The sequence below is a fragment of the Neovison vison genome, chromosome 1, assembly GCF_020171115.1.
Source record: "Neovison vison isolate M4711 chromosome 1, ASM_NN_V1, whole genome shotgun sequence".
NCBI classification, from domain to species: Eukaryota; Metazoa; Chordata; class Mammalia; order Carnivora; family Mustelidae; genus Neogale; species Neogale vison.
The window spans coordinates 109937106-110081284 of NC_058091.1; positions in this window are offsets into that span (position 1 = coordinate 109937106).

The following is a 144179-nucleotide window of genomic DNA, read 5'->3' on the forward strand; positions in this document are numbered from 1 at the left end:
ATGTTCCATTTAACTTGAAGGAAGGTAAAATGTAAGCTTGCATTGACTTAAAATAGTTTTATTTTTGAGGAATTCAATTTAGCTCTATGTTTGTTTCCTGTCTAAACAAGGCTTGATCTTCCTTCAGAATTGTACTGCTTTCAATAAACTAGCAGATAGTTCAGCTAGACTATGAAATTCTTCTATGATCAATCACAGTTATTTCTTACCAGATTTGTACTGATTTTATTCATTTTGCCATAATGTGTATGTGTGTTTGGGGGAGGGGGGGTCAATAATACCATTAATGATGATAAGATGATGAGTCAAAGATGACTAGACTTGATTCACATTCACCAAAATCATGGGAATTTGATATACTACCAAACATACTACTGTTTTATGGTGATACTCTTATCTAACTAAAGAATCAGGATATTTATGTCAACTTCCCAGTGCTTGTGCTTTGTATCTCTTGAAGACTACAAGGGGGTGTGCTCAGTCAGTTAAGTGTCTGCCTTCAGCTCAGGTCATGATCCTGGGGCCCTGGGATTAAGCCTCACATCAGGCTCCCTGCTCAGTAGGGAGTTTGCTTCTCCCTTACCTTTTTCCCCTCCCCCACTCATGCTCTCTCTTGCTCATTCTCTCAAATAAATAAAATCTTTATAAAAAAAAAAAAGACTACATGGGGGAAATTAAACTACTAATAACTTTATTAAACATTTATTAAATATTTTGTCAATTCCTAATATTTATATGTGGCTTGAAATGTTTAAAATTTGTACAAATTAATAGAGCAGTTCGTGTTGGTTTGCAACCTTGGGAGCTTCCCAAATGAAATCTGAAAGTGGCCTCCATACAGGGAGGGCAAAGAGACTGAAAAAAGAGTCAGATCACTCCAGTTTGGTAGGGTGCATATTTAATAAACGAAGAGAATGTAGGCATGAAGCTTCTCTTGCGTGGCTACCAGAAGAGGCGATATCTGCACCAATCAGCCAGGATCTTAAAAATTTATATAGAGATCCTAACTGGGCTCATTCATATATACTACTCCACTGATTTCAAGAGCACATTGCCCTCTCAAGGCTTCGTCCTTAAGAATAGCTCCCACTATGGGAACAGCGAGCAAAACATAACAGTCCAAGGACAGGGAGGGAGTGAGAACCCTTGATTTATCCGGTCTAGCTCTCAGGTCAACCAGCAGTCATGACCTCTGAATGACCTTCTCCAACAGTTCAATAGAGAATTACTTATTTAACAACTATGTATTGAACTTCTATGTACTAAGAACTTATATTTCTCATATTTATTGTCTCACTTCAGAATATTGAATTTAGTTTCCCTTCACATTGCTTTACATTCTCATCATGTAGTCCTAGGCACAGGGTATTTACAAACACATAGATGTTATCTGATAGATGCCTAAACTCAACCTCAATCTCATTAGCTCCACACTTATAAGTTGTTATTTAAGGTGGTCCCATTGTTTCCTGAACATGTTTGATTTCACCTATTACAAAGTTTTGAAAAATTTTAACTGAATCTTAAGAGAACTTCCTTTTCATTTCAGCTCCAGATTCTGGGTATATTTTTGTAAAACCAATGTGCTTTGATTACATGGTTTGCTGTTTGTGAATGAATGTGCCTGTTTTTCTTTCTTTTTTTTGTTTTTTTTTAAGATTTTTATTTTATTCACTTGACAGACAGAGATCACAGTAGGCAGAGAGGCAGGCAGAGAGAGAGGAAGGGAGGCAGGCTCCCCGCCAAGCAGAGAGCCCAACATGGGGCTTGATCCCAGGACCCCGGAATCACGAATGGAGCCAGAGGCAGAGGCCTTAACCCACTGAGCCACTCAGGCGCCCATGTTTTTCTTTTTACAGTTAAAGGAGTTTAAGAATTACCCCAAAATGAATGAAGCAAGTGTATCAAGATTTGAGTGCAAAACAGGAATTTTTGAAGATAATCTATATTTTATATTGGTATGTAGCATATAGTTTAGGCATGGTTATCTTTGAAAAAAATCTATTTACAGACTTATGTTCCAGAAACATGATCATTAGGAATTTTTTATTAAAAAAATTAATTATGAAATCTCTCTCTTGCTTTGCATTTGGTCATCTTTTGTATTTAAAATATATTTTTCTTTAAAAGTGTTGCACTTTTTACAAGTAGAAGCCCTGCTAATTTATACCAATTTTTTTTTTGCATTTTTACACAGTAGTTGTTACTTATGGATATTATAAGGCAAATAATTTTGCTGGAAAATGTTCAACTAAAAGTTCAATTATGTTAAGGAGATGTATGAGCCAGTTGGTTAGAATTGTGTAGACATAAACTGCACTCTGAAAAAGGTGATTTAAATTCTTCGTTTTCCTGGCTCTATGCAAGGTTTTAGAGGTACAGCATAATTCAGTATAAATGTGGAGATTACAATCTCCTGGTGGGGTCAAAAAATAAATAAGTTTTAAAGTAAATTAATTTCAAATCTATCAGCACAATAAAAAAAGAATATAATGAGTAGAGAATGACTTAGCAGATCTGAGAATAGCAGGGCTTAGAATAGTTGAGTTAAAAAAATGATGAGCATACAGGTTTGCTATGTTGAGGAACAGAAAGCTAGGCAGTTTTGCTGGTAAACAAGTTGTTTTAATTCTCTGTGTTACAGAATAAAGTATCATAAACCTAATGTACTAAAATATCATATAACTTAGAGTTCCTACAAATTGGGAAAAATACTTATCTGAGTCATTTGTGAGTCTGCAATAATTGTTTTGTCTGTGGCTGAGTTCTCATCTGAGAGCTCAACTGGGGAAGAGCCCATGACCAATTTCACTCAGATTGTTGTCAGAATTCATTTCCTTGCAGCCATAAGATTTACTTCAGCTTCCTTCTTCAAAACCACCAAGGATAAAAAGACTTCAGAGTGAGTCCACTAGCACAATGGATCCTTATTTAACATAACATTTTTGTCATTTTCTATTGGCTAGAAGGAAGTCACCAGTCCTGCAAACACTCAGAGACACCCAATTGTCTGTGTGACACATAAAGGATACAAAATATGATGGCTTTGAAGAAATGATTGGAAGATAAATATATTGAGCTATGTCAGCAGTAGCAAAAAAAAATTTTTTTTTAAGAAGACTATGCAAGGTTTTTGGCAGGATTAGCGCCAACATTAGCACAATCTGATTAACCTTTTAAAAGATAACTCTAGGACATATAAAACTGGTGATTGAATAGTTCACTATATCTTCCCCTCATATATTATGAGAGAAACCAATTTGTAATTCAATTATTGGAGTATTTATATAAGGACAAACATGAAGAAATCTAATGAGTATCGACTGTTTGATAGGAGTCAGGTCCTATGTATACTCTTATATTTAGTCCTCGCAGTTGCCTTACAAACTAAATACTGTTATATCCTATTACATGTAAGGTAATTGAAGCAAAAAAAAAAAAAATGCTTTACCTAGTATTATAGGGTTAGTAACTGGCCATGCCGAGATTTAAATGTAAATTCGTATTTCTCTCTCAAACCCTGCTGTTCTCAGGGAATCAAATTTGTTTTTTTTTTTAAAATAAACATTGTATATAGTTAAGATGTGCAACATGGTGATTTGATATACATACACATAATGAAGTGATTACCCCAGTCAAGCTAATCAACATATCTTCTTCTCACATAGTTAGCACTTTTTGTGTGTGATGAGAGTACATGAAATCTACTCTCTAGCAAATTTCCAGTATTCAACATGAAATTATTCACTATAGCTAACATACTATAACTTACATCTCTAGGCTGATTTATCCTACATAACTGCAACTTTGTGCCATTTGACCAATATTTTCCCATTTCCTACACCTGTCTACCCTGGTAATCACCATTCTTTTTGCTTCTTGTAGGTTTTTTTTTTTTTTTTCCTTTTCTTTTTTTGTCTTGTTTTGTGTCTGGCTTACTTCACTAAAGATAATTTTCCCCAGACTTATCCTGTTGTTGCAAATAGCAAATTTTTTTTTTTTTTTTTTTTTTTGGTCTTGTGCCTTTCTGGAACTTTATTTTGTTCATCACTTGAGGCAAACCTCATAAACAAAACCTTCCAGATCATAGGAGAAAAGGGAATACTACATAACTCATTTAATAAAATTAGCTTAATTTTTATAACAAAACATGAGTAAAGCAGTACAAGAAGTTAAGAGTGAGAGGACTTCCCCAAGGCCACACATTTAAAACAACTGGAGCCAAGATTCAACTCCACATTTTCTTTTTCCTTTTTTTTTTTTAAATTTAAATTCAAATTACCTAACATAATATGTGTAGTATTGGTTTCAGGAGTAGAATTTAGTAATTTATCACTTACCTAAAACAACCAGTATTCATCACAACAAGTACCCTCCTCAATGTCCATCATCCATCTAGTTTAACCCCTTACCCATTTCCCCTCCAGTAATACTCAGTTTGTTCTCTGTAGTTAAGAGCCATTTGTGGTTTGCCTCCCTCTTTGTTTTAATCTTACTGCATTTTCTTTCCCTTCCCCTATGTTCATCTGTTTGATTTCTTAAATTCCACATATGAGTGAAATCATATATTTGTCTTTCTCTGATTGACTTATTTTGCTTAGCATAATGCACTCTAGTTCCATCCATATCATTGCAAATGGCAAAATTTAATTATCTTTAATAGCTGAGCCATATTCTATTGTGTATATATGTATGTATGTGTGTGTGTGTGTGTGTGTGTGTATTCTTTTTTAGGTTCCACATTTGAGTGAGATAATGTAGAAGTCGGTCATATATACGCCACATCTTCTTTAGTCATTTATCTGTCAATGGACATTTGGGATCTTCCCATAATTTGGCTATTGTTGATAATGTTGCTATAAACATTGGGGTGCATGTGCCCTTTTGAATCAGCATTTTTGTATCCTTTGGATAAATACCCAGTAGTGCAATTGCTAGATTACATGTTAGTTTTATTTTTAACTTTTTGAGGGATCTCCATACTGTTTTCCAGAGTGGCTGTGCCAGTTTGCATTCCCACCAATAATGTGAGAGGGTTTTCCTCTCTCTACATCCCTACCAACATCTGTTATTTCCTGAGTTGTTAACTTTAGCTATTCTGACAGTTGTGGTGTATCTCATTGTGGTTTTGCTTTGTATTTCTCTGATGATAAGTGATGTTGAGCATTTTTTCATGTGTCTTTTGGCCATTTGTAAGGATTATCTTTTAAAGACTGAAAATATTCAGGCTTTAAATTCATATATATATATATATATATTACATATATATATGTATATATAATATATATACATATATATATGTATGACATTTTATTCATTCATTCATCACAGATTTTTCCATATCGTGGCTATTGTGAATAATGCTGCAATGAATATGGAAGTACAAATAATTCTTTGAGCTACTGATGTTACTTCTTTTGGAAATATACTGAAAAGAAAGATTTGGGAAATCATACAATACTTCTATTTCTAGTCTTTTGATCAGTCTCTATACTGTTTATCATAATGGCTGTACCAATTTACAACAGTGTATCAACAGTATACAAGGGTTTCCTTTTCTCCATATCCTTGCCAACATTTATTTAAAAAAAAAATAATGGAATAAGATTTAATATCAATTAGCTTTCAATGCTTTCACAATCAATGTTTCTACCTCCCCCAAAACTAAAAACTAGAGAAAGCTTTTGAAAAATACTGGGCAGTCTTACGTGCATAATTATATAATTGTATCCAGGCTTTATTCAAAATGTATTGGAATTTTCTAAAAAGTTGATCATTTGCAAACTTCTATGATGCTGTGCCTATTTCAGTCACAGCATCTTCATCATTGGAGAAATACAATAGATGTTGAATGGTAGGAACTTACAGAAATTATACTTTTAATAATTTTAGCAAATTTAGGTACTTGTTAGGTCACCTATCACAATGTACTATTTTTAACAATAAAACATGTATGGGAATATTATTTATTTCCATTTTATCACACTAAATTTAATATAAATCATTAAAAATATAATTTAGTAGCTTTTTCTGATACTCTTTAAAGGCAATGACATTATTGTCATATTATACTAAATATTATTTTTTAAACTTATGAAAAATATATGTTGTTTTCATTAACATATATAATGTTCATGGAAAAAATATGAGTCTATATATATTTAAGAGAATGGCCAGAGTACATATGTATATATATATTTTAGAGAATGGCCAGTGTACATATATATATCTATATTTTAGAGAATGCCAGTGTAATTATCTTCCACTGACACAAATTATTGATATATAATCAGTATAGTGGAAATGATAATTACTAACATTCATTGAGGTTTTATTATGTGAGATATTGTGTTAATCATGTTTCATATATTTTATTATTAAATTCTCATAACCACCACTGGAATAAGTTATTATAATGGCTAAATTGTTTAAATAACTCAGCCTAAAGCCCATAGATACTAAGGGAATGAATTAAAACATCATTCCTGGGTTTCTTAAGTATTATGTATGTAGCACCTATGTAGTTCAAGATGGATCATGAATAGTATAAAAAGATGATTATTGGCTGCTTGGGTGGCTCAGTCAGTTGGGCGTCTGTGTTCTGCTCAGGTCATTATCCTGGCCTTCTGGATCGAGGCCTGTATTAGGCTTCTTGCTCAGTGGGGAGCCTGCTTCTCCCTCTCCTTCTCCCCCTGCTTGTGCTCTCTCTCTCTCTGTGTCAAATAAATAAATAAAATATTTTTTAAAAAAGATGATTATTTCTATAACCTTCTTTGACTTAGGGCTCTATCCTGTTTGAGAAAAGTATTCTTAGGTGATCTGAGCAGTCAATATCCAAAAAAAGCAAATATAGCCTGCCATGTATACTCCTCTATTTCTTCCCATAGCTGCCCTTAGCCAACACCACTAATTAACCCAAACTTGTTCACACCTAGGCCAGAAGGGAGTTTTAAACTCCTTTTGCATGCAATGATAATGGAGTTTCAATCGCAAAACTAGATCAGTGTTGGCAAATGCAATAGAACCTATTGTCCCTTCTTGAATCAAATTGCAACTAAGTATCATTGTCCCCTATCAGCACAAAGCCATGGAATTTAGAAGAACTATTAAACCTTACAGAAATATACTAAAACCTCTATGGGAAAGATACCTCTCAGTGGCGGATGATGGTTTTATCTTTCCCAAATCTCTCATTCTAATTTTCTTTCATAGATATGGAAATTACTGGGTATAAAAATTACAACTGATGAAAGGAAACTTCATTTGTTTTCAGTTACCGTGTAGATATGAAGTGACTTAAGCACTTCTGACAAAGGATTAAAAACAACCTGTAGCAATATAATCCATATTTTCACCCTTGGAGAAAGTGACATTTCAATCATCCAATTATTAATTAACCTAGTTACAGCTTCTCTATGTTCCTGTATATTATCAAACACAATACACAGGAGTTACTTTTATATGTGTCCATCTTTTCACTCTCTTCCTCTTTTAAATATTTTTAATGTAAAAGCGACGAAAATTGTCTAACATGTTTGCACAAGTTTACATTTTAGAACTTGGATATCTCTTTTTATTTGTATTCTTAAGAAGTGAATGTCATATCTTCAAATTAAAAAAATCAAGTGCCAAATAATTTTTTCAAGTTAATTTGATTTATTTTTGATTCACCAAATATTTATTAAACTTTTATTGCACTCCAAATTTCTGACACTAGACAGCTTGAAATGATAGAATTCAAGTTACTCTTTAAATTATATTCATTAATTTTTCTACCTTTAACGTGAACCCAACAACTGAATGCTGCTGTTTTCTTGTCTTCAATTAAACATGTCAGGAAGGCATAGGATTTCTGTCTAATACTAACCTACACCAATCTAAAAGTACACAAAATATGTATAGATGAGAGCTTTGACAATGCTTTTCATCTATCCAATACAAGTGATGTTAAATACCAATAAGTTTTAATCAACATAATAATTTATTTAATTTGGACTGCTATTTTCTATGTGAAGGAATAATCTTTATTTCCAATATTTAATTTTAACATTTAAGCTCATGAAATCTCCCTAGTCAAAGTACTTGCTACAAAGGATTGACATTGCTTAGTGCCATATGCCCTCATGTGCTTGGCTTATGAAATGCATAGCTTGAAGTCATCCAATCAAATACATATCATGAGGCCACATTCTAATACAAAACATTAAAAGGCACAATCTAAAAAAAAAATAAGATCACAATCCAATTATTTTTGCAATAATATAGACATACCAAAATATGACGGAGAATGTTTTTGTGTTATATATATTTAAATAAATATACATACTTATGTGTATATATCTATACATATACAATATACACACTATGTAGTATATATGCATATAAAATAGTTTTATATATTAATATGTATTTTACATATTATAGTATATATAAAAATATAGTTATGCACAACCTCACAGACATAATAGCTATCTTCCTGAAAATATGTTTATATATATACAATTCTAAATGATGAAATCGATAATGATGATTATGATGATGATTATGGAAAGAACAGTTATATTTTTGAGCATGTACTATGTGCTGGTCACTTAATAAATCATTTCTCATTCATTATCTCCCTGAGTCTTCACAACAATGAGAAATGCAATGTTATTATTCCCATTTTACCAAGGAAAAAATAAACTTCAGAGCAGTTAAGTTAGTTAAGATCACTGAGATAAAATCCTGCTGAATGCAATATTTCAGTTCTAACTCCAGAAGTTTAAAATTACTTTATATTTAAACTGACTTTTCATCATTAGCTGTAGCACATCTTATGAAAGAGAAAATGATCATTATCAGAGAATACTTCTTTGTGACAAAAGTCTTCTTGTAATAGAAATATAAACAATTTGCATTGTGTAGGTTGGAGATTGTGTTGAGGATGATGTGTTTTTGTTTTTGTTTTTTTTTCAATCTAGAGCTCATAACAAGAAAGAATTAGTGTGTTCGTTCTTTTTAAGAGTGTATACTCAGCTGGATTCAAGTCTCGCTTTTGTAACTTTTTAACTGTGAGGTCTTACGTCACTGACATATTCTGATTCTCCACATCCTGATATGTGAATTACAACAACTTGTAAAACCTGGTTTATAGAATGCCTTACTTATTAAGTGGAAAGTTCTTAGCATAGTACCAGACATACTGTAAATATTAAAATGTGAGTTATTTTTGTTGTTGCTATTGTTGCATCATTTGTTTTGTTTTTTGTAATTTTCCCATCAGTAAACAGGATGGACCTTTATTCATATTCAGGTTTTCTTGTTTTGTTTTGTTTTTCCTACATCTTAAGACTTTGTTGATGCTAATCAATTGCTAGAAGCTGGAATTAGAATAATGAAATGAAGAAACAAATCAATATTACTTTATATCAAACAGAAAAAGTTCCAATTACCTGCCATCATTGGCACACACAAGACAACAATGATATAAGAGAAAGACTTATATCTGAATCAGTGTTGTTTTCTACTCCATGAATTCTTAACTGTGACATCTAATAATTGGGAAAAAAAAGTGATGGGAGAAGAGTTATTAGCTACATATACTATTGAGAAAATGTGGATAATCAGCCAAACCCATTTCAAAAATTAATGTAAAATATAGAAAACTCAATCAAAGATTAATCATACCAGTTATTCTAAATTAAAACTAATTATACTTCCCAAGAGGCATCTATCTTTTCAGCAGTTAAAGTGCTAAACTATAGTTTTTAATAATAATGATAATCTTGATTTGTTTTAATGAGCAAAACAGATTTAAAAAATCCCCTCTCCCAAATTTAAGTGAAATCCTCAAATAGACTTATTACTAACGTCTTAGATTGGCAGAATAATTTCTATTCCTCTATGACAGTAATGAGCCAAACTCTATTATAACAATGTTACATCACTTTAGAATCCTTGGCTATTTGTCTATACATTCTGTATTTCTTCAGCTCCATTTTTGTTGTTGTTGTTAACTATGTTTCTTTTAATTTTTTGGATAAGTAAAATTATATATTTAAAGTGTACAGCATGATGATTTGACATATGTACACATTGTGGAATGGTTCCTATAACCATGTCAATCAACATATCCATTGCCTTACATAGTTATTTTCCTGTTTTGTTTTGTTTTTAGTAAGAGTGCTTATAATCTTTCCTAGCAAATTTCAAATACACAAAAAGTAATATTAAGTATAGACACCATGTTGTATTAGATCTCCGATCTCCAGAAATTATTCCTCTTATAACTGAAGGTTTGCTGCCTTTGATCAACCTCTTCCCATGCCACCTACCTCCCAGCCTTTGGCAACCACAATTCTACTGTTTTTATGAGTTCCATTTTTTTTTAAGTCCACATATAAGTGATACCAAACAGTATTTGTCTTTCTCTGACTAGTTTATTTCACTTAGCATAATGCCCTGCAAGTCCATCCATATTTTTGCAAATGGCCAGATTTCCTTCTTTTTTGAGGCTGAATAATATTTCATTATTTATATCTACAACATTTTCTTAATCTATTTATTCACCATGGACACTTAGATTATATCCATACCTTGGATATGATGAATAATCCTACAGTGAACATGGGAGTACAGATATTTCTTTAAGATAATGATTTTGTTTTCTCTTTGAATATATAGCCATAAGTGGGATTGCGGGATCATACAGGAGTTCTGTTTTTAACTTTTTTTTTTTTTAAGATTTTATTTATTTACTTATTTATCCAATTTATTTATTTTCAGAAAAACATTATTCATTATTTTTTCACCATACCCAGTGCTCCATGCAAGCCATGCCCTCTATAATACCCACCACCTGGTACCCCAACCTCCCACCCCCCCGCCACTTCAAACCCCTCAGATTGTTTTTCAGAGTTGATAGTCTCTCATGGTTCACCTCCCCTTCCAATTTACCCAAAAGCACATACCCTCCCCAATATCCATAACCGTACCCCCCTTCTCCCAACCCCCCTCCCCCCAGCAACCCACAGTTTGTTTCGTGAGATTAAGAGTCACTTATGGTTTGTCTCCCTCCCTATCCCATCTTGTTTCATGGATTCTTCTCCTACCCACTTAAGCCCCCATGTTGCATCACCACTTCCTCATATCAGGAAGATCATATGATAGTTGTCTTTCTCTGCTTGACTTATTTCACTAAGCATGATACGCTCTAGTTCCATCCATGTTGTCGCAAATGGCAAGATTTCATTTCTTTTGATGGCTGCATAGTATTCCATTGTGTATATATACCACATCTTCTTGATCCATTCATCTGTTGATGGACATCTAGGTTCTTTCCATAGTTTGGCTATTGTGGACATTGCTGCTATAAACATTCAGGTGCACGTGCCCCTTTGGATCACTACGTTTGTATCTTTAGGGTAAAACCCAGTAGTACAATTGCTGGGTCATAGGGCAGTTCTATTTTCAAAATTTTGAGGAACCTCCATGCTGTTTTCCAGAGTGGTTACACCAGCTTGCATTCCCACCAACAGTGTAGGAGGCTTCCCCTTTCTCCGCATCCTCGCCAGCATCTGTCATTTCCTGACTTGTTGATTTTAGCCACTCTGACTGGTGTGAGGTGATATCTCATTGTTTTGATTTGTATTTCCCTGATGCCGAGTGATATGGAGCACTTTTTCATGTGTCTGTTGGCCATCTGGATGTCTTCTTTGCAGAAACGTCTGTTCATGTCCTCTGCCCATTTCTTGATTGGATTATTTGTTCTTTGGGTATTGAGTTTGTTAAGTTCTTTATAGATTTTGGACACTAGTCCTTTATCTGATATGTCGTTTGCAAATATCTTCTCCCATTCTGTCAGTTGTCTTTTGATTTTGTTAACTGTTTCCTTTGCTGTGCAAAAGCTTTTGATCTTGATGAAATCCCAATAGTTCATTTTTGCCTTTGCTTCCCTTGACTTTGGCGATGTTCCTAGGAAGATGTTGCTGTGGCTGAGGTCAAAGAGGTTGCTGCCTGTGTTCTCCTCAAGGATTTTGATGGATACCCTGTAGTTTTGATTTTTGAATCCCCGATGATTAATGAAGTTGGTCATCTTTTCATATACCTACTGGTCACCTGTATGGCGTCTTTGAGGGAAATGTCTATTTAGGTCTTTAACTACTTTTTTTTTTTTTTCTGCTCCTTGACTATTTTGAATTGGGTTATTTGTTTGTTTGTTTATTGTTACGGAGTTGTGTGAGTTCCTTATATTTTTAATAGAAACCCCTTATCAGATATATGGTTTACAAAATTTTCCTTCCACTTCATTCTCTCATTTATGCTGTACTCATGCAATGTTAAATCACAAACCTTCCTTGTTAAAGGTAGATACTTCTCACAATTTAATCATGTTGTTTCTCTTAGCTGAAACAATTTTTGATCCCTATTTCATTTTGTCTGTTGTACTCTTTTTATCCTTCAAAACACAGATGGATTATTCTTCTTTCTGATGTCTTTCCACACTCATCTAAAGAGCTTACCATGCATTTCTTTGCAAAGCCACTGAGCTATTACTACACACATCTCAGTGGAGTGTATTTTTTTATTTGTTGTTATTGAGACATAAGCCACATCTTTTTTTAATTTGTGTTTCCTAGAAACCTATATGGTATAGTTATCATAGTACAAATCATCATTTCTGCTATTGACCAGATCTCCCAGCTCTTTCCCTTTCAGTCACATGTTAAGTTTGCATTTCTTGGCCATCTTTTGTGTAGGTGGGGACATGTTACTAGGTAAGGTCCACGAATTGTGAACAAAATTACCTATATTGTGTCTTGGGAATATCATACCTGAAGAAAGATTCTTCAGAGCACTATCATCATTTCCACAACTAGCAATGCTCTAAATGGTGGCTGATCCTTCAGCTTGGATTGAGAATGAGGAAAACATGGATCAGAAACAGCAGCTCACTTGCAGATGGATATGCAGCATGGATGAATGGTATTTTAAGCTACTAAAAGTTTGGAGTTACTTTTTATGAAGAATCATCCAGCCTATCCCAACTAATAATAAGGTAGATTCTCAATACATTTTAACTAACTGTATAAATAAACCAACAGACATCTTATATATCTACAAATGTTATATTAAAATATCTGAAAAATGTGTAAAATGATAATGTGGTAGGTTGAACTGTTTTACAGTTTACGTGGCTACAGTCCATGCAAGAATTGATATGCTTTAGGAGACATCCTTTTAAGTTGTGGGTCCCAAATAAGAATCATAAAAAGACTATGAAATTTAAGTTTATTTGATTATATAGAAAATAAATCAGTGTACTGTATACTAATTGTAATATATATCATTTGATTACTATAAAAGGGATTTCATTTTAAGTAGTAATATTAGAGATATTTGTGGACCGATGATGAGCACCCCGATTTACCAACCTATCAATTATTTTTGTGAGGTGAACATCATTATGTTTGTGAGGTGATATAAATTAAGACCTATAAAATCTATTTTGGCTTTCATAGGAAAATCATACAGTTCTTTTTACCATTACCTTATACCTGTGTTATGCTTCACAGTTTATAAAAAATTTCGCCATCATCAGTATATTATTTTTGCATTTAGTCTAGAAAATGAGTATTAGTATTTTCCTTATCTCTATTTTGCAGTGAGTAAATAGAGGTGAGAGAAATTAACTATTTTGCCTAAGGTCCCATACACAAGCTCCAGGGAATAATGTAGGTTTTAGAGTATATGCTTGTTACTTTATAAAGATAGATTTCCCAATATTTAGTTTTAAGGAGCAGCTTATTAAAATTAGTGTTCACACTAACTATAATGCTAAAAAAAACTAACAAACTGATTTACTTTCAATTTAAGAAATTTTGTTTATCAAAGTAAACCATTAAGAGAGAAAAAAAGGACCAAAGGGTGAAAAAAATTAATATTTGCCATACATAAGTTCAACAAAAGATAAAAAGAGCTTCTATAAATAATATGTGAAAAGGACACTGAAGCTAATAACAAATGGACAGAAAGCCTGAATAGACACTTCATAAGAAAGGAGATGCAAATGACCAGTAAACATACAAAAAAGCGTTTTATTAAACTTCATTAATCATCAGAGAAATGAAACTTAGAACAACAATATATCCCTGTTCCACTATACTCTGCAAGAGGGTTTAAATATATATAATAATAATAATAATAATAACAATAAAATAGTAATATAAGAAACAGCACAGAGAATCAGAGGAGAAGGGAAGGAAAATAAAATGGAAAGAAATCAGAGAGGGAGACAAACTATGAGAGACTCTTAATTTGGAAACAAATAGGGTTGTTGGAGGGCAGATAAGTTGGGGATGAAGTAACTGGGTGATGGACATAAGGAGGATACTAGGTGTTATAATGCAACTGATGGATAACTGAACTCAATACATCCAAAACCAATAATGTACTATATGTTGGCTAATTGAATTTAAATAAATAAATAATAGTAATATAATAATAATAATGTAGTAACAAGTGTTAGCCAGGATATGGAGAAACCAGAACTCTCATTTACTGATAGTAGGTTGGCAAACTGCTCAAAACTCTTTGGAAAGTGTTTAATTGTAAATACTAAAATTAAATAACGAGTATCCTATAATCCCAAAATTCCTCTCTGAGGTAGAAACCTAACAGAAATACATATATGTTCATAATAGAACTATTTATAATAGCCAAAAATTAGAAATTCCCAAAATGTCTATTGACAATAAATTGGAAAGAAATCGTACGATAAGCAAATAATAGAATATTAACAACGGCAACAATCTACAACGACATGCAACAATATTGATGTCTCAATATAGAGTAAAGGAAACATGGAAGAGTATATACTATATGATGTCATTTATGTGAAATTCAAGGACAAGCAAAAATAATCTATTATGTTTAAAGTCAGGAATGTGGTTAATTTGGTGGGAGGCGAATAGTGACTAGGATGAGCCTCAGAGCAATGGATCTTATGTTATGATGGTCATATTATGTTTAGTAAGCTTGATGCCTGTTACACAGTTGTGTAAAGTCTGTATGGCAAAAAACTGTATTCTTGATATGTGAAAATACTGAGGCTGTGTTCACAATTCTAAAATATAAAATCTATTTGGACAATATCATTTACTTAATAGCCAATTGATACTTAATTGTCTGCTAAGCAAATGTATGACACCAATTATAAAAATTATATCATAATTATTACAGTCCATTTGTTCTCTCAGAGAATTATAAGAGGCCTTAAAATAAAAGAAGCCTAAAGCTGACAAGTGCAACTTTACGGGGGGGGGGGGTGGAGACAGGATATTGCATTCTTAAAAATTACTTAAGAATATTATTCATTTGAAGATGTTTGATAATTCTTGTGCTCTTAATAATGATTTAATGAAAAAAATATTCCTCATGTTACTCATTTGAAAGCAATTATTATTTAGTGCCTATATGTGGTCGTACTAAATATGTATTTGGCTAGCACATATTAGTGAGCCTCATAGTTTTATATTCTGAGACACAGCAACAAGGTAATATAAGATAACCATTGTTTCCTCCAATATCATGATAGCAGTAAAGTTATAGATGTATTTAATTTAATATTTAACATATTTACTATTGCATAGAAAGAATATGTGAGGTATAATTTTACTTCAGCAAATGTTTATAGGATGTTATAGAAGCCAGTCACAGTGGGCTTTTTGTTGTTGTTTTTGTGGGGTTTTGTCTGCTTTTTTGTTTGTTTGATTTTTACAACACTAACTAAGAAATGCATAGTTTGTGTTCGTATAGCGTTTTCACTCTGGTGAAGAAGACAAGTAAACACTGCCACTGTGATATATTCTAACAAGATCTAACATATGGGAAGAGATGGGCACTTAATCAAGACTTGTGAGAAGGGGAAAATGTTTTTGAAAGAAGTGAACTGTAGGTAGAAACTTGAAAGGTGTAGGAGCAGGCCCAGGTACACCAGAAACAGGATGCAGAGAAGTGAAAGTTTGCCTTACATAAAAAGGACAGTCTCACAGGCTGGAGAGAGCATGTTAAGTTGAAGAAAAGTAATGTTTGGTATGTCAAGGAGTTAAGAGTCTGAGGTGGGAAAAAGCAAGGTATGAGGCTTCAGAGAAAAGGGAGGCCAAAGCAAAAGGACTTTGGACTTCCTCCAAGTAGCAAAAAAAAATCCTTAAAATTTTTTGGAACAATAGAATACTACCAACAGATATGTATCACAGTGAAATCATATTGGCTTCAATGTGGGAAAACAAACTGGAGACCAAGAAAGAAAGAAGGGAAATAGAGCATTTAGAATTTGCTGTGGTACCTATGACTCAAGAGGTCAGGGACCTGAATTAGGATCCAAAGACTATGATGATTGCTCTAGGCAGTATAGACATTTTAACAATGTTTATTCTTCCGATCCAAGAGCATGGAATGTCTTCCATCTTTTTGTGTCTTCTTCAATTTCTTTCATGAGTGTTCTGTAGTTCCTCGAGTACAGATCCTTTACCTCTTTGGTTAGGTTTATTCCCAGGTATCTTATGGTTCTTGGTGCTATAGTAAATGGAATCGATTCTCTAATTTCCCTTTCTGCATTTTCATCGTTAGTGTATAAGAAAGCCACTGATTTCTGCACATTGACTTTGTATCCTGCCACGTTGCTGAATTGCTGTATGAGTTCTAGTAGTTTGGGGGTGGAGTCTTTTGGGCTTTCCAGCAGCCTCTTTGGAGAACAGTGTGGAGATTCCTCAAGAAATTAAAAATAGAGCTTCCCTATGACCCTGAAATTGCATTCCCTGGTATTTACCCCAAAGATACAGATGTGAAAAGAAGGGCCATCTGTACCCCAATGGCCACAGTCGCCAAACTATGGAAAGAACCAAGACGCCCTTCAACAGACGAATGGATAAGGAAGATGTGGTCCATGTACACTATGGAGTATTATGCCTCCATCAGAAAGGACGAATACCCAACTTTTGTAGCAACATGGACGGGACTGGAAGAGATTATGCTGAGTGAAATAAGTCAAGCAGAGAGAGTCAATTATCATATGGTTTCACTTATTTGTGGAGCATAACAAATAGCATGGAGGAGAAGGGGTGTTAGAGAGGAGAAGGGAGTTGGGGTAAATTGGAAGGGGAGGTGAACCACGAGAGACTATGGACTCTGAAAAACAATCTGAGGGGTTTGAAGTGGTGGGGGGGTGGGAGGTTGGGGTACCAGGTGGTGTGTATTATAGAGGGAATGGATTGCATGGAGCACTGGGTGTGGTGAAAAAATAATGAATACTGTTTTTCTGAAAATAAATAAATTAAAAAAAAAAACAAAGACTATGATGATGACAATGTAAATGATTGGAAAGAAGTTTAAGAAATAAAATCTACAGAAAGAAGTATGAAATAAATATAAATATTAGGCTCCAAGGGTAGAAACAAAAATTAAAATAAGGTTTCTTTCTCCAGATCTGGGGAGGTGTTAATGATTTTCACCAACATTGGGAACATAGGAGGGTGTATACCTTGGCAGTGGTGCTGTTGGTGTTGAGATCTGGGTTTTTGTGGTGGGTGAATTCAGTGATACACTCTAAGTTTTAGCACTCCATATGGTCAAGCATTTGTACTGAATCATTTTCATAGATGCACAGATGTGAAATGATGTGTAATTAAAAAGGACTTTCTATCTTTATTGGTATATCTTGAAGAATTTTAGAGATTATTTAATTCATTACCAGAACTAACATTTTCAAAATCACTTTTCTAGGCCTCTCCAATTTCATTTACTTGATGGTGGATCTGGAGATTTTTACTAAACACTCTCCTGTATCCAGTCTGTAAAGTTTTTCTCATTTCTCTTTTCTTTAGTTCTTTATCTAGACAAACTCCTTACTCTATTTCCTTCTGCAGTGTTTTTTTTTTTTTCCTCTTTGTATTTTACATGAATTCTCCACAACAAGGAAAGCATAGGATTGACATTACTCTCTAGAACATTTTCACCAGTCTCATCCCTCCCCAGGAGAGATCCGTGACTACAGAATGCAGTCTGGACCAGAAGCCATAGCAACAAACATCTAGATGAGACTACTTAGTTAAAAACTATTTTATTGTTTTTATGTAAATATGTGAAACTTGGTAAGAAGAAATGAATCTAAATGAGTTCTACCATCTGGAAATCCTGGTGATATCCTTGTGACATCCAAGTAAGGCCTGTAATGTAGTTCACTGAACTTTACTAATATCAGTTTCCTGGTTCTGATAATTCACTATAGTTATGTAAGTTGTCATTAGGGAAAGCTGGATATTGGATACAGGGGACTGCTCAGTACTACCTTTTTGACTTCTTGTTTGTCAATAATAATTTCAAAATGAAGTTAGGAAAAAGAAATAAAATGCAAACTCAATTATAGTGCCAGAACCCATATCAACTTTGTGTTTACATGAAATGGATTAGAGGAGGGGAAGCAGGAAGTATAATACTTAAAATACTTTATAAACATAAATATATATATTCATTGTCTTAATTGCATTAGTTGTTTCAAAGGTTTATAACTTGTCAAAATGTATCAAATTTTGGATTTTAGTATGTATCATTTATTGTATGTTAAATACATATAAGATATGGTAAAAATTGCATTTAAGGTCAATAATAGGGGATTTTATATATATATAAAATCTCTTAATAAAATCTCTTAGTTAAAAACTATTTTAGAGGCACTGGGGTGGCTCAGTAGGTTAAAAACTATTTTATTGTTTTATATATATAGATAGATAGATAGATAGATAGATAGAGATAAATAGATAGATAGATAGATAGATAGTTTGGAAGCATGACCTGAGGGAGCTTGCCCTAGCAACTATGGAACAAAAAGTTTCTTTAAATGATTCCTGTGAGAAGGACAGAGAAAGAGAGAGAGGATGGAAGGGGAAAGGGAAGAAAGTAGTTATCTACAAACTGCAGAGGTAACTCAGGTGAAGAAGAAATTGAGAGAAGAATGTCAGAAGATCATGCACAGCAAAGACAACAGCCTAAGAAAAAGATCGAGACATAAAGGAGTTTGTCTTGTGAAAGCATTTTTGAAATTGAAAGACTATTGAGTGGCTAGAGAACAGTAAGCTGAGAGATAAAATGGAAAACCCTGACACTGAAGAAGTAGGCACCAGCAATATCTTAGTAAAGATGGAGTTTGTTCCAAAGGTAAATTTAAAATCTAGATAACCTTGTTCTTATGGTCTCTGAAATTTCTAAGTGTATTTTCTTTCAATCAAATAAAAGACACCACAGTGTCAAATTTATAAAAATGCTATATTTGTTGTATATCAGATTATGGGCAAATTACTAAAGGAAAAAAGCATAATTCTCGTCTAATTTTCTTCCCCCTCTTCCTGATGGCTCCTCACTCTCTCACTCTGGCTTCTTTTTGAAATTAATGTTATCGGCAAAGCCACAGCTATTCTGGGTTGTTTCATTTAGAGTGGGTGGGCCCTGGAAGAACACTTGAAGAGAGCTAAACAAGCAGACGCTGAAGAGAGCTAGGAGGAAGAACTTAGAGGTATTCTTTCTGCAAATATGCAAAATGTTTCAGAAAATAGTTCAGGCTTTCTGTTCCCAGACTAATGTCGTCAGCCCATGCTGTTCTTTTCCAGCAAGCCAAGCAGAGGTAATCTCCAATTTGATATACTTTATCCCTGTAGTGGATACCTTTTTTTGTCTGTAACCTACTCCCTCTCCTTCATGGTAATAGCATTCTGAATTTCTTTTGGTGAACCACCCCACCTCTATTCTTAACCATGTAAATTGGCTGGACTTGGAGCTCCCTCAGTACCAGGAGCAATTTTATATAGTTTAAGACAATCTGCAACAAAGTTTTTCTGGACCATCAGAATTGGTTCAGAAATGGGCTTGTCATACAATTGTAGCCAAAGATACAATATGTGCACAAAAAAGTCAGAACAGTCAATAATAATTTAGAGGAGCTCTTCCTTTTCCTTTATTGTCAGGTAGACATAGAGGATGTTGAAAAGTAGATTTAGGCAAGGATGGCGAGGTAGTGGTAGCAGAAAAGTAGGGGACATGTAAAACTTGCTGATAGGAACCTAAATTTATAATTTAGTGTGTATTAAAGGGAAATGAGATTTTTAAAGGAATATTACAGGAACAAAACTTCCTTGCAATTTTATATTTTTCCCCATGACAAGGAAAGAAACATTAAGGTTCATTGAAGATCAATGACAGAAGTATTTAACAATCTACAGTGTTTCACATTTCAGTTATTTTATGTTCCCATCTATATCTCTATATGAAGGAAACTGTCTGAAATTACTAAGGAGCTGTGTGCTTTATATATCTACTCCATGGGCCAATTACAAACTCTTAGACCAGAAATTAAGGAGCCAGATCACTTAAGGTCAGGGTTGCAATCTCATGAAAGGCAAAAAGTGTAAGGTAAATACAAGGTAATCAGCAGGAAGAAAAAAGGAAGCATAAAGTAACTTTATGACTAGCAATGTCATCTGAGATGACAATTAGTAAATATTAAAGCTCAGAAAATTATATGTGTATATATGTATATATGCATGAATGCATATATATTTTATTTTTTTCCCAAAGTTAGAATACTCCATATGTTTGAGACAGAAAGGGAACCCATTGGTAATGCTGAAGCTAATGCTATCTTGAGAAATCATGCTAGACAAGTGACTGAAGTCATACTGGCTTCATGAGTATCTAGCGTTTACCAGAAATGTTTTCCTCTGAGTTCAGAGACTGGCCTAGGAAAAAAGTAGAATAAGAGTCAATGCAGGATTGGGCGCCTGGGTGGCTCAGTGGGTTAAGCCGCTGCCTTCGGCTCAGGTCATGATCTCGGGGTCCTGGAATCGAGTCCCACATCGGACTCTCTGCTCAGCAGGGAGCCTGCTTCCCTCTATCTCCCTCTCTGCCTGCCTCTCCATCTGCTTGTGATCTCTCTCTGTCAAATAAATAAATAAAATCTTAAAAAAAAAGAGTCAATGCAGGATATATGTTATTAATAAAGGTGATATATTCTGAGATATTTCAAAAAACATTCATCATTAGGTAAATTCAAGACACAGTAAGTACTATGGGGACAATAACACAGCAAAAAAGGGATGGCCTCTATGATGCTACTTAGATTATTTTATCAGGATACCATGTTTGAGAGGCTGATATTTGAACTGAGACCTGAACGATAAAGTATCAAGCCAAGTGAAAATGTGCAAAGAGCATTTCAGGCAGAGAAAATAATAAATATACAGTTTTTAGGTGAGAAATTAACTTGGCTTATTGAATTGCATAAAAACGGCCAGTATACATGGGGTATTTTTAATGTGTGAGAGTAATACAAGATTAATTTAAAGATGTAGGCAAAATTGGATCATGGAAGGCTTTCTAGGTCACTGTGTGTGCTCTTTCATGTTTATAAATCTCCATATATGTTTGCTATTGCTTTAGATTTTTTTTTTGTCTAAAAAAATCTCTTGAGATTTTCTGCTGTATGGAAATACCTAAAAAGATGAGTAAATCAGTGCCTAGGAGTCTGTTAAAGCAAACTGGGACGAAATGTTAGAAGTGAAGATAATTAATATTATCAGATATATGATGACAGTAAAACCAACAGGATTTGCCAGTGGATTTGATGTGTCGAAAATCAGGGATGACTTCCATGTTTTGGATTAACAACTTGGTAGGTAGTGTTGTCATTACCTAAAATGGGGAAAATTAACTATTAAACAGTATGCTCTGAATATGTTCAGTTTGGGATCCTCAAAGGAAGGTTAAGTGAGAATGATGCAAGTAAATCTGAAGCTTAAGAGATATGCTAGCACTAGACATGGGACTCCATCTAAAGAGAAAAATTCAGTGGGGAAAAAAAAAAGAGAGAGAGAGAGAGAGAGAACGAGAGAGAGACAGCCAAAAATTGAACCGTGCAAACTTCTGCTATTTAGGTCAGTCAAAAGAAGAGGGATCAGCAAAGAAGACTAAGAATGAATAGCACAAGAATGATGAAAACAATAAAAAGAAAGTTCTTAAAGATAGAAGATTTTCATAATGGTGAAAATTGTTCCTGAAAAAGAGTGACTACTATAAGAACAATTTATTAGAGCCAGGCAACACATGCCAATGGTACATGAAGGCTTGTAGGTATTTAAAGTATTTGGACAGCAGTTGTAAAATTTCCATTCCTAGAAACTACATTGGGAAGTTTTCCTGGCACAACCTAGTTGGAATGATGTTTGTAATTTTGCAAAGAGCTTAAAATGTATAAATACTGCTAAACCCTGTCTTATGCCCCCCCCAAAAAAATCTGAAATGTGACAAATTCTCTATACAAACATCATCATTTTAATATTATTTGTAATAATGAAAAGCTGTAAATAATTACGGTGTCAACCATTATACGAGTGGGGGGATGGGTGAAATAGGTGAAAGGGATTAAGAGTGCACTTATCTTGATGAGCACTCAGTAATACATGGAATTGTTGAATCACTATATTGTACATCTGAAACTAATATGACACTTTTAACTATTCTGGAATTAAAATTTTAGAAAACTGCACACAGGGCCTCAAAAATTACTATGATTTCAATGGGAAAATGACCTTTGAATATCTGAATTACAAATCAACTCAGGAAATTCAAATGCACCTCTTTCTTTTACCTATACCTTCATTTCAAGAAATATATCTGAAAGAAATAATTGTACAAGTATGTAAAGGCATCTATACAAGGGTTATCTTTCAGAACTTCTTATAGTAGACTATTTAGAAATCAGTGTTCATCAAAAAGGAGTTAGCAGGATACAATGGAGGGGCATCTGGGTGGCTCAGTTGGTTAAGTGGCTGCCTTCAGCTCAGGTCATGATCTCAGGGTCCTGGGATTAAGCCCCACATTGGGCTCCCAACTTGTTGAGGAGCCTTCTTCTCCCTCTCCCTCTGTCTGCTGCTCCCCCTACTTGTGCTCTCTCTCTCTGTCAAATAAATAAATAAAAACTTTTTTAAAAAGAGGAGGATACAATGGAATGTGACACACCCCTTAAACAAAAGGAAAATCTGTATGTACAGATAAAACAGTTGTCCTTAGTATATTGTAGAGCTGAATAATGGTAGATCACTTTTTTTCTCATTCAGTATTATCTGATAAACATTTCTTAGCTCACTAATAACCTTAGAAAATATTTTGATGATAAATAATTAATTTTTTCTGTTGATCAATGCATGGCAATTTACTTAACATTCTCCAGTTATGAGGCAGTTAAAGGAAAATAAACACACAAAAAAGTCTCGATGTATGTAATCTTCATTAACTTTAGTGTAGAGTTGCATGGTTAAAAGAAATGCATTATATAACTTTACATTACTAAAAGCAGCCTTTAGATTATTATTCACAGGAAAAAGAAAACACATACTTATCGCTGTGAATATGAAAGGTTTGCAACATTATCCTTCAATGTAAGATAAGAAGACTTCTTAATTATACAGAAGGTTCTAAAATCTAAAATAGTTTCTTTAGATATATGGGTGTCTTGGATAGTAACTTCTTATCATGTATTAGCAGAATATTATGATATTGATCAAATAAAGGAAAGCAGAATTAATATAAATAAACATTCAGTTATGAGCTAAATAAGTTCTAGGGTTGTAATGTACACCATGTTGACAACAGAAAGATATAGATATAGATATATATACAGATATAGATATAGATATAATTTATTATTCACCAAATGCAGCATTCAAAAAGTGATGCTTGAAGTATGTAAATTTTGGGGGGAATAAATAGTCATACACCAAGTATGGAATAATTATATAATAACTCTAATTATATTTAATTATGTAATTTGACATTAATGCAAATCCTTTTAATTCATGGTTATATAACATCAAAGACTTTATAATTTTAATTTATTAGCATAAAATATAATTTAAAAGTATATTTTATCACCACCAGATAGAAGTCAAAATCTGAAAACCAATGTTTTTTCTTAAACTGAAAGTACTAAAAACACAACTTCTTCCTGTCTAATTAAATTATAAGTGATGTAATGTTTTAGTTGGCAAATAAAAAGTTTATTACCTCCGAGAAACATTATTTATCTTATTTGTAAATATTATTTAGACATAGAACCTTAAGATGGGGATAAAATTAAAATTTGATTAACATCTCCAGAATTCAGGTTAGACGGGAGTTTGGAGGATATGAAAAGAATAAATGAAACAAGTTGGGATCGGGAGGGAGATGAACCATAAGAGACTCTTAATGTCACAAAACAAACTGAGGGGGGCCGGGGGAGGTAGGGAGGGAGAGGGTGGTGGGGTTGTGGACATTGGGGAGGGTATGTGCTATGGTGAGTGCTGTGAAGTGTGTAAACCTGACGATTCATAGACCTGTACTCCCGGGGCTAATAATAATACATTATATGCTTATAAAAATTTTAAAAATTTTTTAAAAAAAGAATCAGGTTAGATTTTCTTATCACTTTTTCTGCCAATTTCTTAATCCATTATGGGCTTTAAGTATTAGATTCAAGATGCAAATGAATGAATTTGAATATTGAGGAGACATCTAACAGTCTCAAATGCATGAAAACATTTATAAACATGTGATTAAAATTACTGAAGGAAAATATTCTAAACCCTTTTGGTTTTAAATATGCATCTGGACAAATGTTCTCTGATTCTGTCTCATAGTTTGCACTTCATTACCCATCAATGTTTAATTTATTTCTTGAAGTAGAACTTAGAATCAGAAGTGGCAGCAGTAGTAAATAATGAAAATGCTATATCCATATTTTCTGCCCTAAAATCAACTAGAATATATGTATTGGATTACCTATATGTCCCTCAAGAGTTTCTATTCCTGAATTATATTCCACGATGAATGTTGTAGGCTATCAATTTCTATAAATTTAGCTTAATGTAGGGCACCAGTGACTAGAAAGTAATCTTCAGAATTTGAAACTTGCCTTAGCCAATGTCTCAACATGCATATGCTTTGCTTTGCTTGCAGCTGCTCAAGACTTTTAGAAACTTAACTAAGCTCCAAAATTATTAACAGAGATTCTAATACTCATGCTGGTCTTGCCCTCTTGCAATCCGTAACCTGAAACTAAAACAGAAGTATTTTTTAGGTACCCTTTAAATTGCCTTCATATATGAAGATGTCCAGGAGTCCAAGATGTGTCTCCATGTTGTGGCTACAGACAGAAAGCCATTTATTAGTCCCATCATGGTCGCAACTCAAAACATACCAGAAAGTGCCATTTTAGAAAAAATAGGATAAATAGCTTAAAGCTCAAGAAATAGAATGGAAACTGTTGCAAGCCACAGGATCTCCCAGGACTATTTCATTTATCAGTCAAATAATTTAAGCCAAAGCACAAATGGTCATTCTTTTGTTGGATTTTTTTTCTCTCTGCAAATAAGGATGTTTTATTTCAGTGCAAGATTGTTGTAGAAATAAATGGGTTTTGGTAAAGTACTTTGAAGTTTGTAGTGTATCACATAAAGCCATACGTACTAGGCAATGCCAAAAATTATTAAAATTAAAATTGGTTAAAATTCAGAATCACTAAAATACAAGTTTTCTGAAAAATGGTCAAATTCCTATACATTTTCAGAGTTAGAGGAAACCACTTGATATATGTGTGTGTATGAATATCTTTATAGACACTTAGGTGGGTAGAATTGTCATATGATTGGAGTGAAATAAACAGTAAACTAATTTAGTAAGATTTTAAAACAGGTAATTTCACTTATCAGAATTTGAAGCCTTTAAAAGTGTATGTGTTATGTGAAAGAAGTCTGAAGATATTAATTATTACTAACACTGTTAGTGTATCTAGCCTTTTGGTCTTCCTTACCACAGTCTCTGTTATAGCAGAAGGTAGTTGGTAGTCTTTGGAATTCAACATGTTCAAGGAATGTGATTATGTGGCATTTAGCCTCTCTGAAACTTGGTTTCTTAAACTGGAAAAAAGAAAATAGCAATAACTACTCTGCTTGATTGTCATGGCAATTAACATAATAGTGTTTTACCACTCTAATATTCACGTGTTATTTCTATGAAAATAGAAAATTAATGAAATTCTTAAATTAAGTCTTTTTGGGGCACCTGGGTGGTTCAGCTGGTTGTGTCTGACTCTTGTTTTCAGCTCGGGTCATGGTCTCAGGGTCCAGAGATAGAGCTTGGCATTGGGCTCTGTGCTCTGCACAGTCCGACTATGTAAGACCCACTTTCCCTGTCCTCCTATTCCTTCCTTCCATGCTCTCTCTCTCTCTTTCTCTTTCTCTTTCTCTCTCTCTCAAATAAGTAAATAAATATTCCTTTAAATTAAAAATTTTTAACTAAATATATTGGTTCACAGTCCATACTGTACTCCCCTTTCAAAGAAAGTTAGAGTGTAATATATTCTTCCTCTATTAGAAGACTATCTTTCAACATTCTCCAGGGTCCCTAGACCTTGCTTTACAGAACTGAGGATTGCCATTTAAAATATGTATTTTAATATAATAATCTTCATTACATTATAAAAATTGTGCTCTATCTTGTCATTTGTAAAATAATGTGGAACATTTTAATTTCAACCTTTGTCATTATGAAGCAAATTCTCGTAATTTGCACTGTAAAAAGGAATCAAAAACTAGCTAATGTCCCAATATTTACAATGGTATTTGTATACTCCTAGCTAGAGTCTGATCCTAAAGGTTAAAAACTAATGTACTATACATCAGTAAATCAAGGGGTATGAATAGGTACTGTGGAATATAATTTGCTTTGTCTTTACTCTATTTTTGTCTCCTGGACTTAAGAAATTCAATCCTAGTTGATGTTTCCAAACCCATGAGAGCTTAAGAATAAACTCAAGAAAATAAATGTGTATCAAAGAGATTGGAGTGCAGGGAAAGAGGGATTGTTTAAATGTGACAGGATCTCCATTCCATCTGTGTGTATAGGTACCAGAAGGTACTAAGACCAGAAGAAATATTTTCCATCATCTCCAGATGGAGAGAATGATTACCCAGCAGGGCTTTTCATGTTCTTGAAAAGTCTAGTGCATCCAAATTGCCCCCTCCATAAAACAGCCGCAGTGTTTGAGTACTCTGTGAAAACCAGAGGGACATGATCTTTTTTCTAGAGCATCCTTTTCTAGCAGCAGCCTTTCATATCCAAGGGAAAGAAAGCTGTATTTTCAATTTGGGAACAAATGACAACACATGCTAGAAGCATCCGATAGGAGATGCTAGCTCTCATAAATTGATAATATGTAAATTACCCTCTAAGCTTTGTATATTTGATGATAATATATCAAGGAAAAATTATATGATGAGTATTTACAGCATCATTTATCCTTTATAAAATTCACAATGGAAATGTAACCTTATGGGTGCCCAAATATCAGAAAAAGGTAAAAAATTTTATTTCAAAAATGCTGCTTTGATATAGCAACTATAATCTGTCATTGCAATGAGATATTGAGATTAGTCAAATTATTCATAGTGAAATAATAATTTACTGAAAATTAATATACAAGAGAAGTGTTCAATTCTTGTGTATAAACAAAGATATTTTTTAGATTACTATTAGATTACTATTTTTAATTATTCTGTAGATACTTCTCTATCTACCACGAGGTCAAATTATATTGGCAGAAGACTAGGGAAACCATAAGCAATGCAACTGGGACATGTCTGCACTGAAAAATTATTTGTAATACATTATATGCCTTCCGAGTTCATGAGTAGAAAGACTGGACATGAGAACTAGATCTTATATTCAGGAGTACGAATTCAAACTCATAAACCTAAAATTGTGCTGTGAATATATTTAGTTTCACAAAACCTTCAGATGACATTTTTTTTTAAGGATGATACAGTTTTTTACTTAATTTTTTAAAATCTTAGCTAGTTAACATACAGTGTAATATTAGTTTTAGGTATACAATAGAGTGATTCTATACTTCCATACAACACTTGGTGCTCATCACAGCAAATGCACTCCTTAATCCCATCACCTATTTTACCCATGCCCCCTCCCCTCCCCTCTGGTAGCCATCAGTTTGCTCTCTATAGTTAAGAATCTATTTAAGAAACAAACAAAAAGGGGTGCCTGGGTAGCTCAATCAGTTAATGGCTACCTTTGGCTTTGGTCATGATCCCAGTCCTGGTATCTGGAATCGAGTAACCCTTAATAGTGCTTCCTCCTTGCTCCATGGGAGCCTCTTCTTCTTCCCCCGCTGCTTCCTCCCCTCGTGCACTCTCTCTCTCTGTGTCAAATAAATAAAATCTAAAATTAAAAAAAAAAAGAAGCAAACAAAGAGAAAAAAAGAGAGGGAATCTTAATTCTTCCAAAATGTAAAATTCTACCATTCTTTCATTGATAGGATACAAGACAGCAGAAATTAAAGAACGATTTTATCACCATATAAAAGTCATCATTTGTTCCCAAACATGAAAACCATCTCCTACCAGAACTTCAGAGGGATGATGCGTGCTTAGGAAGGATAGTTACCCTGCTCTTAAAATATATGATAAGTTGTGCCCAGCACAACTTTGCTAGCTACTGCCATATTGATTTGTACAATACTTGAATAAAACAAACATAAGAATGGCCATATGTATTGTAACTCATTTCTCAAATGTGAAACTCCAAAGACCAAACCAGGATCAGAGGCAGCATCATCATTGAGTGGTAGCTTCAAAATGAACTCCATGGCTTAGGAGGGTTCCAGCACACTTCTGTGTATCACTGTGTTGATGCTTGCCACGTCTATGCTGCGCTGCAAACAGTGACCCTTCATGTAACTATGCATGTCATCGCATTCACTCCATTAGATAAGAGGCTTCCCCAATGATCTTTCATCGATAAGCCCATCTTTTTTTGGGGGGAGGGTTCCTTGTATAGCTGAAAGAATCTGAGTCACACATTTGAAGTTTCCGTAGGCTAATGTGTGAAAGTACACTTTATACTTTTACTCCTTTTGAGGTATTATCAAAAAGTTGCCCAGTCTTACCCTTGATTTTTTTTCTAGAGTCCACTTTTCCAATAGTGAATCTCTTAATTTCAGCATCTTTTGCAGTCTGAATATGTTGAGCTTTCTCCAAACCATTCATTCAATAAGTTTCCTTTTTGTTTAACAATTCTCCCTCAATTTAGTTCCTATCTTGCATTTTACTCTAAACATCAAAAAGAAAATAAGAGGCCCCTTCAACACTTGGAAATTTCTCAGTTAATGTTCATTTCCATCATTGATAAATTCTATCTACATAGTAGCAGGACCAAATATGCCGATTCTACCACTGTACAATGCAGATCTCCTTTCTTCAGTTTCCAAAAACAGGTTCCCATTTCCTTTTGAGCCTTTGCCAGCAATACCTTTAATATAATTTACTATAAGTCTATTAATGACAATTTAGAGATTCTCTAAGGCTATCAATCCTTTCTCTACCATTCTCTTTATTCCCTTCTGAGTTCTCCCTAGCCATCAGGGCTTTTTCCTATCATGCTCTCTCACTTTTTGCTACCCTTTCCCCATTGCCCAGTTACAAAGTCCCTTCCACATTTTTAGGTATTTATTACAACAGTGCCTCAGTTTCAAGCACTAAAATATGTACAGTTTTCCACTGCTGTCGTACTAACTGTTTACTGTTAGTAAATCTATGGCCTAATTTTACAGTTCTGAAGGTCAGACTTCTAAGTCTCCCCAGGCTAAAATGAAGTGTGGGCATGGCTGTCTTTTCTGCAGCCTCTGGCTAGGAACAGCTTGCTTGTCTTCTCTGGCTTCAAAAGGCCACTGATTTCTTGAGCTGGCTTGTGGCACCCTTCTGTTATCTTCAAAGGCAGCAATATCAGGTCAAGTTGTTCTCACACTACTCTCTCTCTCTGGTTCTCTCTTCTAGTTCTCCTTTCTACTTTTAAGGATACATGGCATCATATTAAGTTCACCCAGATGATCCAGAAGAACTTCCCTATGTCAAGGTAAAATGGCTAGCCACTTTAATTCTAACTGCAACTTGAATCTCATTTTGCCTTGTAACAAATATATTACCAGGTTCCTTCTACTAGGACGTAGACCTCTGTGTAGAGTGCCTTCATTCTGTGAGCCACATATAGTACAGACCACAAGGAACTACAGAATTCACGGATGCTTCCTCAGGCACACTATAGATTGTGTCTGACCCAGGGCTCTGTGGGGCAATTGATAGGCAGCTGGGACATGGGGACTATGGCCAGATCTTTTGTAACCCTTAATAGTGCTTCTATCTTGACCCTTCAGTAAGTTTGAGCATGACAGTTTGTTTAGAGAACAGTCAATCATTTCTTTGGCTCCATGATAGGTAGAGAATGTTTGGCCCATTCTGTCAATTCAGACAATTTTAGAATGCACCAGAAAAAGATAAGAATCAGATAACTCAGTCATGCTTTATAATTTTCTTCTGTATAAATGGTTTCAGATCTATAAATAGTCTCTAAAACATGAAATATTAAAATAAATACTTAGCAATCATCTAATTGCCTTGTACTTGTGACTATAAATAAAACAGGCCCAACTTAATTGAGAGTTCCACTTGCTTTATCCACAATAAGACCAAACATGCAGACAACAGTGACATACATACTTAGCCAAGTCCTACATGGGAATATATCAACACATTCTGTAAGTAACAATATAATCCACACAATCATTTAATATGGACTTATTTTATTTAAATGTGAACACTAATATATTTTCCCCCTTCCAGTACTTCTGGAAATATCTGAAAAGCAAAAGAAATACCATTACTACATAGCAATAGTAAGAAATTTAATGGCCAAGAAACATATCACTTTCATATAATATTAGAGACGCAGAATATAGAGACACTGAGAATCTCTAAATAACAGTACAATGCAAAACCTCTCTGTATTTATGGAAAACCTGCAGGAATATTGTATGGTTCAGGTTTTAGTTTCTCCTACACAATACCACAAAATCAAACTCAAATTTATTTCCTCTTCTCAACCCCTACACAAGCATCTTATGCACTGCATGTTTCTCACTCTATTCCCCAATAGACAGTAAGAAGCAAGTCATGGAGTTGGGCATAAAACCTTTCTTTTCTTTTTCCTTTCCTTTCTTTCCCCTTTCTTTTCTTTTTTTCTTTTCTTTCGTTGTTTTTTTAAGATGTCTCTCTTTCTTTCTTTCTTTCTTTCTTTCTTTCTTTCCTTCCTTCCTTCCTTCCTTCTTTCTTTCAAGATTTCACTTCTATGACAAAGAAAGAGAGAGAGCCAAGAAGGAGGGAGTGCCAGAAGGAGAGGGAGAAGCAGACTCCCCCACTGAACAGGGAGCCTGATGTTGGGCTCAATCCCAGGACCCCAGGATCATGACCTTAGTCGAAAACTTATCCGAAGACTTACTGAACCACCCAGGCACCCCTAAAGATTTATTTCGTTATTGAAAGAGATAGGGAGAGTGCAAACAGGGGAAAGGACAGAGTGAGAGATAGAGAAATATGAAGAAGACTCCCCACTGAGTGGAGAGTCTGATGTGGTGTTCAGTCCTTCAGCCCTGAAATCATGATCTGAGTAGAAATCAAGTCAGAAGCTTAATGGACAGCCACTCAGGTGCCTCACGGCATAAAACCTTTCTAAGAGCTAGTGATGATATGTAGATGATAGTGACCAGTCCTTACAAGTGCTTGCCTTGAAACATATTGCAGCCCTCACAATCCTTAATGATATAAACTATGGCCAAGTTTTTACTTGTAACCCAAATGACCCTTAATTCTGTTAATGGATAAATAGATGTTCTGTTGATATTATACCTTCTGCTATTATTTGGTTGAATTAAGCAGAGAATGATTAAAGTCTCATATTTTTTATAGTTTTCTAAAATTTCTCCCACAGATTTTCCCCCACCTGAAATGAAATAACACTTAAATCTTTTAAACTGACAAGCAGACAAGAAGAATGATAGAAAGAATCAAATGCTATTTGTATTTTGTTAATGTCAATTGTAACTAGTCATTTGAACAGATTTAAGTAAGGTTCTTAAGCATAATTATTAAATTAATAATAGCAATTTTAGTTTTTGACAGTCTAATTTCTCAGCATAAAGTAAATTAATCTATTTTTATAGATAGATACTACGTTTATTCCTGGAATCAGTTGGTTAAGGAAAAGTGCGAGAATATACATATATATATATATATGTATGTATGTATCTAGATACATATATATATAGCTGACTTATAATTGGGGCTCATGGAGTCTATTTATAAGGGATAGTGAACAAAAAATAAGGTTCATGCTGTTACTAAGTAATCCATGAGGGTAGATATACTTAATAATATACTGACCTCAGGATATATAAATTTTGAACTCATCTGCTATTTTCTAATATATTTGTAAATAGTGAAAAATATATATAGATATTTTTAAAGTCAATATTAACTTCAGCTGGAAAAGAAACAAATGGATGATGCAATATCAAATATTGCAGCAAAAATAAATTAGTTAAACTCAGGATTTTGGCTGTCTTCTTCAGTGCCAAATGTAAAGATTCAAGTTCTTTTAGATCAGCTTTACAAATGGTCTGAAAATTAGTTTAAAACTTTCAAGCATAAAGAGAGTCAAAGCGAGAAGCAGATGGGCCTATACTTCTTTAGAGAAGAACTGTCTGTTTCTCCTTATGATCAGCAGAAACACAAGAACGGAGAAATGGGATAGAATACTCAAGATTTCACACACATTGCTACACATTGCCATGTATTCATTAGATAGCCAAATATATTCATATTAGAACACTCATTCTTATTCAGTGTGTTCATACCGTCATGTTTGAGTGCTTAATTTTTTTTATATTCAATTAAAGTTGGGTATTTTACACTTAAATTATTTGGCATAGATATTAATCTAAATTTTGCTTTGCCTATGTTTCATGATATTCTTATAGAATTTGGGGATATTGGAAATCTTAGTTTAATCTTCTTACATTTGTGACATATACTCTTGCAGTCTATATTGTAATAAACATAAAAGAGCTCAACAAAAAAGATAGCTCGAAGTTGTACTCGCCACATATAAATGGTTAGTTTTACTTTATTATAATCCTAATAAAAATTATGAAACATTGTTTTATAAAGATGACCACTACTCCCCCCAAATGCTAAGCACTTTAGTGCAGTAGAAACATCTAATTGTCATCAAGATTGATGAAAAACTTTGGGTAATGCCACCTATATTGAGAGAATTTGGTGTTAAGGAAAATAAATAAAAGAAATGGGAGAGTGACCAAGAATACAATTTTTAAGGTTTATAAATTCTTTGTCTTTCAAATACTGCAAACTTAGACTCACTATAGTCCATTGAAGTGTTAAAAATAGAACTAACCAATAAAGACTTGCTTCTTCACTCCCTGTCACACCTGTTGCAGAAAAGTACCTCATGATCATCTTCTAATTCCCAGTGCATTACCAGCACATTATTTCTCAGATCACATTTCTGCCATATTTTCCTTGTTCAGACTGACAGTTTACATGATTTTCTCAATCTCATCCTGGTGTGCTATGCCACTGACAAAATACATATGTTCCTAAAACATTTGTAAAACACATTTATGTCAAAAATTGAACTTTTCTTACTGAATTATATTATAATCAAATGTTCTTATGAGGGAACTAATTTTATTTCAAGCTAAAATATTTGTTTTGTATTATCACTATTTCATGTCAGGAGACTTTGAAAACTATTAATAGGCATTTGTCTTTCTTCATTTCAAAATCAAGCATCTTTCATAAGGCTTTGATGATCTCTTTTAGATATGTAACCACTCCCACGTTATATCCCTTATCCTCCTTTGTAGTGATCTGGGTCTTATTACCTATACACGAATAATGCGTTTCTATTGAATTATCCATAAATTTTCTCATTCTACATTTTAAATATCTCTCAAGTCTATTATTTTCTCTTTTTCTCCACTAACATTGCTTTTCCTGATTCCCTTTTTGGACTCGAACAATAGTCTGATAACTGGTTTCTGGCCTCTGGTCTCTCCAAGTTCCCAATTCAATATGACTACTAAAATGAAATTTTGAAGCATGAAAAGTACATTGATGTGATGCCATATTCAAAGCTTTCTACAAAGCCCATAACATTGTGTTTCATATTGTGTTCCATGAATATCAGTTGAAATCCAAAATAGGGCTGGGGGATAAAAACAAAAGTTACTTGGACAAATAAGCTTAGGAAATTGTGGTTGTTAACTGTTTTTATTACCATAGACTTCTCAGAGTATTTTGATGTTATATGCATTTTAGATATACAAGAATATAGAACAGCATTCAGTATTTCCTGAACCTAATTGTTCATCAAATCTGAGGCAGAGAAGGAAAGAGTATAAATGCTTATGAACACGATTTGATAGATGTTGGCCTATGGAATAATTTCAGACTCATGTATGGCAATATAAGAGTGCTTTTAATCCTGCCTGCTTCTGACACCCGTTTGTATCAACTCTGCTCTTCCCTGTGATTCCTGTCACCGTAAAACACAGGGATCAGTATGGAGACAAACCGTAAGAGAATCTCAGGAAACAAACTGAGGGTTGCTGGAGTGGAGGGGGGTGGGAGGGAGAGGGTGGCTGGGTGATGGACATTGGGGAGGGTATGTGCTATGGTGAGTGCTGTAAAATGTGTAAGCCTAATGATTCACAGACCTGTACCCCTGGGGCAAATAATAAATAATATCTTAATAGAAATAAATAAATAAATAAAACTTGAGACCAAAAACAAAACAAAACAAAACACGGCACCTCCACTGGTGGTTAGAACCGCTAGCATATTTGTCTAATGAACTCCCTTTTAGGAATACACTCACCGCAGTCTCAAAAATCTCAAGTATCTTTTTCTTTCACTCAATATTTTCCCTACCTATCTTTTCTTTGGAATCATTTAAGAAGTCTCTAGATCTCTAGGGTGTTCATTTTCTTACATGTTTTGTCATTAAATCAGGATTAGTGTTATTGATGTCTATATGTCTGCACATTATTACTACTCTGATTCAGAGTAAGTGTTCTGAAAGTATGTATTACTAATTATTTTTTTTAAAAAATAGCATAGAGGGGCGCCTGGGTGGCTCAGTGGGTTAAGCCGCTGCCTTCGGCTCAGGTCATGATCTCAGGGTCCTGGGATCAAGTCCCACATCCGGCTCTCTGCTCAGCAGGGAGCCTGCTTCCTCCTCCCTCTCTGCCTGCTTCTCTGCCTACTTGTGATGTCTCTCTGTCAAATAAATAAATAAAATCTTAAAAAAAAAATAGCATAGAGGTACCTGGGTGGCTCAGTTGGTTGAGCATCTAACTCAGCTCAGGTCATGATCTTGGGGTTGTGGGATTGAGTCCTCCCTTGGGCTCTACATACAGCACAGTGTCGGCTTGACATTCTGTCCCTCCCCCTGCTCTCTTTCTCTCTCAAATAAAATAAATTTTTAAAAATCTTCTTAAAAAGTTGGTTTAAAATTTGATTTTAAGTTCTTGTAAAGATGAGCATTTTTATAATTTTAATAAATGTTTATTATTTAGCCTTCACATAAGAAGGTGAAAAAAACACATTCTCATAAAATTGTTACCATGAACATAAGATTATCTAAAACAGGAAAATGAAAAAGAAAACATCATTTGGGGGAATTATTTAAATAGAAATTTTATCTTCTTATGTTTGGGAAAAGATTGTAAAGAAAAACTTGAGAGGGCCAAATTAATAATTATTGAAATATTATAAATCATTTGAGCTTTGGAAAAATAGACTACACAGAAACTCAACAAGTTTATTGTGGTATTCAACTTTAGCATAATGAGACAAAAATCACTATAGGGAAGAGTACATATGAAATAAATGATTTATTTTGCCAAAAGCAAAGTATAACTTTAAGGGAAAAGCTATTAACGGAATTGGCCTGGAAAATAATTGTCAAAGCAATAAAAAGAAAATTGACTCTATATGTAAACAACGTGTCTGAAGATCACCCATCAATACTTGGAGAAGTGCTCTTAAAAATCTAGTTAAATAAATCAATAGCAGAAACCAATCAGGAGCATTCAAGTAAGAATAAAACTCAGGCATAACAAATTGAAATAAAATTAAGGCATTAATACACAGATTATCAGATTCTTTAAAAACAGCTTTGTAAATGGGGCGCTTTGGTGACTTAGTGGATAAGTACTTGGCTCTTGATTTTGGCTCAGGTCATGATCTCAGGGTTGTGAGTTCAAGCCCCATGTCCAGCTCATGCGCTGGGCATAGAGCCTACTTAAGGTCTCTTTCTTCCTCTCCCTCTGCCCCCCTCTCTCTCTGGGAAAAAAACAACAACAACAACAAAAAAAGGCCCTTAGAGGGTTTACAACCCAATTCAACTATGGAAAAAGTTTATTGCTTATACCAAAAGCATAATTTTCTTCTTTCTTAGTAACAAAATCATGATTTTATTGTGGTAGCATTGTGTCCAGTTAAAGAGCTTTATATTTCCAGGGTTTTTTTTAAAGATTTTTTATCTACTTATTTGACAGAGAGAGACACAGGGAGAGAGGGAACACAAGTAGAGGGAGTCAGAGGGAGAAGCAGGTTCCCACCGCCAAGCAGGGAGCCTGATGTGGGCCTTGAACCCAGGGCCCCGGAATCATGATCAGAGCCAAAGGCAGACACCCAATGACTGAGCCACCCAGGTGCCCCCAGTTTTTTAGCAAGATCAATTTGTGGCCAGTGTGATGTGAGTAGAAGTTTTAGGTGAGGCTTTTGGGAACGTGTATTCAATGGGAAAACCTTCCCATTGAATTTACCCTTTATGGAGATGTGGTGGCTAGAGCTGAAGTCACTACCAATGACAATGAGATCCTCAAGGATGAAAGTCACCTGCGAAGAATGAATGGTGTTGAGGATCCTCTGTAGTGTTACAGCATCATGAAGTCACCATGACCACCCTAGAAGACGTATATTTGGATTTTTTTTACTTGATCTCACTAAGCTCATTTTTCTTATTTCTATGCTGGTAACCACATACAATACCAAATTGGTAGACAGTGCTACTTCTTGAATAACTATCATTTAACAGGTACTGTTTAGTGCTTACCCTGAGGGCATGTGCCTAAATATCTGCTGTAGATATGTGAAATGGGAGCCTAGAAGGATGGAAATAATCAATCTCTGCTTTTTCTGAAAATCCTGTTTGCCTCCTGGATGATTAACATTCAAGATAGCTGTGCTTTTAAAGAAGAACCCATCCACTACCCATGAGTAGCATATGAGGCGTACACAAAGTTCCTCCTCTATGGTAGTAAATGTTATCCTATGATACATTAATTAGGGAGCTCCAAAATGTAGAATAAGATTTGTCATCACCACATTTGTCTAAATCATTTAATTTGAGACATTTTCTATGCACCTGTAGGCTGATCAATGTGACCTAAGAATGTTCTTAGGGAGGCATGATTGCGTTTGACTGTAACTAAGGTAACACATATTGAATAATTATATTTAGCTGTGTTCAAAGAGCCTGAAGAATATATGAAGAGAAGGGAGATAGACTTAAAAAAGGAAGGAACTAAAAGACAAAATGTGGTAATGTCTCTTGCATTAGTCAGAAGAGAAAGTGCCTTATTTAAATAAATAAATTTGTATTCTCTGTGAGCTTCATTAGCATGAATCCAACTCTGACAGTTAGGCCATAATGAATTCACCAAAATAGCGCCACCCTGTTGGGATTTGTTTGATTGGCCAGCTGCTCTTCTTCAAGTGATTTCTCTCTCAGTCACTGACATGCAGTGTCCTCAAACACACCACCCCTAGAGGAATGTGGCTTTGTCCAAGACCCTCCATTTAATGGTTATATTCAGACTATAACCTAGTTATTTCAAAACCCATACAAGAAATATAATACAGAGAAAGAAGAAGGAATTCTTATTTTTTTTCACTTCTATAAAATCTCTGCTCTGATTGCTCTTTTTCTTTTATCTGGTTTGCATTTTCTCTATCACTTATAAAATGCAACCATTTCCCATTTCCCTAAGTTTCAATCTTCTCATTCTTCAATTTTCACCCAGTGGATAATGTCTTTCAGCATACAAACATGTTCCATATATGCTTACATGTACATATACATACATATACATATACACACATATTTCCCCCAAAAGCCAAACTTCATTTCACTATTCCCCTTTGTAGTAAAATTCCTTCAGAGATGCTACAATTGTTTTCTTCAGACCTTCTCTCATTCTGTTTAATCTACTTCAATTGAACTTTTACACTCATAGCTTCATGAAACTAAGTAAATGTCACCAATATCCTTCATCTTACTAAATCCAAAAGTCAATGCTCTGTCTTCATTTTACTTGATCTATCAGTAGAATTCCAAACATCGATCACTCCCTCTTCATCAATATTCTTTAGTCTCTCGTTTTCCAGAACCTCATACACCTCAGACATCACTTATAACTCGCTGGTTTTTCCTTCTTGGGTTCTTCTGCTGATTTCTCCTCTTTTCAGCCCTTAGCATTGGTGTGTTCAGGGCTGAATCTTGGTCTTCTCTGTTCTTCATCAATACACATTCTCTTGGTATTGTTAAGGCTTAAAATATCACCTATATGACCCAATATTGTATCTCCAATTTAGACCGTCTACTTAAATCTCCACTTGGAAGTCTAATATCTATCTAAAATATTATCCATAAAAAGTGAAATAATAATCTTTCCCTGACAGCTTGCACCACTAGAATTTTTTCTCCCTCAGTTGATAATCAATTCACTCAGTTGCTCAAGAAAAACAGACAAAACAGAACAATACAAAACAAAACAAACACTGGATACATCATTGACTTCATCTTTTCTCTTCGGCCCCATAACAAACTTATCAAGAAATTTTACGGTCTCTAATATTAAAAAAAAAAAAAGAAGAAGAAGAAGTTGACTACTTCTGACCTGCCTCTACTATTCCTATCCTAGTAGAATTCAATATGAGCTTTCACTGGAATTGTTGCAACAGTGTGTCCTGACTGCTGTCTCAAATTCCACACTTACTTCCCGCATTTTTCTGGATGCACAAGTCAGCATGACTTTTTAAAATGTAAATTGACTTACATGGCTCCCCTTTGCTCTTAGAATAAAAGTCCAACGAAACTTTGCTTGATTTGCCTCCTTGTAACATCTCTGATCTTATCTCCAACTACTCTTTTCCTTGCACTAAGACAGTGGGCTTCTTGCTGTACTTTGAAGTACCAGAAAGCACACCCTTCTTATGGAGATTTATACTTACTTACTTGCCCTTTTTTACACCATATATCTGCATCTCTGTCTTTAAGTATTTACTCAAACTTCAGCTTTTCAAGGAAACCTAATCTCACTGCTCTATGTAAATTGCAATGGCCAACTCCTCAATGCTCTCAAATCACAACACTTCCTTCTTTTCAACAGAGTACTTAACACTTTCTAACAAAACATAAAATTACCTATGTTTTTTACCTATGTTACCTACCTTTTTTATAGTTTTACTTTAAGTGTCTTCTCTCACTGGCCTGTAAGATCAGTACAAAGAGTCTTTGTCATTCTGTCCTTGACAGTACAGTGCCTAGAAGTGATCATGGTGTAGAGGAGCTGTTTAGTAAATATCTGCTGAATAAATGGATGATGTTGCCCACACCTCTGTGCTTTTTTTTTTTCTTTCTTAGTAAATGTTTTATTTATTTGTTTATTTGAGAGAAAGAGAGAGAGAGTGAGAGAGCATGAGTGGGAGGGGAGGGACAGAGAGAGAGAGGGAGAAACAAACTCCCCATTGAGCAGGGAGCCCTATATACAGCTTAATTCCCTGAGATCATGACCTGAGCCAGAGACAGAACCTTAAATGACGGAACCACCCAGGCACAGCTGGATGGTGAGAATTCCTGAAAAGAAGAAGACAATCAGTGAATAAGACATGGACAAAGGTAGTGGCATAAGCAGAGATGATAGCCAATATAATTAACAATACAAATAGCATGGACTTTGATCATGAGAATATCTGTCAAGCATGCAGGTGCATTCCTGTTGAATGTGAACCCTGAGTGTAGAACGTTCTTAGAGAATCAAGAAAGGTCAAGAGTTTCAGGAAGGAAGATGAAAGAAAAAATAAGCAAAAATTATTGTCAAATCATTTTAAGAGTAACTTGAAGTTTAAAACCAATAAGGTCTGGAAGGGAGAAATACCAAATTCTCTGGCTTATTAGTCCTTTAAGAATATTTTGTGACTCACAGGCTGTCTAAGTCCATTTAGGCTGCTATGACAAAATACCACAGACTGAGTAGCTTACAAATAATAAGAATCTATTTCTCATAGTACTCGTTGCTGGAAATCCAAGATCAGGGTGCCAGCATGGTCAAGGGAGGGCCCTCTTCCAGGTCGGACAACTGTGTCCCCACATGTTGGAAAGGGCAAGGAATCTCTCTGGAGTCTTTTATAAGACACTAATCCTATTCATGATGGTTTCACCCTCATGACTTAAACATCTCCAAAAGGCCCCACTTACTAATACCATCACATTGGGCATTATAATTTTAACATATGAATTTTGGAAAAACAAATGATTGTTTATTTAGACCATAGCACAGCCCATCCCATTTTCCGCCATTCTGAGCCACCAAGATGGTGGTCAACTTCTTTAAAGATGACTGTTAACTTGAGGATATCCTCTAACAGGAAACAGTAGACATACTTTGGTGGAAGGATTTGTTTTCATCACTCAAGATTAGAAAATTTATTTTGATTTCAGTAGAAATGAATTTACATGTGCAACTTCATTAAATTCTGCACATTTATTTATTTTTCTGGTAATATAACTCCAGTGAGGTGGAGGCCTCTTAGATCTGCCTCCTGTCTCTCATTTCTATTCCCTTGCACTATAAAGTAGTAGCAGCTTGAGTACTCGGAGCCCCTCAACAGCTGATGCTCCCATACTCTCTTTGCCACTTGGCTACCGGCTACTGGCAGCTCACACTGGCAAACATGGTCCCCACTGTTTCTAGGCTCAGAGGAGCAAATGCACATAGCACAGCAAATGTACAGTAGTTAAGAACACAGTTTCCAGTGCCAGGTTGCTAGGATTCAAATCTTTACTCTGACGCTTACTGGGTATATGACTTTGGGCAAGATACTTAAATCTTCATGCCTCAAGTTTCCTTATCTGGAAAATCAGGATAATAATAGTATCTTAGTCATATGATGGCTGTGAAGATTAAATATGTTTCTATATGTAAAGTATTGAGATTAGTCCATGGTATTTAGCAGGTACCCAGCAAATGCAATCTGTGATTTATTATTAAGCTTCAATTAATTTACTCATGCTAAACTATTTCATTGAAACCTGAGTCTGTTTTTCAAGTCTTCTTGTTTATTCTAGAAACAAATCCTTTTTAAAAATCACCAGTATACTAGAAAAAAGATGAGACCAGCATTCAAAAAAAACCATATGACATAATTTCTTATTATTCAATGCACTGTTCTTTTAACTAGCAGCCTCCATTTTCAATGATTCTTATGATTCTGAAGAATTTTGGTAGCAACCCCCCCACACACACACATACACACACACACACACACACACACACACACACCTGAAACCTTACCCCCAGTATATTACCTTTAAAATTGTAAAACTGCTCAAAATGAAAATTGTTAAACAGCTCAAAATACAATACTATATTTTTCTATACACTTTTTTGAGATTTTCATGTATTTTGTTTTATTTTTTTAACATCTTAATTTTATTTTTTCAGTGTTCCAAGATTCATTGTTTATGAATATTGGTTATTTATATTATTGATTATTCATTGTTCATGAGCACCCAGTGCTCCATGCCCTCCTGAATACCCACCACCAGGATTGCCCATCTCCTTACCCCCAGACATATTTTTAAAATAAACCTGCTTTCAATGATTGGCATTAATAATATTCAACTGCAACTGTTGTATTTAAGAAATACTTAAAAATGAGTTTTAAGAATGTGTCAGTTACATGGAAATATGCCAAGGTAACTAAAACAGATTTTTCATGACACTATGGCAATTGTTGACCCCTAGACCTACAATAGAATAAAAGAAGAAGAAGAAGAAAGAAAGGAAGAAAAGGAAAGGGGCAACTAATTTTGACACTCTCTGGGACATTCATCATCATTTCATTGAGGGAAGAAAGACAAGGTAGTCACCCCAGAAGCTCATTATCTTCTTCTAGTCATTACACTTAAGATCCTGGTGGCTGCCAATACAAAACCAGTTTTGTCAGTCTAAAGATATGGGCAATAACTCTTAAAGTCTTGAGTTTAAAAGGCATTCCTAGGTGCTAGGATAAAAAGGAAAGCAATGGGACATTTTCATGGTCGGAATATTGATAGATTTTTCCTCCTTGAAAATTTAAGTAAAGTTTAGTATCAGGCTGTGAATATGTTTACCCCCAAATGTATTATGAATCAAAGCTTTTTTTTTATGCTGGTCAGCAAAACCAAGAGGACAGAGAAATGCTCTAATCTAATATATTAGGTACGATTCTTTTAGTAAGTTAAAATAGATACAGTTAAATCAGTGAATCAATATTAATTAACCTTGCCCCACCTCACACACATTTCTTTGGCAGAGGCTTTAGGAAAAAGAGACCAATGAGGTGCCAGCTCTGCTTTGATCCACTGCCTTTGAAGAGAAGAAATAGTGGAAGTTGATCCTACTTGGATTGGTTGGAACTGGGGGGTTATTTTTAAATGACTGACCCCTGGTCACAAACCAAAACTATGGAAATTAGACTCCCCCTGTAAGAGGAACCTAAGATCCATTTACAAGCCTCCAGCAATCCCTGTCTTTTTTGTTTTGATTTGTTTAAGATTTTGCTTATTGGTGGGCCTGGGTGGCTCCGTGGGTTAAGCCTTTGCCTTCGGCCCAGGTCATGATCTCAGGGTCCAGGGATCCAGCCCTGCACTGGGCTCTCTGCTTGGTGGGGAGCCTGCTTTTCCCTCTCTCTCTGCCTGCCTCTCTGCCTATCTGTGATCTCTGCCTGCCAAATAAATAAATAAATTTTTTTAAAAAATATTTACTTATTTATTTCAGAGAGAGAAGGATGAGCATGTGCTAGGGATGGGCAGAGGGGAAAACAGAGGGAGAAACAAGACAGGGCTCAATACAGGGCTTGATCCCAGAACCTGAGATCATGACCTGAGCCAAAATCAAGAGTCTTTCACTTAGCCTGTTATGCCCCAATAATGGGTCCGTGATTAAAGGAGCGAGACTGATACAAAGCAAAGGTCAAGCAAAGCTTTATTTCATGCCAAGCATCAAGAATCAGACAGAACGTTCAGGGACGCACCTCTTACAAGAGAGGGTGACCCTTCCCTATTTCACAGGCCAGCTTTTAAGGGCAAAGGCCATGCGGTTGGGCCTGGCCACGCACAGGTGACCAATGAGATTGCAACACACACAGGAAACTCCACAGTGATGCTAGGTGACCAGTTGAATTACAATTTACTCTAGTAGACATTTGAACCAGCCTATTACACCTTGATTAGGATTGGCACCAAAAAGGCTCCCAAAGGGTGGGGCCCATACTCCTTGGTAACCAGGGAGACAGTAAGCAATCGCCCCAACTGATCGAGGTCTCCACCTGACCTGACCCACCCTTGTATCTGAGCTTTGTTACCTGAAGCTGGTTTCTGGGACTTGTCTCCAAGTAAATCCCCTGGAGAAGGGGAGCAGGGGCAGTTTAACTTTAATGAAAGCCTCTTGCTAAATAGGTTCTTACAAACCAATTGGACCACCCAGGCCTCCCCTCTCCCTGCTTTTAGAAAGATAGGAACCTCCAGAGACAAGGCAACCTCTGGAAGGAGCCTTTAATGCCTCTTCCACTAGAGGGCACAATCCTCTAGAGACTTAGGAAGACAGAGCAAACCCCTCCCCTTCTAGAACAAGTGACAAAAGAAGGGGAAGGAGCAATATAATTCATACCACATATATCATTTCATGTTTTGTTTGTGAGCCCAATAAATACCTTCTACCATTTAAATACTTGTTGTTCAGGGGTGCCTGGGTGGCTCAGTCATTAAACATCTGCCTTCAGCTCAGGTCATGATCCCAGGGTCCTGGAATGGAGTCTGCATTGGGCTCCTTGCTTAGGGGGTGAGTCTGCTTTTCCCTCTGCCTGCTGCTCCCCCCACTTATGCTCTCTCTCTTTCTCTCTGTCAAATAAATAAATAAATAAAATATTTAAAAATCAATCAATCACTCTTTACCACGAGATGCTAAGTCCTTTTTTTGAGAGAATTTTGTTTTATATTCTCCAGAATGTCGTTTACACAGACAGGGTCAGTGATTAATTAATTGTGTTGAATGCAGTTAAATATGATAATAACAGCCAAAGGGGAAAGGATCAGTGTGAAGGAAAATATGGTGTTTTTTCTTTATATACTGTCAATGGCTATTAATTATTAATTAATATTAAAGTTAGTTTCTGTCTTTTCCAGAAATTACTTTAACTTACTCCTCACTCTGATGCTTCCAGTTTATTCACAGCCAACCAAAATTGCATTTCCTTCTACCTGTCAGAGCTCTCCACTTAAGATGTCAAAAGCTGATGTAAGGTTTTATGCCTGGGGCAACAAAAATATTTCATCTTTCTTGGTTATACTGAGCTAGAGCTTTATTTCTCTTTTTGTTTTGTTCCCCCCTGCTCCTTAGGATTCTATTTTGTTTATCTGCCCAGATATCTTTCACAGTTAGAGCAATAAAGTGAATCTATCCATATTCACTTTTCCTATGGTTTGCAAAATGAACTAAAACTAAAAAAAATGTAGTGATCACTTAGTAAATATTGTCACTGTCTTACTCCTTTCCCTCACAATGACATTGATACCTCTTCCATATAAAGCTTCTTTTTTCTTATTAATTCTACTTCTTTTTGAAAAAAATAGCACAAATAACTTGTTTTTCCCCAAGCCAGTTGCGAGTATGTTGAGAACTTGATATCCTCTCTGTTCTAAACTTCATAGTATATGAACCCTGAAAAGGACATCCTCTAACACAACCAAAATATGTCCATCAAAATGAAGAATTTATCACTGATTTGTTCATACTATGTGTTAAGGGCTCAATTGTATCCACCCAAAATTCATATGTTGAAGTCCCAACCTTTGGTATTTTAGAATATGACCGTGTTTGGAGACAGGACCTTTAAAGAGGTGAATAAAATGAAGCTAGTAGGATATATCCCAGTCTATCTGAGTAGTATCCTTAAAAGAGGTAATTTGGACACATAAAGAGACACTAGAGACATGCGTACACTGAAGTACAACCATGTGAAGAGACAGCAAGGGAGCAACTATCTATAAACTGAAGAGAGAGTTTATGAAGAAAACAACCTGATAACACCTTTATCTTGGACTTTCAGCCTCCAGAACTATGAGGAAATAAATCTCTGTTGTTTAAGCTACTTAGTCTGTGGTGTTTTGTTATGGTAGTCCTAGTTAACTAATACTATCTAATACACAAATCCCATTCAAGATTTCACAATTATCTAACAAAAAAAAAGTATATTGAAATATCCAAACAATTTTCAGCTGCATTTTGTTGTCATGTCTCTTTTTTCTCCTTAATCTAGAATAGTTTCTCATTCTTCCATTGACTTTCATAGTTTTAATGGACATACATACTTATCTGCAGAGCTATTTATTTATTTATTTATTTGTAAAACCCTCTTTTATTTGAGAGGGAGAGAGCATGAGAAAGAGAAAGCATGAGAAAGGAGAGGGTCAGAGGGAGAAGCAGACTCCCTGCCAAGTAGGAGTCTGGTGCAGTACTTGATTCTGGAACTCCAGGTTCATGACATGAGCCGAAGGCAGTCACTTAGCCAACTGAGCCACCCAGGCACCCCTGCAGACCAATTTTATATAAAGATATTCAGTTTGTCTTATATTTCCTCATGATTAGATCATACATTCTGTGTTTTACTTCATTGAATGATGTTTTGGACTTTGTCTCAATGCTGGTGATGTTAATTTGATACCTTGATTGGGGTCATGTTGGCTGTGATTTTTTGATTTAAAAATAGTCTTTTTTCCTTCTAAAATTAATTAAGTTTGTTGTTATTGATTTTACTTGTTTGGAGAGATAGTGTAAGATTTTTTAAGTGTACTGGTTCTCATTATAATTTCACCCACTATTTTTAGCATCCATAGATGAATCTAGGCTGTGTCAATTACTATGATATTAACCACAGGGTGAATTTTTAATTCTCTCTTCATATATTACACAGTTTTCTACTGTAAGAAAAGATTTGTCTTCATTATATATATTCATTTATTTATAGAATTTATATATTTAAGTTTTTATTTGAATTCCAGTTAGTTAACACACAGGGCCATATTTCAGATATACAATGTAGTGATTCCACACTTCCATACGACCCCCAGTGCTCATCAGAAGTGCACTCCTTAATCCCTATCACTTATTTCACCCTTCCCCCCAACCACTTTCCCGCTGGGAACCATCACTTTGTTCTCTACAGTGAAGAGCCTGTTTCTTGATTTGTCTCTCTGTTTCTCCCCTTTGCTCATTTGTTTTGTTTCTTAAATTCCTTATGTGAGTGGAATCATATTGTTGTTGTCCTTCTCTGATTGACTTATTTCACTTAGCCTAACACTCTCTAGTTCCACCCATGTTGTTGCAAATGGCAAGATTTGATTCATTTTTTAAGGCTACGTAATATGCCAGTGTGTGTATATACCACATCTTCTTTATTCATTCATCAGTTTATAGACGCTTGGGCTGTTTCTGTAATTGGGCTATTGAAGATAATACTGCTGTAAACATCAGGGTGCCTATATCCAATGAGATTACAAAGAGGTGTACTACTGGGTGAGCTTTGTTTTCTGAGTATTGAAAACAGTTGTGTCTGCCTCATTGAACAAGGAAGTATTAGAAAACATTTAAAACCACTGATGCACTTGTCCTACTCCAAAACAATTAAATCACAAACTCATGTGTAAGGCCTAGTCGTGAGTCTATTCTAAAAGTTCTCCATGTGTCTCTCTCTTCCATTCACCACTTTGTAATCTCAAATGATTTGGAGAAATACCTACTTGAAGAAAATTAAGGAATAAAAAAATTCTTAACGTTAGAGCTCCTTAGAACTTCTGTTATAAATCTCCAAGAAATAGGATCATATGATCCCAGGATTCCCATATTTTTTTCAATTATTGAACATTTCTTAATGCAGGAAGACAATGGGGTAAACTTAAACACATTCTTAAAGTGTGCCTTCCAGACCAACAACTTCAGCATCACCATTTCCTGGCTATTTGTTAGAAATGCAAATTCTTAAAAAAAAAAAAAAGAAAAGAAAGAAAGAAATGCAAATTATTGGATCCCATACAGACTTTCTAAATGAGAAATTCTGAGAGGTGTGGAGGGCAGTAGTCTGTATTTTTACATGCCTAGAAGCCACTTGATGCTCATGCACTCTGAAATTTGAGATCTGTTACTTTATTCCACATACGCTCACTCTACATATCCCATTCCTTTTCAGAGCAGATATTTGCTGTGCAGATATTTTTAAAGAATAAAAGGATTAACATTGGTAACTATGTAACCACTGACACTGGGAACACAATTTCTCCCTGTGGAGTTTTTAAATGCTTAGCGAAAGTAATTGAATAGACATGAACAATGTTTAACGGCTCTGAAAAACTTCACTGAAGACATTGACTCTAAAATCAAATGTGTTTAATCGATAGGAAAAATATAGATATTTTCCTTCTTTCCGGTCTGTCACTCTGATAATTTACAGCCTAAGAGATTTCTTTTCAAATGAACATCTAAGAAATAAATGTGTTAAACATTAACATCTGTTCTGAAATAATTTGTTAAGAGTTGCCATACATAGATGAGGTGAAACTTTCTTAAAGACTCATTTAAGCCACTTAAAGTCTCATGTGTTAGTAATGAATGTTAGGTATTTAACTTCTAAAATCCCAGTGAAGATGGTAGTATATCACAGCTTTTTAGTTTTTAATAAAAATAGTTAGAGAATACCAAAAGGTGGTAAAATTGAAAGGGAGGGGATTCGGTTCTATTTGTACTGCATGGCAAGAAACAATAACAAAGTTTGGGCTAGTAGATTGTAGCTCATTGAGACTGTTTGCAGTCACTTAAATTTTTAGATCAACAAAATAGATTCCATTGGACCTATCAGATTTAGGCCAGAGCTAAAAAACCAAGAGCAGTTCTCCATTTCACTAGATTATCTAGTTAACCATTGACTCTCAGGTGCTTGCTGTTTCATCTCTAGTAATCTTAATCCATTCTATGTGGGAGAAGATCTGCTATAAAATATACCAGTATTAGGATGCCAAATATGTTTTTTGCCAAAAACATCTTTTGCCAAAGATGGTTCACCACATATTTCAGTCAGATTATAGCAGATAAAATTATAGGTTTGTGTAGTCAAGTAGCATATAACTAAAGGAAACTTTACCTTAAAACAAACAAACAAAAAAATGGCAGACAGTGTCAAAATGGGCAGTTCTTTTTAATTACTCTCATCTTAATATGGAAAGCATGCATAATGTGAGCTAAATTCTTACCAATTATTTACTTATTTATTGCCATTTTATTTTTTTCAACAAACATAACTCATTTCCATTTTCCAGTTCCTGGTTAGCTATGTACAGAAATAACATTAGGCATTTATTAATTGTTTGATTATCTCCATAGCAAGACTCATACACTCTGTCAGATGACAGATGTGATGAAGCATTGTTAAACTCTCATAAGTCATAAGTGTCCAACATCACTGTTTTTATTGAAGGGACAAATATTCAGTGAGCTATCCAAAACACCCTGCATGTATTCCCCAATGGAAATATAAGATTCTGAGGGTATTAATTAGCTCCAGTAAACTGGGGAAAATTCACTTGTTATTTCATGTGTGATTAAAGTACTTTCTTCATCCATCTATCTTTTGATAGCAAGATTGAAAGAATTAAACTTTGACTTCCATTGTAATTCACCTCTAATAACTAAACACAATCACTATTTGATGTCTATTAATTCTAAGTTGTTAGTCAATACTTTCATCCAATACATAACCCAACATATACTCTGTTAGTAGAAGTTTACAAAAAACACGGGATTAACCTTCTCCCTGCACTCTAACTCTTCTAATTTTCTTCTACAAACAAATGAAGATAGAGCTTCATCCTTGAATGAGGTCTTCCTAAAAATTGAAATCAATAGTATGTGTGCTTAATCTAGTCTCTGACACATAGTTGAATCTCCAGTTATAATTTTTGTAAATGCAATTCTTATTTAGCTGATAGATTAAGTAGCGACATCATTTAAGTTATTGTATATATATATATGTACAAAATGTATTTCAGGGTTGTCTTGGGTTTTTTTTTATTTATTTTATCAGCATATAGGAATAAACCAGAAATCAATTATTAAAGATCATATGAATAATCTGGCAGAGAAAAGATGGTTTAATGTTTAAATTGAGAAGTCATCTTGACAAACGATTTCTTTCGAAAGCAAAGGCAACATGAGATTTCAGGTCTTCCCCGTCTCCTCACTCTCCTTGAGAGATTTCATCTCTTCTGTAGCTTCACCACCCAGCTATGCCCTAACGGGACCCGAGTCTTTAATAGTAATCCAAATATCCTTCCTAAGATCCAGGCTCACATATCTTTATACTTATTAGATGTCTTTTTGTTCTTGTTACTCCACAGATGCCTCAAATTGAACTTAACCAAATCAGCCCCCTCCTTCAATTAAAACAAACAAAACTGCACCTACTTCTTATTCAGTGTTAAATAATTGAATAAATGATACTATCACCTAAGGAACTAGACTCAAACTTGAAAATCATCCTTTATTCCTCCATTTACTAAAACTATCAGATTTGACTTGAGAACAGACGTTGTGCCCTAAGCTCCTTTCCTGCCTCTCTTCCATACCCAGGCTTTACTGCTAAGCTTCCTTTTTCTTTGCCTTTCTGTCGGTGGCTCTTTCGACATTCTGCCTCCTGACTTGGAGGCATATCCTGACCTGAGATAATCACTATTTCCAAAGCTTAAGTAGTTCACTGGCTTTTGCTTAAGATGTTTTGAAACTTATGTAATATAATGTGTGTGTGTATGTGTGTGTGTGTATAAAATATACTTTTTTTTTTGGGCGCCTGGGTGACTCAGTGGGTTAAGCCGCTGCCTTCGGCTCGGGTCATGATCTCAGGGTCCTGGGATCGAGTCCCGCATCAGGCTCTCTGTTCAGCAGGGAGCCCACTTCCTCCTCTCTGCCTGCCTCTCTGCCTACTTGTGATCTCTCTCTCTGTGTCAAATAAATAAATAAATAAAATCTTAAAAATATATATATATATATATATATATTTTTTTTCCCCCCTCATCTCATGGCTGAAAGCATTTTACCCTCTTCTGTCTTATGGAATGTCTTAGTTCTCATTTCAGAGCCCTTTGCCTAGGGAATTGGATTAGGTGAAGATGGCAGATGATACAATTTAATGTTTTTAAAAAACTGATAGACTGAAAGCAGAATTTGTAGAAGTTATCTTTTAAGACTTTGAGCAATGAAAGTTTGAGTAGAGAGAAGCAGGAATGAACCATTCTAGGAAGATTGAGATTCCTCAGGATGGTGGTCTCTGGGATGTCCTCTGTGCATGATGGAGAGAAAGCCCCCACCCGTAAGCAGTGCCTCCTAGTGGAGTTTGCTGTGGAAATTAGTAGACTGTATGCTACACTTTGCAAACTAAGGAACAGATTGAAAGGCCATCTGGGCAAGTTTGTGGGGAGTGGAGGGTCACTTGCAACTATAGGAGGCCTTAGTGCTGTATGCCAAATATATCTGGTTCTCTTCCTGTGCACATGGTGAGATTTTATTTTGTTGACCTTTAGGTTTTTTGGGTGCCCTTATGATTGCTGTGGCTAGTGTTCAATATGAAAGAAAGTAGCATTTCACTTTCTGGTAGAAACTTTAAGAGTCAACGAGGGACACATGATGCCCCACCCCCCACCCCCGCTATGTTGCCTGGAAACATTTTGTTATCCTGGGTCCTAGAGTGTTCACAATGCACTGCAGAGCCCTCCAACTAATATGAAATGAACATGCAGCATGAGCAAGAGGAAAAATTGAGTTTCTGGGGTTTGTTGCCATGACAGAATAATCTAACCAACAGAATATTCTTGACTTGGCTGTGAACAGCATTTGAAGACCACCTTTCATCTTCATACTAGAGAACAAAAGACTCCAAGGGAAAAAATGGTGTCACTTTGGATTAAGAGACTGTTTTTTTTCTTGGATTTTTGGTGACCTATGGGACCCTATGGGAAAGAGGGATTCCTAGTGGTTCCTGAATTTGAAATTTTTATCTCAGGAGAGGCCTTGATACTCATTTAGTATGAAATATATCTTAGGTCTGTGCACTAAGACTGACACCAATTATATATATGTGTCTAGAGATTTCTGTAGCCTAGTATACTAGACCTGTTCCATCAACTGCAACATTTAATCCTGAGTTCTAAAACCAAAACTTGAGGTAATACTGTGTCCTGCTCTGCAAGAAAGCTATAAAACTTTGATTTTGCAAGTAAATATAACAATATCACTAGTTTATTGAATACTTAAAATATGCCAAACAATATGTTAAACAGTTTACATGGATGATCACATTTATTTCAAGAATTCTATGAAGATGTTATTACCCTCATTTACCATTTTAGGCACTTGGAAGTTAGAAAGGTTAAAAACTAGCCCTGAGCCACACAGCTGGTAGGTGGCTAGGGAGCAGAGCCAGAATGACAGTGCAAATCTGCTTGTTGCCAATGTCATTGCTCTGCAAAACCCTCATTAATCACCTCTCACCTGGATTATTGGAACAATTGTCTAGCTTCTGTTTCTGCTTCTTGTCTGGCTTTCTTCTTTAACTTTCTCCCATTCTAGGTAGAGTTATAAATAAGTAATACAAATCTGACCTTGGGAGGTTTTTTTTTTTCTTTCTTTCTAATAAATTATACTGGCTTCCAATCTTTCTTATACAAAATCTAAACTGTTCATTGTGCCATATGAGTTCCTCAAGGACAAGGTTCCAGATGCCTTCTCAGCATAATCTTCAACTACTTCTGTCTTTCTACCCTATGATATTCTAATACCAGATCACATTTCCCTGCCGATGCAACTGACAATCACCATACTTTGTGCATGTAGTTTCTTCTACGTGCAGTGCCCTATAGGAGAAGACCACTGCACTTTTACCTAAATCCAATTATCACTTCTTAAGACAATGTGGTATAACTTGTTTCGTGGGGACTTTTGCAATATATCAATCTGGAATCAGACATTACCATTCTCTCCTATTACTTTATACAGCTTATTATCACTGTAGAGAAAATATACTTTTAGTACCTGAACCCTGGAATCAGAGTCAGAGGTTCTAATATCAACTCTTCTACTTGCCAGTTATGCAGGGTTTAAAAGCTATTTAGCCTCTCAAGACCTCAGTTTCTTAGTTGATAAAAATAAAAGCACAGAACATCCTTGGAAGACTTTTATCATTTTTTTTTTAAGAATTGTAGGATTTTAATACAATGCCTGGCTATAGTCAGAATTCAGTATAATATCTGTTGATTTTCTTATTTACTTACTTTACTTACCACATTATAAAATGATATAAATAAAGTTTGTTAACTCATTCATTTTCAAACATTACTTTGTTTTTCTTCTTTAGGCCCATTGTCTGATGTAGTAGCCCCTGAGTAAATGTTTGTTAATTGAATGGATAATTTAAAAAAATTGGAAGAATGCCATTTAAAATGTTTAAACTCAAAAGGATTAACATGCATTTAGGAGTTGACCAGCTGAGAGAAAATGGTATCAAAAATACAGTTCTGCATTTTAGACCATTCCATCTTATTCCATTTCAGAGACTATATGAAAAAATGAAGAAAAAAAAAAAAGAATGCTAAGATAATGAAAAGCCTCCTTATTTGTCCCAAAACATTCAGTGAATTAAGAGCTGCTCTGAGACCAAAGAGGAAAAGTTGGAATCTTATGGGCTGGAGAGATTTGGAACATTGTGAGAGTGATGAGCCAAGGAGTCAATGAGGGAGAAATATCAGGCGTGCTGAGAAGTGGTCAGGGCCAGGTTGCATCTGGTTGGTATAAACATTGAGAAGGCCAGGTCTACTTAGCTATCCTTTCTCCAACAGATAAGAGCATATATAAGGTGGTCCACATGGTAAGTCCCATGAAAGAGCTCATCAGAGGAAACACAAAGACTAAATAGACAGAACATAGAATTTTACTATAATCTTTTGCAGTGAACCCATTGGAGCTAACACATATTAAATTTTTCATAAATATTTGTTGAAAAAACTTTTAGTGATATGAATGAACAAGTTACTTATTTCTGTATCATATTTCATAGATAGATCTTGAAAGAACTACCATTATTACTTTCAAAGAATAATATTCATCCTGGGGAGAAAGGATTTTGTGGTTGAGTTATCAAATTCATACATTTCACTTTTTTAAGTATACTCAGAAAAACATTAATAGGAATAACTAAATGACTCCACAAATAATGTCAAACAGCCTTCACTTGCTTGATTACACTTAGAGGGGATTAAATTTAGAGGGTAGTGAGTGGTTCATGGTAAAATGAATCATCACTTAATGGGGTGCCTGGTGGCTCAGTGGGGTAAAGCCTCTGCCTTTGGCTCAGGTCATGATCCCAGGGTCCTGGGATTGAGCCCCGCATGGGGCTCTCTGCTCTGCAGGGAGCCTGCTTCCTCCTCTCTCTCTGCTGCCTCTCTGCCTACTTGTGATCTCTCTCTGTCAAATAAATAAATAAAATCTTTTAAAAAAATGAATCATCACTTGAATTATTCTTTAGATTCACAATAACCACAATAGAGATAAGGAATTCAAGTCAGTTTAGAAAATTAACCTATATAAACATTTTCATATGACTAAAACTGATGGACTCTATAATAAATTAATAGAGACATAATTATTTCCCGAATTCACTTTTCTTTGTATATGCCTTTAATCACATAATGGAAAAGGGACATGATAAAAGAGAAGGTGATAAAGAGGGATTAAGAGAGGGAAGCATTGCAAACAAAACTTTGAATTTGGAGCATGTATTAGAGAGCAGGGAAAAATAAACTGTTTCTTTTAGACTATTGGTTTTGACTCTTCCAAAGCCATTAGTGCCTCTAGTAATTACCTCTAGTGGTACCATGGGATGGTATGACAGAAACAGATCATAGGAAAAAGCAACAGGGTACATGGATGGCTATATTCTAGAATATAGAATTAAACATTTAAAAGCATTTAATTCTTCCTCTACTTAAACTTTCACAGACCAAAAAAAAAAAAAAAAAAAAAAAAAAAAAAAAAAAAAAATCCCATGTGACTCCAGAAACTTTGGACACATTAAAAAAAAAAAAAGTTCCTCCATCAGAAAGGATGAATACCCAACTTTTGTAGCAACATGGACGGGACTGGAAGAGATTATGCTGAGTGAAATAAGTCAAGCAGAGAGAGTCAATTATCAGATGGTTTCACTTATTTGTGGAGCATAACAAATAGCATGGAGGACAAGGGGTGTTAGAGAGGAGAAGGGAGTTGGGGTAAATTGGAAGGGGAGGTGAACCACGAGAGACTATGGACTCTGAAAAACAATCTGAGGGGTTTGAAGTGGAGGGGGTGGTGGTAGGTTGGGGTACCAGGTGGTGGGTATTATAGAGGGCACGGATTGCATGGAGCACTGGGTGTGGTGAAAAAATAATGAATACTGTTTTTCTGAAACTAAATAAATTGAAAAAAAAATTACAGAGCTCATTGGTTTCACTAACAGGTCTGTAAATGTATATTGAAGTATACAGTACAGAGGGTTTTTTGGTGCCCATAAAATACCTCTCTTTTCATATCCTTGCAAATCCTACAAAAGTGAGATCTAATTTTTTTTCTAATAAGGACAATTCCCTGAGGTGGACCTGTTGCCCCTACACAGCTCTACTATGACTGTGCCTCTCCATCAGATCAAGACACGAGTACAACCACTTTCCTAAGTACCATTATACCTACTTGCCCCAGAAAAGATAGGCACCAAAAACACTGCTGGAGGTTTCTGCATTTTTTTCATTTTTTAACCAAAATTTCTCCCAGAGGAATCAAAAATAAGGAATCCGATGACACCACCTAAGTCACACATTTATGTCAAAGGAAAGAGAACTGGATAAGTTTCGTATATTAGTTCTGGGAGGATATCCTGTATGAATCTTCTCTGCCTCCACCATCTTGTTGCCTCTCTCCATTCATCACTATTCTCCTTTCCATAGTGCCTCTTGCTCTGCTCACTGGGTGTATTTTCACCAACCCGACTGAGAAACCACTCTCCCATCAACGCAGAATATGTATGATTCTTGATGGGTTTTTGTTTGTTTTTTGATTCTTGATTGTTTGTTTTCCAGTGCTTATTGACTCAGGCAGATGTTAACACTTTTCCCAGGAAAAGGATTCAGCTGGGCTCTGGCATAAAATCTGTTTTAAAATTTCTGAAGGCAAAGAAAAAGTTGGCCTGAGAGCATACGTGAAAGAGACCCCTCTATTGTGAGATGTCAGGGTAATGTTTAAATCTTATTTCTATTAAGCTATATAGAGGATAGTACCATTTTTATTTGCTGAATATTGTGTGTTGACATAAAATGTATATTTTCATATCCCTTATTTTCAACAATATTCCATATATGTCTTTATATTAAAATTTGGCTTTTCCATTCTTAAACAAACCTAATAACATTTTAGAAAAAGTAAATAGTTATGAAAGCATTATTAAATGTTCTAATACATAAGAAAAAATATTTCTTGCATATATTGAAGATGAATTAAAACATTTCTTTCATATATTGAGGATAAATTGACCTTGAATTATATTGCCTCAAGTGAATTATTATAGTAGATATATTTATATTTGTATTTAATAATATAGATTATATTTGTTTTCACTAAAAGATATTAGAACCTGTTTTAAAATTCATGTCATCTGTTCATAATGAAAGAATATGGTGGGAAGGATGATCTTTCATTGTAACGAGTTTGGCCAGCTGGCCTGTGATACACTTCTCACATTTCAAATTCAACCTGGCCTGTGCCCATATGTTAGACCAGTCGGAATTACCCAAAGGGACGACTTACTGCTCCTGTGCCTTAAATATCAGACAGATACACACAATCATGGATGCACATAGTTATCCAGTAATCCTATTGTCTTTTTTTTTACTGAAAAGGAACAATTCATACTTAATTACACATGGGAAAAAAGATGGAAAATCCAATTAGATACCATACCTTTACTTTGGGTTTCCATAGTTTTTGTTCTGACAACAAAGCCTTATTTTTGATACTAGTCCCATATCCCCTATTGGAAACTCCATCCATTTCTGTGAACCTACCCTTGATCATCCAGATTCCTATCCAGGTTGTACTGTCTGTTCATGGAAGGGCAGTCCTACTTTTCATTCTCCCACTATAGTCTTTAAGCTCTGTATAACATGGCATATTTCAAGCTATGAAAAAGTTATATATGTATTAAAGAGTGTGTTTATTATATTATCTTGCAAGTGATCAGTAAGGGATAAACTAATGGAAGATACAGAATTCATGCAAAATCCACACGGTTTTGAAATATAGGTAAACAAAAAAGTCAAGTGGAAATAGAAGAAAACTTGTATGGGACATATGCACTCAGTTTATGTGGAACATTTTCTGTCTAGCTATTGTCTCCCATGTCAAATTTTGCAAGCTGTCCAATCCCATTTTCTGTTTTCTCACCCTATCAATTGAAAGTATCAGTGTTACCATTAAAGATAAGGTCTAGGATCTATAACCAGTCTCTAAGTTTAGACATGGAGTAGGGGGTAGGAGGGGGGTAGTAGGTGGTAGGAGGGGGGTAGTAGGGGGTAGGAGGGAAGAACTTCTCCAATTATACCAGAATGGCAGATAATATAATGACATGGAAATCAAAATAATCTAGTATTCTGTGTGTTTACAGGACATTAGAATGTCCTTAAATAAAGGCTTTTCCTACTCAAAAAAAAAAAAAAAAGGATTAGTGCTTTAGACTGTTTTTCAGTGTTTTGTAAGGAAGAAAATGTATGATTAGCATCACATTGCCAATAATACTAGTGATTACAAGTGGACCACAGAGAGATTTGGGTTTGCTTCCAGACCAACACAATAAGACAAATATTGCAATAAAACAAGCCAAATGATTTTTTTTTTGTTTCCTAGTGCATATCAAAATTATGTTTATCTTACTGCAGGCTCTTAAGTATACAATAGCATTAAGTCTTTTATAAAAAATCATGTCTTGGGGTGCCTGGGTGGCTCAGTCATTAAGTGTCTGTCTTCAGCTCAGGTCATGATCCCACAGTCTTGGAATTGAGCCCCACATCGGACTCACTGCTCAGAGGGAAGCCTGCTTTCCCTCTCCCACTCCCCCTGCTTTTATGCCTTCTGTCGCTGGGTCTCTGTCAAATAAATAATCTAAAAAATAAATAAATATAGCATGTCTTAAAAATATGTACATAACTTAATTAAAAAACACTTTAGTGCTAAACAATACTAATCATCTGAGCTTTCAGTGAGTTGAGTCACAATCTTTTTGCAGGTGGTAAGTTTTACCTCTATATTGCTGGCCGCTTGACTGATGATGTGGTTGCTGAAGTTTAGGGTGACTGACAATTTCTTTTTTTTTAAGATGTTATTTATTTATTTGACAGAGATTACAAGTAGGCAGAGAGTGAGGAGGAAGCAGGCTCCCTGCTGAGCAGAAAGCCTGATGGCGGGGCTCAATCCTAGGACCCTGGGATCATGACCTGAGCCAAAGGCAGAGGCTTTAACCCACTGAGCCACCCAGGAGCCCCTGACTGACAATTTCCTAAAAAAAGACAATGAAGTTTGCTACACTGATGGACCCTTCCTCTCACAAATAATTTCTCTGTAATGTGTGATGCTGTTTGATAGTATTTTATCCATCATAGAACTTCTTTCAATACCGGAGTCAATTTTCTCAAATTCTGCCACTGGCTATCAACTAAGTTTATGAAATATTCTAAATCCTTTGTTGTCAATTCAATAATCTTAAAAGATCTTCACCAGGAGTAGATTCCATCTCAAACAACCACCTTTGCTCTTCCATAAGAAGCAACTCCTTATTAATTAAAGTTTTATCATGAGATTGTGGCAATTCAGTTCAGTCTTCAGGCTTTCACTTCTAATTCTCTATTTCCACATCTGATGTTATTTCCTCCACTGAAGTCTTGAATGCCTCGTTCGTTATGTATGGCTCAATCAGCTTTCCCCAAATTTCCATTAGTGTTGACACTTTGACTTCTAATGAATCACAAATATCCTTTTTTTTTTTTTTAAGATTTTATTTATTTATTTGAGAGAGAGACAGTGAGAGAGAACATGAGTGAAGAGAAGGTCAGAGGGAGAAGCAGACTCCCCATGGAGCTGGGAGCCTGATGTGGGACTCGATCCCGGGACCCCAGGATCATGACCTGAGCCGAAGGCAGTCGTCCAACCAACAGAGCCACCCAGACGCCCCATGAATCACAAATATTCTTAATGGCTTCTGGAATGGTGACTACTTTCCAGAAGGTTTTCAATGTATTTGATCCAGATCCATCAGAAAAATCACTATTTATGGCAACCATAGCCTTATAAAATGTATACATTAAATTGCAAGACTTAAAAATTGAAATTACTCCTTGATTTATGGGCTACAGAATGGATGCTGTATTAACAGGTATGAAATCCCATTGTATAACTCCATCAGAGATCTTGGAGGCCAGGTGCATTATCACTGACTAGTCCTATTCTGAAAAAAAAAACAAAAAACAAAAAACAACTTTTTTTCCTCTCCTTTTCTTTTTCTTTTTTTTTTTTTTTCTGAGCAGGAGCTCTCACTAGTAGGCTTAAAATATTCAGTAAATATTTCAGAAAATGTTCCTGTTTTAAATAGGTATACTGTCATTCAGCCCTTGTTCCATTTATAGGGTACAGGCAGAGCAGATTTAGCATGATTCTTAGGGATCTTATGATTTTTAAAATGTCAAATGAGCATTGACTATAACTTAAAGTCGCCAACTACATTAGCCCCCAACAAGAGAGTTAGCCTGTCCTTTGAAGCTTTCAAGCCAAGCATTGACTTTTCCTCCCTAACTATGAAAATCCTCAATGGTATCTTCTTCCAATAGAAGACATTAAAAAATTGCTGTTTAGAGTAGTTTCCTTCATGAATTATCTTAGCTAGGTGATGGATAAAGACCACAGCTTCTACATCAGCACTTGCTCTTTCATCTTGTACTTTGATGTTCTATAGATGGCTTCTTTACTTAAACCTTATTAACACCTGCTAGGCTTGAAGTTTTCTTCGGCAACTTCTTCTGCAGGTTCTTCATCATCTCTCTTGGCCTTCGTGGAATTGAAGAGTTAGGACTTTGCTCTGAATTAGGCTTTGCTTAAAGGAATGTTGTGACTGGTTTGATTTTTCAGTGCTGATCTCTAAAACTTTCTCTACATCAGCAATAGGGCTGATCACGTTACCATTTGTGTGTGAACATTGGAGTAGCACTTAATTTTCCTTTAAGAACTTTTCCTTTACATTAACAACTTGGCTAATCTGGGGACACAAGACTAGCTTTCGGCCCTGCTTGCCTTTTGACATACCTTCCTCACTAAACCTAGTCACTTCTAGATTTAAAATAAGAGATGTGTGACTCTTCCTTTCACTTGAGCACTTAAAGACCACTGTAGTGTTATTAATTGGCCTAATTTTAATATTGAGTCTCAGGGAATAAAAGGGCCTTGAGGAGAGGGAGATGCCAGAAGTGTTGGTGAATGAAGTTATTAGAACACATAAAAAATATATTGATTATGTTTGCTGTCTTATAAGCATGTAGTTTTTGACATCCAAAAGCAATTACAATAGTATTAAAAATCACTGATCACAAATCACTATAAGAATATAACCATAATGAAAAAGTTTGAAATGTGAAAATTACCAAAATATGACAGACATGAATGCAGTGAGCACATGCTGTTGGAAAAATGATGGATAGACTTTCCTGACACAGGGTTGCCATAAATTTCAATTTATAAAAAGATGCTGTAGAGATAAACATTTTCTTTATTCATCTATTGATGGGTACTTAGGTTACTTCATGTCTTGGCTACTATAAATAATGCTGCAATAAACATAGGGATGCATGTCTTTCAAATAAATGTTTGTTTTTTTTTTTAATTTACTTTGGGTAAATACTCAGTAGTGGAATTATTGGATCATATGGTAATTCTATTTTTAATTTTTTAAGGGACTCTCATATTATTTTCCACAGTGGATGTACCAATTACATTCCCAAAACAGTGCTCAAGAGTTCTCTTTCTTTTTTCTCTACCTTCTCACACTTATTTTTTGTCTGATACTAGTCACTCTGAAAAGTGTAAGGTGGTAGAAGATTGTGGTTTTGATTTGCATTTCACTGGTGATTGTGATGCTGAGAATCTTTTCATGAGTTTTTTGGTCCTCTGTAGGCCTCCCTTGGAAAAATGTCTATTTAGGTCCTCTGTCCATGTTTTAATCATACGTGTGTGTGTGTGCATGTGTGTGTGTTGTATATTTTTGTTCTGTATATATATTTGCAAAAACGTTATTTGCAAATATCTTCTCCCATTTAGTAGGTAGCCTTTTGGTTTTGTTGATGGTTTCCTTAACTGTATAAAAGCTTTTTATTTTGGTATAGCCCCAATAGTTTATTTTTCCATTTTTCCCCTTGCATAAGGATATTATATCTAGGAAAACATTGCTTCAGCTGTCAAGTTACTGCCTGCGTTCTCTTCTAGAATTTTTTGGTTACAGGTTACACATTTAGGCCTTCAGTCCATCTTGAGCTTATTTTTATGTATGCTGTTATAAAGTGCTTCAGTTTCATTTTTCCCCTATACCTGTCCAGTTTTCCCACCACCATTTATCAAAAGGACTTCCATTTCCCAATAGTATATTCTTGCTTCCCTTTTCCTAGATAAATTGGCCATATAAACATGGGTTTATCTCTGGATTTTCTATTTTGTCCCATTGAGCTTTGGATCTATTTCTGTGCCAATACCATACTGTTTTGATTACTTCCAGCTTTGAAAATTGGAATTGTAATATCTCCAGTTTTGTCCTCTTTCCCAAGATGATTTTGGCTATTCAGGGTCTTTATGGTTCCATACAAGTTTTGATAATTTTTTTTGTTCTATTTCTATGAAAAATGTTGCTGGTATTTGATACGAATTGCATTGAATGTCCAGATTGTTTGGGAAATATGGAAATTTTAGCAATATTTGTTCTTCTAATTCATAAGCATAGAACATTTTGCCATTTGTTTATGTCATCTTCAATTTCTTTCCTCAATGTTTTGTAGCTTTCAGATAAAATGCCTTTTATCTTTTTATTCCTAAGTATTTTATTCTTTGGGATATAAGTATATATTAATTTCTCTTTCTACTACTTTGCTATTATGTTAGAAATGCTACCAACTTCTGGAAATTAAGTTTGTGTCCTGCAACTTTACTGAATTCTTTTGTAGTTTTTGGTGAAGTCTTTAGGGTTTTCTATAAATAGTATCATATCACCTGCAAATAGTGAGTTTAACTTTTTCCCTACCAATATGTATGCTTTTTATTGTCTGGTTTTTGTGACTAGGAATTCTAGTAGTATGTTGAATTAAAGTAGTGAAAGTCGACATATTTGTCTTGATCCTGATTTTAGTGCAAAAGTTTTCAGTTTACACTCTCAGTATTGTGTTAGCTGTGGGTTTTCATATATGGCCTTTATTATGTTGAAGCATGTCAAGGACAAATAGAATCAAGATTGGTTCTTAGGTAATAGAATACCAAAACCTAGTGGCTAGAAACAGTATACATTTATTATCTCACATGTCCTCTTGATAATGAGCCAAGACACAATTTAATTGGGGTCTCTGTTAAACCCACATTGTTTAGAGCTTTTATTATGAAAGGTTTCATTTTGTCAAATGCTTTTTCTGTACCTATTGAATAGATTACATGGTTTTTTGCTTTATTTTTTTGATATGATACAGCTCACTGATTTGTGAATATTGAGCCATCCTTGCATCCCTGAAATGAATCTTATTTGAAGTTGGTAAATGATCCCTTTAATGTATTGTTGAATGCAGCTTGCTAATGTTCTGTTGGAGATTTTTGCATTTATGTGCATCAGGAATATTGGCCCCTAATTTCCTTTTTCTGTGGTGTTTTTGCCTGGTTTTTGTATCAGAGTAATGCTGGCCTTGTAGAATATCTTTGGAAGCTCTCCTAGTTTTTGGAGTAGTTTCAGAAGAATAAGTGTTAACTATTCCTTAAATGTTTGGTGGAATTCACCTGTGAATCCATCTGGTTTTGGACTTTTAGTTTTTGGTAATATTTTAATTACCAATGCCTATATGTTTCTTTAAAGTAAAGATAGTGCTAGACATGAAAATCAATTGAATGAAAGTATTCAGATTTTCTTTCTTTTCTTCTGGTAGTGCTTCATTAATTGCTAATTCCTCCACATATATCCTATGTTGTGGCTATTGAGTCAGTCAACTTTACAGATTCTGGAGAAAAATATTAATGATATAGACCTAGTTTTAAAAAATGCTAAATCTCTCATGGTTCACCACCCCTTCCAATTTACCCAAAAGCACATGGACTCTGAAAAACAATCTGAGGGGTTTGAAGTGGCGGAGGGGTGGGAGGTTGGGGTACCAGGTGGTGGGTATTATAGAGGGCACGGCTTGCATGGAGCACTGGGTGTGGTGAAAAAATAATGAATACTGTTTTTCTGAAAATAAATAAATTGGAAAAAAAAAAGATATATAGACATGGAAACATAACCAAAAAAATGCTAAATCTAGAAAGGCAAACAAGTATGTTAATTACATACAACTTTTTAGGTGCCTTATAAAGGCAATTATGAAGTATAAAAGGAGCACAGGAACCAAAATAACTAACTTGGAAAATCTACATGGTAGCCTTCAACCTAAAAGATATCATTTAATTTGAACTTTGATAATGGTAAAGAAGATAGGGCCTATACTATGGTAAGAACTGCATCCAGAAAATAAGATATATATGGAAGCCATTTTTAGAGTGGAAATTAACAAAAATTAATGACATGGGAAGAATGTGAAAGAAAAACAACTCAATTTGAGTTATTCTCAAGAATGCTACATTAGAAATGTTGCTATGTAATGAGGAATGTCTTTAAAACTTTCATGTCCTGTTCTTTTTTTGCTTTTACCAGTAACTGATCTTTGATCTAGTTTATCATAGATATCCATGGGCATGAACTTGACTTAGATTTGTTGCTGAAGAAGTGCAACATCAATTACTATTTAGGTTATGTATGCTGGGTTATCTTGTTAGAAGAATTTCCAAATTTATTTCCATCTATAACTAATCTAATAATGTAAATAATTCATTTAGGCAACATCTGATGTGTTTTTATAGAAATCCAGTAGCAAACTAAATATTCTTATCATTTGGTTAGTGCATGGCACAGTGTGGACATTTAATAACTACTTTTGCATAACTGGATGAAGAAAGGATATGACAGGAAAAGGAAATATCATTTCAAATGCTTTAATGGAGAGACCAATCCTGCTAAGAAAGCCAGTTTGTCTACAGCAAAACAAATTCTGGGAAAGTGTAGGAAATGAGTTTAATGAATTCATCAGATCTTGAAGACTTTGTGAACAATTTGAAACATATTCAGAAAAGGGTATAATGCTTTTGTAGGATTTTGCACTGAATGGTGCATGGATGTGTCACATAATCTGATTGTGTTTTTTAAAAGGTTGTTCTATCTATTGAGCAGGGATTATATCATAAGTGTGAAAGAATGTAAGAATTAGAAGGCATTTAAGTATCCTGGCTTGGTAGGAGGTCGTTATGGTAGAGGTCATAAGCAGTAGTTACATTTTAAAGGTAAACCAATTGTGGATGAAATGGTTGTGACATGTCAAGGACAAATGGAATCAAGATCGGCTCTTAGGTAACAAATTACCATAAATTTAGTGGCTGAAAACAACACACATTTATTATCTTACATATCCTGTGTTTCAGGAGCCAAGGCATAGTCTAATTGGGACCTCTGCTTAGAGTTTCCCAAGGGTGCAATTAAGGTGTTAGACTGTGTCCTCATTCAGAGGCTCTGCTGGGAAAAAATGTGTCACCACACTCACTAGTTGTCAGTAGAATTCATTTCCCTGTGGTTGTAGGATTGAGGACTCCAGTTTATTCTTACCTGTTGACTTGAGTTGTCACTTGGTTCCTAGAGTGAACTCTCACCTTCTTGACATGGGAGACTCCAAAACATGGAGTTAGCTTTTTTCAAAGCTAATGGAGAGTTTCTAAAGTAAGTCTGCTACCAAGATTGCATGCCATAAAGAAGTAACATGTTGTCACCTTTGCCATATTCTACTGCTTAGAACCCAGTTACATGTCTCTCCCTCTTTCTAGGGATAAAGATTATACAAGGGCATGAACACTAAAAGTCAGGGATCATGGGGATACATGCCTTAATCTGTCCACCACAGATGGAAAGTGGCTTGATCTATAATGATCGTATCACGCAGCTAAACTAACTGAACCTTATACTTCAGAGCTTTTTCTTAAGTGAGTCAATAAAAGTCCTTATTATCTAAAAAACACTTTTGGTAAGAAGTTGCACTTCCAGGCAAAAATATTCTGTCTGACATAGGGACAAGAAATGTTAAGAACTACTCAGTTGAGGACCTCTATTTTCTCTTTGATTTAGAGGGACATGATAGTTTTGGGGGTTGCTATTTATTTTTACCATGAGAGAAGGTTGAATACAGCAACTGTAGCAAGTAGGAAATCAGGCTGATTAGATCACACATAAGGAATTTCAGGTAGTTGTCAGAACTAGATGAGATTAGAAAGTCTAAATACTAAAACTCCACAACTGCAATGAGAATTTTTCCTCATGGTGCTTAGACTAGATCTAAGAGTGGAGAAAGCAGATGGTTAATTGGCCAAATGAGAACTGGTAAAGAAAGGAGGTTTGGGGTATGAGGATACTGGCAAGAGAATGGGTGAATTTATGAGTAACATGATCTAACTAGATGGAATAACAAGCGAAGATTTTCCTGGTAAGCTGGAAATAAATAAGGTATTCAGGATAGGATCTCTAAATGTAGTCAGGAAACAGATGTAAAAGGGATATAGGAGTGAGTAACTTGATGAATAAATAGATTAGAAAGTGGTTTATAAGACTCAAGAAGTAAAAACTATTGTCACAAATACCCATTCCAGAGTGTGAAAGAAGTGGGGTTAACTGTGGAATGAGAAAAATAACCTAAGAAATTGAGGCAAAGAAATGGTAAGTCACAAGGTTTAAGACTTACCCATGCAGACCCCAGAATAATGACAAGGCTTTAAGGCACAGGATAAAACTGTTAACCAGGGTCAGAGACTTCAAGTAGAGTGGTTATGGTAGTGGTGGTGGGTAGATAGCAGAGAATGAGAAAGGATCAAGGTGGTAAAGGCAAGTATGATGAGCATCAAAACAGAATATGACTATTTCCATGGGCTTTGGGTCATGATGGTTTAGAAACAGCAACAAGAACTAGAGACTGTTAAAGTACTCCCCATACTGTGCATTGCATGATCTTTGGGAAATTTAAAAAAACTTTAGAGAAACTAGAAGATGAAATCATCTTCTTAGGAAAGAATCAGGTGTTAGTAAAAGCTAATAGGAAAAGAACAGCCTGTATCATGGTAAGGGGTTTGTGTATCTGAGATTGGTGTGGAGTGCAAAGGTCATGGGTAGACTTCGGATGGGTCTGTTTAGGGGAATGCGAAGACATACGGGAATGACATTAGTGAAGAGAATACATTAGCTACCATTACTGAATTTATCGGATTTGTTGCTTGTAGCAAAACAAGACTTCCAACAGATGTCCAGACATTTGAAGTCCCACACTACTACTATATCTTGCTTCTGTGACAGTTTCATGATCTGTATTAGGGAAGCATCTGCTGGGCTGAATGAGCTGTCATCTACTTCCACAGCAACATCAATTATAGTTTTCTTTACTTTTATCCTTTCCCAAATGTTCTCTGGTGTGATCCACCCTCAGATCCATGGATTCCCATTCAATTACACACCTCCTTAGCATGCAGGGATACTCCTCCACCACTCCTGTTCTATCTCTTTGTATTAACAAAACAACCCAGTTCTGGGTCCCTTCCTCAAAAAAATTTCCATGATACATGCGGAGTGATATTAACTGACTTATGCCAAAGTACTTCTTTCATTGTCTATGTTATCTGTTCTCAGTATTTTTATATCCACATCTAAGGCCCCTAGTGTGTTTATTTAGATTCGATTACTATATGTAACATCCTAGAATTTAGCTCTTCCATTGTTTTCTTTCCTGCCTTTTATTTTCTGTAATATTCCACTTTTCAAATCCTTTTTTGAGTTGTGACCATTTAAATTTTTAAAATGACTTTTGTGTAGATTGATTTAACTCCTGAAAAGTTTAATTTTCCTAGTTCTCAGGAGATTGAGAACTCCTGCAATCACCAAGTATGTTGGGTCCTAGGTACCCAACAGATCTTCCTGTTCTGGATGCAGCCCCAGAACACTTGAGCTTGCCCTGTGCAACCTTACAGGCTAGACTCAAGTTGTTCCCATCAGATTTGTCTCCTGCTCAGGAATTGTTACCTAAATGGAGAGATACAGACCAGAGTCTCAGGAGAATTGAAGCAACTTGATGATCATGCTTTGATTATTACATGTAGGAATCCCTGATCCTTGGAGCTGTTCTGGCACTTGCTCTTCCACAGGCTTTGCTTTTCTGCCATTGTCATTTGACTACCATACAACTTTATAATAACACTCCTTTGTATTTAAATAGACCAAGGTCCATTCCTTTCTATTGCACTTATTCCAAATACACTTAAAAGATGCAGTAGACTCATTAGTGCTGTGCAGAAAACTGTTCTATGTCTATGGACATCATATTTATTTAATTCTAGCATAGTTAATGTATAATGTTAGTTTCAGGTATACAATACAGGGATTCTGTAGTTCTATATATATGTACTACTCTTTATGTTACTCAATGCTCATCAAGGCGAGTACACTCTTAATCCCCTTCACTTATTTTGCCCATCCCTCCATTCAGCTCCCCTCTGGTAACAATCCATTTTGTTCTCTACTGTTAAGAATCTATTTTTTAGGGGCACCTGGGTGTCTCACCTGTCTTTGGCTCAGGTCCTGATCTCAGGGTCCTAGAATCGAACCCCATGTCGGGCTCTCTGCTCAGCAGGGAGCCTGCTTCCCACCCCCCTCTCTGCCTGCCTCTCTGCCTACTTGTGATCTCTGTCTGTCAAATAAATAAATAAAATTTTAAAAAAAATTAAAAAGAATCTATTTTTCTAATTTAAAAAATCTGTTGTTTTTTTTTTTTTTTAATTTCTTTCTCCCCCCTTTGTTCATTTGTTTTGTTTGTTAAATTCCACATATGAGTAGTATTTCTTTCTCCGGTATTTGTGTTATTCATCTTTCTGACTGGCTTATTTCACTTAGCATTTTATTCTGTAGATCCAGCCATGTTGTTGCAAATGGGAAGATTTTGGTTTTTTCTGACAGAGTAGTATTCCACTGTGTGTACCACAGCTTCTTTATCCATCCATCTGTTGATGGGCTTTTGGGCGGCTTCCATAGTTTAGCTATTGTAAATAATGCTGCTTTAAATGTTGGGGTGGATCTATCCCTTTGAATTAGTGTTTTCATATTCTTTGGGTATATACCCAAAAGTGTCACTCCTGGATCACAGAATAATTTTATTTTCAAGTTTTTGAGGAACCTCCATACTGCAAAGTCATCACATTTAAACATAGCCAGATATTTCTTAAAATTTTGTACCACAAAGTGAAGTTGAATTTGGACCAAAACATGTATATGTGAATCACTGAACATCAATTATCTCCTCCGGAAAAGCCAAAGAACATGTAAAATAATTCTGAAAGTGGATTATAACCTAAAAGCCTACTTTAGGTATTTTATATGTATGGATTTTAATTATAAAGACTTATTCCTCAATTCTTAAATGTATCAAAGAAATTATTTCATTGCTAGTTATATCATATGTTTATCATTTATGAACAGAATTTGTATGTGCTGCACTTCAATGGCAATTCCTTTTTGTGCAATTTACTAAGAAAAAAAAATGAAGGGAGATAAGATTAATCCATCTCTTATATGTACTCCAGTTCGCTCTATAAAATAAAGTGAAGGTGGTTGGAGAAGGCAATTATAAGATTTAGTTTTCTCTCTAAGAAGCTCAAAGTACTTATCTGTCGTTACTCAATTGATTTTCGTAGGATCCCCTTGAGAGTTGTGGGAAACAGCTATTTTATAACCAGAGAAATTAATGCAGAAAGGCCACATGCTGTGTTAACTATAAAAGCAGGATTAGGAATCACAACCTCTGAGTTTATGAAATGTTGTTAGGCCATTAAATTATTCTGGGTACATCCCAGTGCTTATATAGTTTCCTCCTCCTAACTGTGCTTCCAACACAGCCATGAACTAAATGGCTAAACATTTTATGAACCTTCTGGTTTAAGGTGAAAGAAATCATTTAGTATCAATTAACTCCATTCATGGATCAACCCCTGTCTTTACAATTCTCTATGAAAGCATGTGAATCACTGTTAAAATGCCATGTGCATAATGATTAGGCAAACCATTTTAGAAGTTACAGTCACTCTTTTTAGTCTTTTATTAAATGTCTTAGCATGGTTTTCTATGTATATCTATCGTGTCTTTCAGCATTGTCTGCTTTTGATTTACCGTCCAGTTAAGCCAAACTGTTTTACTCCCTATGAGGTGATCATCATTGTTCTTTCCCAATTCCTTTCCTCAGATTTTATTATGTGTTCAAGTCACGCTGTTTCTCCCCACATAGTGCCATGTCCTTCCACTGACTTTACTTAAAACCTACATATCCTACCTTCTCCATAGAGTCGTCCCTGGAATTTCAAATTAAGCTATCCTTCTCACTTTTGAATTCAGCTGTATTTCTATCTCTGTTGTTAGGGATGTTAGTGCTGTTTATTTCACTGCTTCCTCTTCTCTTGAATATTTATTTAATTTTTATTTTGTTACATTTTGTACTTATGTCTCTTCTTTCCAAAGAGATTAAAGTCTTCCAAGGACAGAAACAATGACATACCTTATTCTAGCTCAGATAACATCTAGCATAGTATTTTGCACTTAGAAGGTGTTTAACAAATGTACAGTGCAGTAAGCTTAAGTGAATGAGTCTACCCTGGAAAGCAGAGAAAATTTTTAACTATTTAATTTGTACCTATTAATCATATAAGATGGGAGAATTAACTCCAATATGTGTGCAATGGAGAATGGTTCACAAAAACATGATATTTGCTTATAATTTCCTTACACTGAATAATAAACCATTAGATAGCAGTTTAGTTTATATATGGTCAGCTAAATAGCACAACTATGAGAAACCCCTTTAGGTTAATATTAATCTTGATTGTCTTGTAGCCTAAAGTAAGATAACATTTTTGTTTATTGGGCATTTTATTCTGCTGTCTATTCAGGTACTCAATGGCTTCTGCATAAATATCTCAGGGCTACCCCCAAACCAACTTCAAAGCATTATTCTCTGCTTGCTTTTTTGATCACATCCATCCAAAACTGTTACACCCTACTGCCCCTTTATTGTGTAGCTGATAACTCATCAAGTTCATGGTTTTTAACCTTTGCATGTAAGTACCTACTCCAGAGTACCCTAGACCACTTCCTTTCTCTGATATCCTTTTATATCTCGCTCTATTCCTTTACACAAAAACCTACTCATTCAATGAAACACCAATCTCTTGAGTTCTTATTAGCAGCAGGGTACGGAACTAGCTGTTGCCAGCGAACCTACTGCTATGTCAAAATATTTAAGGATTAATAAAATGTTAATCATTTGATCAAGCTATTCCTCTCTAGGATTCTATCCTGATGAAACAATCAGAATTAGGCAGTAACATTCATGTACAGAGAGGTTTATTATAGCATTATTTAAAATGTCAAAATATTTTAAATCAAAACAAGGAAAATATTATATTCTCATAAATAAGAAATAATGTATAAACACTAAAGCATATTGATCAAGGATATTTTATGGCACAAATGGGCACCACATATTGTGATATGGCATGATTTATTAAATAATCTATTCAAGCATATTTATGATTACATGCAATATGTCTCACATCATTTAAGGCATTAGTTATATTGCCATAAAAAAATAAACCCCTGCTCATATGAAGCTTATATTCCTGTGGTGAAAATAAACAATAAAAAGACAAGCAAATAACTATATAGTATCAGCTAATGACAGAATAAGGAGGGATCTGATTTGGATATTTTTAAGGGTGGTAAAGGAAGATTAGTCAAATGAATAGTTAGGAAAGAACATTTCAGACAAAGCAAATATTTAAAGATTTGATGTTGAGATGTGCTTGGCATTGGATGTAGTTGGTATTTAAGATGAAAAATGAATGAATGAATTCAATTCTTTTAGCTGTGATCTTCAGAACTACATAAGGTTTACTGTTCAGCTAGCTCTTAGATTTATAATAATTGAATGCCTATCATTTGTCAGGTACTCTACTCTATTTAAAATTTTTCTCAAAAAAGATCAGAATTTCAAATCTATAAAATCTAAAATTTTGATATTCTATCTCCTCCTTTTACTGAGAGCCAAAGTGCCAATAATTTTTACTAGAGCTGTATAAATCAGGATTCAAATATAGCCATATATTGTTTTATCTAATACTTTCTACCACATTCTACTGACTTTCACGACCAATCAATGAGTGAGCATTTTCATGTTTTCCTAAAACAAAAAGAGGTATCCCAGGTGTGGATTCCTAAGAGAAAAGTGGAGCTTTGTACATGAGCTTTTGCTACATAAACACAAAAATAGTAAATTTTAATATACTTAACTAATCTCTGCTAAGCTTAACAAAGGACTATCATGTTTAATATGACTTTTCATGCAAATATCTATGATATATTCCCTAGAAAATTTAAACAGTAATTGGTTACTGCTTACATTCACCTTGATTTTTTCTATTTGAAAAATGAAGAATTTTCTAACTTTAGGAACGTGTCAGTTCTCAGTTTTAACTATATTTAAAACAATATTACTCAGCCATCAGAAAGGATGAATAACTACCATTTGCATCAATGTGGATGGAACTGGAGGGTATTATGCTAATTGAAATAAGTCAGAGAAAGATAATTATCATGTGGCTTCCCTCTTATGTGAAATATAAGAAATAACACAGAGGATCATAGGGGAAGGAAGAAAAAGTAAATGGGAAGTCATCAGACAAGGAGAAAAACCATGAGAGACTCTTGCCTACAGGAGATAAGCAGGGTTGCGGAAAGGCAGGTGGGTAGGAGGATGGGGTATTTGGGTGATGGGCATTAAGGAGGGCACATGATGTGATGAGCACTAGATGTTAGATGGAACTAATGAATCATCGAACACTTCACCAAAAACTAAATATATGTTGGCTAATTGAATTTGTTTTTTTATTTTTTTTAAGAAAGCACATGATGTTATGAGCACTGGATGTTATATGCAACTGATAAATTATTGAACACTACATCTGAAACTAATGTTTACTACAAGTTGGCTAATTGAATTTAAATGAGTGAATGAAAGGAAAGAAAGAAAGAAAAGGAAGGAAAGGAAAGGAAGAAAGGAAGGAAAATAAAACAATATTTAACAGGTTTACACTTAACACCCTAACACCTTAGATACACCTACCTCCCACCAGAGATCACAATTACTCTTCAATTCTAACACTCTACTTGGAATTTACAGTGTTCTCTCCTTATAATCTTGGAGACCTGCATTCTTTCCTTTGCTAGTAAAAAATTACCTCTTTTTTTCCAGCATTTATAGAAATCCTTCATTTTTACTGGTTCATAAGAAACTGCAGAAATCTGTATTCTGTTCCTTGAGATTCTCATTCTGTCTGGCAGATGTTACTCTGAAAATTAGCCATCTATATAATTTCTGTATACCCAAGTCCCTCTCAACTTCCACATCTTCCTTAAATAATGTGTTTTACATAGAAATAATTTGTTTTACTAACAAAATTTCACATTATTACTTTGTGATTAAGAGTAGGGACTTTAATGTCAGGCATATGCTGAAATACCAGCTTCTGCTATCATTACATGTGTTTTTTAATTGTCTAAGCTTTAGATTCTTAACTGAAAAATTGAACAATCATATTTCATACCACATAAGGTTGTGTAAGGTTGCAATTTTTTAAAATAAAGTGCTTATAATATCTGATACATAGTTAACAGAGAATGCATTGTAATTGTTATTATGATAAATCATTTGCAGATAGCTAGCTCCAGTTTATTTGTAAAAGTACTGTCCTCCTTTTCCTTCAAAACACATAAATAAACATTTCAATGAAATGAAACATGGTTCATTAGAAATACGATAACTGGACTTGTGGTTGTGATCAACTTATACTGTATACAGATGTCCAGTTTAAAGATTTTTTTTTTATTTATTTGACAGACAGAGATCACAAGTAGGCAGAGAGGCAGGCAGAGAGAGAGAGAGAGAGAGAGAGAGAGAGAGGGAAGCAGGCTCCCCGCTGAGCAGAGAGCCCGATGCGGGACTCGATCCCAGGACCCTGAGATCATGACCTGAGCCGAAGGCAGCAGCTTAACCCACTGAGCCACCCAGGCGCCCCCAGATGTCAAGTTTAATGTTGGTACACCTGAATCTTATGTTATAGCAATTTTACCTCATTAGTTTAAAAAATGGAGATATAGAGAAAATTTATCTGCAAATATTTCTGTTCTATTGTATATGTGACCAAACATACATGTTTTTCCTTTTATTAAATTATTTTAACGCAATAAAATAGGATACAAAACATTTGTAAAACTGTTAATACATCAATTATAATCAGAAGGCCCCTATTTAGTGAAGAGTTTAGATTTGAAATCAATCTTAGGTATTATCTATTGTGTGTCTTTTGTTAAGTAAGGTATCAAACATCTCTGAACCTCTGTCACTTTCTCTCTAAAATGAGAGAAACACATAAACATGTCATGCATGTTTAGAATGATTATTTAAAATATTATATTTACATCAAAAGTCATATGCTAGACATCACACATGTTCCACCCTCCCACACACCTTTATAAAATAGAAGGACTTTATAAAGAAAACAGAAGAATTTTTTTTTAATTTAAAGTGAACAGATTTTTATTTTTTAAATTTCTTTTCAGCGTTACAGTATTCATCGTTTTTACACCACACCCAGTGCTCCATGCAATCTGTGCCCTCCCTGATACCCACCACCTGGTTCCCCCAACCTCCCACCCCCACCCCCAAAACAGAAGAATTTAACAAATTATACAATTAAAGTCAGGAAGACCTACATACAATAAGGGAAGAAAAGCAAAAATCCAAAATATATATTGCAGATATCATCAGAATAAATTTAACACTCAAATAGACCACTTTGCTTAAATATAATTTATGAGAACTGTATGATATGGAAAACAAACTAATTATACATTATGTTGTCAAGGCTGAGGGGAAATATGTTTATCCATTACTGATGAGAGTATAGATTCATATAACCTCAGTGGAGAATAATTGGGCAGTCCACTAAATTTTATAATTCACATACAGTTTGACTCAACAAATTCCCATATATATTCCACAGATGTGTGAAATGATGAAAATGCACATAAAAAGAACAACCTAAATAGAAATTTGCTATATTATGTTGGGGCCATACAGTGAAATACTATGTTGCTACTAAATGAAGAATGAAATTGCTCTCTATGCACTAATATAGAGTGCTTTCTTTGTTTAATGAAAAGCTCAAACAACAGAGTGAAAATATAGTATGCTCCCACTTAAAGAAAATCATATGTGCAACACACAGACTTTCACTCTGAAGATATCTAAAAATGGTTAGTCAACCATGGTTGCATTTAGGTAAAGAAACTGGATGCTTGGAAAACAATCTGGATAAAGAGAATTTTTTCTGCTTTTTAATTTTTTTTTCTTTTTAAAAACTTTTGTATTTTACTTTTTTTAACCTTAGAATTCAATTTTTTCCAGTTTTATTGAAATATATAGACCTATAACACTGTATAAGTTTAAGGGGACACAGAGTATAATGTTTTTTGTTTGTTTGTTTGTTTTGTTTTGTTTTAAGATTTTATTTATTTGTCAGGCAGAGATCACAAGTAGACAGAGAGGCAGGCAGAGAGAGAGAGAGAGAGAGAAGCAGGCTCCCCACTGAGAAAGGAGCCCAATGCGGGACTCGATCTCACAGCCCTGGGATCATGACCTGATCCAAAGGCAGCCGCTCAATCAGCTGAGCCACCCAGGCGTCCCAAGCATAATGTTTTGACTTATATATAATGAAGTGATTGCTGCAATAATTTGTTAGTATCCATCATCTCATATAGATATAGTATATAGAAAAATTTTTAAAAAGGAAAAAAATATTTTTTTCTTCTAATGAGAACAGAATTCACTGTTTAACAACTTCCACATATATACTGATGTTAACTATGGTTATCACCATGTACATTACATCCATAGTACTTATTTATATTATATTTATATTTATAACTGAAAATTTGTATCTTTCGAGAAACTTTTCTCAATCTCCCCTTCCTCCACCCCTACCTCTGATCTGAGTTTTGTTTTAGATTCCACATATGAGTGATATTTCCTAGTATTTATCTTTCTCTAATTCACTTACCATAATGCCCTCAAGATCTAACCATGCTATTACAAATGGCAGAATTTTCTTGTATTTTATGGCTGAATAACATCCCATTGTATATTTTATGGCTGAGTAATATTCCATTGTGTGTATATTTCACAACTTCTCTATCCATTTATCATTCAGCGTACCTGTAGATGGTTTCCACGTTTTAGCTGTTGTACACAATGCTGCTATGAACATGGGGTACATACATTTTTTTGAATTATTATCTTTTGTCTCTTTTGGAGACATTTTCAGAGATGAAATTGCTGGATCATCTGGTAATTCTAATTTTAATTTCTGAGAATTCTCCACACTGCTTTTCACAGTGATGTATCAGTTTTCAATTCCAGCTACAGTGCACAAGAGCTCTTCTTTTCTTCATATCTTAACCAGCACTTCTTTTTCTGTCTTTTGCTTGACATTCAACAGGCATGAACTATCATCTCCTTGGTATATTATGATACCTCATGGTTTAATTTGCATTTCACTAATGACTAATGATGTTGAGCATTTTTCCTGTATCTATTGGCCATTTATATATCTTTGGAAAGTGTTCAGATATTTTGCTCATTTTTAAATTGGGTTACTTGTGGGTTTTTTGCTATTGATTTGAAAGAATTCTATTTATATGTTTTAGGTATTAAGTCTTTATTGAATGTATGGTTTGCAGAAATTTTCTCCCACTCAGTCAGTTGCCTTTTAATTTTGTTGATGATTTCCTTTGCTGTGCAGGAACTTTCTAGTTTGCTATACTTGCACTTGCTTATTTTTTATTTAGTTGCTTGTGCTTTAGATGTTTTATCGAGAACCATTGCCAAGCCCTTTGTCAAGGAGCTTTTTCTCTATGTTTTCTTGTAGGCATCTTATGGTTTCAAATCTTACATGTAAGTCTTTAAGCTGTAATGAGTTAGATTTTGTGAGTAGTGTAGGATAGGAGTCAAGATTCATTTTTCATACGTAAATATCTAATTTTCCAGCTCCATTTATTGAAGAGAATATCTTTTCTCCATTGAGTATTCTTGCCTCTCTTGTCAAATATTTGTTGATTATATATGCTTGGGTTCATATCTAGAGTCTCAATTCTGGTCCACTAACCTATTTGTCCGTTTTTATTCTAGTACCACAGTGTTTTGATTACAATAGCTTTATAGTACACCTTGAAATCAGGCAGTGTGATGTCTCCCACTTTGATCTTCTTTCTATTTATTGCTTTGGCTTTTCCAGGTCTTTTGTGGTCCCATATACATTTTAAGATTTTTCCAAATTATGTTTAAAAAATGCCATTGTAATCCTGATAGAGTTTACAATAATCTATAGACATATTTTGGAAGTATGGATATTTTAACAATATTCTTGTAATCTGCATGCAGGATACCTTTCCATTTATTTGGGACTTTTAAAATTTCATCAGTGTCCTATAGTTTTCAAAGTATAGATCTTTCATTTCTTTGGTTAAATGTATTCTTAAATATTTTTTTTATCCTATTGCAAATGGGAACATTTTCTTTATTTCTTTTTAGGATAATTCATTGTTAGTGTCTATGGGACGCTTGGGTAGCCTCAGTTGGTTAGGCATCTGCCTTTAGCTCAGGTCATGATCCTGGGGTCCTGGGATCAAGTCTTACATTGACTCCTTGTTCAGTGGGGAACCTGCTTCTCCCTCTGCTTGCCAATCCCCCTGCTTGTGTGCTTTCTTTCTCTCTGACTAATAAATAAATAAAATCTTAAAAAAAATTGTTAGTGTCTAGAAATGCAAGTGGTTTTTGTATGCTACCAACTTGTTGACCAGATTTAAAAGCTTTTTGGTGGATTTTCTATGCCTAAGATCTTATATTCAAATAGAGACAATTTTAATTCTTTATTTTCAATTTGGATGTCTTTTGTTTCTTTTTCTTTCTTGATTGCTCTGACAAGGATTCCCAGTATGATGTTGAATGATGGTGGCGAGAGTGGGCATCCATGTCTTCTTCTTCTTTTTTTTTTTTTAATTTTTTACTTTTTATAAACATGTAATGTATTTTTAACCCTCAGGGTACAGGCATGTGAATCTCCAGCACTTCACAGCACTCACCATAGCACACACCCTCCCCATCCATGTCTTATTCTTAAACTTGGAGGAAAAGCTTTTAGTCTTTTCACCATTGAGTGGGATGTAGTGGGCTTGATTAGCAGCTATGGGACTATCATATATGGTCTTTATTATACTAAAGTCTGTCCCTTCCTTTTCTAATTTGTTAAGCATTGTTGTCATAAACAGATACGGAATTTTGTCGATTTTTTTTTTACATCTAAGATAATCATAACTTTTTTTTTTCATTCTATTATGTTGATGTATCACATTGATTTGCAGATATTGAGCTATACTTGCTTCCCAGGCGTAATCCCACTTGATCATAGTGAATGATCCTGTTGATGTGCTGCAGAATTTGGTTTGTTAGCATTATATTAAGAACATTTGCATCTATATTTATCGGATATGGTAATGTCCTTTTCTAGCTTTGGTATGGACAATTCTGGCATTGTAAAATGAGCTTAGAAGTCTTTTCTCTTCTTTTTTTTTGAAACTGTTTGAGAAATATTGGTGTTAATTCTTCTTTTGCTAAGACTAGTTTTGCAGCCCAACATATGGTCTATTCTAGAAAATATTCCATGTGCAATTGAAAATAATGTGTATCCTACTGTTGTTAATAGAATGTTGTATATATACCTGTTAACTCCCTTTCTTCGATACTATTACTCAAATCTACTCTTCCACTTATTGATTCTATCTGGATGGCCCACCCATTGTTGAAAATGGGGTATTAAAGCCCCCAGCTATTATTGTATTGCTGTTTATTTCTCTTTATTTGCTCGATTTTTGCTTTGTGTATTTCATATGAATGTTTACAATTGTCATATCTTCTGGATGGATTCTTTTATCATTATATAATTTTTTTTGTCTCTTTTTTTTTTAAAGATTTTATTTATTTATTTGACAGAGAGAGATTACAAGTAGGCAGAGAGGCAGGCAGAGAGAGAGAGGAGGAAGCAGGCTCCCTGCTGAGCAGAGAGCCCGATGTGGGACTCGATCCCAGGACCCTGAGATCATGACCTGAGCTGAAGGCAGCGGCTTAACCCACTGAGCCACCCAGGCGCCCTTTTTGTCTCTTTTTATGATTTTTAGTTGGAAGTCTCTTCTATCTAATGTATCTGTAGTTACTCCTGCTTACCTCTGCTTTTCTGGGGTTACCATGTGCTTGAAATATCTTTTTCTATCCTTCATTTTTAGTCTATGTGTGTGTTTAAGGCTAAAGTGAATCTCTTCTAGGCAGCATGTCATTAGATCTTGCTTTTTTGTTGCTGTTTTTTAATACATTCAGCCACTTACATCTTTTTTGAAATTTAACCTGTTTATGTTAACTAATAATTGATAAGTAAAGATTTACGTTTTAATATTTTCTGGTTGTTTTACAGATCCATTATTTATTATCATGCTGTCTTTTTGTGTGTTGACTTTTAGTATCAGTGTGCTTTGACTTCTGTGGTATTAGTATGCTTTAACAGTATGTTATTCTGTGTAATCCCTACAGGTTTTTCACATGTGGTTAACATGAGACTTACACAAAATGTTAAAATTCTAAAACCCTATTTATACTAATAGCAATTTTAATACTAATACTAATAGCAATTTTAGATTACTAATTTTAATACTAATACTAATATCAATTTTAATAGGATTCCTGAGCTACATATTTTTGAACATTTTATTTGAGAGAGGGCGAGTGTAAGAGAGAGAGATTGAGATCATGAGTGGTGAGAAGGAGTAGAGGGAGAAGCATACTCCCTGCTGAGCAGGGAACCCAATGTGGGACTCAATCCCAGGACCCTGGAATCATGAGCTGAGCTGAAGGCAGGTTCTTAATCAACTGAGCCAGCCAGGTCTCTGTACTACATTTCTAATTTTCCTTCCCCCTCCCATTTTAGATTATTGATGTTACAACTTTCATACTTTTATGTTTTGTAACTAATAACAGATTATTGTAGTTGTGCTTATTTTTATTATATTTAACTTTTAAACTGGAGTTGTAAGTGAATTACACATCACTATGTACATATTACAGAATCTAACTTTGTCTATATATTTATAATTACCAGAGAGTTTTATGTTACCTTTTCATGTTTCTATGATATTGATTTACATTCTTTTATTTCCACTCAAAGACCTCCCTTTATCATTTCTTGTAGGGCAGATCTAGTGGTGATGAATTTCCTCAGGTTTATTTTGTTTGGAAAAGTACTCCTTCTTCATTTATGAAGAACAGCTTTTCCAGGTGTAGTATTCTTGACTGATACTTCTTTTCTTTCAATATTTAGATATGTCCTAACATTCCTTCCTAACCTGAAAAGTTTCCTTTAAGTTTCTAGACTCTACCGGTTTACTTTGGTAGACACTGTTTTTCACCAGTAGTCTTGGGGGTGGGGGTGCCCTTGTATGTAACTCCTTGTATGTAACTCTAACATTTTTGTTAGTGTTTTTAATAATTTTGTATTTGTCTTTGACTTCTGAAATTTGCTTATAATGTGTTTTGTTGTAGCCCTTTTCAGTTTTCACCTATTTGGGGTTCTTTAGGCCTCTTAGATCTGGATGTTTCTGTCTCTAGTTTTGGGATATTTTCAGCGATTATAACTTCAAATATACTTTCTATCCCTTTCTCTTTCTCCTTTTCTTCTGGAATCCCCATAATGTAAATATTGTTTCTTTCCATTGTCCTATACATCTTCTAGGCTTTCTTCACTCAGTCTTTGTTGTTGTTGTTGCTGTTGTTTTTTAAAGATTTTATTTATTTATTTGACAGAGAGAAATCACAAGTAGATGGAGAGGCAGGCAGAGAGAGAGAGAGGGGGAAGCAGGCTCCCCGCTGAGCAGAGAGCCCGATGAGGGACTCTATCCCAGGACCCTGAGATCATGACCTGAGCCGAAGGCAGCGGCTTAACCCACTGAGCCACCCAGGTGCCCCTGTTGTTGTTGTTTTTGTTGTTCTCCTGACTGAATAATTTCAAGTGTACTACCTTCTAGGTTGCTAATTCTTTATTCTGCATGTTTGAGTCTGCTTTTGAAGTTCTCTGTTGAATTCTTTTTTACAAAGATTCTATTTATTTATTTGAGAGAAGAGACAGTGAAAAAGAGAGAGAGAGAGAGCATGCACAGAGTGTAAGGGCATGAGCAAAGGGAAGGAGCAGAGGGGGAAGGAGAACAGAAGGCTCAATCCCAAGACCTTGGGATCATGACCTGAGGTGAAGGCAGATGCTTAACTGACTGAAGCACCCTGGTGCCCCATGATGGTTTTCTGTTTAATTCTTTAGTTCAGTTGTATTTGTTAGCTCTAGGATTTGAGTTGTGTATTTGTTTCTTTGTTGAACTTCTCATTTTGTACATGCATTGATTTTGTTTAGTTGGATATGTGTTCTTTACTTCACTAAACTTCAAGTATATTATTCTGAATTTGTTGTCTGACAGTTTGAATCTATATTTCTTTAGGGGAAGTTATTAAAGCTTTATTAGTTTCATTTAATGGTGTTATATTTACTTGATTCTTCATAATCCTTGTTGCCTTATGTTGATATCCGTGTATTTGAGTAAGCCTTCTCTTCTAGAGTCTACATTACTTGGTAGGCACTGTTTTTCACCAGTCAGCTCAATTTGGGTTTCTGGATGTGTCTGCTGGCAACATCCTTAGGCAGGCAGAGCCTGCTATTAGGGTCTATGTTAAGTAAGGCAACTGTTTGAGCTCTGAGGTTGAGGATAGGGGGTGTGCCACTGTCTGATAACAGCTGGATAGGACTGCTGGTTTGGTTCCATGCCCAAGTGAAACTGTATGATGAACTTCATGGTTGTTTGCATTCTCTCAGTCTTTTAGACAATCAGAAATGGGTACTGTACTAAGTAGTGGGTGATTATAAATTAGCTTCTCTGATCTGATGGGCAGCAGGACAGGACCAAGGGCCTGCATGCCTCATTGATGAGCAAACAGAATCAGGCAAGAGCATGTACTGAATACGTTATTCAGCTGAGGCTACCAGTTTTTCTCTGCATACAGAAAAAGACACAGGCCATGCTTTCTATTCAAGTGTTATTGCAAATAGGGCCATTTGAGAAGCTACTCAGCTTCCTATACACTCTTAAATTTCCCTGATCAAATGGGCTATAGACCGTATTCAGCAATAAGTGGGGTTATGAACTATTTTCTCTCCCTGGGCTCAGTGGAAGAAACCTCTTCAAGGCCAGTAAGACTCTGTGGTTTTAACTCAAATCAACCCATGCCGTAAGTTTTTTGCCCTAACAAAGCCACTGGCTTTGATCTGGTAATAATCAGCTTTATGCACCCACTTTTCATTTCAAGACTGGGCAGCAGCTTCAAGGTGTTCTTGTTAGCCCTGCCTGTCAGATAGGGCTGCGAATCCTGCTCTGCAATAAGTAGAACCATGACTCAGCTCTCTTCCTGGGCATCTACGGGGATGACCCACTTTAGGAAATGCCCAAATTTTCCTAAACAGCCTTTTTAGTTGGAAGAGGTCATGAGCCGCCTTACTACACAGTGGATGGAGCAATAATTCAACTCTTTGGCTTGGGTGCGGGCAGAATAGGCTCCAGGACCAGCAAAACTCCTCAAGGACTCAAATCAAGCACACTTGTACCTTGCTGAGTTCCCTGGTCAGAGAGCACCACTGAATTGGTTCTGCAGATGTACAGAGATGCTGGTTTTGACTATTTTGGGCTCTGCACATAGAAACCTGGTCTGCCAAGATCCAGTGGTCTTTGTTGTGTTTCCCTTCCTTTTCTGTCACAATCAGATTCCCAGTGGTTGAGCCCCAAAAGTTCCCCCACAACCCCCATGGGCCAGACCAGGATAGGGACTCCCACAAAACAGTCCATAACACTGTAATATGGGAATGGATGCCATTCTAGTCTCTCTTTCTCCACTGGAACAACTATAGACTCAGAGAAAACCTCTTCATAACGTTCTGTGCCAGCGTGAGTGAGAGGCAAGAGAGTCACTCTATGGGTCTTCCTTTTACTTTCCTAATGCAGTCTCTCTTGGTCTCTGAGGTGCAAGGGCCTACTTCAGCCTCATCCCTGTGTTTAAGGATTCTCTCAGTAGTGCTTTTTCCATAGATAATTGTAGTTGCTCTTTTTGTGAAGGGGAGGTAAAGTCAAGAGTGACCTATATTTTTATTTTTGATAATGAATTTTTTATTTTTTTTAAGATTTTATTTATTTATTTGACAGAGATCACAAGTAGGCAGAGAGGCAGGCAGAGAGAGGGGGGGGAGCAGGCTCCCCACTGAGCAGAGAGCCCAAGGTAGGGCTTGATCCCAGGACCCTGGGATCATGACCTGAGCCGAAGGCAGAGGCTGTAACCCACTGAGCCACCCATGCACCCCAATAATGAATTTTTTCAACCATGCAGTTTATTTTGGTAAGCAGGAACTTGAACCTGCATTATCTTTGACTTTCCCTCTATTAGCATAGTAAGAGCTCTAGGATTCATCTAAAAATAATTATGGTATATTCTCTGTACCAAGCATCGTACTAGACCCTTGGTTTATAAGCATGTGCAACACAGATGCACCACCTCTTACAGAAAGCTTATTATTCAGCTGAGGAAACAAATCATAATCAAATATGTAAATATTTTAAACTTTGTTTCATATAACATTTTTCAATATTATTTAACAGTGTAACTTATTTTTAATGTATATCACTTTTAAGAGCACTTAAAATGCACTTTAAGAAATATTATGCTGTAATAATCTTTAATTGAAATATCTTCCCCAAAGAAAAAACAGAACAATAAAAGAAACAGAAGAAAATAGGATAGATACATACTTAATACCCATCCCTGAAAAATGAAGAAACTTTAACTTCAGATGATTTACTCAACCCAAGACCCAGTTCTTCATTGATACTAAATAGAATTAAGACTGAATGAGAGTATTATGCACAACATTACTCTGAGTAAATGTCCAATAAATATGATCTATTGTTATTTTTATTAGCATATCCTTGAGTAAAAGATACAGACAAATCTAAATGCATGATATAAAACATGGTGTTTGAGTCCAAGACGTATATACCTCAGGAAAGACTGTTACACAGACATACCAGTTAATGTTTAAAGGTAATAGTAGACACTGTGATTGGATTAATAAACCCCTATTTACAATTCTACATAACCCAGTTTTGGGAATTGCTGGGTAGAGCTTCCAGGAAGCCTTCTTAGAGAGAAGGCTGGCAAAAATGCCTCTATTGCCCTCCACTATTTCTTCTCTTTCCAGCATAAATAAATAAGCACAAGAGCAATTTCTAAACTTCAAGGAAAACCGTATCAATAAATGGCACACAGAAATAGTGAAGAGACCGTCATTCCTGATGGCATCATTTAGCCAGTACACCAGCTCTGGTCTGCTTATCGTCAGACATCTGATTAAGAGAGAAAAATAAATCCATATATGTTAGTTGGTTTTCTGTTATTTGCAATAAAATGCATTCCTGACAAGAGGGAAAATGAAGACTCCAAAAAAAAAAAATTTTATACAGGCATATTTTACGGAAAAGCAAGGCTAATATAAAAAATGAAAATAAACATAGCCATAACCTAATCAATCATGATAAAAACCATAATCTTAACATAAAGCATAAGTTAACATAATACTCCCTATGTAATATATAAACCTCGGCTTATGTATTTTTATTGAATTGATTTTATTGAATAAGATTGATTACTGAATTATTGATTTTACTGAATTTTCCATAGCAGAATGATAGTTCTAAAACATTGAGGGGCAAGACACAATATATTATAACTCCCAATTTTTAATGGGTTGGTACATTTAATTTATCCACTTTCAATCTTAGAGATACCTTAGCTACTTGGAATTTGGTTCAAAATATGCCATTCACTTTGGCCAAGTTTTTAATATCAATCCCATGATCAGATTCCTAGGCATTATATCCTAGCTACTGAAAGAATGTCAAGTGATTCCTCAAAGATTATTATTATGCTCCCTGAGACTGCAAGGTATTGGGACACAAAACAACAGAGATTTATTGATTTAGAAAACAAAAATTTATTGAATAGCTATTATATAAAGCACTTTGTAGAGTGCTGGAAAAGAGAATACAGAGATGATTAATTTATAACTGTGTATATATAATCTAGACTTCAGTCCATTACAGGATCCAGACATTTTCAGAAATTATATACAAATATGATGAAGGGAGATTAGGGTACTGAATGAAGTAGAGACTCAACAATCCAATCACCATTAATTTTTTTTTTAAATTATTCTAGCTTTGAGAGAGACGGTACAGTGCTATAAATGTTCAACCAGGATCAATGGTACTGCTTCTCAATACCAGAGTCGCTGGCATCAAGAGAGAATATTTCCAAATAAACTCCACCTCATACCACCCCTCCACATTAACTAGGAAGACTTTTTGGGAGGAAGGGAAGTAAAGATTGGACTTGAGGTCTTGGAAGTGTCTTCTAGCTCTTTACTTGTATCAGCTTTCTCTAAATTACAACGGAGCCATTGTTGACTGCACCAAGTAAATGTCCTCAGCAGAATAATTTTCTCTATTTTTCCCACCTGAAAAAGTCCTTTAAAACAGAGGAGTACTTTTGTCTTGCCTCTGTTTACTTTCCTTCTAGTCTTCCCTGTATTAATTCATACCTATCCTCAAAGTTTTTGTAGAATTCTTCAAACCCAGTGGCTAAAATGAAACATGTCCTTCCCGCAGTTCTCTGTGTGGAAGGCAACTCTCTCATTCTCCATACATTTAAGGTTCTAGACATGAAACACGTATTTCTGTACCTATTTTAAACCTTTAATTTTTAATCTGCAAGTGATGCTTTCCACTACCACATTTGGTGTTTATGCTTAATTACTTTACCTACTTTTTACTGCTTCTTTCTCAGCAGGACCATGGCATGGGTCTTCTAGTCCTCACCTCTACTGTCATGGCAGTCTGAGAGCTTTGGTGGAAGGAAGATAAATGGTGTTTCAGAATCTACGGAAAGGACCACCCAACATCTTAGACAACAATTGCTTGAATGTTTTTGCTCCCACAGTTTTAACCTTTACTTAACGATTCGTTCTCCATAGAGTACAAATCCCAGACTCGTCCACATCTAAAACTTTAAACCCGAACATACCATTTTTGGATTTGATCCTAAATACCTATATGCATTCATGCTATCTTGCCTATAAATGGGTTCTTCAGTGTAATCAATCTCTATATTCTTGAATAGTATCTCTTCTTGGTGTTTATTGATCTTTCAACTTCACTGGTATTCCAATATATTAGTTACACATCCAACTAAAGACACATTATTGAAAGAACTTTCTAGTTCTAACCAGCAGTCTCACCATTCTTAGTGACTTATCTTTTTTCTAAACTTAGCTCATTATAACATAATTTCTGAATTCTTTCTAAACGTGGGCTGTTCAGACCTAATGGTGAAAAATGTATATTGCCTAGTACTAAAGTATCTTAATATATATCAGTAGTCTTTCTGAATCTCTAAGTATTTTCTCATTCCCCATAATATTCCAAGATTAATTCTAAAAATTTCCTCATATTCCTAATCTGTCCTTAGCCCAGCCTTTTCTCTATCAGAAGACCTTGCCTTCTACTACTGAAAGTTGAAGTAATCAGTATTGACCTCTCCTATTTAACCAACTGCAAATTTATTTGTTACCTGCATGCACCATTTCCTTCCTCCAGTCTCAAGGAAGGAAAAAAAAAATCTGTCTGCTTATGTGACACCAATCCAAGGGTTGTTTAGTCAGAGCTTCTTAAAATTTAACATGCTTGTGAAGTACCTGAAGATCCTGTTGAATGCAGATTCTGATTCAGTAGGTCTGGAATATAACCTATAGTTCTAAAAATTACCTAGCAATGTTCATGCTCCTGGGCCACGAATTGCTATATTAACATTTTCAACTATTATACCCTCTCTTCTCCTCTGAGACCTTGGTCTATCAATTATATCTTCCCTGTCTTCTACAGTTTTAAGTTATTTCTCTACACTAGATGTTTAAACTATGCAAATATGTTTTTAAATGAAAGCCAAAGAAAACAATCCAACCTCTCAACCCTTATGATGTTCTATTTATCACACAAGTCCTTGCCTTTTTTAAGTTAAATTCAATTAACCAACATATAGTATATCATTAGCTTCAGATGTACTTTTCAATATTCATCAGTTGTGTATAACATTTAGTGCTCATCACATCACATGCCCTCCTTCATGCCCATCACCCAATTGCCCCATCCACCAACCTCCCTTCCAGAAACCCTCAGTTTTGTTTCCTAGTTAAGCATGTCTCATGTTTTTTCTCCCTCTCTGATGACTTCTCATTCAGTTTTCCCTCCCTTCCCCTATAATCCTCTGCCGTTTCTTTAATTCCACATATGAGTGAAACCATATGATAGTTGTCTTTCTCTGATTGATATTTTGCTCAGCACAATACCCTTTAGTTCCATAGATGTAAAGGGTAAGTATCCATCCTTCTGATGGCTAAGTAATATTTCATTTTGTGTGTGTGTGTGTGTGTGTGTGTGTGTGAGAGAGAGAGAGAGAGAGAGAGAGAGATAAAGGACTTGTGTGATAAATAGAACATCGTAAGTGTTGAGAGGTTCGATTATTTGCTTCAGCTTTCATTTAAAAACACATTTGCATAGTTTAAGCATCTAGTGTAGAGAAATAACTTGAAACTGTAGAAGACAGGGAAGATATAATTGATAGACCAAGGTCTCAGAGGAGAAGAGAGGGTATAATAGTCGAAAATGTTAATATAGCAATTTGTGGTCCAGGAGCATGAACATTGCTAGATATTTTTTAGAACTATAGGCTATATTCCAGACCTACTGAATCAGAATCTACATTCAACAGGATCTTCAGGTACTTCATAAGCATGTTAAATTTTAAGAAGCACTGACTAAGCAACCTTTGGTTTGGTGTCATATAAGCATACTCTATAATAGTATAGCTCTATTTTCAACTTTTTGAGGAACCTCCATACTATTTTCCAGAGTGGCTGCACCAGCTTGCATTCCTACCAACAGTGTAAGAGGGTTCCCCATTCTCCAAATCCTCACCAACATTTGTTGTTTCCTGTCTTGTTAATTTTGGCCATTCTGACTGGTATGACGCAGTATCTCATTGTGATTTTGATTTGTATTTCCCTAATCCCAAGTGACGTGGAGTATTTTTTCATGTGTTTGTTGGCCATTTATCTTCTTTGGAGAAATGTCTGTTCATGTCTCCTGCCCAATTCTTTACTGGATTATTTGTTCTTTGGGTGTTGAGTTTGATAAGTTCTTTATAGATCTTGGATACCAGCCCTTTATCTAATATGCCATTTGAAAATATCTTCTCCCATTCTGTAGGTTGCCTTTTAGTTTCATTGACTGCTTCCTTTGCTGTCCAGAAGCGTTTATCTGGTGCTACATGGGAAATTCTAGTCTACATTACTGACACTACCTCTTAATGCCCCACTTATCTTTCAAAATCTGCAATGTGATGTCTGTACACTTTTCATAACAAATACTCTGCCAAAGATGACAAATGTGCCTAACCCAAGGGTATATTTTCTGTCCTTTACTTGATAGAAACAATATTTAACACAGTAGTCTCTCTTCATTTATATACTATTTAATCATTTCTTCCTGATTTTTCTACTTCTGACAATCTTAGTGTGACCATCATAGTCCCCTCTCTATCTGGTTGTACCTTCTCTGTCTTGTCCCACATCATTAGCTTCTTAAATATTTGTATTTTCTCAAGCACATCCCAATACGTACTATCTCTTCACCCTAAATATTATCCATAGATTAGCTCATTTGAACCTACAGCTTTAGTTACCCTGCATGTAGTATTTACTTTCAATTTAAACATTCCTCATAGACTTTGATTTATTGAACTTGTTCAACTTAGTGTTCACGAGACCCACCAAACCAATGATGTTCCAAACTTAGCTTACCATTTACTCCCTTAAGCCTGTTTGTTTGTTTGTTTTTCCCCCTTATCCTTTATGATCTATGTCACCATCTATCCCAATCAGGGGCTGACTTATCCAAAATTACAATAGGCACAATGCCTAGGGCCCATAGTATTTTAAAGATCTGAAGAAAGCAATGAATTTCTAGGTTGAAGAAAGTGGTTTTTGTTGTTGTTATTGTTGTTTTTAAGAGTTTGTTTATTTATTTGTAGAAGCGAGAGAAATAGTGAGAGAGAGAGAGAGAGAGAGAGCAAGTGAGTGAGCAGGAGCAGGGGGTACAGGGAGAAGCAGGCTCCTTGCTCAGCAGGGAGCCCAATGCGGGACTTGATCCCAGGACCCCAGGATCATGACTGGAGCTGAAGGCAAACGTTTAACTGACTGAGGCACCCAGGTGCCCCAAAAGTATTTTAATAGGTAATATTAACATATTATCTAGGCCAACATCATCCTAAAACAAATTTTTTAACCTCCACCCACTCAGGGAAGCGTCTCATGCAACCAAAAGTGTCTAGAACCCAGAAAAGTGATAATGTAACTCCAGACCTATTCTCCCAAGCAGTCTGTTCTGGACACCATTTTGTGTCCTGGACACAGAATGTGTTCTGGACACATGCAGTCACTGAGTGCTTATAATTATATCATTTTGGAGACATTGTCTTAATTCTGCTTCTTTTGTGGGCTGCTGGCAATTCTGCTTCTTGTCTTGTCCTCATGACACTGCATTGCCTAGTGATTTTTCTAAAATGAAATGTTGATTATCATTCTGTTGAAAAATCCTGTAGTGCTTTGAATATCCCACAGGGAAGGGATTGAACGCTCTCTCCTTCATGACCTATCTTTGCAGATCTTCCTAGTTTCATTTCTTCTTATTTATCCAGTGCTCTCTCTAAGCTAAATTACTCACAGTTCTTTTTGCCTGATAGACTAGGAAAACCACTTTGTTTTTGACTAGGAAAACCACTTCTCCCTACTTAGCAGAATAAGTTCTTATTCACCTTAAAAGCCTCCCCATATCCACAAAAACTTGTAAATATATGTAATTGATTACATAATAACCCCCCCATAAGTACACAGTCCAGAAACACAAAACTCACTACGTGCATTTGTATCTTTTTCTTTTTACCTTTTGTGTCTTGCTTTAGACTGTCATCTCCTTGAAGATAGGAATTTTGTCTTATAAATCCATATGTCCTCTGTATCTGGAATAGATGGGCATTCAACAAATATATGTTGATTGATTGAATAAATGAATGAGCTACCAAATGTATACTTTGGATATCCATTTATTAAAAGTATAAATAGTAGCAACCGTACTTAAAAGAGACATACTTTCAGCCCAAATCTCATATCCATTTCTGATTATCTAGTTATAATCTATCTCTCTATCTCTGACTAATCAAAAGCAACATATAAATAATCTGATAGAAAGGTAGAACTCTTATTTATGAGATATATTTATGGCCTATTCCAATGTATGCAACATATGGTTTTATTCAATATTTACACAAAAATATGAACTCATAGAAAATATTTATTTACTTAAGATATTGCATGGCTAATAGATTTCAAGAATTTCTTCAGCTTTGTCCTACTTTGGTAACCTATATTTTTTTAAATACCCAAAGGCTCAGAGAGATTCAATTCAACATTAAAAAAATCTTCACATAGGTTCTCTGAAATCTGAAATGTTTTAAAATGAAGTGAAATAGGTAATAGAGAAAGCACTGTGAAAATCTTTTTACTACTTCTCCATGACCATAATGGGACGTTCTCGGCTAACTAAGGTGTTCTTTAATCTGTCTTGTATCTATTGTAACATAAAAAAGAAAGAATACCTTAAACATGTTTCAAATATCTTCATTAGTTTTCTTCACTATAATTTGAGGTTACTTATTCATGAATTCAAAAAAGTATTTACTTAAAAGCCATTATATACCTGAAACTTTACTAGTTGTAGGATAGTTTGCAATTCATCAAACAAAATTCAATATTGATATGCATTACAGATTGAATGTTCTTTTTCTCTTAAAATTTATATGCCGAATGGAGTACCTGGGTGGCTCAGTGGGTTAAGCCTCTGCCTTTGTCTCAGATCATGACCTCAGGGTTCTGGGATAAAGCCCCACATCAGGCTATCTGCTCAGGGGGGAGCCTGATTCCCCCCTTTCTGCCTGCCTCTCTGCCTACTTGTGATCTCTCTGTCAAATAAATAAAATCTTAAAAAAAGATATATGCTGAAGTTCAACCCCCAATGGGACTGTTTTTAGAGATGACCTAATTAAGGTTAAATGAGGTCATAAGGATGTGGCCCTGATCCAATAGGATTAGTGTCCTTCTAAGAAAAGACAGAACAGAGCAAGTTCTCTATTTCTGTTATGTGAAGCCACAGTGAGAAAGTGGACATCTACAAGCCAAGATGAGAGGCCTTACTAGAAAGTAATCCTGTTAGGATTGATCTGGGACTCCTAGCCTCCAAAATTGTGAGAAAATAAATTTCCATTGTTTAAACCACCTGATATCTGCTACTTTGTAACAGCAGTCTGAAAAAACTAACAAAGTGAGATAAAGAATATGAAAGTAGGGGCACCTGGGTGGCTCAGTGGATTAAAGCCTCTGCCTTCAGCTCAGGTCATGATCCCAGGGTCCTGGGATCGAGCCCCGCGTCGGGCTCTCTGCTCCGCAGGGAACCTGATTTCTCCTCTCTCTCTGCCTGCCTCTCTGCCTACTTGTGATTTCTCTCTGTCAAATAAATAAAATCTTTAAAAAAAAAAAAAAAGAATATGAAAGCGGAGTCTATGAGATAATTTTCAACAAAAGTACCAAGTCTTCAACAAAGTAGTGCTGCGAAAACTGGATATCCACGTGCTAACAGTGAAGTCAGACCCTTAGGTCACATCATTTATAAAAATTAACTCAAAGTGAATCAAAGAAGTATAAAAGGCAAACTTTAAAACTTTTAGAATAAAACATAAATTTTATAATTCATTGTTACCTTGAATTAGGCAATAATTTCTTAGATATAGCATCAAAAGCAAAAGCACCAAAAAAAAAAAAAAAAAAAGGTGAATTGGATTATGTAAAATTATGTGTCCTTCAAAAGGCACTATAAAAGAAAAAAATGATTGTCCTCAAGAAGTGGACAATCACAGAATGAGAAAAAATGTTTGCAAATCATATATCTAATAAAGTTCTAATATCCAGAATATATTAAGAGCTATTACCACTCACCAATATAAGGACAATCTAATTTAAAAAGGGATAAAGGACTTTAATAAACATTTTTCAAAGAAAATATCTAATTGGCAAATAAGCTAATAAAAATATTTATGGATATCATTAGTTTTTAAGGAAATACAAATTAAAACTGAAATGAGATACTGCTTCATACCATTAGCATGGCTATCAACATAAATAAGGTCAAATATGTGAATGAGGATGGGGAATCAATGGAACCCTAATACATTGCTTGCAAGATGATAAAATGATTAAGCCATTTTGGAAAGCAGTTTAAGAGTTACTTCAAGTTAAACATAGAATTACTACATGATCTAGCAATTCCATTATTTAAACAAGAAAGTTGAAAACCTATTTCCACACAAAAACTTGTACACAAATGTTAATAGCATTATTTATAATAGTAAAAAAGTGAAATTTTATATGATGAGTGGGTAACAAAATGTTTAAATGGGTAAATGTGTTTTCATATGTTAGAGTATTATTTGTTCATAAAAGGGAATGATGTATTAACACATACTACAACATAAATAAATCTTCAAAACATTATGCTATGAAAGAAGCCAGACACAAAAGACGATGTGTTGTAGGATTGTATTTATGTACAATATCCAGAATAGGCAGTAGAGACAGAAAGTAGATTACTGGTTGTCAAGTGCAGAAGGAAGAGAAGAATGAGGAGTGCTTCCTAATGGATGTGGAAATTCTTTTGGGGTGAGCAATATACTAAAATGAATATACTAAACTGAATATACTAAAAGTCACTGAAAAAAAGTCACTGACTTGTACATTTTAAAATGCTGAAGTTCATAGTGTGTGTATAATAGCTTAATTTTTATTCCAAAAATATAATAAAGAAAAGATGCTATGTGATCAAAAATGAGTCACTGATCAGATTTCAGAGGTCCATAAAAATTCCCATAAGATGTATAAGCTAAAATTAGAAAACACAAGGCTTTTGAAGGGGTGGGGGGGTGGGAGGTTGGGGGAGCCAGGTGGTGGGTATTATGGAGGGCACATATTGCATGGAGCACTGGGTGCGGTGCATAAACAATGAATTCTGTTACACTGAAAAGAAATTTAAAAAAAAAAGAGAAAGAAAACATATGGGGAAACAGTGTGGAGATTCCTCAAGAAATTAAAAATAGAGCTTCCCTATGACCCTGCAATTGCACTACTGGGTATTTACCCCAAAGATACAGATGTAGTGAAAAGAAGGGCCATCTGTAACCCAATGTTTATAGCAGCAATGGCCATGGTCGCCAAACCGTGGAAAGAACCAAGATGCCCTTCAACGGACGAATGGATAAGGAAGATATGGTCCATATACACTATGGAGTATTATGCCTCCATCAGAAAGGATGAATACCCAACTTTCGTAGCAACATGGACGGGATTGGAAGAGATTATACTGAGTGAGATAAGTCAAGCAGAGAGAGTCAATTATCATATGGTTTCACTTATTTGTGGAGCATAACAAATAGCATGGAGGACAAGGGGAGATGGAGAGAAGAAGGGAGTTGGGGGAAACTGGAGGGGGAGGTGAACCATGAGTGAACCATGAGGTGAACTGTGGACTCTGAAAAACAACCTGAGGGGTTTGAAGGGGCGGGGGGTGGGAGGTTGGGGTACCAGGTGGTGGGTATTATAGAGGGCACGGATTGCATGGAGCAATGGGTGTGGTGCAAAAATAATGATTACTGTTACGCTGAAAAGAAATAAAAAATTTAAAAAATAAAAAATAAAAGAAAAAGAAAACACATGGGAGGGGCACCTGAGTGGCTCAGGGGGTTAAGCCTCTGCCTTCGGCTCAGGTCATGATCTCAGGGTCTTGGGATAGAACCCTGCGTCCAGCTCTCTGCTCGGCAGGGAGCCTGCATCCTTCTCTCTCTCTGCCTGCCTCTCTGCCTCCTTGTGATCTCTGTCTGACTTGTGATCTCTGTCTGTGAAATAAATAAAATATTAAAAAAAAAAAAAAAGAAAATAAAAAGAAAACACAGGGGACCTAGCAGAGTGTGTTGGGGTGGGGGACTGACAGAGATGGGAGAAGAGGAAAAGAGAGGGAGAAAGAAAGGTAGAAGGTGGCAAGGAGCGAAAAGGAAAAAGGTAGAGAAGAGGTGTTAGAATTGGCATAACCTAGTATGTGGGGACAACTGGTGAAAGAAATCAGGAAAGGTTAAGTATGCACATAATTATGCAAGGACTTTGTAAACCAAATTATTCTAGGCTTTTACAGGAGCCAGTAAATGGTATTAACCCACCTGGTAACCTCCTTGGATTTGGAAAAGAGTAATCCTAGTGATAAGAGTACAGTCTCAGAATGGCACTGCCAAAATTTAGGTGAGAGGGCAGAGGAGTTTGTACTAGGGAAACAGTGCTAGTACCAGAGAAAAATACTTCCAAAAGTATTCAGAAGACAGGGTCTAATGAAAACGAATTACTAGAGAAAATTTCATGTTTATGTCAGGTAAGAAAACTATGTATGCTATTTCCAGACTTCAGAATTAATCATTTTCCCAAAAAGATTCCTGTAATGGGCTCTAAATTTAACTTTTAATTATGAAAAATAATTTTATACACATTGCTTCTTTCCCACCTCCTACAATCCAACAAGTCTTTAACTGATCTTCAGTTTTAAATGCTCACTAACAAAGGAAGAATAAGTTATTTTTTTAAACCAAAATAAAGGAATACACACATACACAGAAGTGTATAATAACATACTGGTAAATGTTAGAGAAACTTTATTCAAAACAGTAATGCAGGGGCACCTGGGTGGGTCAGTGGGTTGGACCTCTGCCTTCGGCTCAGGTCATGACCTCAGGGTCCTAGGATCGATCCTGGGCCTGCATCAGTCTCTCTGCTCAGTGGAGAGTCTGCTTCCCCTCTCTGTCAGCCTGCCTCTCTGTCTGCTTGTGATGTCTCACTCTGTGTCAAATAAAGAAATTAAATCTTTAAAAAAAAAAACAACAGTAATGCAAGTCAATGCAATGCATAAATAATTTAATCCTATTGATAATAAAAAATGCTTTTTCTAATGCAAAAATTTTTAATTATGTAAGATTGATTTCAAGGAGGACATTTAGTATCAACTGGCCACGAAATATTTTTAATTAATTTTGGAAGCTTACCATGCTATGGGCCAGATTGTTTCCTCCCCACATTCATATGTTGAAGTCCTAATTTTCAGTACTTCAGAATGTGACTGTATTTAAAGATAGGTCATTAAGGAGGTAATTTAGTTAAAATGAGGTCAATAGTGTGGGTCTTATTCTAATATGAGAGGTATCCTTATAAGGAGAGGAAATCAAGACACAGATACACATAGAGGAAAAACTATGTGAAAACAAGAAGAAATGGCTATCTATAGGCCAATGAGAGAAGGCACAGAAGAAAAAATTTCTGCCAACTCCTTGACCTTGAACATCTAGTCTCCATGACTATGAGAAAATTTTTGTTGTTTAAGCCATGCAACCTCTGATAGTTTGTAATGGCAGTCCTAGAATACTAACAAAATGTATTTTACTCCTTTTTTTTTTCAAATAATTTCAGATACACTCACATAAGTTTGAAATCAAATAATTCCCACATAACATTTATTTGGATCCCTCGATCGTAACTATTTTAATATATTTACTTTATCTCTAACCTGCATAACTGTACATGTTTTTTCATTTTCCTAAGTCATTTGAGAGTAAATTGTACACATGGTGTCCTTTTACTCCTAGATACTTCACTATATATTTGCTAAACTAATACGTACTTAACCAAAATCAATAAATAATAGTTTACAAAATTTATTCTACAGGTCTTAGTCACATTTGCTTAAATAATACCTTTTATTTATTTTTTTAATTTTTTTTTTTAATTTAATTTACTTATTCGACAGAGATCACAAGTAGGCAGAGAGGCAGGAAGAGAGAGAGGAGGAAGCAGGTTCCCTGCTGAGCAGAGAGCACAATGCTGGGGCTCAATCCGAGGACCCTGAGATCATGACCTGAGCCGAAGGCAGAGGCTTAACCCACTGAGCCACCCAGGCGCCCCAATCTAAATAATACCTTTTAGAGCAAAAAAATTTCTAAAAATTCTATAAAACAAAAATTGTAGGTATTTCCATTATTGGTGATGTTAACTTTTATCATTTGATTAAGATGATATATAAAAGATTTTTACCTTGTAAAGTTACTAGCTTTGAATTTTTACTAAGTATTTTGTGGGAGAGTTAATTTAAGAATACATTGATATCCCATAGTTCATCAAACGTTGGCCACTAGCTTTACACATTGGTGATTCTTACTAATCAATTATTACTGTGGTATTTGTGAAATGGTGATTTTCTTAATTTCATCATTCTTCATTCAGGGTTTGGAAACCTACTTTAGAGCTTATAGCTCTTCATGAATGCATATAAGACTACTGGATTCTTATTTTGTAGGACAAATCCATTACTGTCATTATGTTGATGCTCATATTGTCCCAGATTCAAATAATAGGGACTATTTTAGGCTGCTAATGTTTACTTTTTTTTATTAATATACAATATACTAGTTGCTTCAGGGGCACATCTGTGATTCATCAGGCTTACACAATTCACAGCACTCACCATAGCACATACCTTCCCCAATGTCCATAACCCAAAAACTCTATCCCTCCCCCCACCCCCAGCAACCTTCATATCCTTCATTCTCTGCACAGTTTTTTTAAAAAAAGATTTTATTTATTTATTTGACAGAGAGAGAGAGAGAGAGAGAAATATCACAAGTAGACAGAGAGGCAGGAGGCAGGGGCGTTGGGGGGAGCAGGCTCCCTGACAAGCAGAAAGCCCAGTGTGGGGCTCAATCCCAGGACACCGAGATCAAGACCTGAACGGAAGGCAGAGGCTTAACCCACTGAGCCACCCAGGTGCCCCTGCACACTTTTTTAGTTTCAGACCTAGTGAGATATATTAGTCTCATCTTGTACATTTCCTGCCTAGGCCTGGATATAATCATTTCTCCAGAAACCTACTTCTTTCTTGGGGATAAAATTGAAGTCCTGCACCTGAATGATCTTCCTCTTCAGAGTGTGGACCCAAAAGATTACACAGGAAGGGATGGTCCTGTCTCTAAGGATACAGAGATATAACACCAATTCCAGGCTAAATAATGAAGATTCTAGTCAGATACACCAGGGCTGTTAGTTTTGAGTCACAAACTATGTCACTTATCAAAGACTTTGTTGGTACCTTGGAGTGTAGGGGCGTGGAATTTTCCAGTTGCAGAGAAATGATAAATTGGTGTGGAAGAAACCTGTTATGAGAATTTATACCCTCTTTGAAAAGGTGAGAAATTCTCCTTAGATTAGGCAACTCCAAAGTAGGATGTGAGTTTGATACTTAATCTTCCAGGAGGTAAAAAAGAGTGGTTTTAGTATTATTTAGTATTGTTTTTAATCTTCCTCTCATTCACCATTCAAGGTGAGACTTAGTGGAATATTTCACAAGGATCATATTCTTTTTCTTACAAGGGTCACAAAATGGGGAAATTTTGTAATTTTAACACATGACCCCTCAATTGAGCTTCTATGTTTGATAAGGTATAGGTAGACTGTAAAAGATCCTCATCTGCATGCACATTGAAATAACATGCTCTAAATAATAGAAAGGAAACCAGTGGTATTATGAACATCATAGCTTTGAACTCAGGCAGATAATCATAAAAGAAATGATGATCCTCCACAAATAAGTGAAACCATATGATAATTGACTCTCTCTGCTTGACTTATTTCACTCAGCATAATCTTTTCCAGTCCCGTCCATGTTGCTACAAAAGTTGGGTATTCGTCCTTTCTGATGGAGGCATAATACTCCATAGTGTTTATGGACCATATCTTCCTTATCCATTCGTCCGTTGAAGGGCATCTTGGTTTCACTTATTTGTGGAGCATAACAAATAGCATGGAGGACATGGGGAGTTAGAGAAAAAAAGGGAGTTGGGGGAAATTGGAAGGGGAGGTGAACCATGAGAGACTATAGACTCTGAAAAACAATATGAGAGGTTTGAAGTGGCAGGGGGTGGGAGGTTGGGGGAACCAGGTGGTGGGTATTATAGAGGGCACGGATTGCATGGAGCACTAGGTGTGGTGCAAAAATAATGAATACTGTTATGCTGAAAATTTAAAAAAAGATGATCCTATAATTCAAGCCTCACTGTCTGACTGTGGACAATAAATGGCAATGTCTTGCCCAGTCATCTGCTGCATTATAAGATGCTGTTTGATGACATCCAAGGCTGACTGAGATAAAAAAGAAAAAAAAAGTTACCAGGATCAAAACTTCAAATAATACAATGTGCCAGGAAGATGTACAGTCACAATGGATAAAGCAGGGCAGATCCAGCCAATATAATATGGGCCGTGGATGAGGGCACGAGGCCCTGAGACCAATAAAGCAAAGCTGATAAGCTGTTTAGATTAGTCAGAATTCCAAAGAGAAACTGATGAAACATTTATATTCAGATAATTTGAGTTCAGTTTGATAGAGAAAATGTGTATGAAAGTGTGGACAGAGTGTTAGGAATCTACAAAGAATGTTGTTGCACCCACAGCAAAGAACAGAGAACTGTTACCATTCCTAGTCCTGAAGAGAGGTAAGGAAAAAGAAGTTTTCAGAGCCTGGAAGCAGAGAATCTTGTGAAGAAGCCTGGGCTAACCTAAAGGAATGCAGTCCATTGATTATGCAAGGAGGTAGCCAGGAGTCTATAACCTGACTTTAAACTCCTTTATTCCTGTAATCTTCTGGAGCTCTCCATTAGTGCAAATCAAATGGAAGCCTGAGGGCATGAAAATCTTTTGAGATAGTCTAAACAAAGTTAACAGCCCAGGCAGGCAGACAGGGTACACAAGGGTAGAGAGCAAATTTGAAAGGGAAAATGAATGATAAGCAGCAGAGCAGGTTTTAAACCAATTAACTAACCAGGGAGCATCTATCATTAGGTGATGGAGTCTCCAAAAGTCTAGGCTCCAGAATATTGCTTCAACAGATCAAGGGTTCATCTATATAATAATGATGCTTTCCTAGATAGTAAACCTCAAACCAAAATGTATTCTAAAAAGTACATGATTCCATAGCCTTCTTCACAAATAGATAGAGATACGTTCTATGGTTTTATCCGTCATTTCAGCAAGACTCTTCCATAATATGAAGGGCAGAGATATATGTTCATAGTCATATATATTTATACTGAAGACGGTTGCATTTATTATATGCATGTTAGCTATTTTTATGCTTAGAAATAAGGCAATGAGAATAAATCTGTATAAGTGCTTTGAGATAACTCATTAATATTCATAAGGATATACATTTGTGTAATCCAATGTCTAGGTATATGAAACAATTATGGGTTTTTTTTAATATGACTGAAATTGCTCTTGATGATACATTCTTATAGGCGGAAGGAAAAAGTCTCTGTAATAAACAAAGCCAGAGTTCCTGCTGAGAATATTACTAGGCTTTTGAGATTAATTTTACCTTATTTATTCAGAATGTATATGCTACATATTTCAAACAGAATGGAAGAAAACTTATAGTAAGATTGAACTTAATGCAAAATATGGCTATTTGAGATATACAACAGAATAAAAATCATGTAAAGTTAGCAGAGAAAGTACATACTATTAGGTACCTGAGTTATGTTTATTGTACTCACAACTGAATTCTAAATTTGTAAAAATGTATACTTAAAATTTTAAGATAGAAATGTGTAACTTATCATATATTCCAAAATACATAAACAGAAATTAGCTGAAAGAAGAAAAAAAATGCTTTCATCGAATTTTACTAAAGCAGGGAACCCCAGGTGGCTCAGTCAATTAAGTGTCATTCTTTGGCTCAGATCCTGATCTTATGGTCCTGGGATTGAGCCCCATATTGGGCATCCTGCTCAGCAGAAAATCGGCTTCTCTCTCTCATTCTCTCTGTGATCTCTCTTGCTCTCTCTCAAATAAATAAATAAAATCTTAAAATAATTTTACTAAAGCAGAAAATTTACCATATATCTTACTTGTATTGAATGGTTAACACTATAGATAAAGTCTTATTTTCTAAAATACATAAAAATATTATCCAAATAGGTAGCTATGCAAAGGGTTTTTGTAAGGAATGAATTAAGGCATGTAAAGATCTTTGATCTGTGCCTGGTACATACCAAATATTTTATAACTCTTTATATATAATTACAAGTATGAAAACTAAGGGGGTAATTTTAATACCTTAATGAAACATTAATGATTTGAGAAAATATATCTAGTTATTTGATTTCTGGTGATCTATGTTAGTACTGGAACTTACAGACATAAGAAGAACAGATATTTAATACATCTGTTGAACTCTCTTTCTCTTTGAAATTTCACAAGTCTTGAGCCAACCCTTGGCAGTTTCTAGATTTTAGTCAATTAGTACTGAAATTTTTAAATAGAATTCTAATGTAAAATTTCTGTTGTTGGTTAAAGTGAGACCCATATGTTTTAAATACTAAATGTGAGAAGCAAAAAGTTATATCTCTGTTTGGAAATTGAGAGTTGTCCTTGAGTCTCATTTATATGGAATGCTAATATGGCAGTAGGACTGCCTAAAAATATAATTCATATTCTTTTCAAAAATTTGATTTTAATGTAATAAGAATATTTTTATACCATAATACATAGACAAACTGGCTCCCAACCAACTAGAATACCAAAAACCTCCAAATTAAGAAAGACTTGATAAGAGCATATCATTGAATAAAATGACTTGTGAATTACTTATTGTGAATTTGAACATTTATAACCTTCTTGCAGAATATGCAAGGTATTTTCTCTTTGTCCCTCTAGAAACACTCTCAACTCTCCTTAGAAGGCTGGCCTGTTGAGTGTGTATCAAGATGTTCCTTTGCCCTTTGACTTTCAGTTGGATTTAGTCAACTGGGATAAAGCAGAGGAAGAAGAATAAATTCTAGATATTTATTCCCCTGCTCCCTCCTTCATGATTTGGATGGACTGCTTGCTTCATTCATCTGAAAATCAGCCCTACTGTTAAGCTGCCCTCTGCATATGCCTTCTTTCACTACAGGGTCCAGTACTGCTGTCTTCTTTTGATATGATCTCATCACACATGGTCAAATGACTATCAAAAAGAGCGTGGGCTGGAGTACAAATAGAAGATGACATTAGAAGATCTTGTTTTGGCACTTAGTCGTTATAATGACAAGAGTAATTAGAAGGTAGCAGGGATAGCTTACCTGCTCCCATGATCCTAAAAAGCTTAGATAAAGAGAAGGAGAAACTAAAAGCTATATGTACCCTACTCGAAGTGTGAACAATCAGACAGCCCTGACAGCTCTAAAAGAGTTCCCATCTCCTATAATCACAATGCAGAGATCTATGCGTAGTGAATGAAAATGTTGCATAGTTGCAGTGCTAAACAAATATTAAAACTACCTGAACTTTTGCTATATTAAGGGCACTGGAGGAAAATATTGAGATCAGAAATATGACTGGAACATTTAGGAGAGTGATACAAAGCTGATGAATTTGAACTAAATACTCTTGAGTTTTGCTTGCCACAAGAAGTGGACCTCAATCTTTACTTTCCCAACTATTAAAATCTTTGTTTCATTATAAAACAATAATAATTTCACCTGGGGAAGCTGCCTCACAAGTGATTTGTCCCAAAGCCACATCACCTTTATTAGCCCTAAGTTCTTAATGAGAATTAGATCCCAACTCAACTATTTAAAAAGTAATATTTCCAGGCAGAAATGGGTTATAGAATTTTAAGTTATACACACACACGTGTATATATGTAATTAATATGATATAAATATATATAAATACATTACTATCAATACAATGTAATTCAATGCAATACTAATTGAATAGATATATAGATATATATAGTCTGAGAATCTTGAATGGAAATATTGTTTGGCCAAGAAGGATGGACTATAAATCTGATCATGTTGCATTTATAGATATGGGTGCATTCATTTATGATCAAAAAGTGAATGTGTTCAGTTGAGCTTATAGGATGGAATTAAAAGTCCATCTAGTAATAAAATTCAAATCTCAGTCAAAGATAGTTTATAGATATGTCACTGAAATGTTTGAATTTCTTATGTATAGTAGAGGAAGGAGTCTGAAAACTCCAACGTGGAAATACTGAAATGGCTATATTTTGCACATCTTTCTTGGCTAACCCCCAATCATATACCCAAAGAGAGTCTTAAAGGCATCCTTTTACCAGGGAATTAAGAAAGGTATTGATAAAGGAAACACCAGCATCCTTAAAATGCTCAGTAGTGTCTGTCCTCTTTAGACCAGTGGTAGTGGTGGCAGGTGTTATGATGGAGTTAAATTCTCTGATATCATGAGATGATGGGATCCAGGAATGTTAGATGCTAGAGTGATGATGCTGTCCAGGAACAAATACCACAGTAAGCCACAGGAATGGAGTAGTAGTCAGAATGTATGGACCTCTAATATGTGGTGATGACTTTGGAATTGTGGAGTATCTAGATTTTTTTTTTTTTTAAGTACTTTACAGGAGGACTTAAGATGGTAGGGTAGTAGGAAAACCTCATACTTGTCTCATCACTTGAACATAGCTAGATAACTATCAAATCATTCTGAATACCCAGGAAATTGATCTGAGGACTGAGAGAAACTGCAAAACCAGAAGGAGAAAAGAAGCCACATTGTGGAAGCTAGGAGGTGCAAAGACATGATTTGGGGGAAAGAATAATTACAGATTCTACAGAGGGGAGAGAGCCCTGATCATGCAAACAGGAGAGAGTGAAAAAGAAATAAGGTAGCACACAGGGGATTGCACAAGAAAACACTTCCCCAAAACAACTGACTGGGGAAATGAGAGGTGCTAATTATCACATGGTTTTACAAGCAGTGGAGCTGAAAGTCTGAAGTTTTAGAAGTCCACAACATTGTCAGGTTTGAGCCTGGCAGGTATAGTGGTGTTCCTGTGGAGAAGGAAGGCAGAGGTCCAGGGTTGGACAGCATATTCGGAGGATCTCTGGCCATACTGGGAGAGACCGTTCTCCTTCATAGAGTGCTTTTGGGAGAGGTGGCACTGCCTCTCTAGGACAAAAGAGCCTCGGGGCATCACGAAGCTTGCCATTAGCATTCATTAGCATGCCAGCAGAAAGACCTACGGATGGGATGGTAGCAAAACTGGATGCTGGCTTTTTGCTATGCTTTACCATAAAACCCAAGTCCCTGTGCAGCTCTGCAACTGCTTTTCTGGAACACACTGGTAACAGCAACATTGTGGTGACACCCTCCTCCAGAGGAAAGCCCAAATCTGTGCGACCTTAGGTCCCTAAAATTGGGAACTTTGAAACCCTACCATGTAACTGAAATAAAACACAGGATCATTGCACAGCATGCAGGCAGACAACTCAGACATAAATGGGGAGCAGTCAGGGACCTAACAGATGCCTGGAACAAAAGAGGGGAAATTGTTCAATCTTCTGCAAGTCTTTCTGAACAGTAGTAGATGAAAACCCTCCATCTCTAGGGAAGAGAGCTAGCCAATGCCATTTTTCATATCTCCCATCTGCACACACAGACTTCGGGGAGCAGTAGTTAAAAACTATGGAACTATGTAAAATAGTTTTATGGAAAAATAAGCTAAAGAGAAGAGAGAAAGAAAAGTATTAGATCATAAATGTAGACTTAGGTAACTCAGTGACTCATAAATCATAATATTCATATCACAGGCATCCCAGAGGAAGAAAAGAGGGGAAAGGGGGCAAAAGATTTATTTGAACAAATTAGAGATGAAAACTTCCCTAATCTGGAGAAAGAAACAGACATCTAAATCCAGGGGGCCTAACAGCCATCAAAATCAACAATAGCTGGATAACATCAAGACACTTCACAGTAAAATTATTTTTTAAAGATTTTATTTATTTGACAGAGATCACAAGTAGGCAGAGAGGCAGGAAGAGAGAGAGGAAGAAGCAGGCTCCCCACTGAGCCGAGAGCCCCCATGCAGGGCTCAATCCCAGGACACTGAGACCATGACCTAAACTGAAGGAAGGGGCTTTAACCCACTGAGCCACTCAGGCACTCCACATCACAGTAAAATTTATAAACACAGAGATAAGAAAAGAATCCTGAAAGTAGCAAGGGAAAAGAAATCCCTAACTTACAAAAGAAGACAAATCAGGTTAACAGGAGATCTCTCCACAGAAACATGGCAGGCCAGAAGATAATGGCATGATATATTCAAAGTGTTGAATGGGAAAAATATGCAGCCAAGAATACTTTATCCATCAAAACTGTCATTCAGAATAGAAAAGGAAGTGAAGAGTTTTCCAGACAAACATAAACTAAAGAGTTCATGACCACTAAATCAGCACTGCAAGTAATATTAAAGGGGACTCTTTGAGTGGGAAAGAAAGACAAAAATCAACAAAGACTAGGAGGAACAGAGAAAATCTCCAGAAACAGTGACTTTATTGGGAATACAATGGCACAAAATTCATATATCTCAGTAATCACTCTGAGTGTAAATGGACTAAAACCTCCAAAGTGGTATCAGAATGGATTTTTGTTTTTAGATTTATTTATTTATTTATTTATTTATTTATTTATTTATTTATTTGACAGAGAGAGATCACAAGTAGGCAGAGAGGCAGTCAGAGAGAGAGGAAGAGGCCTAACCCACTGAGCCACCCAGGTACCGCTGGATTTTTTTTTTTTTTTTAAAGATCCATCTGTATGCTGCTTACAAGAGACTGATTTTACATGTAGGCTACCTGCTGATTGAAAGTGAGGGGATGGAGAACCATCTGTCATGTTAAAGGATATTAAAAGAAAGTTAGGGTAGTCACACTTATCAGACAAACTAGATTTTAAACCAAAAACTGTAATAAGAGACAAAGAAAGCCACTAAATCAGAGTAAAGGATCTATCCAACAAAAAGCTCTAACAAGTGTAAATATTTATGTCCCTAACTTGAAAGCACCCAAATATATAAATCAATTAATAACAAACATAAAGAATCTCATGGATAATAACACAACAATAATAGGGGACTTTAATACCTCACTTACAGCAATGTACAGATCATCAAAACAGAAAATCAAGAAGGAAACAATGGGTTTGAATGACACGCTGGGCCACATGGATTTAACAGATGCATTCAGAACAGAATAGGAAACACAGAAAGAGACCCACAACTATATGGACAACTAATCTTTGACAAAGAAGGAAAGGATATCCAATGAAAAAAAGACTCTTTCAACAAATGATGTTGGGGAACCTGGAAAGTAACATGTAGATGAACGAAACTGGACTACTTTCTTATATCATACACAAAAATAAATTCAAAATTAATGAAAGACCTGAATATGAAGCAGGAAACCATCAAAATCCTAGAGAACATAGGCAGTAACCTCTTTGACCTTGGCCATAGCAACATCTTACTAAATATGTCTCCTTTGGCAAGGGAAACAAAAGGAAAATGAACTATTGAGACTTCAGGAAGATAAAAGTTTCTGCATAACAAAGGAAACAACAAAAGTAAAAGGCAGTCTACAGAATAGAAGAAGATATTGGCAGATGACATATCTAAGGGTTAGCATCCAAATCTATGAAAAAAAAAACCAACAAGAACAACAACAACTTTCCAAATTCAATACCCCAAATCCTAATAATTCAGGTAAAAAATGGGCAGAAGACAAGAATAGACATTTTTCCAAAGAAGACATCCAGATGCCCATGAGACACATGAAAATACACTCAACACCATTCATGATCAGGGAATACAAATCAAAACCACAATAAGATAATACCTCACACTGGTCAGAATAGCTAAAATTAACTCAGAGAAACAGTAGATGTTGGCAAGGATATGGAGAAAGAGGAACTCTCTTATACTGTTGGTAGGAATGCAAACTGGTGCAGCCACTCTGGAAAACAGTTTGGAGGTTCTTCAAAAAACTAAAAATAGAATTACCCCACAACCCAGCAATTGTACTAGTAGATATTTACCCAAAAGATACAAAAATACTGATTTTAAGGGGCATGTGCACCCCAATGTTTATAGTAACGTTATCAGCAGTAATCAAATTAGAAAGAGCCCAAATGTCCAACTGATGAATGGAAAAAAGGATATGGTATATGTATACAATGGAATATTACTCAGCCGTAAAAAGAATTAAATCTTGCCATTCATAATGATGTGGATGGAGCTAGAGTGTATTAAGCTAAGTAAAGGAAGTCCATCAGAGAAAGCAAAATACAATATGATTTCACTCATATGTGGAATTTAGGAAACAAAACAGATGAACATAGGGGAAGGAGAAAAAGAGAGGGAAGCAAACCTCTATAAGACCCTTTGTTGTTGTTTACAATTTTATTTATTTATTCTAGAGAGAAAGAGAGAGCCAGAGAAAGAGCAGGGGTAGGAGCAGAGGGAGAGGGACAAGCCCCAATGTGGAGCTCCATCTCATGGAGCTGAGCTGAAAATGAGTTGGATACTCAACAGACTGAGTCAACCAGGTGCCCCAACTCTAAGACTCTTAACTATAGTGAACAAATGAGGGTTTCTGGAGGGGAACTGGGTAGGGGATTGTCTAAATGGCTGTTAAGGAGGGGACTTGTGTCGACCACTGAGTGTTGTATGTGAATGATGAATCACTAAATTCTAGTCCTGAAACCAATTTTAAAAATGTTTAAAAAAAAAAAAAAGTACCCTACTGAGATGCTCAATTTTTTAAACCCTTAAGCTGAGATTGGGCTAGAGACAGAGATAGATTAAAATGAATGGAAATAGAAATACACAGACATATTTTTTCTAGGCTTTATGAGTAGGAACTTTACTTATCACAAAGCCACTTGCCTAGATATAAGCCTGCTTATAGTCCTAAAGCCCTTTTTAACTAAGTATGTGGTAAACGTAAGAATTTGGAAGAAAAATGATGTGCAATGGAAATGAAATCAATTATCAGATAGGTGTTAATATACCTACTTTATATTCGAGTGAGCTGTATCAGAAAATACGGCCTGCACCTGAAATTACATTGTACTTGCCTATCCTTCTATATCCTGTATTTAACTTGCAAATCCAGCTGTAGGCTGAGTAGCTAGAGAATAATACACTTCCTAATACAGACATGAGGCCTACTTTTAGTATCTTCTCCAGCTTGATGACAGTAGAACACGTTCAATTTATTCTGGATAATACAGAACCCAAAAGGAAGCCAAAGTCAGCTGAACTATATTTTCTTGTTTCCCCAGTGTCACCAATATCACCAATGAAAATAAAAACACTTATTCTTCTATTAGAATAAGAGGTGGAAGAAACAAGTGCCAATTTTTCAGGGTTGCAGAAAGTACAATGACCTTTGTTATAGGATTAAATAAGAACAATGGGAAAGGATTACAATCATTATCCCCATAGTTATGTCTTCTTTTATACTTAAGATGCAATTGTGTATTTTCTTTCTCCTTGACCATATTTTAAAGTTTGTCTCTTTTATTTTTAATCTTTTTTTTTTCATTTCTGATACTGATATTGGCCATATGGTATTATATTTAAGAGCTTGAAAACTACTTGTTTGGACTACCACATGTTCAACTTTTGTAAATGTTCCATGTTTGTTTGGAAAGAATGTGTATTCTGTTTTCAGTTATGTGACTAAGCTTGTAAATAATCTAGACAGTTATTATTTTTATTCAGATTTTCTGTATCTCCAGTTACATTCTGTTACTGAATATGGTTCCAACAGTTAACTTAAATTCTTACATTGAGATTAGGAATGTATCAATTTTTCCTTGTTCTACCACTTTTGCTGCATGTGATTTAGAATGATATTCTAAGAGTATAAAGGATTTTAATGTCATAACTTCATGAGTTTTTGTTTTATTTTGTTTTAAATTATTATTACATTTTATCCATTTGGGTGTTTTTTGCGTGGTTAAATATATTTTAAAAATCTGTTTGAGTGAGTCTAGGGTATTTTTTTAATCTTAGTAATTGCTTTATTTTGTTATGATAGTATATTACTTGAATAAATTTTTAAATATAAAAACATTCTTGTATTCCTAGAATAAACCCAACTGAAGCTTCATGAAATTTTTTTAAACTAGGTTTTGTTGCTAATATTTACTTTAGAATATCTATAGTCATGCTTGATATTTACTATCAAATGGCCTATAATTCCTCTATCTTATAGTAGCCTTTTTCAGTTATAATTATAAAATGAGATGAAAAGGCCTCTTCTATTTGCTAAAATAGTCCTTTTTTAGAAATACTTAGTTTTACTGATTTCTAGGACTTGGCTCAAAAAATATGTGGATTTAGTGGCTTTCTGGTTGACAGATATTTGAGAAACAGCTTCATTATTAAAGTGTATAAAACTATTCACATTTTCTTTTTCTTCTTGATTCTCACTAGGTAAATTCCAGCAAATTAGGCAATAGTTTCTGTCTAAGTTCTTGTACTTAGTGGCACAAACCCTTTTATTTATCATTGTGTTTTAAGGTCCTTTCTATTTCTTTGTAGCTATGTCCACATTTTTGTTCATTTTTCTAGTTTTGTCTTTTATCATTTTTGGTTTTTTTGTTTTGTTTTGTTTTTGGTTTTGTTTTTTTTTTGTTTTTTTTTTTTTTTACCTAAGATTTGTTTATTTTTGTTATAATTTTTAGGGAAAAATTTTTGACTCTTAGTCCTCTCAACTCTATCTTTGATTTCTACTCCTTAGTTTCTACTCCTAATTATTTCCTTCTTTCTACTTTGTTTATTCTGTAGCTCTTTTTCTAGAACATGATCTTATTTTTATTATTATTTTTTCCAATATAACTATGTATGACTATAACATATGTAAGTCCTGTTGTAGCTATCATCTGTGTGTGTGCATGTATATATATTTCTAAATTTCTATTTTTATTGTATTGCATCAAAAGATTGAAATGTTCACGACATAAATTCTCTAAAAGTTCTTGAGGTTTTGTATGGAAACTGTCCAATTCATGGGCAAATTCTGTAACTTTTTCCCTCTATGTTTATCAAAGTTATGTATTATCCATTCTGTCCATTAACTCAAACACATTAATTTTAGAGCAAATGTTCTCTGCCCTTGTTCTTCCATTTCAATGTCTAAAAAACTGTGCTAAAAAATCCATTTGTGATCAAAATTTATCAAATAGTCCCTGTAATTCTATTTATGAGATGATATTATTTTATATATTTTAATTTAGCATTCTCATGTTTTATGTATATCAAAGAGAAACGAAAATTCACAGGTTGTCTCATAAGCGTAAAAGAAGACATCACTACAGGGACAGTTATCCCATCCCTTTTTCATTGTTCATGTTTAATTCTGTACAATCTATGTGTTTTTGTTCTTTACTGAATCATCATATAGGGGCTACTTTTATCCCTAATACTGCCTTTTACCTTAATTATAATTGTGTTTCATAGCTGTATTGTTCTACATTGCTTTTGGGTATAATTAACTCATTTTCTTTCAATTTCAGTATTTCTTTGTACTTATACTTTAGTTAAGATCCTTATAGATGTGTTGATTTTGTTTCTAGATGAAACATGACAAACATATTCTATTAGTGATTTATTGCCCTTGTATACATATTATATACTGTCATATTCATATTCCCAACTATTACTCTGAAAACTGTGTATTCTATGTCTACTCTTTTAGTAGCAATCTTAAATTTTAAATATACAATTGTTAGAACAGAGAATAAAGTGAAATAGCATCTCCATTTTTCACTTAAGTAATACAAGAATCTTTTAACTAATTCTATTAACTATACTGTACTTAGTGAATGTTACATTCTGTTGTGGTCCTTGTGTGCTATATCCTCAAGTGAGTAATTTTATTGTTTTAATTTTTTATATTTATATAGAATGTGTTTTTTATTTGCTTTTACTTTTTTGTTTATATTTACTCTTTTTGTCTGAGTTTATTTCCTTCTTCTTGAATGACATGCATTAGTACTATTTATTTATTTGTTTTTTTGTTTGTTTGTAAAGATTTATTTATTTTAGAAAGAGAGCACATGCAATGGGGGAAGGGCAGAGGGAAAAAGAGAGAGAAAATCTCAAGCAGACTCCCTGATGAGCATGGAGTCTGAGGCAGGGCCCTGAGATCATGACTTGAGTCAAAATCAATAGGCAGTTGCTTAACTGACTGAGCCACCCAAGAGTCCACTGGGTTAGTAATTTAGTAGAACACTCATCAGGGGTCTGTGAATGGTAAACTCTTCCAGTCTTTGCTAAGATAAAGAAGAAAAGTCTTTTTTTTTTTTTGGATGATAATTAAATTGAGTATCATATTCAGTGTTGAAAATTCTTTTAGCACCATGAAGACGATAATCCTTGAGTTCTTGCATATATTGTTGCTTACACTATAAATACAAGTATTACTTCTTTGGAGGTGATCTCTCATTCTTTTTTTTTAAGAACTTCACTTTGATTTTGGAGCTCTATGGTTGCATCATATCTCTACTTAAGGATTTCCTGGCTGAACACCTTCTTTCCCTCCTTCTTTCCCTCATTTTTACTTGGTTTGATACTTCTTATTTCTAGATATGATGACTAATGTCTTTTTAAAATCCCAGAAATTTCTGGAGTGTCTGGGTGGCTCTATAAAGCATCTGACTCTTAGTTTAGGCCCAAGTCATGATCTCAGGGTCCTGAGATGGAGCCAAGAGTCAGACTCTGTGCTCAGTGGGAAGGCTGCTTGAGATTCTCTCATGCCTTCTCCTTCTGCTCCTCCTCCACATGCATGCACACATGCACTAGACTCTCTCTGTAAAATAAATAAATCTTTAAAATGAATAAATAAATAAATAAATAAATAAATAAATAAACAAAATAAAATCCTGGAAATTTCTAAGTATTTGTTCTTTTCTATTATTACTAATCTTATCTTCTGGAATTCTTGTTAGACATATGATGGATCTTTCTACTTTCACTTATTTTTAACACATCATTCATAATTTCTATCTCTGTCTTCTTTTAGTGTTTTCTCACTCTTTCAACATACTGTTTAATTTGTGGCTTTACTTGCCTTGGAAAATTTTAATTTGTGGAATTTCTATTTCATACTATTGAATTTTAGGATAATTTCATTTTTCCTCCTGGATGATTTAATTCTTTTTTTTAATGTCTAAACATCTTCAACAAATGTATTCAATAATCTCTAAGAGTTTTGTTATATAAAGTTCTTAGAGTCAGATAATATCATGGCTGGCTGTCATTCATGATAACTTGTTTTCTAGTGTATTTTGTAATTTTTAAATATAAAGATCATTTTAGTAATACTTGGTCTGTGGTAAACCTTTTGTAGCTTGGAGATATATATTACACATACATACATATCAGGTCTTCTTTATTTTATTTTATTTAATTTATTTCATATCAGTTCTTCTTTATCCATTCACCCGCTGATGGATACTTATGCTGAGTCCATATATTCACTATAATACATAATACTGTAATGAACATGAGGGTGGATATATATTTTTTCAGGTTAGTGTTTTTATTTTCTTTGAATAAATTCCCAGAAATTGATTAATGGATCATATAATAATTCTATTTTGAATTTTTTAAGGAAACTCCATACTGTTTTCCATAGTGACAGCACCAATTACATTCCTTTCAGCTATACATATTAGTTCTTTTTTCTCTGCATTTTTACCACAATTTAGTAATTCTTACTTTTTGGATATTGGCCATTCTGACTGGTGTGACATAATATCTCACGGTGGTTTCAGCTTGCATTTCCCTGATGATTAGTGACGTTGAGCATCTTTTCTTGTGTCTCTTGGGCCTCTGTAGGTCTTCCTTGGAAAAAATGTCTATTCAGGTCCTCTGCCCAATTTTTTTTTCCTCTATCCAATTTTAATTGGATTATTATTCTGTTGTTTGTGTGTGTTGGACTATAGAAGTTATTTCTACATTTAGGGTATTAACTCCTTAATAGATATATGGCTTAAAAGATTTTCTCTCATTCAATAGGTTGCCTTTTCATTTTGTTGATGACTTCCTTTGCTGTGCAGAAACTTTCAGTTTGATATAGTCCCACTTGTTTATTTTTGCTTTTGATGTCGGATTCAAAAATCTTGCCAAGACTGATGTCAAAGAGCTGACCACCTATGTTTTCTTCTATGAGTTTTATGGATTAGATTTCACATTCATGACTTTAATCCATTTTGCTTTAATTTTTGTGTATTTGTAAGATAGTAGCCCAGTTTTCCCAGCACCACTTATTGAAGAGTCTGTCCTAGCTCCGTTTTACATATTTTGGCCCCATTATCATAAATAAATTAACCATAAATGAGTGGAAGTATTTCTGGGTTCTCTATTTTATTCTATTGACCTATATATCTGTTTTTATATTAATACCATACTGTTTTGAATACCTTGTAATATAGTTTGAAATCAGGGAGGTTGAAACCTCCACTTTTGTTTTCTTTCTCAAAGTTGGTTTCACTATTCTGAGTCTTCTGTGACAAATTTTAGAATTGTTTACTTCTGTGAAAAATGACATTGAAATTTTAATGGGGATTGCCTTGAATCTGTAGACTGGACAATTAAATACTATCAAGTCTTCCAATCCAGGAGCATGGAATATCTTTCCATTTATTTGTGTTGTCTTCAATTCCCTTCATTAATGTCTCATAGCTTTCAGCATATAGATCTTTCACCTTCTTGGTTAAATGTGTTGTTTGATATTTTATTCCTTTTGATGCAATTATAAATGGATTTTTTTTCTTTCTGATACATTGTCATTACTTCATAGAAACAACCAACTTTTGTATGTTGATTTTGTATCCTGCAACTCTATTAAATTTATTACTTCTAACAGGTTTCTTTTAGTGGACTGTTTGTTTTCTATATAAAATAGGTCTTCTACAAATACTAACAGTTAATTTTTCCTTTCTAGTTGTGATGTCTTTTTTTTTTTTTTCTTATCTAATTGCTCTGGCAAGGATTTGCAGTACTTTATTGAATAAAAGTGGTGAGAGTGGACAGCCTTGTCTTCTTCCTGATCTTACCGGAAAAACTCAGATTTTCACCATTGAGTATGTCAGCTTTGTGCCTTTCCTATATGACCTATTAGGTTGAAATACACTCCCTCTATAACAATTTTGTTGAAAGTTTTTATCATAAGTAAATGTTCAATATTTTTAAATGCTTTTGCTGCATCTATTGAGATAATAAAAAATTTTAACCGTTATTTTGTTAAGGTCTTCTATCACTTTGATTTATTTGTGGATGTTGAACCAGACTTAATTCCCTAGTTCTTTTAATAGCTGTTGAATTTCATTTGCTAATATTTTGTTGAGGATTATTACATTTATATTTTCAGAGATATTGCCCTGTAATTTTCTTTTCTAACGGGTCTTTGGTTTTGATAACAGGGTAGTGGTAGACTTGTAAAATGAGTTTGGAATTGTTTCTCCCTAATCTATTTTTAGAAGGTTTTGTAAAAGATTGGTGTTAATTCTTTTTATTCGTTTGTTCATTTTATTCGCTTTTACCCATTTTCAAACATCTCCCCACTCCCTCCATTCTGGCAACCATTATTCATTTCTCTGTATTTATGTCTGTTTCTAGTTTTTGTTCATTCATTTTTATGTTCATTTGTATGTTTTTTACATTCCACATATAGCTGAATTAATATGGTATTTGCCTGTGTCTGACTTACTTCACTTACCATAATACCCGCGAGGTCTCTCCATGTTGTCATAAATAGATAATTACTTTTTATGGCTAAGGAATATTTCAGTGTGTGTGTGCAGGTGTGTGTACAAAGAGTAATATAATATACCACATATTCTTTATCCATTCATCTATTGATGGACACTTAGCTTGCTTCCATATTTTGGCAAATAATACTTCAATAAACATGGACATGCATATGTCCTCTCAAATTAATGTTTTGATTTGCCTTCCTTTGGGTAAGTACCTAGTAGTGGGACTATTGGGCTATATGGCAGTTCCAATTTTAGTTTTTTGAGAAACCTCCATACTCTTTTGCCCTGTGGATACACCAATTTTTATTCTCACCAAGAGTTCACAAATGTTCTTTTTCCTCCATATCCTTAGCAACACTTAATTGTTTCTTGTGTTTTAGATTTTAGCCATTCTGACTGGTTAAAGGAGATTTTTTACCTTTGTTTGGATTTGCATTTCTCTGATGATAATTGACATTAAGCATGTTTGTATGTGTCTGTTGTCCATCTTTATGTTTTCCTTGGAAAAATGTCTATTCACATCTTCTACCCCCTTTTTAATTGGATTATTCATCTTTATGGGGTTGAGTTTTATTAGATCTTTCTCTATGTATTGGAGACTAACCTTTAATCAAATTTGTAATTTGCAAATATCTTCTCCTATTCCATATATTGCCTTTTAGTTTTGTTGATTGTATCTTTCACTGTGTAGAAGCTTTTTATTTTGATGTGGTCCCAATGTTTTATTTTTGCTTTTGTTTCCCTTCCTGAGCAGGGAAAAAGTTGCTACAGCCAATGTCAAAGAAGTTATTGCTTGTGTTCTCTTCTATGATTTTAATGTTTTCAGGTCTCATATTTAGATCTTTAATCCATTTTGAATTTATTTTTGTGTATCATGTAAGAAAGTGGTCCAGTTTCTTTCTTTTACATGTAGGTGCCCATTTGTCCCAACACCATTTGTTGAAGAGACTGTCTTTTTTCCCCATTTTATATTAATTCCTCATTTTTTGAAGATTAATTGGCCATATAATTGTGGGTTTATTTCTGGGTTTTCTATTCTGTTTCATTGATCTGTGTGTCTATTTTGGTGTCAGTACAATACTGTTGTGATTACTATAGCTTTAAAATATAACTTGAAGTCCAGAATTGTGATATTTGCACCTTTGCTTTTCTTTTTCAAGATTGCTATGGCTATTTGATGTCTTTTATGGTCCCATATATATTTTAGGATTGTTTATATTCTAGTTCTGTAAAAAGTGTTGTTGATATTTTGATAGGGATTGGATTAAATGTGCAGATTGCTTTGGGTAGCATAGACATTTTAATAATATTTGTTCTTCCAATCCATGAACATGGAATATCCTTCCATTTCTTTGTGTCATCTTCAATTTCTTTCTTCAGTGTTTATTTTTTTTTTAAATCTTTAAAAGATTTATCTTATTTCGGAAAGAGAGAGAGAGTATGAGCAGGAGAAGGAGCAGAGAGAGGGGGCAGAATCTCAAGCAGACTCCCCACATTTCATGGTTAAATCTCACAACCCTGAGATCATGATGTGAGCCAAAATCAAGAGTCAAATGTTCAACCAACTGAGCCAACGAGGACACCCCCTTTTCATCAGTGTTTTATATTTGTCAGAGTACAAATCATTTACCTCTTTGCTTAGGTGTTTAATCCTTGATATTTTATTATTTTTGGTGCAATTGTAAATGGGATTGCTTTCTTAATTTCTCTTTCTGCTGCTTCATTATTGATGAATAGAAATGCAACAGATTTCTGCACATTGATTTTTATTCTGTGACTTCACTGAATTTGTAATCACTTCTAGCAGTTTTTGGGTAGAGCCTTTAGGGTTTTCTATGCATAGTATAATGTCATCTGCAAATAGTGAAAATTTGACTTCTTCCTTACCAGGGTTTTTTGTTTATTTGTTTGTTCGTTTTAATAACTGTGGCTAGCACCACCAGTACTATGTTCAATAAAAATGGTGAGAGTGGACAACCTTGTCTTGTTCCTGACCTTAATGGAAAAGCTCCAATATTTCCCCATTAAGGATGTTGTTAACTGAGATTTTCATTTATGGCCTTTATAATGTTAAGGTATGTTTCCTCTAAGCCTAGTTTGTTGAGGTTTTTTTTTTTTTTTTCAATTTATTTATTTTCAGAAAAACATTATTCATTATTTTTTCACCACACCCAGTGCTCCATGCAAGCCGTGCCCTCTATAATACCCACCACCTGATATCCCAACCTCCCACCCCCCCGCCACTTTAAACCCCTTAGATTGTTTTTCAGAGTCCATAGTCTCTCATGTTTTTTTTTTTTAATCACGAATGGATGATGTACTTAGTCAAATCCTCTTTCTGTGTCTATTGAAATTATCCATATAATTTATGAAAATGAAATATATGATAATTATGAAAATTTATGATAGAAACCATATAAGGTTTCTATCCTTTTTCTTACTAATGTGAAGCATTACATTGATTTGCAAATATTGAACTACCCCTGCAAACCAGGAATAAATCCCTCTTTATCATGATGAATTATTTTTTAATGTATTGTTTGATTCAGTTTGCTAGTACTTTTTTGAGGATTTTTGCATCTATGTTCATCATGGATATTGGCCTGTGGTTATTTTTATTGTGGTGTTTTTATCTGGTTTGGGTATAAGGGTAATTCTGGCCTCATAGAATAGATCTGAAAGTTTTCTTTCCTTTTCTATTTTTTGTAATAGTTTGAGAAGTATGGGTATTAACTCTTCTTTAAATGTTTGCTATAATTTGCTTGCAAAGCTTTTGTTTGGAGTTTTCTGATTACTAAATCATTTTTTAAATTTTTTTATTTTTCCTTTTGCTGACAATCTGTGTGTTCAAATGTTCTATTTCTTCATGTTTTAGTTTTGGTAGGTTATATGTTTCTAGGAATTTATCCATTTCTTCTAAGTTGTCCAATCTTTTCATATATAGTTTTTCATAATTTTCTCCCATAATTGTATGTATTTCCGTGGTGTTGATTGTTATTTCTCCTCTCTCACTTGGTTTATTAAATTTTTTCTCTTTTTCTTAATTAGTCTGTCTGTAGTTTATGATTTTTTTTTTAAAGATTTTATTTATTTATTTGAGAGAGAGAGAGACAGTGAGAGAGAGCACGAGCGAGGAGAAGGTCAGAGAGCGAAGCAGACTCCCCATGGAGCTGGGAGCCCGATGCGGGACTCGATTCCGGGACTCCAGGATCACGCCCTGAGCCGAAGGCAGTCGTCCAACCAACTGAGCCACCCAGGCGTAGTTTATGATTTTTATTGATTTTTTTTAAGGAACCAGTTCCTGTTTCATTGATCTGTCCTATTATTTTAGTTTCTACATAATTTATTTCTGTTCTAATCTTTATTTTCTTCCATCTGCTGGTTTTAGGTTTCCCAGCTCCATTTGGTATAAAGTTAGGTTGTTTATATGAGATTTTTCTTTCTTCTTGAAGTAGGCCTGTATTGCTATAAGCTTCTATCTTTGAACCACTGTCACAGAACCACAAATATTTTTGACATGTGTTTTTATTTTTATTTGTTTCCATGGGTTTTTTTTTTTAATTTCTTCTCTTAATTACTGGTTGACTCATTCATTGTTTAGTAGCATGTCATTTAACCTTCTTGCATTTGTGGTCTTCCAGATTTTTCTTGTGGTTGACTTCTAGCATTATGATCAGAAAAGATGCATGGTGTGATTTTTAACTTTTTGAATTTGTTGAGGCTTGTTTTGTGGCCTAATATGTGATTGATTCTGGAGAATGTTCCCTTTGCACTTGAAAATAACATGTATTCTGCTGTTTTAGGATGGAATGCTCTGAATATATTTGTTAGATCCATTTGGTCCAGTGTATCATTCAAAGCCATTGTTTCCTTTTTGATTTTCCATTTAGATGATCTCTCCATTGATTTAAGTGAAGTATTAAAGTCCTTTACTATTATTATATTATTATCAACTTGTTCCTTTACGTTTGTTACTAACTGTTTTATATATTTGGTTGCTCCCATGTTGGATGCATAAATATTTATGGTTGTTAGATTTTTCTTGCTGGATTGTCCCCTTTCTTATTATATAGTGTCCTTCTTGGTTTCTTGCTACAAGATTAATTTTAAAATCCATTTTCTGTAATATAAGTATTGTTACTCAGGCTTCCTTTCACATCCATTTGCATGATAATTGTTTCTCTGTCCCCTCATTATCATTCTGCAGGTGTCTTTAGGTCTAAAATCAGTCTCTCGTAAGCAGGATATAGATGACTTTTGTTTTTTGTCTGTTCATTTGTTTTGCTTTTAATCCATTCTGTCATCATATGTCTTTTAGTTGGAATGTTTCATCCATTTACATTTATAGCAGTTATTGAGAGATATTTATTAGTTGTCATTTATTGTCATTTTATTATTTGTTTTGGGATTGTTTGTGAAGATTTTCTCTGATCCCTTCTTATCTCTCTCTCCTACATGCTTTGATAAATTTTTTTGATATATCTTTGATATATCTTTAATGATATCTTTGGATTTCTTTCTCTTTATTTAAATATTTATTAGTGGGTTTTTTTTTTAAAGATTTTATTTAGCGAGAGAGAGATTGGAGGGGAGGCAAGAGCCAGAGGGAGAGGGAGAGAATTTCAAGAAGGCTCTGTGCTCAGTGTGAAGCCTGATGTGGAGTTCTATCTCTACCCTGAGATCATGACCTGAGCCAAAACCACGAGTTAGACGCTTAACTGACTGAGTCACCCAGGCACCCCTTATTAGTCGTTTTTGATTTGTGGTTACCATTAGGTTTTATATTACCTCTTCTGCATATAGCAGTCTATGTTAAGCTCATGGTGTTTAAGTTTGAGAGACCATTCTTCACTCCTCTTCTTCCTACATTTTGTATATATATTGTCATATTTCACATCCTGGGTTTTGTTTTTTGTTTGTTGTTTGTTTTTTAGAGTCTTGATTGATATTTTGCCAAAATATTTATTTTCACTGCTTTTGTGTTTCCTATGCTCATATTATCACTCTTGATCTTTCCTTCCAATCAAAGAGTCCCTTTTAATATTTCTTGGAGACCTGGTTTAGTGGTCATGGACTTCTAAGAAATATTTTATATTTCCTTCTATTCTGAATAATAGCCCTATTAGATAGAACATTGTGGGCTACAGATTTTTCTGATGCAGCATTTTGAATATATCATGCCATTCTCTTTTGGCGTGGAAACTTTCTGCTGAAAAGTCCCCTGATAGTTTTATAGGGGTTCCCTTGTATGTCACTATCTTCTTTTGTCTTCCTGCTTTTACATTTTTTATTTTATTATTATGTCTTGGTGTGGACCTGCTTTTGTTGATTTTATGGGGGGGTTCTTTGTGCCTCCTGGATATGCATATCTATTTCCTTCCCAAGATTAGGGTAGTTTTTAGCCACTGTCTGTTCAAATTAATTTTCTTCCCTCTTTTTACTCTCTTCCTTGAAGTAAGGTGGACTGTTTAAGTTCCCTACTATTATTGCATTACTGTCTGTTTTTTCTTTTGAGTCTGTTAAAGGATGTTCCCATCTTAGGTACACAGACATTTACACTAGTTATGCCCTCTTGTTGGATCATTCCCTTTGTCATTATGAATGATCCTTCTTTGTTATATTCTTTGTTCTAATGCCTATTTTTTCTGATATAGATGTTGTACCACAACTTTACTTTCTCTTCCATTTGTATGATAAAAGAATTTCAGCCCTTCAGTTTCAATGCACATATGTATTTAAGTCTGAAAGTAGTCTCTTGTAGGAGACTATACATGGATGTTGCTTTTTAATCCATTCATTCACCCTATATATTTTGGTTGGAGTATTTAGTTTAGCTATACTTAATTAGTTGGGGCACCTGGGTGGGTCAGTCAGTTAAGCTTCTGCCTTCAGTTTAGGTCATCATAATCCTGGAGGCCCAGGATTAATCCCTCCATCAGGCTTCCTGCTTAGTGGGGAGTCTGTTTCTCCCTATCAATCTGCCTCTCTCCCTGCTCATGCTCTCTCTCTCACTTACTTACTCTCTCTTCTCAAATAAATAAATAAAACCTTCAAGAAAATAATTAGTGATAGGTATAATACTTATTGCCATTTTCTTTCTTGTTCTATGGTTATTTTTGTAGTTCTCTGCCCCTTTCTTTTTCTCATGCTCTCTTTCCTTGTGGTTTGATGGCTTTCTTAGTATTATACTTGCATTCTTTTCACTTCATTTCTGTGTATCTGTTACTGATGGTTGGTGTGTGGTTAACATTAGGCTCATATATAACATCTTATGCATATAGAAGTTTATATTAAGTTGGTAGTTGCTTAAGTTTTCACCCATTCTAAAAGCACTACATTTTTACACCCTCCCCCAAATTTTATGTATGTGATAGCATGCTTCACATCCTTTTATTTTGTGAATCCTTTCATTTGTATAGACATAATTGATTTTTACTACTTTTGTGCTTTAAGCTCTGTACTGGTTTTATAAGTGATTAATCTACTGATTTTATTATGTTTTCATTTACCTGTGAAATTATCTTCCTTTCATTATTTTCTTACTCCTGATTATGGCCCTTTCTTTCTACTCAAAAAAAAAAAAAATTCCCTCAATCTTTCTTGTAAGGCTAGTTTAATTATGATGAACTTTGTCTGGGAAATTCTTTATCTCTCTATACTGAGTGACAACCTTTCTGGGTAAGGTGTTCTTGGTCCAGGTTTTTTTTTTTTTTTTTCCCTTCAGTACTTTAAATATACCTTGTCTCTCTCTTCTGGCTTGTACAATTTCTGCTGAAAAAAATCAGCTGATAGCCTTATAGTGTGTCCCTTGATTGTAACCATTTTCTTTTCTCTTACTGCTAAAATACTCTCTTTATCCTGACGTTTGACATTTTATCATTATGCATCTTGGTTTGGACCTCTTTGGGTTAGTTCAGGGTGGTACTCATTGTGGTTTTCAAAGTCAAATGTTGTGGAGATTTATCTTCCCAGTACAGGTTCCCTATGCCTTTGGTGACTGAGATGTTGTCTGCTCCTCTCTCTCTCCTTTATGAATCTAGTGTTCTTCTGGTTTGTGGTTAGTCTTGTCAGGGGTTTGGTTTCCAACCATGTTTTTGTCCCTTCTACACTTTTGGATGTGGTCCCCTTTTCACGAGTCACTGTGAAAAGTGTTCTGTTAGTCTTCAGGTCATTTTCTGAGTTACTGCCCTGATGTGTCTCTTATCTCATTGTTTCCATGGGATAATGATCTTCTATTCCACCATCTTCCCAGAACTCTAAGAAACTAGATCTTAATTGTTCCCAACAGAAAAAATAAGTGATATTTATGGGACTGAAAGTAGGTGGCAGCAAATGCTATAATGGTAACCATATTGTGATATATAAATGTATCAAATCAACAATTATACATCTTAAATTTATGCAATGTTTTATATCAAATTTATCTCAATAAAAATAAATTTAAAAATAAAACTATAGGGTGCCTGGGTGGCTCAGTGGGTTAAAGCTTCTGCCTTCAGCTCAGGTCGTGATCCCAGTGTCCTGGGATCAAGCCCCACATCGGGCACTCTGCCCAGCAGGGAGCCTGCATCCTTTCCTCTCTCTCTGCCTGCCTCTCTGCCTACTTGTGATCTCTGTCTGTCAAATAAATAAATAAAATCTTTAAAAAAAATAAAAATAAAACTATAATAACTTAGATAATAATATTTATTTTTGTATTTGACCTTAAGAGCTTTTAAAGAAATATTTCATAATACTTAATTGATGAGGTAAAAATTCCAGTTGTGTTAAAATTGTCTTTTAGTAGTTATGCTATGGATTTTATGCTGGAAGTCAAATCAGAGAAACTGAAAAGTACACATGCTTTGAAAGCAATGTAACACACATTTAGTTTTGATAGTCTGAACAGAAGCTAACCTTTTCTAAGGTAAAGAAGAGGAAAATGTGTGTTTTAGAATTATTTAAAGTGCTCAAGATTCCTATTATTTTAACCTATGGCCTATAATTTTAGAACTAAAATGTTAATATGCTAAGAACAAAGGTTCTCTCAGTACAGTTAACTAGGTCACATTGTACCTACTAAAGCATATATTTTATGGTTGACATTTTAACAACATCATAATATCTATCTATCAGGAGATTTGACTATAGTACCTAGACTCCAAGAGAGGAAGAAAATTAATTTCCACTGGCATTGTATTCAACCCAGGTAAGCTTATATGACAGAGAACAGGGAGTAGTTGAAGAAAACTTAGAAATTGGGGGCATTAGGTATATGTGTCCTAGTTTTGTTAAGCACTTTATCATTTTTTTCTATATTGAGGTTATCAGTATATTACAAATCCAGGGAAAAAAAGGAAAGGGAAAACTAGTACATTTATTTTTTAAAAATAGAGAATTAAAAAACATTATAAATATTTCTAGCATATTAAATTTTTAACGAGTTACTGCACCATAAATGTTTCCTAAATTTTTTTTTAAGATTTTATTTATTTATTTGACAGAGAGAGATCACAAGTAGACAGAGAGGCAGGCAGAGAGAAAGAGGGAAGCAGGCTCCCTGCTGAGCAGAGAGCCCAATGTGGGACTTGATCCCAGGACCCTGAGATCATGACCTGAGCCGAAGGCAGTGGCTTAACCCACTGAGCCACCCAGGCGCCCCCCTAAATATTTTTCTTATTTGTTATTTGCATAAGAGTTTCATGTCCTAATATGTGAATTTCTACATACAGACACATCAGTTTTCTTTGTTCTATTTAGGTTATAATACATTAATTTGAAACGGCATAACCTTTTAAGAAATATTTATATTGATGGAGAGTGCTCTTTTAATTACTTGCCATTTATTTAAATCATCCCTCTATGTGTTTCCGTATCTTAAGTTATGCTTCCATTTGTCATTGGGAAAACATATATTAAGAACCAACAATATCTCACACACCATATTAGATAATAGGGACACAACCACAAATATGATCATTTATGTCATCAAGACTTTTACAAACTGATGAAGAGAAATTTTTTAGAGTGGTCATATTTACCACACCATATTACGTTTTTTGGTTTTCTCAAATACTACCTTAGGAGTGACAATGTAATAAATATTCAAAGAGCCTGTAAACAGTGGCAGTTTCCTTAACTGTCATATCATAATTTGGGTATTGTATAAATATTACTACTAGCTTATGCAGAAAATCTATATAATATAAACATGAAAGCAGTGGGTCTGGAATGTGACCCCCCCAAAATGAGTAACACATAATAAGTTAGACCACTTGTAGTTAAATGCAGCACAAAGGGAAATGTGCTATGATCTGACTTGAAAGTAATAGTAAGTAAAAATTGAGGACAACTAAAAAGGTGGCTACTATTTTAGTGAGGAACTATGGCGTTGTGTTGAATATTCTAAAACAGTGTCAAATTTTTATTTTTACTGGAGAATTTCAAACATTTTTTATTTAGAAGTTTGATAAATTGACTATTGATAGATGGATTTAGATATTGTTATTTCATAAAATTATTTTTTTCACAAATAACAAGTATAAATATACTTCTGTTTTGTAACCCTGGAGGCTCTGTCTTTGAATAATTTGATAATCACATATGGTTTTAAAAATCAAGTGTTAAACATTGTATCTTTGTGAATGAAGAAGTGATGATTTCTGATGTCAAGGAAAATTATGATAAACCTTAATATTCATAGTAGTTCTTAGGATTTCTAATAGTTTATATAGTGTATTTAAAAAACATAAATATATATTAGGTAAAGTTATATAATCTTTTTTTTTTAAAGATTTTATTTATTTATTTGACAGAGAGAGATTACAAGTAGGCAGAGAGGCAGGCAGAGAGAGGAGGAAGCAGGCTCCCTGCTGAGCAGAGAGCCCGATGCGGGCCTCGATCCCAGGACCCTGAGATCATGACCTGAGCCGAAGGCAGCGGCTTAATCCACTGAGCCACCCAGGCACCCTAAAGTTATGTAATCTTAAATTGCCCATTGTAAATAAAAATCAGTATTTGAAGAACTAATTACAATTTTTTTTTAATTTTAGAGGAATAAAACTTTGGAATAAATATGCATATGGTTATATGTGTAAAACAGAAAAGAAAACAGAATTATAAAAAATTTTAAAGGTGTTTGTATATGTAGTACAAATAAAATATACACTTAGTTTATAAATTAAAATTAAAACAGAGGAAACAAAAATAGTTTATCATTTAGAAGTTATCTTGATTAAGTCTTTCACTTCATTGGTGAGAATCACACTGAATTCTCACCATTTAAGTAAAAGGTTGTAGGTTGATTTTCAGTTGTTTAGAACATTGTTAATTGCACAAGGTTATGGATCTAATTGTATGAAGCAATTAGCTTTGCATGAAAAAAATCAACATCAACAACAACAAAGCTGTTCTACCAACACAAATCGCTCCATTAAGTGCGGTCAGCCATCCCAGGAAAGCAAGGCAATGGTCCCAATGGGATGGGTGCAACATATTTTCTCTCCTGGAAGAACAATTAAATACACATTTCCAGCTGTTGGCAGTTCAGCAGTGGCATCTTAATTTAAGAAGACATCTTTGAAAGAGCAGTAGCTAAGGGGGAATAATCTGTGATGAAACAGCAGGCATGAAAGCCAAATTGAACATGATAAAAATGTATAGAGTCATAACTATCCACTACTTAGAAACCTCAAGCCATGTGAAAATTTTGGACTTCCCATCAATCCCAGAGCCTTGTTGAATCTCAGCCGTGTTTTGGAATTCAAAAAGCACTGGATCAGTTCAGTCCTGCTGTCTATAGAAAACAGTGTGGAGATTCCTCAAGAAATTAAAAATAGAGCTTCCCTATGACCCTGCAATTGCACTCCTGGGTATTTACCCCAAAGATACAGATGTCGTGAAAAGAAGGGCCATCTGTACCCCAATGTTTATAGCAGCAATGGCCACAGTCGCCAAACTATGGAAAGAACCAAGATGCCCTTCAACGGATGAATGGATAAGGAAGATGTGGTCCATATACACTATGGAGTATTATGCCTCCATCAGAAAGGATGAATACCCAACTTTTGTAGCAACATGGACGGGACTGGAAGAGATAATGCTGAGTGAAATAAGTCAAGCAGAGAGAGTCAATTATCATATGGTTGCACTTATTTGTGGAGCATAACAAATAGCATGGAGGACAAGGGGCGTTAGAGAGGAGTAGGGAACTTGGGTAAATTGGAAGGGGAGGTGAACCATGAGAGACTATGGACTCTGAAAAACAGTCTGAGGGGTTTGAAGTGGCGGGGGGGTGGGAGGTTGGGGTACCAGGTGGTGGGTATTATAGAGGGCACGGCTTGCATGGAGCACTGGGTGTGGTGAAAAAATAATGAATACTGTTTATCTGAAAATAAATAAATTGGGAAAAAAAAAAAACAAGGAAGCACACCAAGAAATGCCACTGTATTTATTTGTAACTGTAGGTTTACTAAGAGTTTTAGTATCAGGACATTTCATTAGTTGTCCAATTCCCCTCTATGACTATTTTTATTCCATCCAGCTCTACTCTTTGTTTTAACCTAAAAGGCTAGCCCCTTTGAACTATATTACTCAAGCTGCTTTGCAACTATCTTCCCGAGTATGGCAAATGGGTAACACAGGAGATCAGAGGGCAGAGGAGAATCAGGTTTTAGTATTTTTTCTTTTCTTTCTGTGCTCTGAGCCACAAAATACATGTAAATAACAGATAAGTTGCCACACTCTGGAGGCTCTGCCTTGCTTGTCCAGGTGGACCTCAGAGATCTGACCAAAGAAGATGAATAAAGTTGCTCAATTTCCTTTCTTCCATAATGCATTGATCTAATGTAATTTTCATTCTTCTCCTGCTCTTGCCTCATGTTCTTTTTTCTTTCTGGCATACTTACATAATTACGAATTTTAAAGTATATTTCATTAAAATTTTCATTCAAGAAATTTACATATAGAAAATCACAAAAATTTTAAGTGTCAGATGAATTTTCACAAAATAAACACATTCATGTAAGCATTTTACAGAATAGGAACTAGAACATCCCCTAGAATCACAGAGGCCTCCTTGTATCCCCACGTCACTACTCCTAAAGGTAAAGAATATCCTGGTTTTAATGTCAGATATTGGTTTATTCTTTTTGAATTTATATAAGAGGATCATATAACATATATCATTTTGCATCTGGCTTCTTGCACTCAATCTTGTATTTCTGACATTCATCACCCTCCCTCATTCTATTTCATTGTCTTCCTCTCTCTTGTAAAAAGAAAAAGAAATCATTAAAAATCTAGACTTTTTTTTTCATTCTCTTTTTGCTGAATAGTTATAGCATAGAATACTTTTCTTGTTGGGTTTTATTAAAGTAACTTCCAAAATTTTCAGCCAGTTACTTTCAGACACAGATACCCATTTTTCTTGCACTTTAAGCACTTTCTCCAAGCTGTGAGTATTATCTGAGTTATTTCATTATTATGGACTTTCCACACAGTGTTCAAACCCGAGTTCAAAGTTTTCCTTCCTGGCACAAGTTTTGTAGCTTCAAGCTTCACTCAACTCCACTAAAAAACATGGCAATCTTTTTTAGCTTAACTATAGTTAACATAACATATTATACTAGTTTTAGCTATGCAACATAATGATTTGACATTTATAAACATTATGAAATGATGACCGCAATAAGTTTAGTCACTGCCTGTCTCCATATAAAGTTATTACAGTATTATTGACTCTATCCCCAAGTTGTACTCACATCCATATGACATTTATTTTCCAACTAGAAGTTTACACATATTAATCCTTTTCAATTATTCCACCTATTTTTAACCCCACATTCCTCTGGCAACCACCAGTTTTATGTACTTATGACTTTGTTTCTATTTTCTTTGTTCACTTGTTTCATTTTTTTTTAGCTTCTACATGTAACTGAAATCATGGTATTTGTCTCCTTGCCTTATTTTTTTCACTTAGTGTAATACCCTGTACATCTACCCATGTTTTGACAAATAGCTAGATTTCATTCTTTTTTATGGCTGGGTAATATTTGTGTGTGTGTGTGTGTGTGTGTGTGTGTACACACCAATTATATGGGATATGCCAGGAATGGCCCCCAATTCCCTTACCGATGGATGAAAGATTACTTCAAACTTTGCTGTGAAAGAGAGGAGAAGGCAAGGAGGTCAATGCTCAGAGATGAAGACCCTTTGCTTTTCTTTGCTCTTGCTTTTATTGTTCCTTCAGGATAATCACAAATCTTTAACACTATTTCTCAAGCATTGGTGTGTGACAAAGGGAACTGGAACTAGGAGGATCTGTTTATGGGAAAGATACCAAAAGCTAGTCTACATGTCCTAGAAGTTCTGCTAAACATAGCCTAAGGGACAGTGCGTACATCTCTTTAGGTCACAGGGCTGCTTTTTGGGCTAAGAAAGCTTCTTGGAAGGCAACTCCTCACAGCAGAATGTAACACATGCCTTGGCATTCGAAAGGCCTATGCCCTACTCCAAATCCTTCCCTCACCCCCAGTGGTCTCAGTGTTACATTTTAGCAAGCCAGGTATTGTGGATGATTTCATGATCCTCGTTAACCCCAATAGGGATGCAAATATTGTATAGAATACAGTATCACTCTGTGTGTGTGTTATCTTCTTGATGTAATCATGTAACAATGAACATTTAGGTTGCTTCCATATCTTGGCTGTTGTAAAATATTCTATAATAAACATAGGGATGTATATACCTTTTCAAATTAATGTTTATATTTTCTTTAGATAGATAATATGTTTTCTTTAGATAATTATTCCAGAGGTGGAATTACTGGATCATATGGTATTTCTATTTTAATTCTTTGAAGAACTTCCGTACTATTTTCCATAGTGGCTAAAAATGTATATTCTCACCAACAGTACGTGGGGGTTTCCTGTTTTTCACATCTTTACTAATATGTTATTTCTTCTCTTTTTGGTGCTAACCATTCTGACAGATGTGACATGAAATCTCTTGTGGTTTTTATTTGTACTTCCTTGATTATTAGTGATACTAACTTTTCATTTGTCTATTGGTCATGTATAAGTCTTTCTTTAGGAAAATAGCTATGGGTCTCTAAGTACATTTTTAAATATTGGGTTTTTGGTGTTGAGTTGTATGAATTATTTATATATTTTTAATATTAACCCTGTATCAGATACATCATGTACAAATATCTTCTCATATATAGTAAGGTGCCCTTTCATTGTGTTGATGGTTTCCTTCACTGTGAAAAAGTTTTTTAGTTTGATGTAGTCCCATTTGCCTACGTATTTTTGTTGTCCTTGCCTTAAGAAACAGATCAACAACTATTATTGCTATGACAAACATCAGAAAGTTTACTGCCTATGTTTTCTTTTAGGAATTATATGGCTTCAGGTGTTATATTTAGGTCTTTTATTAATTTTCATATATGGTTTAAGAAAGTGGTCCAGTTTCAGTCTTTTGAATGTGGCTTTCCAATTTTCCTAACACCATTTATTGAGGCAACTGTCTTTTTCCTACTGTATATTTTTACCTCCTTTGTTACAGATTTACCATATAAGTGTAGATTGTTTCTGGGCACTTTATTCCATTCCATTGATTTGTGTCTTTTTCTGTGTGGATACCATACTATTTTGATGACTATAGCTTTGTAGTAGTATAGTTAGAAATCAGGGAACCTGTTACCTCTAGCTTTGTTCATCTTTCTCTGGATTGCTTTGGCAACTTGGGATATTTTGTAGATTTTTTGTTGTTGTTTGTTTATTTCTTTCTTTCTCTTTCTTTTTTTTTTTTTTTACAAATTTTAGGATTATTTGTTCTAGTTCTGTGAACAGTAACATCGGTATTTGATAGGGATTGCATTGAATCTGTAGATTCCTTAGTATGGACTTCTACCAATATTAATTCTTCCATTCCGTAAGCATGGTATATCCTTCCATTTATTTGTGTCATCTTAAATTTCTTTCATTAATGTCTTATAGTTTTCAGAAAATGGGTTTTTCACCTCCTTAATTAAATTTATTCCTAGGTATTTTATTCTTTTGGTTGCAATTGTAAATTATTTTCTTAATTTCTCTTTCTGATAGTTTGTTAACAGTATTTCTATATACTATTTTCTGTATATATAGCAACAGTTTTCTGTATATTGATTTTGTATCCTGTAACTATACTGAATCTAATATAATATCTTGTGCAGAGAGTGACAGTTTTACTTCTCCCTTAAAATGTGGATGCATTTCTTTCTTTTTCTTGCCAAATTGCTGCAGCTTGGACTTCCAGTACTATGTTGAATAAAAAGAGAGGTAATGGTCAACCTTGTCCTTTTCTTTTTTTTTAAATCTTAAAGTAAAAGCTTTCAGGTTTTCACCAGGGGTAAATGTGAACTGTGTTTATCATATTTGTATTATAATGTTGAGCTCTTTCTTCTACACTCAATTTTTGGGAAGTTGTTTTTTTTTCATAAATGAATATTGAATTTTGTCAAATGCTTTTTCTACATGTGCTGAGATCATATAATTGATATCTTTCATTTGGTTCATGCGATGTGTAATGCTAATTGATGTACAGATACTGAACTATCTTTTAAATCCCTGGAGTAAGTTCCACTTTATCATGGTGTATAGATGTTTGTGTTTGTTGTTGTTGTTTGTTTGTTTTTTATATATTGTTGAATTTGTTTTGCTAATATTTTGTTGAGGATTTTGTATATATTTTCATCAGGGATATTGCCTGTAATTCTTTTGTTATTGTTTTGTGTCTTTGCCTGGTTTTGGTATTAGGTAATGCGAGCCTTGTAGAATTAATTTGGAAGTGTTTATCCTGTTCAGTTTTTTGGAATAGTTTTTCAAGGAAAGGAGGAATTAATTCTCCTTTACATGTTTGTTAGATTTCATCCGTGAAGCCACATGACCCTGGACTATTCTTTACTTGCAGTTTTTTTCATTACTGATTTAATTTTATTGAGACATGTTTTTTGGCCTAATGTGTTATGTCTTGGAGAATGTTCCATGAACATTGATAAGCATGCATACTCCTTTCTGGATGGAATGCTTCTGAATATATCTATTGACTTCATCTGGTCTAATGTGTCATTTAAGGCCCCAGTTTTCTTTATTTTCTGTCTGGGTGAAATATTCATTGGTGGGAAGTAAGGTGTTAAAGTCCCCTCATATTGTATTCCTGTCAATTTCCCCTTTTATGTGTGTTAATATTCACTATAATAGTTTAGTATATGTGCTGTCGAAGCGAGCACTCACTATAATAGTTTAGATCCCCCTATATTGGGTGTAGAGATATTTATAATTGTTATATCCTCTTATTGGGTTGATCATTTTATCATTATTGTTTCTTCCTCTCTTGTTATGAACTTTGTTTTTAAAGTCTGTTTGTCTGATCTAAGTATTGCTAGTCCAGTTTTCCTTCATTTCCAGTTGCAGACTATTTTTTTCCATGTTTATTTTCAGTCTGTATTTGTCTTTGGTCTTAAGTGAGTCATTTATAGGCAACATACTGGTGGATCTTCTTTTTTTTTTTTCCTTGATCTTTCCAGCTACCCTATATCTTTTATTGGATGATTTAGTCCATTTGCACTTAAAATAATGATAGACATGTAATTATTGCCACTTAATTGTTTTTTGGTTGTTTTGTAGTTCTTCTCTTGCTCTCTTCCTTTGTGAATTGATTAGTTTCTTTGGTGTTATGTTTGGTTCTTGCCCTTTATGTTTTGCATATCTATTACAGGTTTTTGGTTTGTGGTTACCATGAGGTTCACATACAAAACTCTACATTTGTAACAGTCTATTTTAAGTTGATGATTATTTAAATTGAAACATATCCTGAAAGTGCTAGATTTTTACTTTCCCTCCCCATATATTATGGTTTTGATGTTATATTTTACATCTTTTTAACTTTGTGTAATCCTTAATAATCCTTGAAGAAACACTTTTACTACTTTTGTCTTTTAAACTCCATACTAGTTTTATGAGTACTTTATCTACTACCTTTACTATATGTTTGCTTTTGCCAGGGAGACCTTTTTCTTTCATAATTTTCTTCTAAATGTAACCTCTTTTTCATCCACTTATGTCTCTTTAACATTTTTGTAAGGTAGGTTTTGTGGTGATCAACTCCTTTGTCTGGAATATTATCTGTATTTCAATTCTGGGAAATAAACTTGCTAGTAAAATAGTTTTGGTTGTATTGTTTTGTTTTGTTTTGTTCTGTTTTTCCAACTCTTTGAACATATCATGCCATTCTCTTCTGGCATGGAGTTTCTGTTGGAAAATCATCTTCTAGCATTAGGGGTTTATGTCATATGTATCTCTTACTGCTTTTGTATATCTATCTTTAATTTTGACTTTTTAATTATTTTGTGTCTTGGTATAGACCTCATTGGGTGCATCTTGGTTGTGACTGAGCTTCCTGGACACACATGTCTGTTTCCTTCTACAGGTTTAGGAATTTTTTAGCTTTTATTTCTTTAGATAAGTGTTTTTGCCCCTTTCTCTTTTTTCCCTCCTTCTGGGAAACCTTTAATGCAAATAGGTATCTTAAAATATCCTCATGTTTTAATTTTTTTATTTTTGCTGTTCATTTGAAAATTTTTCTTACCCTGATTTCCAAATTGTTGATTTATTCTTGTGTGTAATTTAATATGTCATCAACTCCCCCAGTGTATGATTCATTTCAGTTATTGTATTCATCAGTTCTGACTCATTCTTTTTGTTTGTTTCTTCAATGCCTTAAGTTCTTTTTTCATCAGTTCTTCTTTGAACATTTTTCTGAACATTACTTTAAATTCCTTGCTAGTTAGATTGTTTATCTCAATTTCATTCAATTGTTTTGTTCTGTTTTGTTTTTTGTGAAGTTTTATGTTGTTTTTCATTTGGAACATACTCCTCTGTCTCTTCATTTTGTCTGACTCTCTCTATTTTTATGTAACGGGAAGCTGAGCTATGTCTCCTGATCTTTATGTAGAGTTTCCTGTGCGACTCAGAAACTCAAACCTCTCTGATTAGGTGCTGGCTAGACCCAGGTGCTCCAGTGGTATCCCTTGTGTGGGCTGCATGTACCCTTCTTTTGTAGCTAAACCACAACTACTGTGGATGTGCTGGTGGATGGGATGGCCTCCAGTGCAGCTGGCTGTAAGGTCAAGCCACAGCTGTTGGGAAAATTCTGGGAGGATAGGTCTGGCCCTCATGGGCAGGATCCACTTTGGCGGAGTGTTAGCCCAAGTTGGGGCCAACCCCTTGGGGTGGCAGAGTGGGAGGCACTTTAAGGTGTACTGGTACTGACAGGGCTTCCCACTGGATGCAGAGATACAGCTTTGGGGTATAGCCTTCTCAGCTGGGGCTGCCTACCAGGAACAGGAGCTGCTTTGGAGGCTTACCTGCCTGGGCAGGTGGGTTAAGCATGACAGGTCCACCGGGGAATAGTGGGGAGGGTGAACAATGCTAAAAAGGTAGACGGAAAGTATCAGAAAGAGTGCCTCGTAGTGCCAAGTCAGCTAGGTAGGAAAGTGAAAAATTGATATCTAGGAGCATGTCTATTCCTGGAGAAATTTCCTACAGAACCTTGTCTGTCCAGCACATGCCATGAAATTATTAAGTCTCCTTTATGTATGGTACAGAACCTTTTCAAACTGCTGCCTCTTTGCTGGATCTTAGAGTGAGTGATCTTGGGTGCAGGTACTTTAAAAGTTGAGTCTTGGTTTCCTACTGCCTTCCAGCTCTCCAGGAGTTAAGTCCAATTGATTTTCAAAGCCAAACATTATGGGAGCTTTTATTCTTTAATCAGTCAGGGATGTCTTATGTAAGGCTTGAACCTCTCATTTATCAAGGAATATGCTTGAGTTTGTGATATCCCTCCCACTAGTGAGGTTTTTGTGCCAAGAATGTTTGCTCTAAATAGACCTTATCTTTGCCCTTCCTAAATGCTTTGATATGTTTTATAAATACATACATACATTTATTTACTTATTAATTTATCTATATTTATAAACATTTTTAGTTGTGAAGAGCTGTTCTATTAGACTTTTTGTTCTCAGGAAAAGTCTGAGAAATACAGAGAAATACAAAAATACAACTATATGTAGCTGTATTTTTGGTAAATCTGTGGGAGGAGGTAAGCTTAGGTGATTGTGATCTCTCAAAATTACAGTGATGTTTTAAAACCTTTTTGCATCCCAAAGAATTTGAACTACCTTTTATATTACTTGTTACGTTCTCAATCCAGAGTCCCAATGTCATCATATGCCCAAGTCTTTCTACCATTTCAGTCACAATGAACATCTTTACTCCCTTTTAGGAAACAATGCAACCTTCTGTAAAAATCAATGGATTTTGTTCAGTGAGTGTATCAGTCACTCTCCGTTGATTCCTGTCTGGGTAACAGAGACAAAAAATTTTTTGTGGTTATCAACATAAACAAAAACAAAAGAAAGAAAGAAAGAGCACTAGAATACAGCTTTGGCTTCCTTATTGAACTATCCACTCTTGAGCTTTACATTAATTACCTAGAGGCTCTGATACTATCACATTATTAGTCATAACCTCATCTCTCTCCACCATTACTACTCATGTAAGGTTAAGGCCCATTAATCTCTACCAGTTTAAATATACAGTTGTGCTTTCCTGATTAAAGCTAGTGATTTATAGTAATACAGACAGACATGGTATTACAGCTAAAATTTTTCACACTGAATTCTCTATTCCTAAGTTTTTATTTTAAACCTGGGGAAGTTTAAGAATATAGTTATTACACTGTTGGTGGGAATGCAAGTTGGTGCAGCCTCTTTGGAGAACAGTGTGGAGATTCCTCAAGAAATTAAGAATAGAGCTTCCCTATGACCCTGCAATTGCACTCCTGGGTATTTACCCCAAAGATACAGATGTCGTGAAAAGAAGGGCCATCTGTACCCCAATGTTTATAGCAGCAATGGCCACGGTGGCCAAACTATGGAAAGAACCAAGATGCCCTTCAATGGATGAATGGATAAGGAAGATGTGGTCCATATACACTATGGAGTATTATGCCTCCATCAGAAAGGATGAATACCCAACTTTTGTAGCAACATGGACAGGACTGGAAGAGATTATGCTGAGTGAAATAAGTCAAGCAGAGAGAGTCAATTATCATATGGTTTCACTTATTTGTGGAGCACAACAAATAGCATGGAGGACAAGGGGCGTTAGAGAGGAGAAGGGAATTTGGGTAAATTGGAAGGGGAGGTGAACCATGAGAGACTATGGACTCTGAAAAACAGTCTGAGGGGTTTGAAGTGGCAGGGGGGTGGGAGTTTGGGGTACCAGGTGGTGGTATTATAGAGGGCATGGCTTGCATGGAGCACTGGGTGTGGTGAAAAAATAATGAATAATGAATAATGAATAATGTTTTTCTGAAGATAAATAAATTGGAAAAAAATAAAAGAATATGGTTCCTTATAAGAAAGTGAGATCTTCCATTATCAGATCAGTAATACATATAGAGTATTATGATGATCCAAAACATTAATCAAAAAGTCTATTATAAGGTAATTCAAAACCCTATTATACTAGCAATTGGATTTTCCTTTACTTTTCCAATATTTCCTCTTCTTTCTCTATTCCCATATAACCCCTCTATCTGTTCTTACATTATCCCTACCAGAGTCCTAAAGTTATATTCCTTTCAGGTTCTATTTTCTTTAGAAGTTACATCCATGAAAAGAATGATCAATTTTCCAATTTAAATGTTGAATAAGGAAACTTAAAATCTTCGAAGAGATATAAAACAAACAAAAAAATCTTTACAAACTTGAGCTGCTTCCCATGTCTTACAATTGTTGATTTATCATCACAGTTTGTTTCTTTACTCCTTTTAAACAAGAATAAAGAGAAGAAATGTGTGACGACCTAAAGTAACAACCTGCTGTATCTGTAAACATAAAAAATTTGAACTGATTTAAAAATGTGACTTAATTAACAATCACAATGTCTTACAATATAAGTTTTCAAAATTTAAATTTTTTAAGATCAATTTTTCCCCAATGCTTTCTCTATGCTAGTTTGGAGGGCTAATTTTGAAATAATAGATAGTAAATTAGATGAATCACTTAAGAGCTGATATGAGGAAGATAAGTATACTTGGGTGAGCTACTAAAAATCATCAACAATGAAAAGGAGATACAAACAACACATTCTTTCTCAGTAGTAGTATCAATCACATATTTATTCTGCTTCCATATAGACAAAATAAGTAACAGAAATAAAAAACAACACCATACAGGCTAAGTAAAAAGTTTATGTGATGTATTAGGTAATTCATGAAGGACTTCATGGGCAAAATATGAGTTGTAAAGAGCAGTGTGCAATTGAGTAGTGAGAGGAATAAGGAGAGACAAATAGAGTATAGAAGTGTAGAGACAATAACAAAATCAACAACAACAACAGAACAGTCAACTACATGGTTATATTTGAAAATGTGTTTGTTTACCTCAATGCTTCATCCCTAAATATATGTAAAGATAAATGAGCAATTTCCTAATGACAACATGAAAATAGATCTGATGCATTTTGTAAGACATTTGCCTCAAACACATTTATTATGATTTTTCAAGATAAAATAACTTATCATGAAAACATTCTTATGTGACTTATAAATCAGCCTAATAAATGTTAGAAAATACCTTAACATATTCCATTTTCTCTGAAGTAGCATTCTTTGATTCTCTTAAAATCTATTTCAAAATATACATTTTAGAACATCAAAAGGTTATGCAAATACAGGTTGAAAATTAGTCTTGAAAACTCAAGGAGAAACTGTGGCCTTCTATTTGAATTTGAGATTTCTAATAGAAACACAGTACAGTAAATTCAAAGAACATTTTTTTTTTTTGTCTACTTCAATAAGCTAGTTGGAAGACCTTCAGACAGTGAAATAAAGGAATACACACAGGATAGTTTCCATATTCACATACATAAAATTAGGATATGACAACAGAGAATATACAGAATTTTAAATTGTATGAAATTTTATTAGCCAATATAATATTTCAGTTGGCCAGAAACCTTCATTTGAATTCCATTATTATCTTCAAGAGCATGCTCATTATGCAACAGTGATGTAAATATGTACACTTCCCAAAATACTTTAGGAAAAAAAATGGCAAAAGTCTATCTCTTTTAAGATAAAGTTAGTAAACACTAAGAAACAACTCTTTTCAAATTCCAGTAAAGCAGGAATAAAATACAGGGCAAGTTAGCCATTGACAAGACTGCAAAATCAGTTGCGTATGTGACCAGAAAAGGAAGCAGCATCTTAGGCAGGCAGTAGGAACATTAGCCATATTATTGTCATTTAGAAAATGGGAGTTAGAATAGCTGTCCCTTCAGACACCAAAAATCAAATGTCTAAGGCCATGCCCAAAATAAAATGCACATGTAGGTATCAGTCAGAGGCAGATATTACTTCACACTGATAACTAGTGAATTTCAGTGTAGATTTATGACAGGCTTTAAGATATCTTAAGGCATTGCTTGGATTCTGTCAGTGATCAGCAAAGATAGTGACCACATGTTAACTCAATTTTCAAGCTAGTGCCTATAATTTTTTCTAAGGACAAGGGACAAATAAATAATTCTCTTAAGAAATGTATGTTTTTATTATAATCACGTAATCTTGACTCCTTTAAATTTTATAATTCTCATAATTCTGTTATGTTCAATTCCTTTATTTTATGCTTCTACAAGAATAATTTCTCCAACCTTAATAAGTATAGCAATAGTTATACTTATTATGTATACTGTATATAGCTATACTTATTATATATACTGTAAATAGCTATACAGAAAAAATTTGCATGCTTTGTCAGTCCAGTGAAAAATCTACAGTGAGCTCCATTATATTATGATTAAAAGTTCACTCTACATAAACATATTCTGTGGCTATACAATGTTTCCAAATGCTATATTCTGTGTCCCCATATTTTTACTCCAACTAAAATAAATATTTTTTAAAAACACTACTAAGGTAATATCACTATCAACCATATAAAAATAAAGTCTTATAAGGAAATGACATAAACAAATGTATGACAACAAACTAGATAACATAGATGAAATGGATAAATTCCTTGCAAGACCCAAATATACCAAAACTAAGTCAAGTAGAAATAGAAAACCTGAATAGACCTATAACAAGTAAAGAAATTGTATTCATAGTTTTAAAAACTTACAACGAAGAAAAGTTCAGGTAGATGGCTTTACTTATGAATTATACCAAAACTTTAAGGAATTGGTGTCAATTTTTCATAGAGTGTCCCCCCCACAAAAGAACACATTACTACTCATTCTATAAGGGCAGTATTATAATAATACTAAGGCCACACAAAACATCATAAGAAAACTAAAGGCTGATCTTTCTTTAGAATATAGACACAAAAATCATCAATAGTACTATAGTAGCAAACTGAAAATAACAACATATAAAAAAGGATTACACAACATAACCAAGTGAGGTTTATCCCAGAAGTATAAAGTTGGCTTAACATACCAAAATCATATAATGTAATAAGCCATATTCAGTAGAATAAAAGCCAAAAGCCACATGATCATCTGAATATATACATAAAAATAAGTAGACAAAACCTAACACCATTCCATGATAAAAACACTCAATAAACTAAAAATAAAATTTTATCAATGTGAAAAAGGACACCTATTAAAAACCCCCAATTAATATACTTACACGTAAAAGATTGAATACTTTCTCTTCTAGATCAGGAAAAAAGACAAAGATAACTGTTTTATCAATGTATTCACATCACACTGGAGTTTCTAAACATAGTAATTAGACAAGAAAATGAAAGAAAACAAGAAAATCATCCAGACTGGAGAGAAGAAAATGTTATCTCTATTCACAGGTGACATGAGTTTGTACATACACACACACACATACACACACTCTCTCTCTCAGGAATCCTCCAAAACCTCTTGGAATTAAAAAGGTAACTTAGATTATAGAGCCAAGATCAATATATGAAATCAATTATTTTCTATATAGTATGAATGAGTCATTCTGAAAATGAAATTTAAAAAGGAATTCCACTTACAATAGCATTGTAATGAATAAAACATTTAAAAATCAATTTAACACCCCCCTCATGCTCTCTTGCTATCTCTCTCTCTTTCTCGGTCAAATAAATAAAAACGTTAAAAAACTTTAAAAAGGGGCGCCTGGGTGGCTCAGTGGGTTAAGCTGCTGCCTTCGGCTCAGGTCATGATCTCAGGGTCCTGGGATCGAGTCCCACATCGGGCTCTCTGCTCTGCAGGGAGCCTGCTTCCTCCTCTGCCTCTCTGTCTGCTTGTGATCTCTGTCTGTCAAATAAATAAATAAAATCTTTGGGACGCCTGGGTGGCTCAGTTGGTTGGACGACTGCCTTCGGCTCAGGGCGTGATCCTGGAGTCCTGGGATCGAGTCCCACATCAGGCTCCCAGCTCCATGGAGAGTCTGCTTCGCTCTCTGACCTTCTCCCCTCTCATGCTCTCTCTCACTGTCTCTCTCTCTCAAATAAATAAATAAAATCTTAAAAAAAAATTAAAAAATAAATAAATAAATAAATAAATAAAATCTTTTAAAATAAATAAATAAATAAATAAATAAAAACTTTAAAAAGTATTCAAAGATAAAAAGTAATCTTTTTGTGAAACAAAAACAGAAAGTTATGAAATGGTACATTGATATTAAAAAGTTCAAGAGAAGAGATATAAAAGTAATTGAAAAAACAATAAATTTGAAAAGAAACCTAAGGACATTTTTTTCAGAATAAAACAAAAAATTGAGTAGAACTTTTTTTTTAAAAATTAAGAGAAATGAAAGGGAGTATAAGGAAATCCAAAATACATCAAAGAGGCATTCAGCAAAAAGAGTAAAATTGAGGCTCTCCTCATTTTTCAAAAAGAAAATAGTTGGGGATTTTCCAGAGGTGAAGAAAGATTGAGTCTTCATTTTTAAAATGCCAGTTAAGTACACTTATGTGTAATTTAGTGATACTGCAGAATATCAGAGTTAGAAAGAAAATTTCAATTTCCCAAAGAGAAAGAAAGAGATTGCTTCCATTGAATAAACATGGGGTGGTAGCACAGGAGAAGTACACAGATTAAATATATCAGGAATGAAGAGGGGTAATATCATACTTAATTTTGATTTAACAAAATAATACAGGTATTTTCAGCAATTTAATATCATCAAATTTAAAATTTGATAAAATGGAAAATTCTCTAGGAAATGTTGAATTACCAGTAATTGACTCATAAGGGATTTTTCAAATTGCAATGGGTCAATACATATTAAAGAAATAGAACATTTCTGTATCCCTTCCCCAATATAACTTTATCAAACTTAAAAGCCCAGATCATTCCTATCTTATATTCTTCCAGATAATAAAAAGAGGAAAAAAAGACAAAAAAAAATCAATTTAACAAAATAGAGATTTGTTTTGAGAACTACAAAATATTGAGAGAAATTAAATGACAAATAAAATGTATCCCATGAATCAAAAGATTTAATATTGTCAGTGATGGCAGTGTTTCTGACATTGATATGAAAATTAAAATTCCTATAAAAATCTCAGTTTTCTTTCATAAACTAACAAGATGATTCCAGAATTCATATGGAAACACAAAGGACCCCAAAGGGTGAAAACTATCTTGAAAAGGAAAAATAGAGTTGGAGGACATACACTTCTTGATATTGAAATTTACTATGAAATTATAATAATATATACAATGTAATATATTTATAAACCAATGGAATATAGTTAACATTCCAGACATAAATACTTACATTTATGGTCAGTTTTTTAACACTAAGCACTTTTTAAACTTTTTTTTAACTTTTTTTAACTTTTTTAACACTAAGCACTAAGTGAAATTGAAAGTGAAATTTTAAGCACTAAGAAAATTGAATGGAAACTAGGCTTTTAAAAAAATGGACAACAGGATATGCACATGGAAAAGCATGAAACTGAAACCATTTCTTACACCATACATAAAAATTAACACAAAATGGACCATAGATCTAAATGTAGGTGCTAAAACTATAGAACTCTTAGAAGAAAACTGAAATCCACCTATTGGATTGGTAAAGCCTTTTTATAATATAACACCCAAAGCACAAGATGAATTGAACATAAAAATTAAAAGGTATTGTGCTTTGAAATCATTTTTAAGATACTTCCAAGTGAAAAGACAACTCATATAATAGCAAAAATCTTTTCAAATCATGTCTTATGAGGAATTAGCATCTATAATATATAAAGAGCTTTTACAACTCAGTAATTAAAAAAAATCCTTGTTTTTTAGTAGAAGTACAAAATAAGTGAAAAAAGAAAGGGAGTCAAATGTTTAAATTTGGATTTTAAGAGACACTTTGTTGGTGCTGTCAGTTAGGCAACTGCCTCTTGGTTTTGACTCAGGTCATGATCTCAAGGGCATAGGATCAGACCCAGCATGAGGCTGCATGCTCAGTACAGAGTGTGCTGGAGATTCTTTCTCCCTCTCTCTCTGCCTTTCCTGTTCATGCTCTCTATATCTCTCTCTCTTTCAAATGAATAAATCTTTACAAATAAATAAATTTTGATTTTAAACTTATTACAGCCAATGGCAAGATACATGGTATATCTTGAAAAAGAGGAGGTGACAGATGTAGGACGGAGGGAAAGCCTATTAATGCTCAGAAGGTAAAGAAGTAGGACTAAGGTAGTCATCTATGTGGGTGGTCAAGACACAGGGATATGAGTAGAGAGGAATGCAGTGAACCAGAAACCAAGTTGTTCAGAGAATAAGTGGGAGTGACTGGGATGTTACATGGTGGAAGAAACAATCAGAATTTTAGGAGAATTCCAGGAAGGATCAGGTAGTAGTCACTCTATACATGAGTGAAATCATATTTGTATTTCTCTGACTGACATATTTCACTTAATATTATACTCTATAGATCATCCATGTGGTTGCAAAGGCAAGATTTCATTCTGTTTTATGGTTGAATAATAGTTCATTATATATAAATGCCATATCTCCTTTATCCACTCATCTATAGATAGATACTTGGGTTACTTCAATAATTTGGCTATTACCATAGCAATAGCCAAATTATAAATAATGCAGCAATAAATACAAGGTTCATATACTTTTTTTCAAATTAGTGTTTTCATATTCTGTGAGTAAATAGACAGTAGTGAAATTATTGGATCTATGGTAGTTCTACTATTTATTTTTTGATGAAACTCCATACTTTCTTCCCACAGGGTTGCACCAGTTTACATTCTCACCAGTAATATACAATAGTTCCTTTTTTCTCCATATCTTTGCCAACACTTGTTGTATCTTGTGTTGTTGACTAGTCATTCTAACAGACGTGTGGTGATATCTCATTGTGTTTTTGACTTGTTTTTCCTGATGATTAGTGACGTTGAACTCTTTTCATGTGTCTGTTGGCCATCTGAATACCTTCATTGGAGAAATACCTCTTTATGTCTTCTGCCCATTTTTAAGTTGAATTATTTGGGAGTGTTGTTTTTTGTTTTTGTTTTTGGTATTGACTTATATAAGTTCTTATATATTTTTAATACTAACATTTTTCATATATACCATTTGCAAATCTTCTCCCATCTAGTAGGTTGTCTTTTAGTTTGTTGGTTGTTTTTTTTTTTAAATGTTGTCCCAAAAGTTTATTTTTGCTTTTGTTTCTCTTGCCTCAGAAGAAATAACCACAAAAAACATTGTTATGACCAATATCAGAGAAATTACTATCTGTGCTCTCTTCTAAGATTTTTTTTTGTTTGAAGTCTCACATTTAGGTACCTAACCATTTTGAGTTTATTTTGTGTGGTGTAAGGAAGGGGTCCATGAGGAGAGACGATAGCAGAGAGTAGGGGACCCTATTTCAAGCAGTCCCCTGAATTGAACTGGATATCTACTGAACAATTTTGGACAGCCAAGAAATCAGCATGAGATGTAAGGGGATATATCCGGATCTCTCCAAAAAGAATATCTCTAGTAGTTGGTCTCAAGGTATGAAGCAAGGAGCCTTGATTCTACAGGCTGATATCAGAAGATAAACTGAATATGGAGGGAGAGTCCCGGATCCTGTGCCATTGGAGCATGGAAGTCTCCCATGCTGGGAACCAACACAGACTTGCAAACTGGTAGCAGTGGGCAAAGGACGTTAGGGCAGTCTCTCAGAACAAAACCTGGAGCTGCAGGGTCATGTGTGTGAGCCAGGGGTGCTTGCACTTTTAGAAGCACAAAGGGCAGAGATGTGCCCATAGCTGGAAACAACAGCTGGGAGTGCTGCTGTGGGGCACACAGCCCAGGATGCTGCAATTTTTAACAGTACAGACAGAAACAGAGACAGTGTAACCTAGAGAGCTCATTGAGAAAAGACTGTAATATTTCTATTCTGAGACAGAGGTCTGGATACAGTCACTTCTGTTCTGACTCTGGGAAGAGATGTGGAAAGCTGCCAGAGAACAAAAGCCCCCCAAAAAACAGTTTTCACTGAGCCCACCCTCCCCCAAGGAGGCAGGGCAACTCTGCCCAAACAGGGTTGCCTGAATAACAGCACATCAGGACGCTCCCCCAGAAGACAGGCTGGAAGAACAAAAAGTTCACAACTCTAATATTCCTATAAAACAGGTGCATCTTGCTTGGGTTGTGGACAGTAATTTGGACTCTGTACTTTCCCTTAACCATCCCTCAACAGAATGACTAAGAGGAGAAATCCCCAACAAAGCTAGGATTCAGAGGCTGGTTTCTGCCACAGAAATAATGGATATGGATATAACTAAGATGTCAGAAATTGACTTCAGAGTAACAATTATCAAGGCTATATCTAAGCTTGAGAAAAATAGTAATGACAATATAGAATCTCTAAGAAAAGAAATGAAATCTAATCATGCCAAACTTAAAAATACTATGAATGAAATGCAGTCTAAATGGATAATTTGAGAGCTAAGGTAAATGAAGCAGAAGAATGAATTAGTGAGATAGAGGATAAAATGATAGAAAAGAAGGAAATTGAGATGGCATGGGAAAAATGAATTAAAACTCAAGGAATCAAACTGAGAGAGATCAGTGACTCAATGAAATGTTCCAATATCAGAATTATTGGAATCCCTGAGGCCGTGGAGAGAGAGAGAGATGTCTAGAAGATATACTTAAGCAAACTGTAGCTAAGAACTTCCCTAATCTGGGGAAGGAAACAAGCATTCATGTCCAAGAGGCAGAGATGACTGCTCCCAAGATCAATGAGAAAAGAGCAATGTCACAACATATAACAGTAAAATTTACAAATCTTAGATCCAAGGAAACAATCTTGAAAGCAGTGAGGGGGAAGAGATTCCTTACCTATATAGAGAAGAACATCAAAATAACATTAGACCTGTGCACAGATACCTGGAAAACCAAAAAGGGCTGGCAAGACATATTCAGGATACTAAATGAGAAGAACATGCACGCAAGAATACTTTATCCAGCAAGGCTGTCATTTGGAATGGATGGAGACACAAGGAGCTTCCAGGACTGGCAGTAACTGAAAGAATATGTGACTACCAAGCTGCTCCTGCAAGAAATATTAAGGGGAGTTCTATATAAAAATTCCCCAAGAGCAATATAGATCAGAAATTTAAAGAGACAATATATAGAAACAAGGACTTCACAGGCAACATGATAATAAAATCATATCTTTCAATAATCACTCTCAACTTGAGTGGCCTAACTTGTAGATTGGATAAAAAAATAGGACCCATCCATATGCTATCAAAAAGAGACTCATTTTGAACCTAAAGATACATCCAGACAAAAAGTGAAGGGATGGAGAACCATTCTTCATGCCAACGAACCTCAAAAGAAGGCTGGAGTAGCAATTCTCATATCAGATGAATTAGATTTTAAGTTAAAGACTGTAGTTAGAGATACAGAAGGACACTACATCATGCTAAATGAGTCCATCCAACAAGAGGATCTAACAACTGTAAATATCTATGCCTCCAACATGGGAGCAGCCAACTACATAAGCCAACTGTTAACCAAAATAAAGAGACATATTGATAATAATACACTTATAGTAGAAGATCTCAATTCTCCACTCTCAGCAATAGACAGATCATCTAAGCAGAAAAGCAACAAAGAAACAAGAACTTTGAATGATGCACTGGTCCAGATGGACCTCATAGATACGTACAGAACATTCCACTTTAAAACAACAGAATACTCATTCTTCTCAAGTGCAGATAGAACTTTCTCCAGAATAGAACACATACCACATCATAATAATGTCTCAACCATTACCAAAAGATTGACATTATTCCCTGCATTTTCTCAAAGCACAATGTTCTGAAACTGGAACTCAATCACAAGAAAAAGTTTGGAAGAAACTGAAATATTTGGAAGCTGAAGTCCATCCTGCTCAAGAATGCTTGCGTCAGCCAGGAAATCAAAGAAGAAATTGAACAATTCATGAAAACCAATGGGAATGAAAACACATTGGTCCAAAACCTATCAGGATATTGCAAAAGTGGCCCTAAAGGAGAAATATATAACCACCCAAGCCTCACTCAAAAAAAGAAAAATCCAAATACGCAAACTGACTTTTATGCCTGAAAGAACTGGAGAAAGAACAACAAATAGAACTTAAGCCATGCATAAGAAAAGAAATAATTAATATGAGAGCAGAGATCAATGAATGAGAAACCAGAAATACGATAGAACACATCAACAAAACTAGAAGCCTGTTCTTTGAAACAATTAATAAGATTGATAAACCACTGGCCAGATTTATCCAAAAGAAAAGAAAAAAGACCCAAATTAATAAAATTATGAATGAAAGAGGAGATATCATGACTAACACCAAGGAAACTGAAACAATTATTATAAATTATTATCAATAACTATATGCCAACAAATTAAGCAACATGGAAGAAATGGTTGACCTCCTGGAAACCTATAAACTACCAAGACTGAAACAAGAAGAAGTTGACAGCCTGAATAGATGAATACCCCATAAGGAGATTGAAGCAGTGATCAAAAACCTCCCAGAAAATAAGAGTCCAGGGCCTGATGGATTCCCTGGGGGAATTCTACCAAACAATTAA